Source organism: Thalassophryne amazonica, chromosome 11 (assembly GCF_902500255.1).
Source record: "Thalassophryne amazonica chromosome 11, fThaAma1.1, whole genome shotgun sequence".
NCBI lineage: Eukaryota > Metazoa > Chordata > Actinopteri > Batrachoidiformes > Batrachoididae > Thalassophryne > Thalassophryne amazonica.
Window position 1 is genome coordinate 11,868,037 of NC_047113.1, and position 119,975 is coordinate 11,988,011.

General features: G+C 42.1%; 2 protein-coding genes across 3 annotated transcripts; one reads left to right on the plus strand and one right to left on the minus strand.

Annotated features, from left to right (window-relative positions):
* Positions 1–3,043: 3,043 nt before the first annotated feature.
* On the minus strand, positions 3,044–63,959 carry zc4h2 (zinc finger, C4H2 domain containing). The gene is made up of 5 exons (XM_034181365.1): positions 63,711–63,959; positions 62,889–63,060; positions 49,530–49,702; positions 14,578–14,740; positions 3,044–3,354 (listed from the first exon to the last, which is right to left on the minus strand). The coding sequence occupies exons 1-5, from the start codon at positions 63,761–63,763 to the stop codon at positions 3,241–3,243; spliced, it is 675 nt and encodes a 224-aa protein (XP_034037256.1). The 5' UTR covers positions 63,764–63,959; the 3' UTR covers positions 3,044–3,240.
* Positions 63,960–72,235: 8,276 nt separating this feature from the next.
* LOC117520719 (moesin-like) lies at positions 72,236–118,851 on the plus strand. 2 transcript variants are annotated; one of them, XM_034182020.1, is made up of 13 exons: positions 72,236–72,317; positions 72,396–72,491; positions 72,646–72,768; positions 75,364–75,515; positions 75,607–75,690; positions 75,775–75,921; positions 79,275–79,371; positions 85,802–85,965; positions 86,081–86,211; positions 86,400–86,560; positions 101,625–101,717; positions 112,884–113,117; positions 118,337–118,851. In XM_034182020.1, the coding sequence occupies exons 1-13, from the start codon at positions 72,255–72,257 to the stop codon at positions 118,499–118,501; spliced, it is 1,710 nt and encodes a 569-aa protein (XP_034037911.1). In that variant the 5' UTR covers positions 72,236–72,254; the 3' UTR covers positions 118,502–118,851. The 2 variants fall into 2 exon arrangements, with proteins under 2 accessions (XP_034037911.1, XP_034037912.1); XM_034182021.1 differs by lacking the exons at positions 72,396–72,491; positions 72,646–72,768; positions 75,364–75,515 and having other exon boundaries at positions 72,259–72,317.
* Positions 118,852–119,975: the final 1,124 nt, after the last annotated feature.

The window sequence follows — 119,975 nt, forward strand, 5'->3', positions numbered from 1 at the left end:
CGATTTAGGTGCAAGGAGTTTGAACTAATTCAGTCCAGTTCTTCTGTATTGTAATAGTCGACCTTTATTCAAACATTTTTGATAAAATTACACACTATGCTGCAAACGTCTGAGTTAAAATCTTTTCCCCCCATATCAAATATCTGTTTGCTAAGCTAGAAGTACCTGATTGTAAATCCAGATACTTTTAAGTGAAGCTCTTTCCACAGAGTAATTCTATTTAAGCGGGAATTCAATCCCACCCATCTTCAGACTTTTTGAGAAAGAGTTCCACATGCAGCCTTTGTTCTTCATAAATTAGAGTGACACAGCAGCGTTTGTGCGCCTGATGTGTTTTTTCCGTTTTACGTAAGCGGCTGCAGAGTGATCCTGCTGAGTGCAGCGTGTGTGTGAGCAGCAGCGGTTTCTCTGGCCTTGAAAAGTTTTATCAAGAGAAAGAAGACACAACTGTGCTTCCAAAAACTGAAGGGCAGACTCAACACTCGGGCTCTGGCGTAAGTGACTTTAAGGACAAACAGGCTCAGTGTCAGACGTTTTCCATCCACGTGTGTTGATAATTGCCGTTTGCATAATGATTTTGACTTCATCGCATGTGTTTTTTACTGTCGTTTCAAACGACTTGTGCCAGATGGTGGATTTGTACAGAATCCTCCCTAGTACTCCAATGCTGCTCATAGGATTTGGGAGGAACTACTTGCCAGAGATATGAGGGTCACCGCAACCTCAGGTTGCCTTAGCAACGAGAAAGGAACGTGGAGTTGCCCTGGCAACAGATGAAATGAGGGGTTACCCTGACAAAAACGCTACAGGAACTCATTTAGCAAGACCTTGCTGTCCTTTTTCAGACAGATAGCTGCAGACATGACAGGCACAGTATTAATACAGTACATGGAACAATGTTGTGCTCATGCCAAACATTTCCCTGACACTTGGTTTTCACCTATTGGCCAGTAAACAAGGACCTATATGTGTATGTTGTCATCTTCCTGCTCAGCCTCACCTGTGCTTTTGTTCTTATAGCTACATTAAAGAAATAAACATTCTAACATGTTTGGTGAGAGGTTGTAAAATGGACACAAATCACTACAAAACAGCCATTTATTTTCTTATCACCATATTAAAGTTAAAACACAATATTCATAGCAAACAAATCTGGCACCTTTTTCCTTCAGCCTGTTGCTTGTACACTGTAAACATTAAAATGACAAGTTCACAATTAAACCGACCCCATTTTTAAAAAACTGTCACAGAAATTACACAATTACAACCATGGGAAGCACACATGCACGCATTACAAAGAAAAATTGAATAAAAATACAAATTACAGTACAATACCTAAGGCAATAAACAAGAGCAATATTGTAAAATTATGTGGACGCTTGTTTCAAGTTCCTAGTTGCATTACTGCAGTTACATGTTAGCAGCTAGTACACCTACTATGGAATTTGCAAAGTTACATATATTAACACATAAAGTACTGAAAAAACAAAACAACATCCTTAATGGACAAGTTTACTTTTTTTTTTTACAACCTTATTCATATTATACTGTTGATAAAAAGCACACACCGAGTACCTTATACACCTTTGATGACTGTCATGTGAGAGAAATCCTGTTTTCAAAAAAAAAAACAAAAACTTATGAAAAATAAGTCAAGAAGAGTGCATCTGTAAAAAAATCTCAAACCAAGTTTTTCAAAACCTTAAAGCATATACAAATATTCTGCAGTAATGGTATTTTCCAACTATAACTATGCTTACATGGACATCAATAATCCAATGCCTGACTTTATTCTAAATAAAACAATATTATGGCCTTTATATGAGTTGATTAAAGAATATTCCAATCATATTCCTGTTTATGTTTTATAGAGTGAAGTCTGATTAATGACTCACAGCCACATTACATCCCCGATGTCTTATATATTCCAAAAGGCTGTTACAACATCCAATGAATCTTTCTGTGAAGCGACTCATGACTATGACCCCAGACACCACTTAAATGAGACATGATTTCATGTTGTTATACCCTAACACAGTGACTTTTTCCCTGTTTGGCCAACTTTCATTTTTATTACCAATAACAACATCATTTTGCATTTAGTTGTTCCCTGCTGTTTGTGACTCTGTCCAATGAACACTGGTTCATGACACAGTTGGGTGAGCACTTCAAACATTGTATAAATCTCAGGCTTGATGTGCCAGACTTGATATTAATTTAAAGTGTAAATATTGTAGTTTGATTACATGACAGAGGTGGGATGAAGTCACTGTCAAGTTGTTCTCAAGTCATCAATCTGCAAGTCTCAAGTCAAGTCTCAAGTCAGCTTGCAAACAATTGGTGGTCAGTATGACTTGAGACTTGATTTGGGACTTGCTGATTCGTGACTTGAGAGTGACTTGATGGTGACTTCATGACACATAATGACTGTAACATGAAATTAAACTCACGCATCTCCAAACAGATCTGGATCAGGGCGCTACAGGTGAGGTGTCGTTTTGTCTGAAAAGCACCCTGGCACGTTTGCACACAGCTTTTGAGAAATCTTCTGAATTCCTTGACTGCTTGTTTTCAACACTCGTAGACACGTATTGATACGGCAATGTCTTTGCCTGTGGACTATATCAGTGGGTGACAACTAACATTTGAGCATAACCACTACCACCAACTTTTAGGGGTGTGGAACATAGGATTCAAGTAGGTTGTCAAAGTGATCAAATACATGAAACTTTGCAGATTAATGACTAATTGACAGGTGTGTGGTGATATTTAACATGTGCTGTATCTGCCATGAACAAACTGACCAGAACACACTTGTTAGACTGATGTAGTGTTTTTTTTTTGTACCACTAAGGTGAAGACGGTTATCAAGACGTGTTTTGTTTTGTTTTAAATTTTAGGTGCGCATTGGAGTTTAGTCATCACCCTGTTCACTCTACTTCATTTCTTCCGAAACTTATTTTTCAAAACATAATTTCTTGGTGACAAAATAATGGCCGGATGTGACTAAAGTACTCAGACGTTTAATTGATAACAATGTTTGAATATGATTTAAGGTTGTAAAAAATGATTCTGTCCTATGAAAGGCTGATGATATAGAAAGACAAAACAATGTAGGAGTGAAAACCGAGAGAGGAAACATTAACAAATTCAGCCACATGTAGAAATGTACACAGCTCTTTGAACACTGCACTGGACCAGTTCCCTTTAGTCCCGATGAACCTAAAGCAGGAGCAGGATCTACTCATCTGGCTTTCTCTTGGGCTTCTTGGGGTTGCGGGAGCGACTCTTGGCCTTGCACAATGGACAGATGGGAGCATTCCGATGAATTTGCTGGTGGCAGGACAAACAGGCCTGGAGAGAGGAGGGGAGGTCAGAGTGAGTATTTTTTATCACGTCCTCTACGCTGTGCTGTGGGAACACGCTTAGTGATGGGGACTATTATTCAGACTTTAAATGGGGCCAGACTTTTTCAAACTGACAGCAACAAAATGGTTCATATCATCAAGGTTGAAGGGTTATCAGGTACACTTCCCAGTTACCTGACATCTGTAATGTAATACAGTTACCGCAAAATGAAAAGTAACATAAGAGTACCTCCAGTTATTTTTGGGTTATCTTAATCCTAAGTGCACATAAAGACGAGTGAAAACAGATACGGATAATTATTTATTTGTCTTTGTAACAAAGGACAACAAAAGGTAAGGTGGAAGCCTTTCAGTACAAATATAAACCTGAGTAAACCACACGCACAGATGTTAAAGCTCTACAGAAGAAAAGAAAAATAAACATAAAATTTAACCGAATGAAAGAGGCACAAATTAAAAAAGAAAAAATATATAAAAACAGCAGCAAAAAAAAGACTGCATATAAAAAAGAGAGAAGTATATATAAAAATGTGGATACTGCACATAAATATTGCACTCGTTTCAAGTGTGGTATGTGACATGACTATCTGATTCCAGTTTTTTTAATGTGTTTCAGGCCTTAAATGCAGGAAAGGATGTATAATGACAAATTAATCCTGTCCTTGTGGTCAATATGACCCTATTCAATGTTTATCATTCACAAAATAATACTTGACTTTTTTTGTTGCCTCATATTTCATATTTCCTAATTTGATGGATACTATTGATTAAACATAAAATGATCATGATGATATTTTTTCAATATGCTGAATACATATTGCATGCGTTGGTGTTCCTCTGGGGTCAGTTTGACCCCGAGGTGCTTTAGCTGTGTAAAACGTGTCTGTCTGTGTGTGACCTAACATCCCCACATCTGCCGGTGCAGAGTTGATACATTTGAGTTGATACATGACATGGGGAAGGACAAACAATATTCTCATGAGAACTTTGCCGCATCAAGGACATGAATGTGTGTGTGTGTATCTATGTGTGCATGTGCAACCTACTTCTCACACCTGCTGAAGTCAAACTGATATTTACGGCTCTGTGGAGGGTGGAGTATTCCCGTAAGAACATTGGTAGGTCATGCAAAATCAGGGAGGAGCAAGCATATAAAAGCTTGCGTGGCAGCCCTCTATCCAACTCATTCCTCATTGCGCTCTGTGCGTAATGTAATCTGCACGCTGGGAAAAGGTTTATTGTCAGTATTTTTTAACTGCTCTTTGACAGTGAGAACGACATAGAGGAGAATGTGTCTGAGAAAGAGGACCCTGATTTTGAGGCATTCTCATCTGATGAGAATGAGCGTGTTGACCCTCCTGTTGTCACTCAACCACCAGCAGACACGAGTCCTTCCAAAAATGGAAAGATAATACGGCCCCTTTCCCCACGTCAACAGCAGGGTACACTTAGCGCTGCTAATATCAAAATGGTTCAAGACCCCACCAGATAGCCTGGAAAAAGAGTCTGTTGCTCTATAAAAAAGCCCTCCGTAAAGCTAGGACATCTTTCTACTCATCACTAATTTAAGAAAATAAGAACCCCAGGTTTCTTTTCAGCACTGTAGCCAGGCTGACAAAGAGTGAGAGCTCTATTGAGCTGAGTATTCCATTAACTTTAACTAGTAATGACTTCATGACTTTCTTTGCTAACAAAATTTTAACTATTAGAGAAAAAATTACTCATAACCATCCCAAAGACGTATCGTTATCTTTGGCTGCTTTCAGTGATGCCGGTATTTGGTTAGACTCTTTCTCTCCGATTGTTCTGTCTGAGTTATTTTCATTAGTTACTTCATCCAAACCATCAACATGTTTATTAGACCCCATTCCTACCAGGCTGCTCAAGGAAGCCCTACCATTATTTAATGCTTCGATCTTAAATATGATCAATCTATCTTTGTTAGTTGGCTATGTACCACAGGCTTTTAAGGTGGCAGTAATTAAACCATTACTTAAAAAGCCATCACTTGACCCAGCTATCTTAGCTAATTATAGGCCAATCTCCAACCTTCCTTTTCTCTCAAAAATTCTTGAAAGGGTAGTTGTAAAACAGCTAACTGATCATCTGCAGAGGAATGGTCTATTTGAAGAGTTTCAGTCAGGTTTTAGAATTCATCATAGTACAGAAACAGCATTAGTGAAGGTTACAAATGATCTTCTTATGGCCTCGGACAGTGGACTCATCTCTGTGCTTGTTCTGTTAGACCTCAGTGCTGCTTTTGATACTGTTGACTATAAAATTTTATTACAGAGATTAGAGCATGCCATAGGTATTAAAGGCACTGCGCTGCGGTGGTTTGAATCATATTTGTCTAATAGATTACAATTTGTTCATGTAAATGGGGAATCTTCTTCACAGACTAAAGTTAATTATGGAGTTCCACAAGGTTCTGTGCTAGGACCAATTTTATTCACTTTATACATGCTTCCCTTAGGCAGTATTATTAGACGGTATTGCTTAAATTTTCATTGTTACGCAGATGATACCCAGCTTTATCTATCCGTGAAGCCAGAGGACACACACCAATTAGCTAAACTGCAGGATTGTCTTACAGACATAAAGACATGGATGACCTCTAATTTCCTGCTTTTAAACTCAGATAAAACTGAAGTTATTGTACTTGGCCCCACAAATCTTAGAAACATGGTGTCTAACCAGATCCTTACTCTGGATGGCATTACCCTGACCTCTAGTAATACTGTGAGAAATCTTGGAGTCATTTTTGATCAGGATATGTCATTCAAAGCGCATATTAAACAAATATGTAGGACTGCTTTTTTGCATTTACGCAATATCTCTAAAATTAGAAAGGTCTTGTCTCAGAGTGATGCTGAAAAACTAAGTCATGCATTTATTTCCTCTAGGCTGGACTATTGTAATTCATTATTATCAGGTTGTCCTAAAAGTTCCCTAAAAAGCCTTCAGTTAATTCAAAATGCTGCAGCTAGAGTACTAATGGGGACTAGAAGGAGAGAGCATATCTCACCCATATTGGCCTCTCTTCATTGGCTTCCTGTTAATTCTAGAATAGAATTTAAAATTCTTCTTCTTACTTATAATGTTTTGAATAATCAGGTCCCATCTTATCTTAGGGACCTCATAGTACCATATCACCCCAATAGAGCACTTCGCTCTCAGACTGCAGGCTTACTTGTAGTTCCTAGGGTTTGTAAGAGTAGAATGGGAGGCAGAGCCTTCAGCTTTCAGGCTCCTCTCCTGTGGAACCAGCTCCCAATTCAGATCAGGGAGACAGACACCCTCTCTACTTTTAAGATTAGGCTTAAAACTTTCCTTTTTGCTAAAGCTTATAGTTAGGGCTGGATCAGGTGACCCTGAACCATCCCTTAGTTATGCTGCTATAGACGTAGACTGCTGGGGGGTTCCCATGATGCACTGTTTCTTTCTCTTTTTGCTCTGTATGTACCACTCTGCATTTAGTCACTAGTGATCGATCTCTGCTCCCCTCCACAGCATGTCTTTTTCCTGGTTCTCTCCCTCAGCCCCAACCAGTCCCAGCAGAAGACTGCCCCTCCCTGAGCCTGGTTCTGCCGGAGGTTTCTTCCTGTTAAAAGGGAGTTTTTCCTTCCCACTGTAGCCAAGTGCTTGCTCACAGGGGGTCGTTTTGACCGTTGGGGTTTTACATAATTATTGTATGGCCTTGCCTTACAATATAAAGCGCCTTGGGGCAACTGTTTGTTGTGATTTGGTGCTATATAAAAAAAAAAATTGATTGATTGATTGATTGATATGTAGTCAGCCATGTTGAAGACATCAAGTCATTATGTGAGCTCGTCATAACACTATCGATTGAGAATATTGTTCCCGGGATGACAAATTTAGAGGGGAAGCGTGTGTATGGGGACAGCTGGAAAGACTTGGATGTACTTGACTTGGAAGCCTACATTGGCTTGCTCATTTTGGCAGGAGTTTACAGATCAAAAGGTGAAGCAACAGCAAGGCTTTGGAACACCGAGACTGGAAGGGCAATATTTCCAAACATCATGTCTTTGAAGTCATTCCACGTTTTGTCCCGTGTAATACGCTGTCATGACCAACAAACAAGGCAGGGCCAACAAGAATGTGACAAACTTGTGGCGATAAGGGATGTGTGGGACAAGTGGGTGCAGTGTTTACCTCGTCTTTACAATCCAGGCCCCCACGTGACTGTTGAGGAGTACCTGGTTGCGTTTTGTGGGTGCTGTCCATTTTGACAATCATATGGCGAGCGAACCTGCCAAATATGGCATCAACATATGGGCAGCATGTGATGCACAGCACAGTCCAGCTTTGCCTGGAATATGCAGGTTTATACAGGCAAATCTCCTAGCAAAGCACCGGAAAATATCAGGGCAAAGGGCTGTGCTTAATATGGCTGAAGGACTGCATGGGCATAATATTACATGTGATACATCTAACACCCTGGGTGAAGAACTTCTCAAAAGGAAGGTTATGATGTTGTGGACAGTGAGAAAGAATAAAGCAAAGCCTCCTTCTAAATGTCTTACAGTCAAGAAAAGGAAAGTAGCATCTTCAGTGTTTGCCTTCACTGACAAAGCAACTGTGGTGTCCTATTGCCCCAAAAAAGCGAAAAATGTCCTTCTGTTCAGCACCATCAATCAATCAATCAATTTTTTTATATAGCGCCAAATCACAACAAACAGTTGCCCCAAGGCGCTTTATATTGTAAGGCAAGGCCATACAATAATTATGTAAAACCCCAACGGTCAAAACGACCCCCTGTGAGCAAGCACTTGGCTACAGTGGGAAGGAAAAACTCCCTTTTAACAGGAAGAAACCTCCAGCAGAACCAGGCTCAGGGAGGGGCAGTCTTCTGCTGGGACTGGTTGGGGCTGAGGGAGAGAACCAGGAAAAAGACATGCTGTGGAGGGGAGCAGAGATCGATCACTAATGATTAAATGCAGAGTGGTGCATACAGAGCAAAAAGAGAAAGAAACACTCAGTGCATCATGGGAACCCCCCAGCAGTCTAAGTCTATAGCAGCCTAACTAAGGGATGGTTCAGGGTCACCTGATCCAGCCCTAACTATAAGCTTTAGCAAAAAGGAAAGTTTTAAGCCTAATCTTAAAAGTAGAGAGGGTGTCTGTCTCCCTGATCTGAATTGGGAGCTGGTTCCACAGGAGAGGAGCCTGAAAGCTGAAGGCTCTGCCTCCCATTCTATTCTTACAAACCCTAGGAACTACAAGTAAGCCTGCAGTCTGAGAGCGAAGCGCTCTATTGGGGTGATATGGTACTATGAGGTCCCTAAGATAAGATGGGACCTGATTATTCAAAACCTTATAAGTAAGAAAAAGAATTTTAAATTCTATTCTAGAATTAACAGGAAGCCAATGAAGAGAGGCCAATATGGGTGAGATATGCTCTCTCCTTCTAGTCCCCGTCAGTACTCTAGCTGCAGCATTTTGAATTAACTGAAGGCTTTTTAGGGAACTTTTAGGACAACCTGATAATAATGAATTACAATAGTCCAGCCTAGAGGAAATAAATGCATGAATTAGTTTTTCAGCATCACTCTGAGACAAGACCTTTCTGATTTTAGAGATATTGCATAAATGCAAAAAAGCAGTCCTACATATTTGTTTAATATGCGCTTTGAATGACATATCCTGATAAAAAATGACTCCAAGATTTCTCACAGTATTACTAGAGGTCAGGGTAATGCCATCCAGAGTAAGGATCTGGTTAGACACCATGTTTCTAAGATTTGTGGGGCCAAGTACAATAACTTCAGTTTTATCTGAGTTTAAAAGCAGGAAATTAGAGGTCATCCATGTCTTTATGTCTGTAAGATAATCCTGCAGTTTAGCTAATTGGTGTGTGTCCTCTGGCTTCATGGATAGATAAAGCTGGGTATCATCTGCGTAACAATGAAAATTTAAGCAATACCATCTAATAATACTGCCTAAGGGAAGCATGTATAAAGTGAATAAAATTGGTCCTAGCACAGAACCTTGTGGAACTCCATGCACTAAGATGCTGCACTGAGCAGCAGAGAAGACAAAAGCCCACAAATGGTGCTGGAATACAATGAGACAAAGGGAGGGGTGGACAACCTGGACAAGGTCACAGCTACATACAACTGTCGACGTTTAAGTGCCCACTGGCCCCTTGTCATCTTCTTCCACATCACTGATGTGAGTGCATACAATGCGCTTGTGATTAGAGCTGAAACAACTAATCAAGTTAATCGATTAAAATCAATTATTAAAATATTTGTCAACTAATTTAGTCTGATTAGTTGCTAAATAACTTTGTTTTACCGCAAATGTTTCATTTCTTCCATATAATCAACTGAACTTTGCTTTGAATCTTGAACCAATGAAGGAGTGCTTCGAGCTGCTGCTTCGTTGGTTTCATTTGTTTCATTTTATTTTTATCTTAATTTTTCTCCACTAAGACCTTAAAGAGCATATGTCTGTGAGGAATATTTACCTTTTTTATGTTAAACTGACCTGTTATGGTCTTCTGAAACAGTTGATAGATGTATTTTATGCTAATGCCGATGCTAATGCGTTAGCATGTCTATGGCGTTTTCAGTGTTAAAGTTAGCATTAAGCTGCTGGCATTTCAGCATGTTTGTGCATTTGTTTTCTGTATAATAATTAATGGCTCAGCGTTTGTTGTCGTAAAAGAGTCAAATGTATTACAAATTATAATATTTTTTAATTTATTTTATTTATATATTAATAATAACAGCAGCAATAATAATAGTAATAATAACTAAAAATGTTACAATACAATTTTAGAGAAAGAGACATGAGTCACATGTGTCATTGTGAAATGACCACATAGTTTACAAGTTATACAGAGAATGTTGCACATATAATAAGTCAGGCTACAGTTTTTGATTTAGGTTTTATGGTTAACTGGTTATGCTAACTGCTCATTTGCAGCAACACAAATACCTTTTTTTCACCATATATTTTATAACATTTACATGTTTCAATGTTGTTTTATGGCAACTCAGCACTTTGATAAAGCAATGCCATTTGAAATAATTATTTTTGTTCTTTATTATAAACTGTTTTATTCTTTATTATTTTATATTTCAACAGCCAAGGGACATTTGATGATTTGTTGATTTTCCAGTATTTTAAGTTTTCAAATAATGTTCTGTTGTTAAATAAAGTGATGGAAGGAGAGAAAAATTGTTTCCCTGGCACATTTAAAAAAAATTCCCTGCTAATCCGATTAATCGATTAATCATGTCAAAACCCCATCAGATTCATCGATGATCCAAATAATCGTTTGTTGCAGCCCTACTTGTGATGAAATAAACAAGGACTGGAACAGGGGAAAACTAAGCTGAAGGAGGATTTTCCTGGAGCAGCTTGGTAATGCACTGGTGAAACCTCATATTGAGAGAAGACGTTGCCTTCCAAGAGCATCAAGAGCTGTTGCAGCTATTGTGAAGGACATACAGACACAGACAAACACCCCGACTCCTCCAATGGTACCATCCACAGGTAAGACACGTGGCAACTGTCAGGTTTGCCACACCCAAAATGATTCTAAGACCAGCATGACCTGTTCGCTATGCAAGAAATATGTCTGCAAGGAGCATGCACAGACACTCACATCCTGTGTAAAGTAGTGCAGACGAGAAGCTTGACTGTGGGCATAAAGAACTGTTCCATGTTTCGACTGTCTGACTGATGTTCTCATTATGATTTTCTGTTTCACAAATGGGTGAATTTTAAAACATGTAAACCCCCTCACACACACAGAAAAAAAAAAACAAAAAAAAACAGCAACAACAAAAAACCTAACTCTACCACTGCCGGTCCCAAGGTCGGTGTCGCAGGCTGAATGGTCTTCCCTACAAAATTGGTCCCCCTGCCTTCACTGCGCATGCATCATTTCAGAGCGTAAGCAGTGATTCACCGTGAATCACTGCTTATGCTCTGAAATGATGCATGCGCAGTGAAGGCAGGGGAATCGATTTTTAGTGGGGACTATTCAGTCTGCAACATTGGATAACAAACGCGGAGGGGTGAGTGAGACTTAATAGTGACTAACCACAAATATGTTACAAAAAAGGAGATTAAAAACAAGTAAAATATGTTTATGAGAGGAAAGGGGTAGTTACAAACCTCAATCAATATGGTTCATTCTGTGAGAGTCATGAATGTACACCCCAAATTAGAAAAGATTTAGATGAAAGATTTTCAAGATACACTAACTCTAAAACTAAAAGTCTGATCTGATGGTGGCGCTGCAGGAAAGGTCATATCATCACCAAAAACTCTGCAAATTTCAGAAGATTGGGACGAAAACTTTTCAAGTCAAATTTATTCTAATTCAAAAGCTTGGCCTGGTGGTGGTGCTAAGGACAGGTCAAGGTTTCATTATCAAGGGGTTATTTACCTATTCAACAAATAAACAAAGTACCTGACTCAAAAACTTGGTCAATAGATTTCTGTAAATCATTTTCTGGAGGCAAATATCCCTTGGGGTCAGACTGACCCCAAGGGTAAAATGTGTTAGTAATATCTGAGGATAATAGGAGGGTTAAATGAAGTTGACCACACAAAACATGAAATATCTTTGGGTTCAAACTGTCTGCTATAAAGCAGAAGTCAAAATAAATGCAAGAATGTCTGCTTTTTGTTTTAAATTTATCAGTCAATATGATTGATTGCACACTGCCCAATGTACAATGTAATGTACAATTTGATTCAAATTTGATTCAATTACAATTCAGAGGGCTGCAATTCGATGACAAAATAATTAGCGTTGCTTCTTTTTTTTACACAGGATTTCTTTTTTCTCACTGTGTGACAACTTACTTTTCAAATCAAAGTATTTGTAATGATGCATAATGAGCTAATGTTCAATACATTCTGTAATCGGTCAGCCATATTTACACAAGTGTGGCTCGCATTCACTGATTCTGAGTTCTAAAACCTGGGTGGGTGGGTAGGGGGGCTCCATAGCACTTGCTAAAACTGCCTGTGTAACTGTAGTTTCAAACACATGCATTTGGAAAATTACCACTCCAGCAAAAAAAAAAAATGCATCTGACACACATCTGCAGCTTCTTCCTGTCTTTATGTGCACCTGGTTGCAATGTCTGTACACACGGGCTGTGCTGCAATAATGTACTTTGTACTCATGTTAGAATAATTTAAACAGGAAGGCTCATTATTGCAATGGTGAAACTTTGTGATACTGGTGATTTGGTGGCACTCTAAAGTCCAGAAAACATGACACAGCACATCTGCTCTCATCATGTACACACACATTTTCTTTGTAATTGCACTTCAGTTTCCTGCGGAACGAGCATGTGCGCTCAACCACTATGCGCTACCCAGTGCACATTAAAATGAAAATAGTGGTGGATGTGATTTCAGGTGATCAGCCACAATACGAGACAAATGATTATTTGTCTTGGATTCTTTCTTAGGCCTTTATGAAACAACAGAGTCAGTCTGCTTTCAACTGCGCTGCCAATGTGCTGATAGAGGGTGAGGACAAAAGCAGGGATTTTGTTTTGTTATGCAAACAAGCATTCTGTCACGTAACTGTTAGTTGTTTTAGATTTAGAAGTTAAAAACCATGTCCAGATGCAGCCAGAACTAGATGCTTCTTGTCCTGTGGTGTGTCAGATGGCGCGGTGTGTAGTTTGTCTTGCATGCACCGCACAAGCTGCAGCTGTAGTGTGTCGTCACCTCTTCCAGTTTTTACAAAGACAGAGGCTGTAACAAAGTCATACGGCAAATGTACTGAAATAAAAAGGACATTACCTGTTCAACAAATGACGTGAGTGAAAGCAGAAACAGGCTTACATAAAGAACATGAAAAGTGCTCATTAACAGTGGCCAGCAACCGTGTTTATAAAATTGATTATTGACGTTTCTGAATCGATTCAGAATCATCAGCATCTACATCACAATGCACCTTTTCCCTCGAATGTATACATTAATGTTTGCATGTAATATAGGCCACATAAAAGAAAATGAACATAAGTCTTGATGAAAAGCTGTTTGTGATTTCCCTCCACTGCCTGTAGCTGCTGAGAGGGCACAGTGTGTCTCCTTTACGCAGGATTACTGGAGTCAGCAGCACACCTTATTCATGAAGAGTGGCTGCTTCGACAGTTTGCATTAGCTATGACTTTAAAATACACACACAACGTGTGCAGGATGAGCTATGTTGGAAAAGACAACGCTCATAATATGACGGCAGCTGGCCTGCCACACTTTTTTCATAGTGAAAACCTGTGCTGTATGCTGAACATCTTACAAAGAAGGCTTTTGGAATGCTGGCGTTTTGGCCAAATGTCAGGCTTCAAGCATAGTCCATCAAATGCTCAAGAATTAAGACTGCACCAATTTATCCTTAGATGTAAAGAGGACTTACTTTATCAACAGCTGGAGATAAATTATTATTTCTTTCTTTATCTCAGCCCCTCTTTCCCATCTATGGGTATGTCTCTATTTAGGGAAACTCTCCATCTTGGATGAGGTTCGCATTACCAGGTGATGTGACCTGAATGAGGAGTTTTAGTCTGCACTTTTGCTAAATGCTATTAATGTCCCAACATTTTTTTTGGAATGTGTTGTAAGACATAAATGCAGGAATGTGTGTATAATGGCAAATTAAATGAAGTTGAGATCATATTGTCTGCAATTAAATAAAATTCAAAGAAAATGTAAGAATCACTGTATTTTATTATTTTAAATGTGCATTTTATTTTTTTAAATGTTCATTTTCCATTCCATCCCAACCTTTTCTCAATTAATATGGTGATTCAACAATTAATAATTGTAATTCAGGATGGAGCTCCACAGAGTTGCTCTAATCAGCATCATATACGTAAATGGTTTGATGCTTTTACTGCAGTCCAACATCAGGGAGATTTTTTTTTTTCTGTTTTGAAGTTGACTCAAACTGCACTTACTAACAATAAAATAAGCAGAGGGATCATTCAAATATGGCATCAAAGTAGAACAGAATGCATTAAGGCCTACAGCCTCTGGCAACAGACAGGACAGCGGCGTCATGTACAAATGGAGAAAGTTGTGTAATCCACAAATATTTCCATCCACACGAAATGTATTCTGCTACGAAACAAGAGATGTTGACCTTTTGCAATAGAAACATTTTCCCACCTTATTTTGTGTAGGTGTCAGAAAAGCATGCGTACCTTCATAGGTGGAGGCTGCTGTCTGAACGTGGCCGTCTGTCTGGCATCCTGCTTCCTGGAGACCTGAAGCTGCTGTGCTGCTGCTGCTGCAGCAGCAAGGGATTCTGGGATGGCAGGCTCATGGGGCTCCTTTTGCCACTCTGCTTTTTGCTTCTCAAAGTAACTATTTAAACAAAAAAAAAAAAAAAAAAGAAAAAAAAGAAAAAAGAAAAATGAGTTTACAAATCACATCGCAATATGAGCTGTAGTGCAGCAAAACAAAATATGAAGGAGATGTGAACTGCACGTCGAAGCACAGTTGGTGTGCATTTGTCTGCGTATGAGTGTGTGTGTGTGTCTGTGTGTGTGGGCAGGGGAAGGCTGGGAAAGAAATCTAGCCTTGGACTTACACTGAACTGGCCTGTTTTCAAAAAAAAAAAAAAAAAAGTGACAACCTATTTCATTACACTCTCCGGTTTCTCTTGAAATAGGTTTGTAATGGAGCAGAACTCGGAGCATTCACAGAGCACATTTAATAGCTTGTATTATCTGTCAATCAACATGCAACTTAATGATCCCTCAAAGCACCATTTAAGCTTATTTTCAAGCATCACCTCAACACAGTTTCTAGCCAATGATTATGAGGTTAATATTTTTTTTTCTCCCCCTAATACCGAGATGTAGTTGGAGTTGAGAACATTACATTCATTTTTGTGCTGATATAGTATTACCACCACAGAGTATCTTAAAATGTACCTAACACCCCACAGGCTGTGAGGTGTGATTGAATTTTCTCAAAAGTTGCACCATCACACCCTGTGATACAATTACTCTGGGTGTTATTACTATAAGGTAAAATTACATCAGAATTACTCTGAAGGCAGTAAGATGCGCAAGTAATAATTTTAACACCATCATAAATCTCTTGCTGTGAAAAACTGAGTTGAGACACAACTTTTGAACAAACTCCCAAACTTGTAGTGTGATGCCAAGAAGGGAAACAGGAAAGATTACCACCTGGCCAGAGAGGAAGAGCCCAAACTGAAAAGCCGCTATCTGGTTTAGAACACTTTACCATGAGTAAAGCTCTTCTAAATTTCACTTGAAGTGAAGCAATGAATTGTTTTCTTTTTTAAATCGCTGCTAACAAGGCAACATTCTTGACAGAAAGCACGTTGTGTGGCTGTGAGACGACCTGTCGGCTCTGATGTGACTGCAATGCTGTGGATGATACAGACATAACAAGGACTTTCTGAAGCTTGGAAATAATTGTACTGCTCACTGCTATCTTTGCCAGTTATACTGGAGCCAGAAACTCTGCACAAATGGATGAAGCCAGGTTGGAGCTAAATTGAGAAAAGCAAATGGCATCCAGCCACTGTGACTTGGTGTCATCAGCTGAAAGACCTGTCAAGCGACAGCACATGCCCTGCAACCAGCATGAAACAATTCTTCACACTGCCACAGACACATCACAGGAGTGAAACTAAAAGGTGAGTGAGACAGAGAGAGAAAATTCCATTGTGTTTTGAGAAAGAACTCTGGCATTTTTTAGGTCAGGTCACTCAAATCACATATTTTCCTTCTGACTCCTTGTGGTATGTAGCCACGCACAGAGCTTTGGTTTAGTCTCCTTTTCAGGTATCTGCCACTTCGAGTTGTACTGCCACCTCAATTCCATGGAGGCAAACTGAATTAAATTTCTTGCATGCAGAAAATCCAAGTATGGCTTTTGAAAAACCTGACATCTGTTTCCAGAAAGGGACCCACATACCGAGCTGTCAACAAGTTTCCAAGATCTGTTGCGATCAATCAGTATTAACATCAGGTTCTTCAGACGCTTATGATAATAAAATCATTTCCCACTCAAGAGATATTTCTCCTTTCTATGACAACTGGGGAAATTTAATTTAAAAGTCAGTGCTTAAATGCATTCATACATCCTCCATCACAATCTGGCAATGATATGTTGGCTACTATGTGTTTAAGAATACGCTCCATTATGCTGTCTGCACTTCCAATTATAGAGAAAAAAAAAGCACCTTCTGGTCAGGTTAGGTTTCCACTTGCCCTAGACATCTGAGCAGCCATCTGAGCAAACATCAGTACGGGCAGGAGTCCCAGTTTCTTATGACCTACAACAACTGCTCATCATCTCAGCAGCTCCCACAACTTGTCACAATATTAATCCTGACAATGAAATCACTCACTGCTACAACCTGATCCAGGCTTCACCGCTCTAGAGGATTGTCAATCTAAAAAAAAAAAAAAATCATTATTATATTACTGCTGCTATTCACAACCTAGGTTTGATTACAATGTGTTATTGCACAATATCACACTGGTCAGACAGCTTTTTCATATTAAGATGGGAATCTGCTGAATTTTGTTTCTGGAAAATTCAGGGTGAAACCAGGACACACAGACTCGTTCTCCCTGTGACTGTTGCCAATACATTTCATATCCACAACAGTGGTGGTGCTCAACAGTAGTTCTCAAAAACAGAGTGACTGTGCAAGAAGAGCCGTGACGATAGCCACCGGGACACCCACACACCTCTGAAGGAACTTCTGTGGATGTGATTGGAAAAACTATGCATACTGCAACTTTAGTCTGCTGCATTACCAGTTATACAGCCCAAATACAACTTTTGGGCTACAATGCATACATCAATGAATTCATTAATACAAAAATCCGAGAAGTCTGATTTATTTTATGTCATAAAACAATAAAAAACAATAAAAAAAAAACATGCAAAAGCCCCAGTGGGTGAGCATAGGCACCGTATAGTTCATACAACTAATGTTGTTAAGCAGTTATTCCCCACAGCGTCCTTGTCCTCTTAAAGATTGATAGTAAAAATCTGTAACCTTCTTAGATAAAAGATATGATATGGGATTTCACACCTCCTATCTTTCCTGTCGTTCTGTCTTTTTTGAAATATTGCACGCTGAATTACATCTTCAGTGAAGAACTACCCAAAATATCACACTGTGTTACATTCAGACATCCCACTTGAACAAACTGCTCTTAAATCAATGGATTTGTGGCAAAAACACACTGGACTATGATTATACTTTAATGCTACTTGTGTTGAAAAGGGTAATTCATTGAATTTATGTAGCTCCATTCTGTTGCACTTTTTGAAGGTTTGACGTCTTGGTTAGTAAAACATATCTGAAAATAAATAAATAAATAAATCTGAGTTTGGACTGATGTTTTTGAATCACTGCGATGTTGCCACAGCAGTTGTTGTCATGGTCGCAAATTACATCTGAGTGCTGATGCAGCCTGACTCTGTGATTGTAGCTTCATCTGAGCTGAGCATTTGATATACTGTAGACCAGAATCAGAATCAGAATCAAATTTACTGCCACGTACGTTTGCACATACAAAGAATTTGATCTGGTGTTACTGGTGCATAAAAACAAATAAGAAAAAAAAAAACTTCTATAAGGTGGTGGCAGGGATGGGCAATTAGTCTTTCCTGAGGGGCCACAACAAAACAGTAACAAAAAATATTGTGGCGGGCCGGATCAATATACTGAACTCAATTCTGTTCCATATTAATTTTATCTCCATAAACAGTAAATTGTATTGTTTTGACAAGTTGTAACTATGACTAAACAATGAAAAATAAAGTAGGCTTAGTAAACACACCAACATTATATAATTTATTCTATCAAAATTCCCCAAAATAATGGTGAACAAACCATTTTTTTTTCAAATACCAGCATTCAGTCAACTTCATACAAAATGCTATTACTATTCTGCTTTCAGTCTAACCACATCATTTGCCGTTTTTCAGTTATTTTTGTCTCTTTTTTTCCGGTCACATCATAAACTGTTCACTATCTATGTTTATATAAAAACCCTTTTGCAATTGTGTCCTTATTATTTAAGGTAAAACAAGGTGGATACAAATAAGAAAACAGCAAATTGTTCTCCTGATGAACAAGATTGTATTTCACTCACTAACCATAGCTGCACTTTTCTAATGCTGCCATCATATTATCTAAAGACTTTAACCTACACTTTATTTAAATACTTCAGGATAAACACATTTTAAGGGGACAGCTTTTACTTAATTCAATACCAATTAAAATCTATTAGGCTATCTATAAAAAGCATCTTCAAAATAAAAGCGCCAGTTTTATTTCATGCATGAAATAAAAAAAAAACATACGTTCATGTGTGAACGTATTAATGTTTAATTTGTAATTCCTAAATAATCTCACACGGGCCAGTCAGAGTCAGATGAAGGACCAGATGTGACCTAGAGGCCATACAATGACCAGGTCTGCTGTAGACCAAACAATGATCTGGCTGAAGCAATGAGTTATCTAAGGGCGTTTACTGTTATGCATTTTACACAATACATGAATTTGTGCAAACAGTGCTGTCAATATTACAACTGTAAAAATGATTATGGTACATAAGCAGCAAACCACATGAATCTGAAACATGAACCATGTGAAAATCTCATTTGGTTAAGTAAAGGAAGTACTTTTAATTTGGGATGTCCCAATCAGGATTTAACCCCCAATTCCAATCAGAGTAATTTAATACTGAATTATCTACCGATACAAAGTTCCAATCAGACACTTGCAAGCATACTGAAGCAAATACAAAAGGAAATACATAATTTTAACAGGTTCAGCATGCATTAAGAAAAAAAAAAAAAAAACACATTCAGGCCAAACTGTTCCTTGATGTTTTATTATTTACAGTGCATCTAGAAAAGTATTCACAGCGCTCCACTTTTTACACATTTTATGTTACAGCCTTATTCCAAAATCGAGTAAATTCAATTTTCCCCTAAAAATTCTACTCAGGACACCCCATAATGACAACATGAAAAGTTGTTATTGAAATTCTTGCAAATTTATTAAAAATAAAGAAATAAGAAATCACAAGTATGTAAGTACTCACACCCTTTGCTCAATACTTTGTTGATGCACATTTGGCAACAATTACAGTCTCAAGTCTTCTTGAATGTGATGCCACACGCTTGATGCATCTATCTTCGGACAGTTTTTCCCATTCCTCTTTGCAGCAGCTCTCAAGCTCCATCAGGTTGGATGGGGAGCATTGGTGCACAGCCATTTTCAGATCTCTCAGAGATGTTCAATCAGATTCTGATCTGGGCTCTGACTGGGCCACTCAAGGACATTCATAGAGTTGTCCTGAAACCACTCCTTTGACATCTTGACTGTGTGTTTAGAGTCATTGTCATGCTGAAAGATGTACTGTTGCCCCAGAGCAGGATTTCATCCAGCATGTCTCTGTACATTGCTGCATTCATTTGTTCCTCAATCCTGACTAGTCTCCCAGTTCCTACCGTTGAAAAACATCCGCACAGCATGATGCTGCCACCACCATGCTTCACTGTAGGGATGGTATTGGTTAAGTGATGAGCATGACGCCTGACATTCATGCCAAAGAGTTCAAACTTTGTCTCATCAGAAAAAACAAATTTGTTTCTCATGGTCTGAGAGTCCTTCAGGTGCCTTTTGTTAAACTCCAGACGGGCTGCCATGTGCCTTTTAATAAGGAGTGGTTTCTGTCTGGCCACTCTATCATTTAGGCCTGATTGGTGGATTGCAGCGGAGATGGTTGTCCTTCTGGAAGGTTCTCCTCTCTCCACAGAGGAATGCTGGAGCTCTGACAGAGTTACCATCGGGTTCTTGGTCGGTCACCTCCCTGATTAAGGCCATTCTCCCCCGTTCACTCAGTTTAGATGGGCAGCCAGCTCCAGGAAGAGTCCTGGTGGATCCCAACTTCTTCCATTTACAAAAGATGGAGGCTACTGTGCTGATTGGAACATTCTAAGCAGCAAAAGTGTTAATGTACCCTTGCCCAGATTTGTGCCTCAAGACAATCCTGTCTCGGAGGTCTACAGACAATTCCTTTACCTTCATGCTTGGTTTGTGCTCTGACATTCACTGTCAACTGTGGAACCTTATATGTAGACAGGTGTGTGTCTTTGCAAACCATGTCAATCAACTGAATTTACCCCAGGTGGACTCCAATTAAGCTGTAGAAACATCTCAAGGATGATGAGTGGAAACAGGATGCACCTGAGCTCAATCTTGAGCTTCATGAGAAAGGCTGTGCATACTTACATCCATGTGATTTCTTACTTTTTTTAATTCTAATTTTTTTATTAAATTTGCAAAAATCTCTAAACTTTTTCACATTGTCATTATGGGGTACTGTGTTTAGAACTTTGATTTAAAAAATGAATTTCGTCCATTTTGGAATAAGGCTGTAACATAATATGTGGATGAAGTGAAGCACTGTGAATACATTCCGGATACACTGTATCTGTTTAAATGAAGCAATGCCCCAAGATCAGACTTACTTTGAGCTGAGCCCAAGCAATACCGGAAACACTTGGGAGAGGGATGCATCCCACATCACCAATGGCCAATGGCAGGTGGAGCTGAAAACAAGACTTTCATCTTGTGTCAAAGGTGTCAGTTGTTGGCAACACAGGTGCAAATCAGGGAGAAGGATCTCATCATCAATGTTGGCATTTGACGACACATAGCAATGCATGGCTGCCCAGATATTGAGAGTGGGTCACGTTCTTCATGACTTGTTCATGCAGTCCCATAGCAGGAAGCTTTGAATTAACCATGATGGATGGAGGCTGATATAGAACCTGTGTCTTCTTCAGGTTGACCAAGCCTGGTGTAGGCTTTATCAAAGGCGTCACGAATTTTCTGAAAATGTTCATCCATAAGGACCCCTTCACACATAATGCGAAGTTTGGACGGCGTTTGGATGAAAACGGCGAAACAGTGCAAAACAGTTTGAAATTAGCGCAGCACGAAACATACGCACCGACGGGCAGGCATGCACGAACCCGGTGCGAGAGTTAGTGCACGTGCCAGTGTCTTTCGGGCAAGAACACATCGCGCCGCTTATGTGGAGGAAATACAAAAAACCATTAACCATTATTAAGACGTATATTTTTTTTTTAAAATGCTGCTGGTTACAAAGAGATGGAGATGGAAATATATTGACCACAAAATACAAGAATTTGACTTGAAAGCCCAGCTAAAGCCATATTAATGCCATATTACATTTGTAGACAAAAAGCAACCCAAATTCACTGTGTACACTGGCGTAAGCATGAAGTGGACAGTACCTGGACACAGACAGAGTAACTTTCAGGCAGCTACAGATACAATTCGGCTCCAGACATTAAGCAATGATTATGGATAAAAATGGCTACAAGTTTGTCATGCATTCTTCAGATATACTCTGGCTTATTTTACTTTTATAAGCTATATCAGGGCCCACACAAGTTAAAGACTTTAAGAAATTATTTATAGTCTGGAATATAATTTTTTTAAAAGGCAGTGTTGACTGGAGTGACATATACGCTTTAAGGGCAACAAGAGCTTCTTTGAAAGTTGGGGTTCAGCTGAGTTCTTCAATGATGTCTTGTCTTGGTAAATGGCTGAGTATTTCATTGTGCAAAATGATTAGGTTGGTGTTCAAGAGGTCTTCAAAGTGTTCAGGGCTCAGGCCATCCTTGATTCAAAGAGGTCCTTGTCCTTGGCAGCACGTCATGTCTTCTAAAAGAAGCAAATACTACTACATAATACAGTACCCGTGTTTTTTAACACAAAGGATATCTGGGAGGTTTTTTTTTTCAGGTTTACTGCAACCTTGGATAGGAAAAAAATGCATGATCAGAACTACTTCAAAGCAAATTAGAAGGCCAAGTACAAGAAATTATGTCATCAAGAGGAGAATGAAAGATGATGTCCTTTGAGAAGTTAACATATGTGTGTGCGTATTCATAATAGATGCCTCCATATCTTACATTTGCCAAAGTGCTGACCCCCCTCCCACCCCTTTTAAATAAATAAATAAATAACTGATCAAACGATTGAAGATTTTTTTTTTTTTTTTTTTGACAAATGGTCCACTGTTAATGAGGTAAACAACTCTGAACAACTTTCAATGTTAGTTGAGCATGCAATGTTTTTAAATGAGTGGAATTAATTTTAACCGATCAGGTGTGCTGGCCCTGTGGTTGGCATGAAGGTGGATTCTCTGGTAACAGTGGCAGAGAAGAGAACACTGGACAAGCTGCTGGACATTATGGACAATGCCAGTCACCCTCTGCACACCATCATCAGCAACCAGAGGAGCCTCTTCAGCCACAGACTTCTCCTCCTCAAGTACAGGACCAACAGACTGAAAAACTCCTTTGTCCATCAGACTGTACAACTCCTCATTCCGGGGAGAAGGAGTAACAGGAAGACAGAGGATGGGAAGGAGAGGAGCAGCTGTAGCCATTAAGACATTAAGATATTTGTATTTATATTTTGTAAATTGTCTCTTACTTCTACTTCTGATAGGCTGTCGGCTCCAATTCAATGCTGCTGGAATCTCAATTTCCCTTAGGGAGACTTCCCAAGGGATAAAGATCTATGTAGTTTAATCTCATCTAATCCAGAAAAAATGTTTCCTCGCTAATACATGATCTGTATGTCCTAGCCACAGCCAATCTGTAGCTGGGAATTTCATGTGAATGTATCTGCTGCAACTCTTATCATTCCACCATAACCTTGGCTTTCCCTTTCTCTCCAAATGCAGTTTCATTCTCATCACATGTCCAAACCACCTCATACTAATTCCTTTCTTAAATACGAGGTCTATTAGAAAAGTATCCGACCTTATTATTTTTTTCAAAAACCATATGGATTTGAATCACGTGTGATTGCGTCAGACAAGCTTGAACCCTTGTGCGCATGCGTGAGTTTTTCCACGCCTGTCGGTTGCGTCATTCGCCTGTGAGCAGGCTTTGAGTGAGGAGTGGTCCAGCCCCCTCGTCGGATTTTCATTGCCAGGAAATGGCGGAATGATTTGGGCTTTTTTTCCATCAGAATTTTTTCAGAAATTGTTAGAGACTGGCAGCTGGAAAACATTAGAAAAATTTATCTGGCTTTCGGTGAAAATGTTACGGGCTTGGTAGAGAATAAGGAGTGTTACTGTCGCTTTAAGGATGGCCCCCAGCGGCTGTGGGGCGCACCGCGCTCTGAAGCCGCCATAGACAGGCTGAACAACCATTTCATTTCTAAACGGATGGCTGTCTGGATCCGTGACCATCGTGTGCCATTTCTCTGGTTATCACAAGAGCTGGACCTCAACCATATTCCGGCAGATTTCACTTTTAACAAGAGATTTTGTCATGGAAAGCCGAGCGGCGGCTTCGCGCGTCAAGATGGATTCGCTACTGGAGCGAGACAAAACCACCTCCGTTTTGGTCTCACAGGACGGCTTTGAGATGGCGTTCAGACAGCTGTCGGTGGTTTTTCCATCGAGTGATTATCCGAGAAATTGTGGATGTGCCTGGACATGCAAGAACATGTCCCGTGAGGCTTCATCACGGTGTTGCTTTGCGTCATACGGCACTGCCACGACGCGCGGAATTCCTCCGCACGTCTGTCTCAACGTGCCGAAAAAGTGCTGATGTCCACGTGTTTTCACAATTCCTGTGCTAGTCAGACAACGTCCCGGATAAAACACAGCATCCAGTTTGGAAATGAACGGCACATTCCACTGTTACAGGAGTTTTTGTCATGGAAAGAGGAGCGGAGGCTTCACTATACGGTATCACTATTCTGTTTAATTTCTGATGCTGTCCAGCTTTATAACACCATACATGCAGCTCTTCATTCTCATAGCTGTCACAGCAAAACTCTGGTTTTTCTACCCATGTTTTAGCAATACATCAATACCGAACTGACTACTGTCTAATACCCCAACCTTTAACCCTTGCCTTTACTTTTTTGGTCATTCAACATTACTGACATTCTCTTCCAGTTGTTCAATCAAGACTATGTGTTGTGGTTTGTTTCTCCATCCAATTCTCCATATTTGTCTACCACTGATCCTAGGTACTTGTCAGCTGTGGTGGTTCGGGCACCTAATAAGGGTGTCCCCTGGGTGCCTGCCTAGGGAGGTGTTCCAGGCACATCAAGCTGGGAGGAGACCTCAAGGAAGACCTTGTGCTAGGTGGAGAGATTACGTATATCGCCATACTGGCCTGGGAATGCCTCGGTAACCTCCAGTCAGACGTGGTTATGTGGCCAGAGAAAGGGAAGTTTGGGGTTCCCTGCTGCAGCTGTTGTCCCCACAACCTGATCTTGGATAAGTGGTTGAAGATATATGTATGTATGTATGTATGATCCTAAGTACTTCAAGGTTATTCTGTCTTTTGAATAACTATTAACTAACACCTAGCAATCACAACATCCATGAGAAATCTAAATTTTACAACTGAGGAAAAAAAGCGCAATCTTATTTCTCACTGTCTTTAATTTTCAACAATTTTTCAACTTACATATCACAAATCAAAGGCTGGTTATAGAGAAGTTCAATTCATATTTAGATTTCAATTGGATTGTCCAAAGTCAGCCAATTTACTAAAAAGAAAAGCTCAATTTACTAATCACTACAGAGAATTTCACTGGTGCTCAATAAAGGGATGTAAGTGTTGCAAATATTGCAAGAAAATCACTTTACTGGGAATAATGTCTTTGCACACAGGAGGACCTTGAGGTGTCTGGTGGGATGGAGTGGGGAGCTTTTTATCTGCTTGTAGTGCCTTCAGAGTATAAAGATAATGATCAATTTGATTTACCCAAAGGAAATTATGTAATTATTGTTTTGTTTAATTTAATTGTTTGATTAATTATTTAGTATCATTCTCATGTCCTGCCAGCTGCTCATGATGATCTCTGGTCAGGTCACATGGATGTCACCAAAACCTATTCCCAACTAACTAGCAAGGCAAGCATAGGCATAATGGAGTCACTCAGTGAGTAAGTGAATGAATGCGTCCTCAAAACGTCCGTCAGTAATGCTGTTTTTTCCGTCTGCTTAAGCTGTTTGATCTTCGGAGTCCATGCTCTGACTACACGCAGCCATGATGCAATGCATCAACGCAGATTACGTACATCAATGTATTTACATAACCGACATAATCACTTGTGTCAACGCATCGCCCCAGCCCTATACAGTACATATATAGCTTCTACTATCATGACCTTATCACTGTAGCTAACATTATGTAGCTATCGATACCTGTTAATTAGTGCAAACGGTGTTATATACAAATTAAATACAAAAATTTCACTCAACAGAAATGCAGGAGCACACACGTCTTAGATGTCAGTTAGTAGAGCAAGCCATATTATCTCAGCTATCTGAAAGAAGAGTCACCAGGAGACGAGATATCCCCCCACTCCCCACAAATCAGTAATACAGTGTTCACTGTGATGACCAGTACTCTTATAGTGAAAGACTCTTATGCAAGAAACAGGAAGTGTTCTGTAACAATGTGGTTAGCTTTGCACAAGCATAGGCCTGGGCGATTTGGCCTAAAAATAAAATCTCAGATTTTTTCAGAAAAAAATTGACTTTCGATTTTTTCCGATGTTTTTCCCCCTACTTTTTTTTTTTTAAGAAAACATTTAGTACAAATGACAGGCCATGCTAATATGCGAAATACAAAATGGGCAAAATGGGGACTGATAATCACGAAATGGGGTAAAATATAATGAAATGGAGCAGAGTGAACCAGACTGACTCCAAATAATTACTTTTATTTAATTGTTTAGCTTTTATGTGAGATGCGCTCAGTACATGTAGTAGGGGCAGGTGTGCCATCTGGCGTTCGAGATGAAACTTCAACTAATGTGTCAGTCTGACCCTGTGTAAATTTTACCCCCATTTCGTTATTATCAGTCCCCATTTCATTCCATCTAGCTAAAAAAATTTAATAAAAGTACTTAATTGAATCATATTTGGAGTCAGTCTGCTCCATTTTGTGACGTTTTACCCCTGTTTCGTTATCAACAGTCCCCATTTCGCTTAAAAATAATTAAATAGAAGTAATTAACTGAATCATATTAGGAGTCACTCTGGGTCAATCTGCCCCATTTTGTTACTTTACTTTGTTACTAACCCCAAGCCCATTTCGTGATTATTTGCTCCATTTGGGCAAATGATTCCACCAGAGTAAGCTGCTTTTTAGCAGGAGTTTGCACTCTTGTTCCCCTCGTAAAGTGTGGCATTTCTCCCACACAGCTGGATGCCTCTGTTTTAGAAGCTGGAATAAGTGCATTGTGCGACTGCGTTTTGTTGCAGTGGGCTTTAGACAAACTTTGCAGTGTGCAATCACTTGTTGCATGTCTGCTGCAGCAATCCCAAACCACAAACAAAACTCACTCTTCATTAGCGGTTAGCCATGTTTGTTATTGTGTGAAGGAAACGGGACGGAGAGGGGGGAGCCACAGAAAGGTCCTGGAGACAAAAAGGTGCACCTCAGTAAGAGGAGAAAAAACAAATTTTTTATTTTTTAAATAGTCCGCAACAAAAAAACTCGAATTAATCGATAAAATCGATATATCGCCCAGGCCTAGTTCAGGGGATCACCCAAGTACATCCTTATGCTAAATATGAATGAAATTGCTCAACTGATTCTTCAGATAATCGAGCTAACAGAGGTGGCAATGACAACATCTTGAATATCTCTTTGTGACCTTGAAATTGACCCCAAGGTCACTATAATCAACCGTTGTTGGGGGATCACCCAAGTACACTAAATATGAATGAAACTGGTCAACTGGTTCTTGAGATATCGTGCACACAAGCGAAAATGGGCAGACAAATGGACAAACGGACATGCTGATCGCTATATCCCCACATATTTCATACCGGGCAGGGGGATATTAAAATGCTCAAATAAGACAAAACACATTACAGTCCACAGTGAGCAGTCAACTAGCAGCCTTTTCTAGCCAATGATCGCCTAGATGTGGCAGACATGAGCTAAGTTTCTATAACTTATGCCTTGAAATAGTTTAGTGAGAAGGCCTTTCACGATAATCGAGATATCGACTTATCGTTTGATATATAAAGATGAACATGGTCATTTTACTGGCCTAGATATATTGCCCTTGACGTGTACCTTTGCTGTCGCCAACATTCCAACGAGTCACGTTGCTTTTCCCCTGAAGTGGTCAAATCCCGCGATATCAAGCAGGAGTTCAAATGAGACTGCGGTGCCCAATCGACTCACTTTTGCAACTAGCCTTTTATGGCCTTTTAAAGAAATTGAGGTTTTGGCACTTCCACGTGTCTTCATGTTTCACCACTGGAGATTGCCGCTTGATGAAGGCCAGTGAACCTTCTATTTTGGGGACATGCTGGCATCTTTTAACATAATTTGCACTTATTTTTTCATCCATTTGTTTAAATAAGAATGCATGGACAGACAATCAATGAGAGAAACAAAGTCATAAAGACTCATGTGATGTTAACATGATCAATGAACACCAGACTAATAATGGTGTCAACTTCACTTCACAGCACCAAAGCCTCTGTTCAGTGTCCAAAGTGAAGGGAGCTCTTCATCTCCTCATCACTACACGTTTATTCCACATTCGCTGAAATAGTTGGTGCAAAAGTGAGCATGCACAACATGCAATTTGAGACTGAGCAACAGATTTGAGCCAGGGGCGTAGGCAGAAATCATAAAATGGGTGGGCCCAGAAAAAAATCAGACGGGCCCAACCTTTTGGGTTGTAGGTAAGGTGTAGGTATTATAATACACTGTTGGAAAAAGTATGCCTCGTTTGGACATCGCAAGCAACGTTATCACTTAGCCTACAGCACTGGCAAAGTGAGCACACAGACGTGACACGTCAGACACAAGTACTCTTCATGGATAATGCAAGCTGCAGTGCAGCGCCACACACACACACACACACACACACACACACACACACACACACACACACACACACACACACACACACACACACACACACACACACACACACACACACACACACACACACACACACACATTCAGTGCAAGTCTGGTAGCCTACTTGGCTCGGCCTAAACCCAAAATGTCAATAAGTATTAAAATAAGGCATTGTTTCAAAAATGAATTCCAAGTTTAATGATGAACACATCTCAGCCAACTGCACAGACGCTGTGTGCACAGTTACACAGACGAAGAGTGTCAGACACAAGCACCCCATGGACAATGCAAGCAGCAACGCAACGCTTAGTCATGTAAAGTCCTTTAAAATAAAAATTCAAAATATATCTATAGATAATATATAGATAGATAATTGGCAAAGCTTCTGGGGAAAACCTGGTCTTGTTAGGAGAGACGGCATCCATCCCACTTTGGATGGAGCAGCTCTCATTTCTAGAAATCTGGCCAATTTTCTTAAATCCTCCAATCCGTGACTATCCAGGGTTGGGACCAGGAAGCAGAGTTGTAGTCTTACACACCTCTCTGCAGCTTCTCTCCCCCTGCCATCCCCTCATTACCCCATCCCCGTAGAGACGGTGCCTGCTCCCAGACTACCAATAACCAGCAAAAATTTTTTTAAGCATAAAAATTCAAAAAGAAAAAATAATATAGCACCTTCAACTGCACCACAGACTAAAACAGTTAAATGTGGTCTATTAAACATTAGGTCTCTCTCTTCTAAGTCCCTGTTGGTAAATGATATAATAATTGATCAACATATTGATTTATTCTGCCTTACAGAAACCTGGTTACAGCAGGATGAATATGTTAGTTTAAATGAGTCAACACCCCCGAGTCACACTAACTGTCAGAATGCTCGTAGCACGGGCCGGGGCGGAGGATTAGCAGCAATCTTCCATTCCAGCTTATTAATTAATCAAAAACCCAGACAGAGCTTTAATTCATTTGAAAGCTTGACTCTTAGTCTTGTCCATCCAAATTGGAAGTCCCAAAAACCAGTTTTATTTGTTATTATCTATCGTCCACCTGGTCGTTACTGTGAGTTTCTCTGTGAATTTTCAGACCTTTTGTCTGACTTGGTGCTTAGCTCAGATAAGATAATCATAGTGGGCGATTTTAACATCCACACAGATGCTGAGAATGACAGCCTCAACACTGCATTTAATCTATTATTAGACTCTATTGGCTTTGCTCAAAAAGTAAATGAGTCCACCCACCACTTTAATCATATCTTAGATCTTGTTCTGACTTACGGTATGGAAATAGAAGACTTAACAGTATTCCCTGAAAACTCCCTTCTGTCTGATCATTTCTTAATAACATTTACATTTACTCTGATGGACTACCCAGCAGTGGGGAATAAGTTTCATTACACTATAAGTCTTTCAGAAAGCGCTGTAACTAGGTTTAAGGATATGATTCCTTCTTTATGTTCTCTAATGCCATATACCAACACAGTGCAGAGTAGCTACCTAAACTCTGTAAGGGAGATAGAGTATCTCGTCAATAGTTTTACATCCTCATTGAAGACAACTTTGGATGCTGTAGCTCCTCTAAAAAAGAGAGCTTTAAATCAGAAGTGCCTGACTCCGTGGTATAACTCACAAACTCGTAGCTTAAAGCAGATAACCCGTAAGTTGGAGAGGAAATGGCGTCTCACTAATTTAGAAGATCTTCACTTAGCCTGGAAAAAGAGTCTGTTGCTCTATAAAAAAAAGCCCTCCGTAAAGCTAGGACATCTTTCTACTCATCACTAATTGAAGAAAATAAGAACAACCCCAGGTTTCTTTTCAGCACTGCAGCCAGGCTGGCAAAGAGTCAGAGCTCTATTGAGCTGAGTATTCCTTTAACTTTAACTAGTAATGACTTCATGACTTTCTTTGCTAACAAAATTTTAACTATTAGAGAAAAAATTACTCATAACCATCCCAAAGACGTATCGTTATCTTTGGCTGTTTTCAGTGATGCCGGTATTTGGTTAGACTCTTTCTCTCCGATTGTTCTGTCTGAGTTATCTTCATTAGTTACTTCATCCAAACCATCAACATGTTTATTAGACCCCATTCCTACCAGGCTGCTCAAGGAAGCCCTACCATTATTTAATGCTTCAATCTTAAATATGATCAATCTATCTTTGTTAGTTGGCTATGTACCACAGGCTTTTAAGGTGGCAGTAATTAAACCATTACTTAAAAAGCCATCACTTGACCCAGCTATCTTAGCTAATTATAAGCCAATCTCCAACCTTCCTTTTCTCTCAAAAATTCTTGAAAGGGTAGTTGTAAAACAGCTAACTGATCATCTGCAGAGGAATGGTCTATTTGAAGAGTTTCAGTCAGGTTTTAGAATTCATCATAGTACAGAAACAGCATTAGTGAAGGTTACAAATGATCTTCTTATGGCCTCGGACAGTGGACTCATCTCTGTGCTTGTTCTGTTAGACCTCAGTGCTGCTTTTGATACTGTTGACCATAAAACTTTATTACAGAGATTAGAGCATGTCATAGGTATTAAAGGCACTGCGCTGCGGTGGTTTGAATCATATTTGTCTAATAGATTACAATTTGTTCATGTAAATGGGGAATCGTCTTCACAGACTAAAGTTAATTATGGAGTTCCACAAGGTTCTGTGCTAGGACCAATTTTATTCACTTTATACATGCTTCCCTTAGGCAGTATTATTAGATGGTATTGCTTAAATTTTCATTGTTACGCAGATGATACCCAGCTTTATCTATCCATGAAGCCAGAGGACACACACCAATTAGCTAAACTGCAGGATTGTCTTACAGACATAAAGACATGGATGACCTCTAATTTCCTGCTTTTAAACTCAGATAAAACTGAAGTTATTGTACTTGGCCCCACAAATCTTAGAAACATGGTGTCTAACCAGATCCTTACTCTGGATGGCATTACCCTGACCTCTAGTAATACTGTGAGAAATCTTGGAGTCATTTTTGATCAGGATATGTCATTCAAAGCGCATATTAAACAAATATGTAGGACTGCTTTTTTGCATTTACGCAATATCTCTAAAATTAGAAAGGTCTTGTCTCAGAGTGATGCTGAAAAACTAATTCATGCCTTCAGTTAATTCAAAATGCTGCAGCTAGAGTACTAACGGGGACTAGAAGGAGAGAGCATATCTCACCCATATTGGCCTCTCTTCATTGGCTTCCTGTTAATTCTAGAATAGAATTTAAAATTCTTCTTCTTACTTATAAGGTTTTGAATAATCAGGTCCCATCTTATCTTAGGGACCTCATAGTACCATATCACCCCAATAGAGTGCTTCGCTCTCAGACTGCAGGCTTACTTGTAGTTCCTAGGGTTTGTAAGAGTAGAATGGGAGGCAGAGCCTTCAGCTTTCAGGCTCCTCTCCTGTGGAACCAGCTCCCAATTCAGATCAGGGAGACAGACACCCTCTCTACTTTTAAGATTAGGCTTAAAACTTTCCTTTTTGCTAAAGCTTATAGTTAGGGCTGGATCAGGTGACCCTGAACCATCCCTTAGTTATGCTGCTATAGATGTAGAGTGCCTGGGGGTTCCCATGATGCACTGTTTCTTTCTCTTTTTGCTCTGTATGCACCACTCTGCATTTAATCATTAGTGATCGATCTCTGCTCCCTCCACAGCATGTCTTTTTCCTGGTTCTCTCCCTCAGCCCCAACCAGTCCCAGCAGAAGACTGCCCCTCCCTGAGCCTGGTTCTGCTGGAGGTTTCTTCCTGTTAAAAGGGAGTTTTTCCTTCCCACTGTAGCCAAGTGCTTGCTCACAGGGGGTCGTTTTGACCGTTGGGGTTTTACATAATTATTGTATGGCCTTGCCTTACAATATAAAGCGCCTTGGGGCAACTGTTTGTTGTGATTTGGCGCTATATAAAAAAATTGATTGATTGATTGATATCCGCAACATGAAAACAGGTTGGCTCGGCGGCCAAATTATGAAATTGATAAACAATGGAAACCATGGCTCGGCGGCCAAATTAAAAACCATCAGAACGGACACCAACATGATTCGTGGCAGTTGCAATATAATATTAACAATTAGGCCTATTTAGAAGAAAAAGTAATTAATGGTCTCACACTTACATTTGATGATTCTTTTTAATGCTACAGCAGGAGATGACGGGGTTTTTTGTTGAATCCCCTTTCACGTCATCATAGTCCAACGATTCGGTCAGTTCTCTTTCAAGGGAAAGCACGGAGAGTGCATTCAGTCTGTGAGTCAACATGGATGTTCTGGTGGACGTTTTTATCCATTTAACAGTAGAAAACAGCCGTTCGACAGTGCATGTTGTTATTGGCATTGTGATGAGGGCCCGCAGAAGACTATTTATTTGAGGAAAAATGTGGTCCCTCGTTTATCGCAGGAGTTATATTCAAAAATAACCCGCGATAAACGAAATCTGCGAAGTAGTCAGCGCTATTTTTTACAATTATTATAGATGGTTTAAGGCTGTAAAACCCCTCACTACACACTTTTCTCAAACAGGCATTAACATTTTCTCACTTTTCTCTCCTGTGTAAACACTCTCTTTTTTCTTCTGGGCGAGAAGATTATAAACAGACACACACAGAACACAATGCACGTGCTCTCCCTTCGCTCACTGCCTCCGGAGGTACGGATGCGGGACCCGTAAAGAATCCAAGTCCTCTCTTGGTGGTCACGGAGCTCTGCGTCTGCGATCAACATCCGGATCAAAACAGCAAGCGTAGTCTCTGGACCTGTTGTCAGATTTGGCGCAATTACGCACAGCAGACAGGAGGGCGGCGGTGTGATTGGCCCGTTGCGGCGTTTACTGAGCCCGCAGAAAGCGCATCGGAGGCAGTGAGAGCAATTGCGGTGATGCCGACCGGTGCCGCGAGCAGCCCGCCTGATAAGGACGCAGAACACAATGCGCCGTTTAAAAAAAAAAGCATGCAAAATTGCTCTAAAAAAATCCGCGAAACTGTGAGGCTGCGAAAGGTGAACCGCGTTATAGTGAGGCACCACTGTGAATTAATAAAAATCACAGAAGATGAACCAGATTTTTTTGACAAAATGTATTAATTGTCGCTCAGTGCTAATGCAATACCATATCATAGGAATACAATGAGGCAACAACAGGTGACTGTCGAGTGTTGACTCAGCTTTCTCATTGGATGGGGTGGGCCTGGCTGACAAGTGGGCGGGATCAGGGCCATCCAGGCCCACCCTTTGCTACGCATAAGATTTGAGCAGTTCTTTATGAATAACTTGTGTATGTGCCAGAAAAATATCCAAGAAAACAAAATGTGAGAAAAAATTGTACAGATAAGCAGCAACTTCCTCTTCTTCTTCTGGCTGATCCTGTTAGGAGTTTCCACAGCAAATCAATTGTTTCCATCTCATCTCCTCCTCTGTATCTTCCTCTGTCACACCAGCCACCTGCATGTCATCCATCACCACACCCATAAACCTCCTGTTTGGCCTCTCTCTTCTCCTCCTGCCTGGTGGCTCCATCCTCAGCATCTTTCTCCCTATATACCCTGTGTCCCTCCTCTGCACATGTCCAAACCATCTCTCTGACTTTGTCTCCAAACCGTCCCACCTGAGCTGTCCCTCTGATATGTTCATTCCTAATCCTGTCCATTCTCGTCACTCCCACTGTCTCTAATCCGTACAACATAGCTGGTCTCACTACTGTCTTGTAAACTTCCCCCTTCACTCTTGCAGATATTCTTCAACAACAAATCACCCCTGCCACCTTTTTCCACTAACTCCACTCTGCCTGCACTCTCTTCTTCACCTCTTTACCACACTCTCCATTACTTTGGACAGTTAGCCTCAAGTATTTAAACTCTTCCACTGGGCTCCCTCATTCACACACATGTACTCAGTCTTGCGCCTACTGACTTTCATTCCTCTGCTCTCCAGAGGATATATCCATCTTTCCAGGCTAGCATCAACCTGCTCTCTACTCTCATCATAGATCACAATGTCATCTGCAAACATCACAGTCCATGAAGACTCCTGTCTGATTTCATCAGTCAACCTGTCCATCACCACTGCAAACAAGAAAAGACTCAGAGCTGATCCCTGGTGTAATCCAAAGAGGTTAATATATGAGAACTGGAGGCCGCAGTGGCACTGAGCCATGTCCCGGCAAGGAGGCGTGGTCACCATTTTAATTCCAAGTAACAGTGATTTGCGCCCATAGATGCTCAATTAGTGTAGTCAAGAAACAGGTGGAATATGCTGGAAAACTGCGCATGTTGTCAAAGCCACAAATGGAGGAACAAGGGAGACAATATTTCCTTCCATAAGTAAGTGGTTTTGGTTATTCTTGTCACTTTGTCTGTGACGTGCCTGTGTCATCCGAGGACACAGACCATTAACTCTTTACTTATATCTAGCTAATATTTTCCCCTGCCAGACCGATGTCTAGTTAAAATACTTGTTGTTAGTGATTAAAATTGTTTGACAAGAAATGTGTGGTTTTTTTTTTAAATTTGCACCTTAAAATAACCACGCCACTGCTCGGAGATTATAATGACCCGCGCTGTGCCACTTACAGTCACAGGCTCAGACAGAGATGTGCACCCACACCACTGACTTCATGAATGAAACTCAGTCAATAAAGGATAATTGTGTCAAATTGTAATATATATAAATGTATTGTAATGGTTTTAGGAGCCACGCTGCGCTGAATACAGCAGCAGCTCAGCTTAACGGCGCAGCTGGAACAGATCAGATCTGTGTAACTTTCAACACTAATATTTGGGAATGTGTGTGTGTCAGAGTACGTTTAATACTTTCCTTACACAATTTAATGTTAATTAATTTCACTGGCTCGATATCCAGGTCAGAATGGCATTTTAACATGTATTTTGCGAGCATTTTTCTGTGTATGTTCAGTCGCAAATCCCCATTGAAAATACCTTAACATCTGGGCACTTCGTCAATATTTTGCCCGGTTAGGAGGCGTCATGTTCCTGTCCATGAAGGGACGTTCACATTTAGTGGGCAGCATTGGGAGTGCGGAATCTTGTACTTATTAACCTCTTTGGTGTAATCCTACCTCCACCTTGAATGATTTTGTCATGCCTACTGTGCATCTCACCGTTGTCCTGCGGCATGCCACAGGAACGCAGCTGTCCCATGCACTCTGTGTGCTCAACATATCGCCGTGCTATGCTTTGTTTCTGAGCACGGTAAATGGACTGCATTTATATAGTGCTTTTCCATCTGCATCAGACGCTCAAAGCGCTTTACAATTATGCCTGACATTCACCCCGATGTCAGGGTGCTGCCATACAAGGCGATCACTACACACCAGGAGCAATAGGGGATTAAAGGCCTAGTCAGGTTGGGATTTGAACCCATGATCTTCTGTACTCAAGCCCAACACCTTAACCACTAGACCATCACCTCCCCACGGTGCTGACAGTCCGTCATGTATGGAAGACGAATGTTCATCCTGCTGCCGTTATGTCTTGCTTAGAGTTCAGTGTGTGCGTGGGAGTGAGTGGATGAGCAAAATGGTGTATGAGTGGGTGAATGAGTGAGTGACAGCACTCGGGCTCATCCGTCCTCCAGTCTGGGCACTTTAGGGCCCCTTGACACATAGTACGAATGTGGTTGACTTGCGGATGAAGCAGGAATCGTAAGCAATGCGTGTAACATTGTAGCTGCTTCCAACGCTTCGTACACCTGTTGCTACAACTATTTGTGCACACCATCGGCTGAAAAACAGTGTGCACTGTGAGATCCCATCGAACCCTCTCACTGCAGGTGTTGGCCAAATTCCAGCTGACACACACAAACACCTAACACCACTTACTTGGCACTTGGAAAATGTGTGGCCATTCACACAATTAGCACGACAACAGTCACCAGACAATCACTGTTGAGCTGGATGTGAAATCTGTCTAAGTGTCCCCAAGAATATGGCTTTGCAAACAGACACAGTGACACGATATGTGCGCTGAACTGACAGGGGGTGTGTCCACCGACAGGAGTGGCTGTGGAGATCACGGCTGGAGAACACGTACCATGTTTGGACCGACATGAACTAACAACTGTCCACTGCAAAAATCACCTGCTGCCTGATTCCTGCACATTCTTGCTATGTGTGACTGGAGTTTTACTATTCAACTTCTTATAAAGCTCACTAAATACCTTTTCCTTAGCTTTTGCCTCTTTTCTTTTTGCCTTATGCCGCATCTCTTGTATTCCTGTCTACTTTCTTCATCTCTCCCCAGCTATCCCAATTTTTTTGCCAAGTGCGTTCTGCTTATGCTTTCCTGGACATCTTCATTCCACCACAAAGTCTCAGTGTCTTCCTTCTGCTGTCCAGGTGTCACACCTAGTACCTTCTGAGCTGTCTCTCTCACATCTGCAGTACTTTTCCAGTTGTGCAGAATTGCTTCCCCTCCATCCAGTTCCTCTCTCACCTGCTGACTGAATTTCACACAACAGTCTTCCTCCTTCAGCTTCCACCATCTGATCCTTTATTGAGCTCTCACTCTCTTCTTCACCTCTAAATTCAGACTACAGACCACCATTCTGTGCTGTCTACTTACTCTCCTTCCACCACTTTACAGTCTCCAATTTCTTTTACTTTGCATCTCCTACACAGAATGTAGTCCATCTGTGTGCACCTTCCTCGACTCTTATGTGTCACTCTGTGCTCCTCCTTTTTCTTAAAGTAGGTGTTCACAACAGCCATTTCCATCCTTTTTTGCAAAGTCAGCTGCCATCTGTCCTTCCACATTCCTGTCCTTTATACCATATCTATCCATTACTTCTTCATCAGCTCTGTTCCCTTCATCAGCATGCCAATTGAAATCTGCTCTTATCACCACTCTTCTCATCCTCATCTAACTCACTCCAGAAATCTTCTTTGTCTTTCATCTCACAACCTACACGTGGGGCATATGCACTAATGATATTCATCATCACCCCTTCAATTTCCAACTTCACACTCATCACCCTGTCAGACACTCGCTTAACCTCCAACACACTCTTAACATACTTTTCCTTTAAAATGACCCCAACACCATTTCTCTGCCTATCCACACCACAATACAACAACTTTAACCCACCATCTCAGCCACTCAGCCACATGGGGTGTGCAGCCAGTACATTCTGAGTGTCGTTCCCAAGCCCAGATAAATGAGGAGGGTTGCATCAGGAAGGGCATCCGGTGGAAAATGTGCCAAAAATTTAAAGATACAGATACACAATAACCACTGCATTAATTCACATTATGATTTGCACATGTGCAAATACGAGGTCTGTTAGAAAAGTATCCAACCTTTTTATTTTTTTCAAAAACCATATGGATTTGAATCACGTGTGATTGCATCAGACAAGCTTGAACCTTCGTGCGCATGCGTGAGTTTTTTCACGCCTGTCGGTTGCGTCATTTCCCTGTGAGCAGGCTTTGTGTGAGCACTGGTCCACCCTCTCGTCGTTTTTTTATTGCGAATAAATGTCTGAAAGATTTGGAGCTTTGCTGCATCAATGTTTTTCCAGAAACTGTGAGAGACCTCCAGGTGGACACCGTTCGGAAAATTTATATGGCTTTCAGGGACGATTTTATGGGGATTATACAGATTAAGGAGTGTTACTGCCGCTTTAAGGACGGCCCACAACTGCTGAGAGCGCGGCGCGCTCCCAGCACCGATCGACATGCTCAGACCCTGCTGAAACAACCAGATCATTTCCAATGTGAAGGCTTTGTTGATCTGGGACCTCGTCTGACTTTCACAAAAAGGCAGAAGTCGTGGACATTAGCACTTTTTCGGCACATTCCACTGTTACAGGAGTTTTTTTCATGGAAAGAAAAGCGGAGGGACGCGCCACGGAGCCGTTCATTAAGCGGGACAAAACCACCTCGGTGTTGGTCTCACAGGATGGCTTTCAGGTGGATTTCAGATGGATTCCGGTTGCTTTTCAGTCGTGTGATTATCCGATTGTGATTGTGCATGAGCTGGACATGCCCGAACATGTCCTGGAAGGCTTCATCACGGCGTTGCTTTGCGCCATGCGGCTCCACCGCGACGCGCGGAACTCCTCCGCACGTCTGTCTTAATGTGCTGATGTCCACGTCTTTTCACAATTCCTGTGCTAGTCAGACGACATACCGGATCAAGACAGCGTCCAGTTTACAAATGAATGGCACATTCCACTGTTACAGGAGGTCTCTCACAGTTTCTGGAAAAAAATTGATGCAGCAAAGCTCCAAATCATTCAGACATTTATTCGCAATAAAAAAACGATGAGAGGGTGGACCGGTGCTCACACAAAGCCTGCTCACAGGCGAATGACGCAACCGACAGGCGTGAAAAAACTCATGCATGCGCACGAAGGTTCAAGCTTGTCTGATGCAAGCACACATGATTCAAATCCATATAGTTTTTGAAAAAATAAAAAGGTCGGATACTTTTCTAACAGACCTCGTATTGTCCACGACTTCACCTTTATTTTATTTGGGTGTGTAAAAGCATTTTGCACCATATTTACTGCAGCAACTGTGCAATTTGTGCACCCGGAATGAATGGTAAATGGACTGCAGTTGTATAGCACTTTTCCATCTGCATCAGACGCTCAAAGTGCTTTACACATCAAATGCCTCACATTCACCCCAATGTCAGGCTGCTGCCATGTAAGGTGCCAACTACACACCGGGAGCAACTAGGGGATTAAGGACCTTGCCCAAGGGCCCTTAATGATTTTCCGGTCAGGCTGGGATTTGAACCAAGGATCCTCTGGTCTGAAGCTCAACACTTAACCATTAGACCATCACCTCCCCCAATGAAAACTATGAGAAGGTGCAACTGCTGTGTTTGTGGGAGACAAAAACAAACCAACAGCAAAAAAAAAAAAAAAACAAAAAAAAAAAGACTGCAAATTTACTGATACATGTGTGACTTTTTCTACCACTACAAATTCTACTGTCACCGCTATTCAGATGTTTTGCACCAAAAGAGACTATATTTTCCATGACTGGTTTCAAAGTATACAGCATTCACAACAAACAGCTAGGGACACTGCCGAAAACAAAGTACTCGTGAGTACTCGTGTTTCTATCAGTGGTGACGTAGCTTTTAGAGAAGTCCCAGCATGCGCTTAAATGAAATGTAGATGCTAACGTTAAGAACACAGCCACACACTAATTCCAACATTTACATAAGTGTGATGTCATGTTATCACAACTCATGTTTAAGTAATAACTGCTCATTTTGAACCATTTTGATAACTGAAAAATCTAAAAAATACATATGTGTGATCAGATAGCCTGAAAAACAGTGCAGAGGTCTGCATGCATGTTAAAACAGCGTGCTGCTCTGCACACATCAAGATCCAAAATCTGACAGACTCTCTCAAAGTAAAATAAAATAAACCCTACCAGCTTCGCTGACAAGAACAAAACACAAAAGGAAAAAAAACTGAAAAGGGCACTCACCCACTTGTAGAATAATTTCCAAGATTAAATATGTAAAGTCCACACCCTCATAGAGTACCCACGCATGGATCGTGTGTGTCACTGCCAGCCTGAGAACATATCCAGGTCCACTATCGGTCCTCACACACGGATCACCTGTTCTCCCATGATACTGGCATGTTAGTTAGAAAGTCCATTATCTCCTAAAAATAATGTCTTCTGACTTTTTCCAATGTAAGACATACATCTGCATTTTCAGGGAGTCTGTAAAAACAGCATTATGGAGACAGTCCTCGTCCATGTTCACAGGGGCAGCAAAACGGCATCCTGTGACACAAACAGCAGCGTCACCACATGTTAGGTTCCAAAATCTGACAGACTCTGAATAAGTTAAGAGTTTTGGGATGAAGTGTGTCGTCTCCTCTGTCAATCTGAGCATCACTTGCAAATGAAAGTCTAGACGCTTCGTTATTGGACATAACCGCATTCATTTCGCTCTGTCTGTCAGCCATCAGGATGTTTCTGCTTATTCTAAGATGTACGTCACACGCCGAGAAATGCAGAGAATTGCAGAGTAAGACGTTTTCTGGAAATGCACCTGTTAACCCGCTCAGCGAGAGGGATAATTACCAATAAAATATAATATGAATACTTTGATGTTGCGTTGCTAACTGGAACGTTAAATAATGTGTGAGATGTCCTTTAAGACAGTTATTGCAATAATTGCGGGGCCCTGGTGGCCACTAGAGATCACTGTTGCATGTGATTGTAAGTTAGGTACATTTTGAGGCAACCTACAACTGAGTCCAACGCAAGAAGCCCGGTCACAGCTTCTTGTTTCTATCAGAGGGTGTGACGTTACTGTCTCCCATTTTCCCTGGCCAATGCAGGGCCGTTAGACCCAGCAATGAACAACTGACGATGAAAATTTCACTATGAACCATAAACTGATCAAATGGCAGGAAATGCTACATAGGTACAGACACTGTGCTTCCAGTAATGGTTAAGAGTGGTCTGACAAGGCAAGAAACTAAAGTTTTTAAATTACCACCATTTTGGTGGCAGCACAAATTACAGTGTGGCAGACAGTGGCAATACATAGTGTTACCTCAATTTTGTAGTGGTTATTCAGAGCTGAAATGAATACTGGGGTCAGAATAGGTGCTCCAAAAAAAAAAAAAAAAAAAAAAAAAAAAAAAAAAAAAGGTGGTCCAAGGAGACAAGCGTAATTTTACCCCAAAGTGAGAACCAGAATTGCACCACACTGGTTGACCTGCATGAATACAAGTTCAGCTGTGCCGTTCCACCCGACCTTGGCATAAAAAGGTTTGACTAAAGCCAGGAAATTACTAAATGACTGCAGACAGAACTGACTGAAACCCAACTAAAATTTCTCTGTAACTGAATCTGACAGTGAACTCCTTTCACATTTCTCCTCAAAATGTATATACACTGTATTTTTTTGTGTAAACAGTTTTAGTTCCATTATTTTTTACTCTGGATATTTATTTCATTCTGTTATTAATTTAGAAATTTCATTCTCATCTCTAATGCCATACAGTAGATCATCTTTGTTTTCACTATATATATAGTGTTTATAAAATCATGTGTGCCAATAAGTACATATGTGTACCAAGGCGCGATTTAGAACTAGAAATTAGGGGGGACAAAGTGTGAGACCCACAGGGCCAAAGCCCATAGGCCAGGGGTCCCCAGAAGCCAACGGTTTCTAGATAAGCTCAGATGCACTCTGAGCATCCAGAACAGTAAATTTAATATTTTGAGAAGACCATAAAGTGGACACCATTTGACTTATGCAATTTGAAACTGTGGATATAAGTACTTTATTCTGAGAATAGCCAGCATTGATTTTATTAACATCCTGGTGTAAATAAGGTATCACCACATGTGTAGAACTCAAAAAGAATGATAGGTTGAGTTTTCATTAAAACAACTGCAATGTGGTAAAATGTATTCATAAATATGAAAGAACAGGCTCTTAATAATTATTAACTATATCGCATACTGTATTTTTTTCTCAAGATTTGTTTTTGCATAAGTTTGAAAAAACAACAGATCATAAGTTTAGGATAAATTACTTATCATGAATTTCATTTTCGAAGTGGCACTAATGACAACACTCATATACTGAACAGAATTTCGCTTGCATAGACTGATTTTGGAGATCAAGCAATAATTGCAGATGGGCTTTCTGAGGTCCCAGATAGCTTTTCTGATTTCCTTTTCTAACTTTCAGAATTTAGTAAATTAGCATATAGTCCATTGATATTTATGTGTAGACACTAGTCCCTAGAGGCAACTATTCTGGTTTCAAATCTGGGCAAATGCAGTCCCAGAAAATTCAGAATGTGACAAACAAGAAACGTTGTAAACAAGTCAATGCTGCTAAAAATACAAACTTGCAGAAACAAAGATACTATTCTGACATGGTTTTGCACATAAGACTGACATGGTTTGCACATAAGACTGGCACAGCATGTTTCAAGTACACACATATATGTCAGAAGGTGGAGGGGACATACCATATTCTGTCCCCCCGGTTGAAAAGGTGGGGTGGACATGTCCCCCCTATCCCCCACCAAATTGCACCCATGATGTGTACCAGTCAAAATAAAAATTGCTCATCATATGCTAAGCCATATCACAGAAGAGATTATTTAATATAGTCAAAAACAGTTTTTAACAGGTGCAAGTTACACTCTGGAAAATACACGTGTTTTGTCCAAGGACACAGACAGGGAGCATGAGCAACATCTGAACCCAGGTCTTCATATTGGTAGGTCAGCTCATTATCCACTCAGCTACCTGATCTACATTTGTAGAATTCACAAGAAAAAAAAAAAAAATTAAAGCACTGGCCAGGTGACATGGATAAGCCCATAAGGAGAATGAGACCATAAGAAGATTGGATGAATCTATGTGATTCATCCAACAGGAACAAAATAACAAAATAAGGTCTTCCACAGATTCTGTGTTGTGAAAGACTGAATAAAAATGAAAGTGTTTCCAGTTGCTGAGAAGCCTCATTTTTCAGCATCTGACGGTTTATTTCTGTCACGAAGAAATTCAGACTAAGGCCGGCCCACCCAGAGCTAATTTTTGACCTGGATTGGTGTTGAGTCCAAATACCAGGTAATCAGAATGAGAATCAGAATAGCCTTTATTTGCCAAGCATCTACAAGAATACAGGGAATCTGACTTAGGTTTGAACTGTACTCTCTCTGTACGAGCAAGTATAAACAGACACCAAACACTAAATAGTTCACAATAAAAATGTGAGAATAAAATGAGCAAATAAATGTGCAATAAAAAATGTCTGCAAAGGAGAACTACAGACTGAAGTTGTACACAAGGTTTATCAATTAGTGAGTGTTTTGGCAGGTTAAATTGTTCATCAGTGTGATGGCCTGTGGAAAGAAACTGTTCCTGTGTCTGGTTGTTTTGGCGTACAGAGCTCTGTAACATCAATCAGACGGGAGGAGTTTAAACAGTGTGTGTCCAGGGTGTGAGGGGTCTGCAGAGATGTTACAGCTCACTTCCTGGTCCTGGACCGTATAAGTCCTGGATGGAGGGCATGCTGGCTCCAATGATTTTTTTTCTGCAGACCTGACAGTTCGTTCAAGTTTGTGCCTGTCATGTTTGGAGGCAGAGGGAAACCAAACAGAGATGGAGATGCACAGGACAGACTGGATGATGGATGTGTAAAAGATAATGAGCAGTTCCTGGGGCAGATTGAACTTCCTGAGCTGTCTGATGAAGTACATCCTCTGGTGTGCCTTTTTCCTGATGAAATCTATGTGGGAGGTCCACTTCAAATCCCGGGAGATGGTGGATCCCAGGAACCCGAACCTGTCCACAGCAGACACAGGATGGGGGGGTTGATGGTGGGTTTCTTCGAAAGTCCACTATCATCACCACAGTCTTGAGCGGATTTAGCTCCAGGTTGTTCTGACCACACCAGAGGACCAACTGTTCCATCTCCTGTCTGTATGCGGCCTCATCCCCATCCTGGAGGAGACCAGTGATGGTGGTATCGTCCGCAAACTGCAGACAAACTGTGCACTCTGATTTCTCTGTGCAGAGAACCTGCAGGCTGCCTTCTCACCGCCCTGCTGCAACTTGAAGTGGGCCCGATGTGAAAGTGACTTTTGGTTGTGCAAGTAACGTTTTTTTTGGTGCAAGTAATTGTTTTGTTACTAGCACCAGTGCAAGTAGGTTAAAAAATGTATTTCGACCCCTGTTCTTCTTTCTGTCCTTGGTTCACTCGCCTCCTACTGTCGTTCATCTGCTAAGACCCTTGGTGTTTTTATAGACAGCTCTTTTAAATTCGAGAAGCAGATCAACACAGTGGTCAAAACAAGCTTCTTCCAGCTTAGACTTTTAAGTAAAATCAAGCATTACTTGCCCCCAAATCAGCTGGCACAGGTTGTGCATGCCTTGATCACGTCTCGTTTAGACTACTGCAATTCTTTGTATGTTGGTCTTAATTAGTCGTCTCTGCATCGTCTCCAGATGGTGCAAAATGCAGCTGCGCGTCTGCTCACTGGAGCCAAACGGCACCAACACATTTCTCCTGTTTTATTTTCATTGCACTGGTTGCCTGTTGCTTTTAGAATTGATTTTAAGATTTTGTTGCTTGTTTTTAAATCAATTCACGGTCAAGCCCCATTTTATTTATCTGATATGCTGTCATTGCACACTCCAGGAAGAACTCTGCGCTCCGCAGACCAGAGTTTATTGGTCTGTCCCAGACCTAAGCTGAGGTCCAGGGGAGACAGAGCCTTTGCTGTTGCGGGGCCTAAGCTCTGGAACTCTCTGCCATTGAATGTCCGACTGGCTCCTTCAATTGACTCTTTTAAGACTTTTTTAAAGACATATCTTTTTGCACTGGCTTTTAATACAAGATGAGCTGAACACTGCCACATTTTTGTCTGTTTTGTTGATTTATTTTGTTTTTGTATTTAACTTGATATAATTTTAATTCCTTTTATTGTACAGCACTTTGGGGCAGCGTTGACTGTTTGTAAATGTGCTTTATAAATAAACCTGACCTTGACCTTGACCCCTGCATATGCAACAAATTCTCAGCCTATGCATAAACCTCTGTGGTGCTTTTGCCAGAGCAGTGAGTGGAGCTGTGTGCCTTGGTAGGAAGCCGTGCTGTGTGCCTACTGCGCGGTGCCATGCTTGTCAAGCTGCCTTGAATCGCACAGAGCCACGCTAATCTCTCCTGCATCACAACTACCACATACCACTGTGTATGATCACTGCCTGCTGAAGAAAATGAAATCGCTCTGCCCCAAAACACAAAGCAATGTGCATTATATTTTAATTTCAGCCTGTTATTTTTACTTGGCACCAAAGCGGCTGTGCAGACAAATCCACATTCAAGAAGAAATGATTTATTTCAAGTTGCAGTAACAAAAGAAAAATCAATGTTATCTATAAAATTAAAGTAAAAGATGCACATCACCCACTAGCTTCACAAATTACAAATTGTTCACTTTTGTGGATCACGATGGGTCGCATCCTCACAAATTTTCTGAACACTTTCAAAACCTTTACTATGAGGTAGACATGTCTGCACTACCACAATTACCACAGATTACTCACTATTGGGTGCCCAACTGGATATTCAATAGTTTGTTTTTAGTCACTATAGTAACCAACTGGGTGCCAGAAATCAGCAGTGGGACACTGTGCCTCACACATAACCACAGAGTTTCACTCTGCCGACACTCTGCTCTAAGCAGAGACACTTTGGTCATTTGACATTATCCAGCCTATAAGACTGACTATGAGTTAAAGATAGTCTCAAAACAAGATGCACAGTCTTGGTGAGAGCTTGTGCTTTCAGGAAGTGGTCAAATGTAGTTGCTTCCTTCACTGATCTATTAATAGAAACATGAGGAAAAGTTGATCATGGCACGGAGACGGACGGTAGGGTTCAGAGCATCAAAGCATGAATTGCGGTCAGCACGCAAAGCTGCAAAAAATATTTCCTCTTCTGCCTCTATGAAAAACTTACCATGCATGCGGTACGATCACTGTGAAATAACTTACTGCATATTCAGGTGAGACAAGCTTTAAATGGGGAGGTGGGTGAAATCCTCAGTATTTTGCAACATCAGAATGCACCATACGGACTGCACACATCCATGTCCATGCAGTAGTGCCAGAAATGCTGTCTGTCTAGTTATGCGTCTGTCTGAAATTCTGTACTCCCTATACCTTTTAACAGATTAGAGACAAGTTTACCAAATTTGCAGCAGTGATGCATCCCTTGAAGGTCTACTCCAAGTTTGACAACAAGTGACCTTGATCAAATATTGAAGGCCACAGAGCCAAAACTAGTGTCTGTGAGTTATGAAGACTGTGTTCAATAATTTTCCAAGGATTTCAGACAAGTTAATCAAATTTGCAGCAAACATGCATCCCTTTAAGGTCTCGGCCAACTTCAATCACGACTGACCTTGGCCTAATTTTGAAGCTCATGTAGCCAAAAATATCTTTAACACTGTACTCCCAATAACTTTTCAAAGAAGTAACACAGGTTTACCAAATTGGGAGCAAAGATACATCTCTTGAAGGCCTACGTCAAGACACAAGGCCTTCAGGCCAACAGTTTTCCTTCTGTTTTCATTCTCACAATGATAATGAACAAATGTTTTGACTGCTGTACCACCAACAAAATGAAACTACCGTATTTGCATCTGAGAACCCAGGGCTGAAGATCAGCCCACCCCGTTTTGAAGAGAGTTGGTTAAACACCCACCCAAAATGTATTATTTGTTTAAGTAAATTTTCCTCAATGCCCACCCACACAAAAGCAAAAAACAAAACAAAACAAAACTGAGTTTTCACAATGTTTCTCATCTCTTCTGCATCTGACTTGTGATGACATCATCCATTTGACCAGTGCTCTTATTGTGAAAGACTCTTGTGCAAGAAACAGGAAGTGTTCTGTGACAATGTGGTTAGCTTTGTACAAGCCCCAGTCACACAGTGAAGGAGTTTTCAGTTTGTGTTTGTTAGACAAAAGTCTTTTTCCTTGCCAGATGATGTCCAGAATGTTTGTCAGAAAGTTTTGTGCTTGTTCAAAACTTTGAGAGGAATCCCTGCTACCTGGATGTTTGTTTGTTTGAGTGTGAGGGAGTAGGACACAGTGAACACACGCAGTGCTTCTTGGATGTGAACATGGACAAAAATGACTTCACGTGTTGACAGCGACAGTCGGGATGTACCACTGTTTTCACAGAGAGGCTGACTGGAAATTTATGGATGTTTTATCTTAAGGAGCACAAATTATGGACAGCAACAAATGGATTATTTAACGGCACAGTAACCTGGATTTAAACAGGTAGGAACTTTTGAAGCTTCCATGAGTGCCAGGGTTTTCTGCTTTAATATAAAGGCTGTGCAAAATGTTTCAGTGAACTAAATTATTGTCCACGTGGTTAATATTGAAAATTATATAACGGCTGAGTGGATCCTTGTCATGTGATTGATGCTTTGTATGTCACGTGACATGGATTATTTGTCCCATTTGTGTTGCGATGCATTTGGCGTGCAAATGTGGTTTAATTTACTGTGCAAATTTGGTTTTTGTACCATTGCATGCTGTGAACCTTGCTCACGCACATACTAGTGGGGGCTGCTTTTAGCTAAACATGGCGGAGTTTGTTTTGCTGACGGATGACGATTTGAACAAGTTAATTGACGGTGCTAATTCTTCCAACACACACACACAAAACAAATCCACAACACCATAAGCTGTCTGGAGGCATGAAGAGCTGTTAGGATGAGAAGCTGGACTAATTTCTGACGTGATTTTTCACTGGACTGAGGAAGTACACGAAGTCTTTTGTTTTTTTTTGGTGGGGGGGGGGGGGTTGGAAGTATCACAGACTAACTGTTTTTCCAAGTTGACTGAGAACAATTTTGGACTCCTATTTAAAGTTTGTGTTGGACTGTTGATGTCAAAACACAAGTGATGCACACCCACTCCCTTTTTTGTTGTTTATAAATTAATATAATGTCAAATGACAAGGATCTATTTTAGCCATTATATAAAACAGATAATGAATGTTTCTACATTCTTTCTATAGAACAAATATTTAATTCGGTGAAAGCTGGAGCATATCATTCAACTCTGCTTTGCCTTGTTGAATGGAACATTCCAGCTTTCACCTCATTAAATATTTGTACCATTGAACTCATAAACATTCATTATTTGTATACTGGCCATGCATGTCACATCACTTTTTTCCTGTCAAGATAAGAAAGCAGTTTAAGAGCCAAAGAAATGACAATAGGATAGGCCAAAAACAGACAAAGAGATGAATTACTCTTTATCTGTGAAAAAATCAGACATTTTATTGAAATGGGCGGTCCGACAAGCATTATATTTAGCTGAGTTTGTGCAGACGCCAATCCTCCATTCAGGCAGAGTTTTGGGAGGAACGCTCATTGCATGAATATGTTACATTGTTCCACTGTGAACTTGAAGGTGGCATAAGTCCGTGCGTATATGACTGTGTTGAAACAGCGCGTCTACCACACGATCTGTGTCTAAATCCAATCAACACACACGGACACATGCATGTGTCATGGAAATCATGTTTTTTTGTAACAGCCCCAAACATGTGGAAATGCTCTGAATACAATGACAACACTTCTCCTGTGTCATTGGGACATTGTCTGTGTGACAGGAAGACAGATCAATTGCCCAGACATATCCAATGTTCCCAACACACCGGGAAAGGTTTTGGGTCAGGAAATGTGTCTTAATTACTGTCATACTGACAACTGTAGTAAGTGGGTTCTCCTCTTTATGTTTTTCATTTTTAAATAAAACTTGCATTTTTAATAGTGGATGTTCTCCCAGTATAACTTCAGTTTTCAATATAATCAAACTGACAACCAAATGAAAAATAAAGCTGAAAATATAAATACAAGTAATTTAAACAGTTAATAAGTACCCCCTGTCTTTAAGGCATCCCTTCAGGGCCATGCCTCCAAACCACATAAACACAACCTGCCAGAGAGCTGGAGAATGAGAAAGCACCAAAGGAAGAAAAAGCAATTAATGTGGAAAAGCAAACCATTTGTTTCCGAATGTTTCACAGCATTTCTGAATACAGCCACCTCTGGAAGCTGTGTGTTTTTGTTTTTTAATCAATTTCGTTGATTGCGTCATTGGAGTTTTCTGCTTCTGCTCCTCTCTGATCTACAGCTGAACGTGTACAGATACACTGAATTCATCACAACAGGTAAAACGAGAGTGTTTTTCAAAATGGAATGTGACACCACAAAATATACACCAGACCACAGTATGAAACAAGACATTTTTCTATCATATGATACATATTGTCATATTGCACAGCCCTGGTTACTTCCTCTAAAAAGAGGGTGGAAGGTTTGCTGAAGGACTTGTAACTGAGTCTCATTCTCTGTTGTTTGACAGAGATCAGAATAGTTGCTCATTATCCATGAATATTTTTGAATTATTAATATGTTGTTGAAACAGCACAACTGTTTTACCTCAGTAACTGACTATAAAACTGGTAAATAGCTTTACTCTGATAATTTATGGACCATTACTTTCAAATGTTGAAATGAATATGATGTTTTCCATGCTTCTGATCGTGTGTGTGTGTGTGTGTGTGTGTGTGTAACAAGGTATGTGCACGTGTTTGGGTACTTGTGTACTGACTCCAGGGACAGTTTCTCCTCCTCTTCATTAAGGTTGGGGAGCCTGTGGAGTCCTAACGTCATTCTCAGAGCATCCACATGCTCTTTTAGGGGTTTGTATTCATCATGTAGACGGCGAGTTGTTTCTAGTAGCTTGTTCAGGTCGTTCTCTGACTGCTTGATGGTGCTCTCCATCTGAGCAAACAGGGTTAGACATCTCAGTTTTACAGTATCAGTTTCCTTGCTGTTTAAAAAGGCAAACGTGTTGGTGTATGTAAATTTGTGGCCCACTGAAAATTTGACACACTGAAGCAAAAGTAAAATCAATCTATTTTGTAACTCTTATTTTAAAATAAATTTATATAGTCACAAAGTATGTGTGTACACAAAGTACACACATACTGCTGCAGCACAAAATATTTGAATATTGTGAAAATGTTCAATAAATTTCGTCAGGTATTTTAAAATGTGAAAATTTGATGTACATATTATTGACTCATTACAAAAAACCAACCATTTTCTATACCAGCTTACTCCGATTAAGGGCCAGGGGGTAAAATGTTTCAAGAATTTTTAATTTTTGTCCATTACGACTTACAGCTCCAAAAAAAGTAACTCAAAATGTTACAATATTTCATAAAATCGGATAAAAAATAATAATAATAAAAAAGATTTATCAAATAGACACGTAAAACTTCGGAAAAGCATGTTTATGCACTCAATACTTGGCTGGGGTTCCTTTGGCATTAATTTCTGCATCAGTGTGGTGCAACATGGAAGTGATGTGCCTGATCAGCCCAGTCTCACGTTTTTTTTTTCATCCTCCCGTCACGAAATGATCAAAATTTTCATTATGGGTTTTTTTAAACTCACTACTACTAACCCTACTCCTACCCCCAACCCTAACTTTAACCATAACCTACCTAACCCTACTCCTTCCCCTAACCCTAACCATAACCACCCGACCCCCCCCCGCCCGCCCGCACTTTTATTTTTGTGCAGCCATCACGGAATGAATTACAATGAATTTGTGCTGCCATGATGAAAATTTTGCACTTTTAATGACAATATGAGGAACCAATAGATTAATGTATATTTTGTGTTGCTGAATCACGACAATCCGTGAGACTGGGTTGGCCTGATGTACTGCTGATGTGTTAGGGAAGCCCAAGTTGCTTTGACAGCAGCCTTCACCTTGCCTGTATTGTTGGGTCTGGTGACTCTCATCTTCCTCTTGACAACAGTCCATAAAGAATCTATGAGGTACTGTCAATGTGGCCAATCAAGTCTAGTTATACCCAGCCTAGTCTCATGCTTTTTTTTTTTTTTTTTTAGCTCCTATCACGAAATGAGTCACATTTTCATGACAATGTTTTTTTTTGTTTGTGTTTTTTTTATTTCTAACCCTCTCCCTTCCCCTAACCCTAACCCCCACAGACCTCCCCACATCGACACACATTTCGTGATACCGTCACTAAAATAAATTTGTGCACCCATTATGAATTTGTGGTGCTTTTTGTGACAGTTTCAGGAATGTTTCTGTGACGGCTCTCAGTTGTCCAGGTGGTTTCCATAGTAGAGAAGCTTGAATCTTCGACTGGACTCCCTAAAAAGCCTTCAGTTGGTTCAGAATGCTGCAGCTAGAGTACTGACGGGGACTAGCTGTTGTGAAAGTGTTGGAACACGGACCCACAACAGGGGGCGCAATGAACGGACAATGGAGAAAGTAAATAACAAGTTTTACTGTCGTGAAAGTGCACAACCAATACAACAATTGACAATTTGGGTTTACACCGAATTCCACTGGTGTCGTGTGGGCAGGCTCGAAGGTAGGAGACGTCCGTCCAAGTCGAGCCGGAACCACCCAGATTTCCCCTGCCACCGAACCCTGGAAATACTGGAACCGCCAAGTCCCGAATTCCCAGGTGGCCACTGCCTCCGCTCGTCGGATCCGGTACTGCTGGCAAGAGAACAAACACACAGGTGTGGATGCGGCTGCACCCAGTACACAGAGAGGGAAGAAGCTGACTCCACCTCACGTCAATACTGCAGAAAGGTGAGTACTTATCTTTTAGTAGTCAGCTGTTCTGCAAAACTCAGAGAGACAATATAATGTAGCAGAGAATCGTTACCTCTAACGTAAGGCGGCAGCGCCCTCTGGTGCCTGGAGCCCGCACTCCAGGCAGGGCGCCCTCTGGTGGTGGTGGGCCAGCAGTACCTCCTCTTCAGCGGCCCACACAACAGGACCCCCCCCTCAACGGGCGCCTCCTGGCGCACGACCGGGCTTGTCCGGATGGCGACGGTAGAAGTCGGCCAGGAGGGCCGGGTCCAGGATGAAGCCCCTCTTCACCCAGGAGCGCTCCTCGGGTCCGTACCCCTCCCAGTCCACCAGATACTGAAAACCCCGGCCCATCCGATGGACATCAAGGAGCCGGCGGACAGTCCAAGCCGGTGCTCCGTCGATGATCCGGGCAGGAGGCGGCGCCGGACCCGGGGTGCAGAGGGGTGAGGTGTGAAGAGGCTTGATCCGGGAAACATGAAAAACTGGATGGATCCGCAGTGAGGCCGGAAGCTGGAGCCTCACTGCGGCGGGGTTGATGACCTTGAGGATCTTATAAGGTCCGATGTACCGTTCTTGGAGTTTCGGTGAGTCAACCTGTAGAGGAATGTCCTTGGTGGACAACCAGACCTCCTGCCCAGGACGATACTTGGGGGCCGGGGCTCGCCGCCGGTCTGCATGTTTCTTCGCCCTCGTCCGGGCCTGCAACAAGGCAGAGCGAGCGGCCCGCCACACCCGACGGCACTTCCGTAGGTGGGCCTGGACCGAGGGCACACCGACCTCTCCCTCAACCACCGGAAACAAGGGGGGCTGATACCCCAAGCACACCTCAAACGGGGAGAGGCCGGTGGCTGATGACACTTGGCTGTTGTGGGCGTACTCGATCCAGGCCAGGTGGGTACTCCAGGCCGTCGGGTGCGCGGCTGTCACACAGCGAAGTGTCTGCTCCAGTTCCTGATTCGCCCGCTCTGCCTGCCCGTTGGTCTGGGGGTGGTACCCAGACGAGAGGCTGACCGTGGCCCCCAGTTCCCGGCAGAAGCTCCTCCAGACATGTGAGGTGAACTGGGGACCGCGATCGGAGACGATGTCTGATGGTATGCCATGCAGACGGACGACGTGGTGGACCAGGAGGTCCGCTGTCTCCTGGGCCGTTGGGAGCTTCGGGAGGGCCACGAAGTGGGCCGCCTTGGAGAAACGGTCCACTATCGTGAAGACGACGGTGTTTCCCTGGGACGGCGGGAGACCCGTGACGAAGTCCAGACCGATGTGGGACCAGGGGCGATGAGGCACGGGCAGTGGCTGTAGCTGCCCTGAGGTCTTTCTGTGGTCGGCCTTGCCCCTGGCGCAGGTGGTACAGGCCTGGACGTAGTCCCGGACGTCGGCCTCCAGGGATGCCCACCAGAAGCGTTGCCGGACGACTGTCACGGTCCTTCGCACCCCTGGGTGACAGGAGAGCTTAGAACCGTGACAGAAGTCCAGGACTGCAGCCCTAGCCTCTGGTGGGACGTATAGTCTGTTCTTTGGTCCGTTTCCGGGGTCCGGGACACGGGTCAGGGCCTCCCGGACGGTCTTCTCCACGTCCCAGGTGAGGGCGGCCACGATAGCGGACTCCGGGATGATGGGATCCGACGGTTCCGTTTTGACTTCGTCTTCGTGCACCCGGGACAATGCATCCGACCTCTGATTCTTGGTCCCGGGACGGTAGGTAATCCGGAAGTCAAAACGGCCAAAGAACAGTGACCAGCGGGCTTGCCTGGGGTTCAGCCGCTTGGCGGTCCTGATATACTCCAGGTTCCGATGGTCAGTGAAAACCGTGAATGGCACGGCTGTTCCCTCCAACAGATGTCTCCACTCTTCGAGGGCCTCTTTCACAGCAAGGAGTTCCCGATTGCCGACGTCATAGTTCCGTTCAGCGGGGGTCAACCTGCGAGAAAAATAGGCACACGGGTGAAGGACCTTATCGGTCTTCCCGCTCTGGGAGAGCACCGCTCCTATCCCTGAGTCCGAGGCATCCACTTCAACCACTAACTGGCGGCTAGGATCGGGCTGCACCAGAACTGGTGCAGACGAGAAGCGCCGTTTCAACTCCTTGAACGCGGCTTTGCACCGATCCGACCAGGTGAAGGGGACTTTTGGTGAGGTCAGGGCTGTCAGGGGGCTAACTACCTGACTATAGCCCTTAATGAACCTCCTATAGAAATTAGCAAAACCGAGGAACTGTTGCAGCTTCCTACGGCTTGTAGGTTGGGGCCAATCTCTCACCGCCGCAACCTTGGCCGGATCAGGGGCGACGGAGTTAGAGGAGATGATAAACCCCAAGAAGGACAAAGAAGTGCGGTGGAATTCACACTTCTCGCCCTTCACAAACAGGCGGTTCTCCAACAACCGCTGCAGAACCTGACGGACATGCCGGACATGAGTCTCAGGATCCGGGGAAAAGATGAGTATATCGTCCAGATACACGAAGACGAACCGGTGCAGGAAGTCCCGCAGGACATCATTTACCAATGCTTGGAAGGTCGCGGGAGCATTAGTGAGACCGAACGGCATGACCAGGTACTCAAAATGGCCCAACGGGGTGTTAAATGCCGTCTTCCATTCGTCTCCCTTCCGGATCCGAACCAAATGATACGCATTCCTAAGATCAAGTTTGGTGAAGATTTTGGCTCCATGCAAGGGGGTGAACACCGAATCCAACAGGGGCAACGGGTATCGATTGCGAACCGTGATTTCGTTCAACCCCCTATAATCAATGCATGGACGAAGCCCGCCATCCTTTTTACCCACAAAAAAGAAACCAGCACCCATCGGAGAGGTGGAATTCCGGATCAACCCGGCAGCTAATGAGTCCCGGATGTAGGTCTCCATTGATTCACGCTCCGGCCGTGAGAGGTTGTACAGCCTACTGGACGGGAACTCGCTGCCTGGAACCAAATCAATGGCACAATCATACGGGCGGTGGGGAGGAAGCGTGAGAGCCAGATCCTTGCTGAACACGTCAGCGAGGTCATGGTACTCCGCCGGCACCGCCTTCAGATTGGGCGGGACTCGGACCTCCTCCTTAGCTTGGGAGCCGGGAGGAACCGAGGAACCTAGACACTCCCGATGGCAGGTTTCGCTCCACTGAACCACTACCCCGGACGGCCAATCGATCCGGGGATTGTGCTTTAGCATCCATGGAAACCCCAAAACCACACGGGAGGTGGCCTGAGTCACAAAGAACTCGATCACCTCCCGGTGGTTACCTGACACCACCAGAGTTACTGGAGGTGTCTTATGCGTGATTGGTGGGAGTAGGGAGCCATCTAGTGCCCGAACCTGCACAGGCGAGGTAAGAGCCACCAGAGGGAGCCCTATCTCCCTGGCCCATCTACTGTCAAGCAGATTCCCCTCAGAGCCCGTGTCCACCAGTGCTGGGGCCTTCAGGGTTGAATCCTCATACAGGATCGTGACTGGGAGTCGTGTAGCAATGTGGGTGTGTCCCACGTGAATGTTTTGGCCCACCCCTGGCCCAGTCTCTAGGGGCGGGCGTTTGGCGTTTGACCGCTCGGGGCAGTCTCTCACAAAGTGCTCTATTGAACCACAAACAAGACACGCTCCGTGGGTCCATCTCCTCTGTGCATCTGGTGCCCTAAATGTTGCCCTACTCGTGTCCCTAGCTTCGTCAGTAGGGGGAGCTGTGACCCCACGGAGCGCAGGGGCTGTGGAGCGTGGGGAAGGCGGAGCTCGATCGGAACCGGAAGGGAGAGGGGCGACGCGTGCCTGGCCACGCCCTTCGCCTCGTTCCCGACGGCGTTCTTCTAACCGGTTGTCGAGTCGTATGACCAGATCGATGAGCCCGTCTAAATCCCGCGGTTCGTCCTTCGCCACCAGGTGCTCTTTTAGGACCAATGACAGTCCGTTTACAAAGGCGGCGCGGAGGGCAGTGCTATTCCAGCCGGATCTCGCCGCCGCGATGCGGAAGGCGACTGCATAGGCAGCTGCGCTCCGACGCCCCTGTCTTATTGACAGTAGCGCGGTTGAAGCGGACTCTCCTCTGTTGGGATGGTCGAACACCGTTCTGAGCTCCCGTACAAACCCAACGTATGTATGAAGGAGCCGTGAGTTCTGCTCCCAGAGCGCTGTAGCCCAAGTGCGTGCCTCCCCGCGAAGCAGATTTATTACATAAGCTACTTTGCTAGCATCAGTCGCGTACATCACAGGACGCTGTGCGAAGACGAGCGAACACTGCATCAGAAAATCCGCGCACGTCTCCACACAGCCTCCGTACGGTTCTGGGGGGCTTATGTATGCTTCTGGGGACGGAGGAAGGGACCGTTGAACGACCAGTGGAACGTCACTTTCACGCGCAGGGTCCTCGGGAGGGAGAGCCGCAGCGGCGCCCGAAGGGCGCGCCTCCACTTGTGCGGCGAGAGCCTCCACCCTGCGGTTTAGGAGAACGTGCTGCTCGGTCATTAAATCGATCCGAGAGGTGAAAGCGGTGAGGATCCGCTGCAACTCACCGATTACCCCTCCCGAAGCCGCCGACGCGCCTTGGTCTTCCATGACGGTGGCCGAGATATCCTGTTGTGAAAGTGTTGGAACACGGACCCACAACAGGGGGCGCAATGAACGGACAATGGAGAAAGTAAATAAGTTTTACTGTCGTGAAAGTGCACAACCAATACAACAATTGACAATTTGGGTTTACACCGAATTCCACTGGTGTCGTGTGGGCAGGCTCGAAGGTAGGAGACGTCCGTCCAAGTCGAGCCGGAACCACCCAGATTTCCCCTGCCACCGAACCCTGGAAATACTGGAACCGCCAAGTCCCGAATTCCCAGGTGGCCACTGCCTCCGCTCGTCGGATCCGGTACTGCTGGCAAGAGAACAAACACACAGGTGTGGATGCGGCTGCACCCAGTACACAGAGAGGGAAGAAGCTGACTCCACCTCACGTCAATACTGCAGAAAGGTGAGTACTTATCTTTTAGTAGTCAGCTGTTCTGCAAAACTCAGAGAGACAATATAATGTAGCAGAGAATCGTTACCTCTAACGTAAGGCGGCAGCGCCCTCTGGTGCCTGGAGCCCGCACTCCAGGCAGGGCGCCCTCTGGTGGTGGTGGGCCAGCAGTACCTCCTCTTCAGCGGCCCACACAACACTAGCAGGAGAGAGCATATCTCACCCGTGTTGGCCTCTCTTCATTGGCTTCCTGTTAATTCTAGAATAGAATTTAAAATTCTTCTTCTTACTTATAAGGTTTTGAATAATCAGGTCCCATCTTATCTTAGGGACCTCATAGTACCATATTACCCCATTAGAGCGCTTCGCTCTCAGACTGCGGGCTTACTTGTAGTTCCTAGGGTTTGTAAGAGTAGAATGGGAGGCAGAGCCTTCAGCTTTCAGGCTCCTCTCCTGTGGAACCAGCTCCCAATTCAGATCAGGGAGACAGATACCCTCTCTACTTTTAAGATTAGGCTTAAAACTTTCCTTTTCGCTAAGGCTTATAGTTAGGGCTGGATCGGGTGACCCTGGACCATCCCTTGGTTATGTTGCTTTAGACGTAGACTGTGGGGGGGTTCCCATGATGCACTGTTTCTTTCTCTTTTTGCTCTGTATGCATCACTCTGCATTTAATCATTAGTGATCGATCTCTGCCCCCCTTCTCGGCATGTCTTTTTCCTGGTTCTTTCCCTCAGCCCCAACCAGTCTCAGCAGAAGACTGCCCCTCCCTGAGCCTGGTTCTGCTGGAGGTTTCTTCCTGTTAAAAGGGAGTTTTTCCTTCCCACTGTGGCCAAGTGCTTGCTCATAGGGGGTCGTTTTGACCGTTGGGGATTTTCATAATTATTGTATGGCCTTGCCTTACAATATGGAGCGCCTTGGGGCAACTGTTTGTTGTGATTTGGCGCTATATAAGAAAAAAGTTGATTGATTGATTGATTGATGGACTGGGTTGCTTGACGCGAGGATGTTTCGCTTCAAATCGCAGAAGCTTCCTCAGCTAAAATTCTTGCTGGAAGCATGAAGTGCTCTAAAATCTCATGCGCTGACTTAGGACTTGATAGCACACGGTGGATCAATGCCAGAAGATGACATGGCACTACAAATTATCACTGACTGTGGAAACTTCACACTAAATTTCAAACAACCTGGATTATGTGCCTCTCCACTCTTTCTTCAAAGTCTGCAACCTTGATTTCAGAATGAAATGGAAAATTTAATTTCATCTGAAAATAAGACTTTGGACCACTGACCAAGGGTCCACTTTTCCCCCTTAGCTCTGACATTGTGGCTTGAAACTTGGAATGTGACAGTTGTACATTTCCTGGACATTGTGCATGGTGACTCTTGATGCATCGACTCCAGCCTCAGTCCACTTCTTGTGAACCTCCCCCATGTTCTTGAATAGGCTTTGCTTGACAGTCATCTCAAGACTTTCATCGCTGTTGCTTATGCATCTTTTCCTACCACACTTTGTCCCTTTCAGTCAACTTTCCATGAAGATGCTCTAAAACAGCACTCTGTAAACAGCCAGCCATTTCAGCAATGACCTTCTGTGGCTTACTGTCCTTGTGGATGGTGTCAGTGACTGTTTGTTGGACAACTGTTAAGTCAGCATTATTACCCATCTGTGAGTGTGTGTACAGATCCAGACTTTAAAGCTGTACAGCCTTAAGATTTTTTTAACATTCAAGTCATAAAAAGAATTTTCTTTGGAACTACTATAATTGTATTCCTTAGCATTTAAATATGAGATTCATTATATACTGTCGACATGATCAAATTTTGCGCTTTCTGGAAACAATTAAGAATTTTGACCCACATGGGTCAAAATTCAAGTGATCAGATGCCATGACCTATGTTTGGTAGAGACATCACATATTATGTGGACACATCTCCCCCCCCCAAAAAGCTATGCAAGGATGCTGGAAAGGAAATGTAAACCGATCTCACAAATGACATAGACATGGAGGAGAGGACAGCTAAACATGGTTAACCTGCTTAAGTCACTGAAAGTGTACGAAAAAGAGCCAAACTTGAGGACAAGAGAAAGCGAAGGAAGCAGCTGATAAACAGATGCAATTAGAGGATGCTGGCTGAAGGCTCTGGATTGGATTACTGTGGAGAGGGTGGAGCAGATGTCTTTCTAGGCCAGCCAGGACAATGTTTTAAAAAATCTTTTTGTGGACAAATCCAGACAGCAGATAATGATAAATAAAACACAGACAGTGGTGTCTACTGTTGATGAAAAAATAATTTTTTTCATGATAAAGATGGAAAACTGTCACATAAGTAGTACATAATAAAAAAAAAAAATTATAGTTTATATCAAACTTACTGTTATGTGTCGGACGCAGCTCGGAGAACCGACCAGCGTTTGAAGGACCCAGTATGAAATAAGCAGAGCACGGTACAAAGGCTAACTGAATTTAATACATAACAGTGACCATAATAATAATAAAAAGTGCGGTCTGGCGTGGTGCGCTCCCAGCAGCGCTAATGGTCCGGAGCCAGAAGCTGTTTCGGACCCAAGGACCCCGCCGACACCCCCCAGGTGGCCGCAACAACCGAGTCTGTGAAAGAAGGAACCATTATGTGAGTCCACACTCTACACACAGAACACTTAAAGGTGTACAAACAGCAAACACTTCCTGGCTTGATTACTGATCAGCTTCCAACCTGCAGGCATGGAACATCTCGTTCACAAATCACCACTGCAGTGGAAGCTGATACATGACTAACATACAGCTCAATACAATAAGGTGTGAGGGACACCACATTTACTGACTGTATAACTGTTAGTCACAAAATCCAACGTACCTCAGGAAGTGTGCTGACGAGCGTGAGACCTCACCCTCTCCTCTTTCACAGACCGTGCATCAAACCTGGACATTCTCAGCGTCCGCTGCTGATGAGATGGCTCCCAAGACGACGATCTCACCCGTCTGGTCACAAGGTCGAGTCTCTGGCAAATGCACACTGTGCACTTCAGTCTTAAATGCCAACATACTCCAATCCCTCCAGATGCACCTCAGCTGTGAGTCCTGACGAGTCGCAGGTGATCAGGGTGAAGTCCTAACAGCCTCAGCAACACAGCCACTCAGTCCCAAATGCACGCCACCTGGGAGGAAACCAAATGACAAACAAACCGGCAGCCAGGCCCCCCCAGCCATACAACAGTACCCCACCCTCACGGGAAGCCTCCCGGCGACCACACACACCTGGCCCAGGAGAAACACCCCCCTCCAGGGACCATGGCTGGAAACCACGTCCGCGCTCGTCCTCCAACAGACTGCCCGAACTGGCTGCATATTTGCCCTTGGTTCCAACAGTCTTAGCACAGGTGTGGCCAGGAGTTCCTACACCTGTGCGGTCAGCCTTTAACCAAACGTGTGATTAGTCAAAAACAAAACAACCAAAACATCCCCCCCCCTCCCCAGGGGACCGTCCCATCAAACCCCAGGGAAGGGGAGAAAAGAAAAACAACCCACATGTAAACACACAAACAAAAATGCCAAAAGACCCCCCCCTCCTCCCCCCCAAACGACACGCAGGGACCAACACCCCCCAGAGGGCCACCCGCCAGCTCCAGGAGTAATAACCACGGCCGAGGTCCCTCTGGGATCCACCGTCACCCACGGGGACTACCAGCGCCCCCCAGAGGACCACTCGTCAACCCCAGGAGACGCCTCCCCACACGACCAATGGACCCAGCCCCGGCCGCCCACGGCTAGATGGACCCAACGCCTTTTCCCCCCCAGAGGACACCACAGTCAAACCCTGAGGGTGGAAACTGGGGGAGGAAAAACAAAACAAAAACCCCAAACCCCCCCCCCCTCCCCTCCCGGGTGCAGAGGCCACCTGGGAAACGCCCAGTACAACCTAACTGCACCCCTCCAGCAATGCCGACACTACGGCACCCCCGGCTGGAGTCAGAGGAGAAGAGAGGGCATAACAAAAAACAGAGAAAGACAACCCAAATACCACCCCATCACCCCCCAGGGGACCGTTCCATCTAACCCCGGGGAGGGGGGAAACAAAAAGAAACAAAGAAAAAAAAAACAGACCAACACACAGTTATTTGGGTCCCCGACTTTCCTTTTCTTTTTTTGTGTAGCACAGGCTGCAGGATCACACCCCCAGACAAACAGTGGACAACAAAAAAAACAAAAGCCCACACAAAAACCCACTCAAAAAACACCCACACAAAATGAACCAACACAAAACAAATCAGTGAGTTATACCGTCAAGCTCAACCACATGGAACACACCTGTTCCTACTCAAGAGCTTGACGGTACCGTGATTCAGTCACCACAAGGGGGAACCAGAGTGCTAAAAAATGAAAAAACCCCCTTTGGTGACAAAAAACAAACGAGCTGCATCTTCGTGCGCAGCTGTGTGCAACACAACCAAAATGTGCTCAACTAAATAACGCCGGAGCTGAAACAACAGACGCAGTAGTTACCTTTTATCCGGGGAAACGGGGCTACGACTGTAGCACAGGAAGCCCAGCGACCCGTGCTAACAGAGCTCCGCCGTGCGCGTGAACCCATTACAAACGCACTCTTGCAGCTCCCGTTTAAACCTCTTATCCGGTCGGAGTGTGACGCGAAGCTGTCGCCAGTCACACTCCACCACGACCCACGGATAAGGCACAAACACAGGACACGGCTGCAAGAGAGCACAAATTAGTATCCAGTAATGGGTTCTCAAACACGCACCTTCCGGGCGGAGAGCCCCGCAACTGATCCGGATAACCACTGAACGTCTGCTGCCGCCTTCCCGGCGCGTTACCGTCTCTGCTACCGCTGGGTCCGTGATGTTTGGCCAGAGACTACTGTTATGTGTCGGACGCAGCTCGGAGAACCGACCAGCGTTTGAAGGACCCAGTATGAAATAAGCAGAGCACGGTACAAAGGCTAACTGAATTTAATACATAACAGTGACCATAATAATAATAAAAAGTGCGGTCTGGCGTGGTGCGCTCCCAGCAGCGCTAATGGTCCGGAGCCAGAAGCTGTTTCGGACCCAAGGACCCCGCCGACACCCCCCAGGTGGCCGCAACAACCGAGTCTGTGAAAGAAGGAACCATTATGTGAGTCCACACTCTACACACAGAACACTTAAAGGTGTACAAACAGCAAACACTTCCTGGCTTGATTACTGATCAGCTTCCAACCTGCAGGCATGGAACATCTCGTTCACAAATCACCACTGCAGTGGAAGCTGATACATGACTAACATACAGCTCAATACAATAAGGTGTGAGGGACACCACATGTACTGACTGTATAACTGTTAGTCACAAAATCCAACGTACCTCAGGAAGTGTGCTGACGAGCGTGAGACCTCACCCTCTCCTCTTTCACAGACCGTGCATCAAACCTGGACATTCTCAGCGTCCGCTGCTGATGAGATGGCTCCCAAGACGACGATCTCACCCGTCTGGTCACAAGGTCGAGTCTCTGGCAAATGCACACTGTGCACTTCAGTCTTAAATGCCAACATACTCCAATCCCTCCAGATGCACCTCAGCTGTGAGTCCTGACGAGTCGCAGGTGATCAGGGTGAAGTCCTAACAGCCTCAGCAACACAGCCACTCAGTCCCAAATGCACGCCACCTGGGAGGAAACCAAATGACAAACAAACCGGCAGCCAGGCCCCCCCAGCCATACAACACTTACCTCCAGATCCATCAGTTTTGTTGACAATACAACACTAGTTTGACTTAAAATGACTAAGATCGTACGAGTTGTGTCGATCATCTGATCTTTCCCAGCAAAATCTCAAAACCTCACGCATGTGCACATGATCTTCCTCCGGCCATTCATCTGTACGATGCCATTTGAAGGAAGAGACCTTATCTGCCATGGAATTCCATCCAAATAAATATGTTTTCTTCATTAAAATATGTAATTTTGTAGCATGTCACAAAAATAAACCTACATTATAATGTTTGGATTTCAGTCGAAAGTAAATATTGTCGGTTTTGTGAAATTTTAAAAGATTTTGAGAAATGCATCCTCTATTTTTTGGAGCTGTAGGCCATAATTATCAAAAATAAAATTAAGTTTGAAACATTAAAATTTATATATATTGTGTCCATAATAAATTTCACCTTCTAAAATACCTGACAAATAGAAAACATTCACTTCAAGGGGAAGACTGGGTTTGAAAGTTTTTAGCCAGTGTTGGCAAAATTGTGTCTGCACCTCCATTTATTACAGGCAGTGAAAACAGCAAGTAATAATGGTCTGACATCACAACTGCTGAATTTCGTTACTATTTAGATGACATGATACCGACGAAGCCCTCTTGTCAGAATGAAACACTCACTCACCACATTGATATCTGCATGGATGAGCCGCAGCTCTTCAACATGTGCCATCTTCTCCTGCAGAAGCAGATCCATCTCTTGTTTGTACTCTTTAAGATGCTTCTCTTCTGATTCTAGAGCCTCAAACTCAATCTTCAGACGAGACTTGATCTTCTGCATCTGGATGGTCTTGTTCCTGCAGCAAATGAGACAGAGAAAAGAAAAAAAGAACACCAGCTGTCACATTATTTTACCCAACAATGCACACACAGATAGAATTGAAAAGGAAACAAGCTTTTACTTTGCAAATCCTTGCATTTATAACGAGATAGTCATATTCCATCTTTGAAGATACATTATTCCTGCTTGGGGGGGGGGGGGGGGGAAGGTTTTCTACAAACAATTTTAACAACCAGAACCAACACTTCAGCTGTCAATTCAATGTAACACTGTGCATTTGTTACAATATTATTATTAATCACTGACAAACTGCAAACGTCAATGTAAACAAACAACATTCTTGCTCTTAAGCTTGCTAATTAGCTCCCCCAATTCACATCTAGCAATTCGTTAATAACACATCTGCAATGTTATATGAATATCCCAGCTTACAACTTGTATGCAATTCTCTCTTTCCTGGTCTGATAATGTATGATTTGTCAACGTTAGAGAGACGCCAACACAAATTTAGAAGAGTAGAGAAGCTAACATTAGCTAGCTGGGCAACAAAAGCGAACGACCTCAGCAAGCTAACGGGAGCTACGTTATTGTTAAACGGGCTGCTGTTGCTTGTGTACGTAACCATGTATAAGAGTGTTTTTGTTTTTTTCCATATCCGCTTCTTACCGTATTTCCAGAATGTTTTCTAATTTGCACATGATTTCTTGCTCGTCGCACATGGTTTCAGCCTGTTGTTGTTGAAGTGGCTGTAAAGGCCACGGTGGGCTCCTTGGTGATCAAAAACACAATAGGTGGCGAGAGCGCGCAGACGAGCGCGCACCCGCACTGAAACGTATGGTACCTGGATGTCACGCAAAACCTGAGATGATAAACCAACTTAAAGAAGTGGCTAAAGTATTTGTTGCACTGTGATGGTGCTCACTGTTTTCCAGCAGCACACCAGTTACAAGTGGTACTCATTACCAGAGGTGTAACAAGTATTTTTGGGTCCCAGGGCTTTATTGAGGACCCCTAACCACCACAGTATGCGTATTGCATTCACTGAAAAAAAAATAAAAAATGACAAGCTGATCTTGTAACTACAAGAAAAGATCTAATTACACTGAAAAAAAATGCTACTTTGGATCAACTTAAAAAAATTGATGTAATTTGTTACAGCTATTTTTTTTAGTTTCTCACAATGTATATTTATGATTTGTAAAGTGATTCCAGCAGATTTAAACTGGAAACCACAATTTTCCATTAGGCCAATGTAAATAATTACTTTGAATGAAGTGCACTGTGTTTCACTTTTTTCAGTGTACGAGAAAAGATCTCATAATTATGAGATAAGATCTTGTAATTTTGATATGTTCTGAGCCTTTTGGGGATGCTCCTTTTATACCCGGTCATGACACTCACCTGTTTCCAATGAATCTGTTCACCTGTGGAATGTTCCAAACAGGTGATCTTTGAGCATTCATCAACTTTCCCAGTCTTTTGTTGCCGCTGTCCCAGATTTTTTGAAATGTGTTGGAGGCATCCTTTTCAAAATGAGCAAATATTTGCACAAAAACAGTCAAGTCTATCAGTTTGAACATTAAATATCTTGTCTTGGTGGTGTATTCAATTGAATATAGGTTGAAGAGGATTTGCAAATCAATGTATTCTGTTTTATGTAATCAATGTATTCTGTTCACACAACGTCCCAACTTCATTGGAATTGGGGGTTGTATATATATATATATATACATTACATGGAGAAATGTGGTAGGGGTGGGATTTGAACCCGCAGCCTTCTGAACTGAAACCAAGCGCATTAACCACTTGGCCACCACCCCTGCCATATATATATATATATACGCGGCGCGGCGGCACAGGAAAAACACCTCCGTGTTGATAACCATTTGTTAAAATCCAGTTGGCTTTTGATGGCTTTCAGTGGAGTGAGTATATGAGAAATTGTTTATCAGCTGGAGATGTTCCAACTTGTCCTCAAGGCTTCCAACAGAGGTGTTTTTCCTGTGGCGGAGCGTCGCGGCGGCGTCTTTCATTAAAAAAATCTCCTTTAACAGTGGAATATCCGGATAAAATGCTGAAACCGACTTCTTCTGAAACTTCTCTGTTCTCTCACGACGTCCTGGATCAATAGAGCCTGAAATGTGGAGGTTTTAAGCTTTGAAACAGGCTGATGACGCTGCCTGAGAGCGCTGCGCGACGTCTCGCACTGTGAAAAGTCCTTAAAGCGACAGAATCACCTCAAAATCTCTCACCAGCTGTTAAAATTTTCACTGAAAACCAGCTTAATTTTTCGAACCATGTCCACTTCGATGTGTCTCACAGGTTTAGAAAAAATTTTGATCAAACAAAGCGCCAGTCTCTCAGCAACTTCTCAGACAAAGGAATTCCGACGAGGGGCTGGACGACTCCTCCCACAAGGAGTGCTCACAGGCGAATGACGTCACCGACAGGCGTGGAAAAACTCACGCATGCGCACGAGGGTTCAAGCATGTCTGACGTAAAAACATATGAATGAAATCCATATAGTTTTTGAAAAAAATAAAAAGGACCTATACTTTACGGACAGCCCTCGTATATATATATATATATATATATATATATATATATATATATATATATATATATATATATATATATATATATATGGAGGGGGAGAGAGAAAGAGAGATGCCGAAAGACTCAGAACAGAAGTAGATAAGAGCTACTTTCACTTAAAACACAAATGAGTCATGCTACAGCATAGCAAAGAGAAAAATTATTTGTTCATGTCACTTCTTCACATTATTTGGCTTAACATTAATTTCATTAAGTCTTTAATTTTTAATATTGGAGGTGTTCTGGTGTCAGTGGTTTACCCTGTGAGGACACAGATCAGAAACATTTATTGCCATTGATTGCTGGCAGGACTAGTTTGTGTCCCTAAGGTGAATAAAAAGTCTGTGGGTCACAGAGCTTTCTCTTATCGTGCCCCTGTTCTGTGGAATGATCTCCCTGTGTCAATCAAACAGTCAGATTCTGTAGAGACTTTCAAGTCCAGACTTAAGACACACTTATTTTCCCTTTCGTATGGCTAGCATACTGACATAGTATACTATGATTTTAATTCTTTTAAATTAATTTCATTAGGAAACGGAGTGTGCTGCGGCCTCAACTTTATCTAAATTCTGGGTCTTTTAGTGAAGCTTAGGGCTAGTGGCCGGTGATCACCTTAGTGTTTCTTCCGTTTTTCTAGTTGCTGAATGCTGACAAATTACACTGTATTTGTTGTCTTTCTGATGCTTGATTCTACTTTTTCTTTTCTCTCTGTTTGAGGTGCGGCTCCATCCAGACATGGGTGTGGTATCTGTTCCAGAAACCGTCCTGTGCACCGGCAACATTTACTGTATGGTCGTTTTGTGAATTGTTCTGTAATTTATGTTCGTAGCATGGCCCAAGCAGAGGGTCACCCCTTTGAGTCTGGTCTGCTTGAGGTTTCTTCCTCAGAGGGAGTTTTTCCTTACCACTGTTGCTCTGGGGGTTGGTAAGGTTACCTTACTTGTGTGAAACGCCTTGAGGCAACCTTGTTGTGATTTGGTGCTATATAAATTAAAATAAATTAAAATTAAATTAAATTGATGAGGCATAAATTAAGTCATAAATATGTACGAGGGTCAGCTGAAAAGTTCTGCCTCCTACATAATTATTTCAAGGACAAGCAAGATACTCAAATGTACTTACATATTTATACTTATATTGACAGGTTGTTCAGTGAAGGCATTTGCATTGTTTACTTTTTTACTGACATTCTCCAACAAAAGTTGTAACCTCCAATTAGAACAAGAATAACAGTATAGTGACACTGTGGAATAACAGTATAGTGACACTGGAATAACAGTATAGTGATACTGTGGAATAACAGTATAGTGACACTGTGGAATAAAGGTATAGTGACACTGTGGAATAACAGTATAGTAACACTGGAATAACAGTATAGTGACACTGTGGAATAAAGGTAGTGACACTGTGGACTAACGGTATAGTAACACTGTGGAATAACAGTGTCATGACAATGTGGAATAATGTATAGTGACACTGTGGAATAACGGTATAGTAACAATGTGGAATAATGGTATAGTGACACTGTGGAATAATGGTATAGTGACACTGGCATAACACTATAGTGACAATATGGAATTACAGTATAGTGGCACTGTAGAATAACAGTATAGTGACACTGTGGAATAACAGTATAGTGACACTGGAATAACAGTATAGTGACACTGTGGAATAACAGTATAGTGATACTGTGGAATCACAGTATAGTAACACTGTGAAATAACAGTATAGTGATACTGTGGAATCACAGTATAGTAACAATGTGGAATAATGGTATAGTGACACTGTGGAATAATGGTATAGTAACACTGTGGAATAATGGTATAGTGACACTGTGGAATAATGTTATCATGAAACTGTGGAATAATGGTATAGTAACAATGTGGAATAATGGTATAGTGACACTGTGGAATAATGGTATAGTAACAATGTGGAATAATGTTATCGTGAAACTGTGGAATAATGGTATAGTGACACTGTGGAATAACACTATATTGACAATATGGAATAATGGTATAGTGGCACCGTAGAATAACAGTATAGTGACACTGTGGAATAACAGTATACTGACACTGGAATAACAGTATAGTGACACTGTGGAATCACGGTATAGTAACAATGTGGAATAATGGTCTAGTGACACTGTGGAATAATGGTATAGTAACAATGTGGAATAATGGTATCGTGAAACTGTGGAATAATGGTATAGTGACACTGTGGAATAACACTATAGTGACAATATGGAATAATGGTATAGTGGCACTGTAGAATAACAGTATAGTGACACTGTGGAATAACAGTATAGTGACACTGCAATAACAGTATAGTGACACTGTGGAATAACAGTATAGTGACACTGTAGAACAGGGGTGGGCAACGAGGGCCGAGACAGTGCAGGTTTTCCTTGTAACCAATCACCTCACCTGGTGGGTTGCTGATGAGCTTCTCCCCTGCACATAAACACCTGGTCATCAATGAAATCACCTGCTGAGACACCTGAACATTAATGAAATCACCTGCGAAGGTGAGTGGTAGCAAGGAAAACCTGCAATGTCTCGGCCCTTTATGGCACATGATTGCCCACCCCTGCTGTAGAATAACAGCATAGTGACACTGTGAAATGTTCATGTATCCATCCCCTGACTTGCCTCAGAAAAACTGGCTATAAAGGTGATGATTTAATCCTTATATTTAGAATAAATGTCTCCCATCCCAACTTGGGAGATATTTAAGGCTTGCACCACAATGAAATGTATTGCAAGTCTTAAATGTAGGAGTGGACGTACTGAAATGAAGCCGACCACACAAAACATGAAAAGGTGGTTCATACTGTTTGCAGTGAAACAGAAGTCAAAGTAAATATAAGAGGTTTTTTTTTCACATTTTACATGTGGTTCCACCTTTTTAGAATTTGGGGTCGTAATTGGTCAAGGGCCCAAATCTAAGCTGATGGATGCTAGTTGAGCTAGACAGGTAGGTGGTAATACAGAGCAAGTGAGTTCAGACTCTGAGAATGAAGTTGATCTCTGGCACAAACTTTTGGATTTAATTGGTAGATATGCATTTGGACTCTGAACATGTTGTCTCAGATGCTTGGATTAAGTTAACAAACTAGGACCTTTACACTGTCCAGTTGGACTCAGACTCTTGGAATGAGTCAACAAGTTCTTGTATTACCTCCAGGCAGAAAGTCTCCAGTTCTCAGCCAATAAACATGGGCACAAATACTTGGACACAAGTCCAGAAATGATCTTGAAATGGTCAATGAACAAGTAACACAACTTTTTGAGCTCTTTGTCCCATGCACCTTACAGATAGGTTCAGATTATGATGAGTGGAACTGAAGCAGAGACTGCCTCTGGGATTTGTGTAGAAACAATGTCTGTAAATGGAGAATTCATCTCAGAGGTCACTAGGTAGACAAAATTGGGCGAATGAATCAGAATAGCTGGATTGAAGAGCCCTGCCAGCTTCCACAGTGACTGTCGTTGACATGATTTTTCTGAGATGTTGACTGGCTCAGAAAATTTGTTAAAGATAGGGATTTCTCAGATTTTCCAAGATTTTTTCCGGACTTTGCCCTTTGACCTTGAAAACTGAATCAGTTCTTGCCTATCATGATAAGAATAATCTGTAAAAATTTCATAACGATATATTAAAAAAGTGTGGTCTCCACACTTGAAAAAACTAATACATTTAGCAAGAGGAAAATTTTTCTTAGATCAAGGCTGTCTGTGTAAAGTGCGTGGGCCCGGGGCTGCTGCTGGATTAACTAACAGAAATAATTTTGAACAATACAATAGTCCATTCACATCCAGTCTAATCCTGGTAGGTATTACAAGCTTTTGCATATGACTGTGCAGAGAAAAAGCTACAACAAGCATCTCTGTAGAATTAATTCACTTACAGACAAAAAAAAAATACAACATGGCAACTGTAAGTACCTACATTACCTTCTTCTGTTTTAATTATATATTTTATATTGAAATGTGAAGTGAAATGTTTTGATTACAGTGGCAGATGCTTCTGAAAAGTTGGATTTGGTTTGTATGTACAATTAGTTCATGGTTTTTAACCTCAAGGTATGTGAGATGTTGATGATGATGTCATGTATCTTTTCTTGTTTTATGGGTTTTATGTTGTGTACTATGATAATGTCATGTTACAAACACAAGCATTTTACATGTTTTCTTACATATATTATTTTGGGAAAATACATGTTATGCCACCAAAAGAGTTTTACAAGTGTTTTTAATCAAAAAGATAAGATTGCTTTTTTGTTTTAATTCTTATGTATTATTGAACTTTTTGAAAATGAAACTGCTATTTTTGCATGTTATGGTAGTGATGACCTGAAAAAGATGTGATCATTAGATATTAAATTTTGTAATGTAAAATTTGCTCTGCCAGGGCCACATTTGGTTCCACTCCAACTAGAGTTATATGAAATCTATCGTGGTAAAAATAACTCTCATTAGAGGAAAATGAAACCACTATATTCACTATTTATTGTCAATGTTGCACAATAAATTTTGCAAAGTGAAATTTACTTTGCTGTGACTACATTTGCACCACTCAAAATGTTTGAAATCAACTCTATCTAGAGTTTATGTCTGTTTGGAGTGAGACCAAATATAGTCCAGGCAGAGTAAAGTTAACTCAGCAAAATTTACTGTCTACTATCTGACTTTTTAGAAATTTTCTATGAATAGGACTACACGATGGGAAAATGGCACCATTGGAAAATGGGAACCATATATATTGCGCCTAGTCATATATATACTCAACAAAAATATAAATGCAACACTTTTGGTTTTGCTCCCATTTTGTATGAGATGAACTCAAAAATCTAAAACTTTTTCCACATACACAATATCACCATTTCCCTCAAATATTGTTCACAAACCAGTCTAAATCTGTGATAGTGAGCACTTCTCCTTTGCTGAGATAATCCATCCCACCTCACAGGTGTGCCATATCAAGATGCTGATTAGACACCATGATTAGTGCACAGGTGTGCCTTAGACTGCCCACAATAAAAGGCCACTCTGAAAGGTGCAGTTTTGTTTTATTGGGGGGGGGATACCAGTCAGTATCTGGTGTGACCACCTTTTGCCTCATGCAGTGCAACACATCTCCTTCGCATCATCCGTGAAGAAAACACCTCTCCAACGTGCCAAACGCCAGTGAATGTGAGCATTTGCCCACTCAAGTCGGTTACGACGACGAACTGGAGCCAGATCAAGACCCCGATGAGGACGACGAGCATGCACATGAGCTTCCCTGAGACGGTTTCTGACAGTTTGTGCAGAAATTCTTTGGTTATGCAAACCGATTGTTTCAGCAGCTGTCCGAGTGGTTGGTCTCAGACGATCTTGGAGGTGAACATGCTGGATGTGGAGGTCCTGGGCTGGTGTGGGTACACGTGGTCTGCGGTTGTGAGGCTGGTTGGATGTACTGCCAAATTCTCTGAAACGCCTTTGGAGACGGCTTATGGTAGAGAAATGAACATTCAATACACGAGCAACAGCTCTGGTTGACATTCCTGCTGTCAGCATGCCAATTGCACGCTACCTCAAATCTTGCGACATCTGTGGCATTGTGCTGTGTGATAAAACTGCACCTTTCAGAGTGGCCTTTTATTGTGGGCAGTCTAAGGCACACCTGTGCACTAATCATGGTGTGTAATCAGCATCTTGATATGGCACACCTGTGAGGTGGGATGGATTATCTCAGCAAAGGAGAAGTGCTCACTATCACAGATTTAGACTGGTTTGTGAACAATATTTGAGGGAAATGGTGATATTGTGTATGTGGAAAAAGTTTTAGATCTTTGAGTTCATCTCATACAAAATGGGAGCAAAACCAAAAGTGTTGCATTTATATTTTTGTTGAGTGCAATTGCATTACCTTTTTATGCACTCTGACATATCAATTTATCTTAAGATTATAATTGTTCATTGGTTATTTTTATGCTCATTGTGATTTTTTTAAAAGTTGTTTCTTTACAAAAAAATGTTGACATGGTATTTCGAAATGGCAAGAAAACAAAGTTACCCTGAAAAACATGACACCAAATACTGGCATAAAAATATATATATATATATATATATATATATATTAACTTGGCATCCAGAGTTACATTGTTGAGAATAAAAAACAGACTTGATCTCTGACTTTTTAGAATTAGAGCCTATCTTGTTGTCTGTACCCATAAAAGTTTCTGATAAACAGAGAATACACATTAATACATCAACAGGTTCCTGGATCTTTTACATGATTTAACATTGTGTTATTGTTTTAGCTGCTCCTTGGTAGGTGTGAATTTTGATCACACTCCCGATACAACCTATTACAACTGGAGGCACTTTTTTGTAAAGAAGACAAGAAGAAATATCTTGAATTTCTATTTGGTCTTTATATCGGCAGAAATCCAACAAATTTGCTACTGTTATTGAAAAAAGTCATAAAAAATTGTTAGGTCTCTTTTTCTCTTGATGGCCCACGTGTTTGTTGGTTCTCTCCCATAGCTCCAGTGTGAGAACAAAAGAGATGTTTTCTGCTATATGTCATTGTGAGCGATTTGTCTAGCAGATTAATGTTCGTGTTACTACAATGGATGCTGAGTTGGAGTTCGCCATCTTACCCAGCACAACTGGCAAACAGCTTTTTGACCAGGTAGACTGTAATTTCCAAAGTAACATGTGTGTATTTCAATATTTACCTGTATGATGATACAAGTATTGATATGTTCAGATTGTTAAAACGATTGGGTTGAGGGAAACTTGGTTCTTTGGACTCCAGTATCAGGACAGCAAAGGCTTCTCCACCTGGCTCAAGCTGAACAAGCGGGTGAGGAGAAACTAAGGTGGTGTGCAAACGACCATGTCATAACCTCACTCCCATGAGAGCATTTGTGGTTTTGATAATGTTCTGGTATCATCCCGTTGAGTTTAATTAGCACATTCTTCATCTGCCGTCCTTCTGCTGTGGGTTCCAATCCCAGGTGACGGCACAAGATGTGAAGAAAGGCAACCCTTTGCTGATTAAGTTCAGAGCAAAATTTTACCCTGAGGATGTTGCTGAAGAACTGATCCAGGAGACGACTCAGCGTCTCTTCTTCCTGCAGGTTAGAGATAAGCACATGCACAAGTGCAGCAAAGTTGTTTGCATCACAAATTAGCATTCCTGAATCACAGCATTTGAAAACTGTCCCTCATTCGGCTGCTGTTGACCATCTGTCTCAATCAGTGGTGGAACTGGTAGACAGCATTTGTATATTGCTTGTGGACTGATTCATATACAGTAAAATATGCGTCAAATTCATATAGAAACAACAACAGCAATTTATTAGATATAAAATGTTGGGGAGAAAAAGACAAAAAGTGAATAGTGTATGTAGGGAGGTCCCTCGTAGATGCAAACATAACAAGAGCAATCAGAGAATTTTGATGTCCGCCAATCCAAATCTGGATCACCTCCAAAATTCAGTGGCGTCTTCCATGCCCGAAGCTCTGTCTGTAGTGCAAATTTGGTGAGAATCCGTGACGTAGTTTTGATGTAATCCTTCAAAGCCTATATAAAGGGAAATCTTGATCCACAATCTGGATCCAGATCCAGATCACCTCCAAAATTCAGTGGAGTCTTCCATGCCCTAATATCTATCTGTGGTGCAAAGTGGTGAGAATCCGTGAAGTAGTTTTGATGTAATCCTTCAAAGCCTATATAAAGGGAAATCTTGATCCACAATCCGGATCCAGATCCAGATCACCTCCAAAATTTAGAGGAGTCTTCCATGCCCTAATATCTATCTGTGGTGCAAATTTGGTGAGAATCCGTGAAGTAGTTTTGATGTAATCCTTCAAAGCCTATATAAAGGGAAATCTTGATGCAGAATCCAGATCCAGATCACCTCCAAAATTCAGTGGAGTCTTTCATGGACTAAAATGTATCTGTGGTGAAAATTTGTTGAGAATACGTGACATAGATTTGAAGTAATCCTTCAAAGCCTATATAAAGTGAAACTTGATCCAGAATCCGGATGCGGATCCAGATCACCTCCAAAATTCAATGGAGTCTTCCATGCCCTAATATCTATCTGTGTTGCAAATTTGGTGAGAATCCGTGAAGTAGTTTTGATGTAATCCTTCAAAGCCTATATAAAGGGAAATCTTGATGCAGAATCCAGATCCAGATCACCTCCAAAATTCAGTGGAGTCTTCCATGCCCTAATATCTATCTGTGGTGCAAATCTGGTGAGAATCCGTGAAGTAGTTTTGAAGTAATCCTTCAAAGCCTATATAAAGGGAAATCTTGATCGACAATCCGGATCCAGATCCAGATCACCTCCAAAATTTAGAGGAGTCTTCCATGCCCTAATATCTATCTGTGGTGCAAATCTGGTGAGAATCCATGAAGTAGTTTTGATGTAATCCTTCAAAGCCTATATAAAGGGAAATCTTGATCGACAATCCGGATCCAGATCCAGATCACCTCCAAAATTCAGTGGAGTCTTCCATGCCCTAATATCTATCTGTGGTGCAAATTTGGTGAGAATCCGTGAAGTAGTTTTGAAGTAATCCTTCAAAGCCTATATAAAGGGAAATCTTGATCGACAATCCGGATCCAGATCCAGATCACCTCCAAAATTTAGAGGAGTCTTCCATGCCCTAATATCTATCTGTGGTGCAAATTTGGTGAGAATCAATCAATCAATTCAATCAATTTTTTTTTTATATAGCACCAAATCACAACAAACAGTTGCCCCAAGGCGCTTTATATTGTAAGGCAAGGCCATACAATAATTATGTAAAACCCCAACGGTCAAAACGACCCCCTGTGAGCAAGCACTTGGCTACAGTGGGAAGGAAAAACTCCCTTTTAACAGGAAGAAACCTCCAGCAGAACCAGGCTCAGGGAGGGGCAGTCTTCTGCTGGGACTGGTTGGGGCTGAGGGTAATCCGTGAAGTAGTTTTGATGTAATACTTCAAAGCCTATATAAAGGGAAATCTTGATGCAGAATCCAGATCCAGATCACCTCCAAAATTCAGTGGAGTCTTCCATGCCCTAATATCTATCTGTGGTGCAAATTTGGTGAGAATACTTGACGTAGATTTGAAGTAATCCTTCAAAACCTATATAATAGGCTTCCATACCCTAATATCTATCTGTGGTGAAAATGTTGTCAAGATTCATGCAATAGTTTTGACGTAATCTTGTTAAGACTAATCCTCCAAAGCCTACGTAAAGTGAAACTTAATTCAGAATCCGGATGCGGATCCAGATCACCTTCAAAATTCAATGGTGTCTTCCATGGCCTAATATCTATATGTGGTGAAAATCTCGTCAAAATCTGTGCAGTAATGAAATAATCCTGCTAACAGACAGACAGACAAATAAATAAAGGCCAATGATTTTATTATGTTCCTGGCGGACGTAATAAGTAATCTTCATCAAAACAAAAGTTGATTTTCTAAAAAGCGAAGATTCATATGAATGCTTTTCACTCACGTGGGTTTCCGTTGGTTACCATAAGGGTGCATATGTGCAGTGGCTCAAACTGTTAATGAACTTTACACCTCCTTTCTAACTGTTTATTAGGCAAAACTGAAATATCTCAGCTCAGCTCAGATGACTTGTACGTGAGCTCATGCACACGTACAATTCATATCAAAACTAACACCCACACACTGATCCAATTATTCCTGTTTTGCATGTGTTTTAGGTGAAAGAGAGCATCTTAAATGATGATGTATACTGTCCACCTGAGACTGCTGTGCTCTTAGCATCTTATGCAGTTCAGGTCAAACACGGAGACTACAGGAAAGACTATCACGTGCCGGGATACATTGCAAGAGACAAGCTGCTGCCACAGAGGTAGTGAGCACGAGTTGTGCTAAGTTCATCCTAACTCCATTTTCACCCATCTAAATTCTGTCCAATGTTTCTTTCCTGCTGATGAAACCAGGGTTTTGGAGCAGCACAAACTGAATAAGAATCAGTGGGAGGAAAGAATACAGGTGTGGCACCAAGAGCACAAGGGAATGCTGAGGTATTGCAGTTTTAGGATGTGAAACATCCAGTACACTTTTGAAAGCAGGTGCTGTGTATCTCATTAAATGGCTCCACACTACAGAGAAGATGCCATGGTGGAGTACCTGAAGATAGCCCAGGATCTGGAGATGTATGGGGTCAACTACTTCAATATCAAGAACAAAAAAGGAACCCAGCTGTGGTTAGGCGTCGACGCGCTGGGTCTCAACATTTATGACAAACAAGACAGGTACACTGTTTTTACACTGAATAAACCAGCAACATACAGTGCATATGTAAACAACTTTGGGCCCGGTTTAGAAAGATCACAGATAGCTATACTGCTACGTTGCATGGGCTTTCCAAACATCTGCACATTGGGTTGGACAATGCTTTGCGGGTGATTTATGAAGAATAACTGCTCACATGACAGTGACAGAAAACTGTTCTCTGTGCACTTTATGTACACAGTCCAGATCATATCAACCGTGATCATCCCACACAGACACAGAAATGTGCATGTTTGTTTGTTTGACATGGCTTTGTGGCCACAGCCACTGTGGGTTTGAACACCAGATCACTCGCACTCGAGACCTTGATCTAGTGGGAATTCCCTAGTAGCTAAGCTTGGAGAAACATCTTTTCAATCTGTACAGTGCTAACCACTAAGCCATAATATTATTACAGTGGCACCTCTGTTAACTGCCTAACAGAAGTGTAAAAGACAGTAACGAAGTGTAGGTCCTGAATGCAAAAGAAGTTGCCCCATGAGCAAGATGCTGGTGGATTCACATGTGTTTGTTTCTTCTAGATTGGACTACTGCAATGTTCTATTTTCTGGTTTTCTGCAGTCCAACATTAGGGGTCTCCAATTAGTTCAAAATGCTGCAGCCAGACTTTTGACACGAAGCAGAAAGTTTGACCACATTACACCCATTTTGGCGTCTCTTCACTGGCTTCCTGCCCCAGTGAGATCAGATTTTAAGGTTCTGCTACTAGTCTATAAAATTGTTCACGGACTGGGACCTCCCTCCCTACCTGACCTAATTAAACCCTATGTACCGGCCCAGGCTTTGTGTTCTCAGGGTGCAGGACTACTGAGTGTCGCTAGGGTGAATAAAAAGTATGAGGGTCACAGAGCTTTCTCTTATCATCCCCCTGTTCTGTGGAATGATCTCCCTGCATCAATAAAACAGCCTGATTCTGTTGAGACTTTCAAGTCCAGACTTAAGACGCACTTATTTTCCCTTTCATATTGCTGGCATACTGGCATAGTATGTTACTATGATTTTTAGTCTTTTAAATTCATTTTATTAGGAAACGGAGCGGGCAGTGACTTCAACTTTATCTAAATTCTGGGTCTTTTAGTGAAGCTTAAGGCTAGTGGCTGGTGATTACCTTAGTATTTCTTCTGTTTTTCTTGTTGCTTAATGCTGACAAATTATACTGTATTTGTTGTCTTTCTGATGCCTGATTCTGTGTTTTTTTCTCTCTGTTTGAGATGTGGCTCCAGTCGGAGATGGGTGTGGTATCTGTTCCAGAAACCGTCCTGTGCACAGCAGCATTTCCTGTATATTCGTTTTGTGGATTGTTTTGTAATTTATTTTGTAGCATGGCCCAAGCAGAGGGTCACCCCTTTGAGTCTGGTCTGCTTGAGGTTTCTTCCTCAGAGGGAGTTTTTCCTTACCACTGTTCCCTGTGTGCTGCTCTGGGGGTTGGTAAGGTGTGATTTGGCGCTATATAATGCTATATAATAAACTGAAACTGAAGGAAGGAATTCCCCAAGATCAGACTCACTTTGAGCTGAGACCAAGCAATACTGGAAACACTTGGAAGAAGGATGTATCCCACAGCACCAATGGCCAGTGGTTGGTGGACTTGAAAACAGACCAATGCAACCTCCCAGAACAACACACAATCATTGTCAAAAATGCAAATACCCAACAAGGAGTCTCAAACATGAGAACCTGCGGGCGTGTGCATCCTGGATGAAGAAGCCAGCTGCACTTGAAGGCTCAATCCCAGTACTCTCCCTTTGCCCTGCCACTTTACCAGTTTGCACAGGGAACAGATGAAGTGGTCGAGCGAAGGGAGAGTATTGGGACTGAGCCCAAGAATGTTAGGCAGGGTGCAGGGTGTTACCCTGCTTGTTATCCAGGTAAGGCAATGGAGCAATGATGAACCACATCGTACGTTTTTGGGGTCAGACTCATAATTTCTCAATCACCCCTTGTGTGTGTATATATATATATATATATATATATATATATATATATATATATATATATATATATATATATATATATAGCATCTGGAAAGTATTGACAGCGCTTCACTTTTTACACATTTTGTTATGCTGCAACCTTATTCTAAAATGGAGTAAATTAATTTTTTCCCCCTCAACATTCTACTCACAACACCACATAATGACAACATGAAAAAGGTATTTTTTTAATGTTTGCAAATTGATTATAAAAACAGAATTAACATGAATATAAGTAGTCACACCCTTTGCTCAATACTTTATTACTGACAGCAATTACAGCTTCAAGTCTTCTTGAATATGATGCCACACGCTTGGTGCATGTATCTTTGGGTAGTTTTGCCCATTCCTCTTTGCAGCACCTCTCAAGCTCCATCAGGTTGGATGGGGAGTGTCATTGCACACCCCATCATGTCATTGCACACTCTCCAAAGTTGTTCAATCGGATTCAGGTCTGAGTTCTGGCTGGTCCACTCAATGACATTCATAGAGTTGATGGGCGGCCAGCTTTAGGAAGAGACCTGGTGGATCCAAATGTCTTCCATTTACGGATGATGGAGGCCACTGTACTCATTGGGACTTTCAAAGCAGCATAAATCTTTCTGTACGCTTCCCCAGATTTGTGCCTTAAGACAATCCTGTCTCGGAGGTCTACAGATGATTCCTTTGACTTCATGCTTGGTTTGTGGTCTGACATGCACTGTCAACTGTGGGACCTTATATGTTGACAGGTGTGTGTCTTTCAAGATCATGTCCAATCAGCTGAATTTACCCCAGCTGGACTCAGCTGTAGAAACATCTCAAGGATGATCATTGGAAACAGGATGCACCTGAGCTCAAATTTGAGCTTCATAGCAAAGGCTGTGAATACTTACGTATACACGTGATTTCTTAGTGGATACTAATGTACATTTGATTTCTTAGTGTTTTTGTTTTAATAAATTTGCAAAAATCTAACATTATGGGCTATTATGTGTAGAATTTTGAGGAAAAAAATTCATTTAATCCATTTTGGAAGGCTGTAACACAACAAAATATGGAAAAAGTGAAGCGCTGTGAATACTTTCCAGATGCACTGCAGATAGATAGATAGATAGATAGATAGATAGATAGATAGATAGATAGATAGATAGATAGATAGATAGATAGATAGATAGATAGATAGATAGATAGATAGATAGATAGATAGATAGATAGATAGATAGATAGATAGATAGATAGATAGATAGATAGATAGATAGATATGTATTTTATTTTGGTTGTTTTCTCATGAATTCACAGAATGTCACTTTTTTCATTTTACATTTGTCGATTTTGTAACAGTGGTTTAATTCTTTTAGGATGACCCCAAAGATTGGATTCCCTTGGAGTGAGATCAGAAATATATCCTTCAATGACAAGAAGTTTCTCATCAAGCCAATCGACAAAAAAGCTCCGGTATTCTGAATGTTGTTAAAGTTCATTTTTAGTGAATGTCTACAGCAGCTACAGATTGTACTGTGCTGTGGCTGCAAAAAAAAAAAAAAAAAAAGAAAAAAAAAACAAATCCCACAGAACACATCTTTATTGCTGCAAAGCCTGTACAGGGACAAATAATATATCAAAAGTCAGTTTTTCTAAGATGTCTTTTATAGGAGTTGGACATCTCTTTGCAAAAATTTAACTTTGGCATTGAAACCATGATTAAATGGCAGCTTCTTTTTTTCCTGATGTATTTTTAAAATATTTGTAAAGCTACATACAGCTGCTACTTTTCCTGCAGTTATGTGCACATTTGCATTTTTTCCCACTGTGGCTGCCCACTGCAGGTGTGAGATAATGTACAACTACTAATTACAACCCCAATTCCAATGAAGTTGGGACACTGCGCAAAATGTAAATAAAAACAGAATACAATGATTTGCAAATCCTCTTGAACCTATATTCAATTGAAGACACCACAAAGACAAGATATTTAATGTTCAAACTGATAAACTTTGTTTTTGTGAAAATATTTGCTCATTTTGAAATGGATGCCTGCAACACATTTCAAAAAAGCTGGGACAGTGGTATGTTTTTCACTGTGTTACATCACCTTTCCTTCTAACAACACTCAATAAGCGTTTGGGAACTGAGGACACTAATTGTTGAAGCTTTGTAGATGGAATTCTTTCCCATTCTTGGTTGATGTACGACTTCAGTTGTTCAATAGTTCGGGGCCTCTATTGTTGTATTTTGCGTTTCATAATGTGCCACACATTTTCATTGGGTGACAAGTCTGGACTGCAGGCAGGCCAGTCTAGTACCCGCACTCTTTCACTACGAACCACGCTGTTGTAACACGTGCAGAATGTGGCTTGGCATTGTCTTGCTGAAATAAGGACATCCCTGAAAAAGATGTTGCTTGGATGGCACCATGTGTTGCTCCAAAACCTGGATGTACCTTTCAGCATTGATGATGCCATCACAGATGTGTAAGTTGCCCATGCCATGGGCATTAACACAACCCCATACCATCACAGATGCTGGCTTTTGAACTTTGCGCTGGTAACATTCTGGATGTTTTTTCCTCTTTTGTCCGGAGGACACAACGTCCATGATTTCCAAAAGCAATTTGAAATGTGGACTCATCAGACCACAGCACACTTTTCCACTTTGCATCTGTCCATTTCAAATGAGCTTGGGCCCAGAGAAGGCGGTGGCGTTTCTGGATGTTGTTGATGTTTGGCTTTCGCTTTGCATGGTAGAGTTTTAACCTGCACTTGTAGATGTAGTGACGAACTGTGTTAACTGACAACGGTTTTCTGAAGTGTTCCTGAGCCCACACGGTAAGATCTTTTACACATTGATGTCAGTTTTTAATGCAGTGCTGCCTGAGGGATCGAAGATCACAGGCATTCAATGTTGGTTTTTGGCCTTGCCGAAAGTTCTCCAGATTCTCTGAATCTTCTGATTATATTATGGACTGTAGATGATGGAATCCCTAAATTCTTGCAATTGAACATTGAGAAACATTGTTTTTAAACTGTTGGACAATTTTTTCACACAGTTGTTCACAAAGTGGTGATTCCCGCCCCATCTTTGCTTGTGAATGGCTGAGCCTTTTGGGGAAGCTCCTTTTATACCCAATAATGACAGTCACCTGTTTTCAATTAACCTGTTCACCTGTGGAATGTTCCAAACAGGTGTTCTTTGAGCATTCCCAGTCTTTTGTTGCCCCTGTCCCAGCTTTTTTGAAATGTGTTGCAGGCATCCATTTCAAAATGAGCAAATATTTGCACAAAAACAAAAAAGTCTATCAGTTTGAACATTAAATATCTTGTCTTTGTGGTGTATTCAATTGAATATAGGATGAAGAGGATTTGCAAATCATTGTATTCTGATTTTATTTACATATTACACAACGTCCCAACTTCAATGGAATTGGGGTTGTATAGAAATTTATAAATTATGGGATGCAGTGACAGCAACTGCTACTAAATGTCTGTACGGTCATAAATTCAGTTAGCTTCAGCTATCTCCACTGCTCAGTGTGCTTTCAGACTGCCAAAATGAGCTTAGTGGAAGCACCAAAGGCTTTACAAACAGGCTTTAAAGAATATCCTGCCTTTTTTTTTACACAACTACTGGTACAGTTGTTAAGGAGAATAAAGTTATAGCAGAACACTTTAATTATTACTTTGTAAATGAGGGTAAAACTTTAGCTGATTCAATTGTATCTTCTGGAATGTGCTCTTTGGATTATGGTAAAACAATTAATAAAATTCAGGATTCAATTTTCATTCAAGAAATTGATGAATATGAAATAATTGATATTGTTCATAAACTCAAGGGGGGAAAAAATCAACTGATAGTGATAATTCTGATATGTTTTTGATTAAACATATTATTGATTGTATTGTTAAACCTTTCATGTACATTTGTAACTTATCACTAATGACTGGAAAATTTCCTTTCACAATGAAATTGACTAAAGTGATACCACTGTTTAAATCTGGAGACAAACATGTCTTCTCAAATTATAGACCAGTCTCACTCCTGCCACAATTTCCAAAATTTTGGAAAAGGTATTTTTAAAGAGGTTATATGATTTCATAACTAAACATCACATACTTAGCGAACAGCAATAGGGTTTTAGAAAAAAAATCGCACTACTTCACTGGCTGTAATTGATTTTGTTGAACAGATTACAAATGCAATTGAAAATAAGCAATATACTGTAGGGTTTTTTTTATTTACAGAAAGCATATAGACCATACTGTGCTATTGGACAAACTACAGAGGTATTGTATCAGGGGATTGGCATACGATTGGATAGTTAGCTATTTATACAATAGATATCAGTGTGTACATATTGGTGGGACACATTCTGAACTCATGAAATTATTTGTGGGGTGCCCCAGGGTTCAGTTCTGGGGCCGTTGTTGTTTCTTCTGTATATTAATGTCATATGTTTGGTTTCCATGTCCGTCAGTTGTATTTTGTTTGCTGAATATACGATAGTGTTTTGTAGTGGGGATCACTTGGGACAGACCTTGGACATGATGGTTTGATTCAAACAAATTTTCGCTCCACTTTGGTAAAACAAAGTGTATCATATTTGGAAACAAGTCCAGGAGTTTTTTCTTATTAAATGATATTGAAACTGAAATTGTAACTGATACAAAATTTCTTGGTGTTGTTATGGATGATAAACTGTGCTGGAAAACGCATATTAATTTTGTTAAATCCAAAATGTCAAAAGCCATTGCAATTCTGCATAAAGCACAAGATTTAATTTCCCAACACTCTTTAACTATTTTATATCATTCATTGCTTGTTCCATATATGACCTGGGAAATACATATAAACCTAATACAAATTCAATATTTTTGTTGCAAAAGAAAGCTGTAAGAATTGTCTGTACAAATCACATTGTGAGCCAACAAATCCATTGTTTGTTTGTTTACATATTCTAAAATTCTGGGACTTGGTTGATTACATTACAATACAAATTATGTATAAAGTTAAAAATAAACTGCTGCCACAATGTGTCCAGGATCTGTTTAAACCATGGGACTCCCGTTATAATTTGAGAGGAATTTTATTTTTTGAGAAATCAAGGATCCGAACTACTGCAAAAAGTCCTTGTGTTTCTGTTAAAGGTGTTAACATCTGGAACAACTGTCCTGACAATATTAAAGTACTTGGTACTTTAGTAGGCTTTAATAGACATTACAAGAATAACAAAATTGCTTGCTATAGTTGAAGACTTAGGTCTATTGATTTGTTATTACTTTTGGGTTTGTGTGTTGTGTGCCAGTGTTTATGTGGTTGTATTTTGTAAATTTGAGTTCATTGACTAACTTTGCACGCTTTTTTCTTTTTGGTATTGTCATCATGTGCGTGCATATGTATGTACATGTCGGTAGGTATGTATTCATGTATATATATATATATATATATATATATATATATATATATATATATATATACACACATACATACAGTAGGGCAAAAAGGTATTTAGTCAGCCCCTGATTGTGCAAGTTCTCTGACTTTGAAACATGAGAGAGGTCTGTATTTTTCAACATAGGTACACTTCAACTATGAGAGACAAAATGAGAAAAAAAAAATCCAGGAAATCAAATTGTATGATTTTTAAAGAATTTATTTGTAAATTATGGTGGAAAATAAGTATTTGGTCACCCACAAACAAGCAAGATTTCAGGCTTTCACAGACCTGTAACTTCTTTAATAAGGTCTTTTGTCCTCCACTCATTACCTGTATTAATGGGACCTGTTTGAACGTATTATCTGTATAAAAGACACCTGTCCATAGCCTCAAACAGTCAGACTCCAAACTCAACCATGGCCAAGACCAAAGAGCTGTCGAAGGACACCAGGAAGAACATTGTAGACCTGTACCAGGCTGGGGGGAGTGAATCTACAGTAGGTAAGCAGGTTGGTGTGAATAAATCAACTGTGGGAGCAATTGTAAGAAAATGGAAGACATACAAGACCATTGATAATCTCCCTCGATCTGGGGCTCCACTCAAGATGTCATCCCGTGTCGTCAAAATGATCATAAGAACAGTGAACAAAAATCCCAGAACTACATGGAGGGACCTGATGAATGACCTGCAGAGAGCTGGGACCAAAGTAACAAAGGCTACACACTACACAGAGAGGGACTCAAATCCTGCAGTGCCAGGTGTGTCCCCCTGTGTAAGCCAGTACATGTCCAGGCCTGTCTGAAGTTTGCCAGAGAGCATATGGATGATCCAAAAGAGGATTGGGAGAATATCATGTGGTCAGATGAAACCAAAACAGAACTTTTTAGTAAAAACTCAACTCACTGTGTTTGGAGGAAGAAGAATGCTGAGTTGCATCCCCAAAACACCATACCTACTGTGAAGCATGGGGGTGGAAACTTCATGCTTTGGGGCTGTTTTTCTGCAAAGGGGACAGGACAACTGATCTGTGTTACGGGGAAGAATGAATGTGGCCATGTATCATGAGATTTTAAGCCAAAACCTCCTTCCGTCAGTGAGAGCATTGAAGATGCAACGTGGCTGGGTCTTCCAGCATGACAGTGATCCCAAACACACCGTTCAGGCAATGGAGGAGTGGCTCTGTAAAAAGCATTTCAAGGTCCTGGAGTGGCCAAGCCAGTCTCCAGACCTCAACCTCACACAAAATTTGTGGAGAGAGTTGAAAGTCCATGTTGCCCAGTGACAGTCCCAAAACATCACTGCTCTAGAGTAGCTCTGCATGGAGGAATGGGCCAAAATACCAGCTACAGTGTGTGCAAACCTGGTGAAGACTTACAGGAAACATCTGTCCTCTGTCATTGCCAACAAAGATTATGTTACAAAGTATTGAGTTGAACTTTAGTTATTGACCAAATACTTAGTTTCCACCATAATTTACAAATAATTTTTTTTAAAAATCCTACAATGTGATTTCCTGGATATTTTTTTTCTCATATTGTCTCTCATAGTTGAAGTGTACCTATGATGAAAATTATAGACCTCTCATCTTTCCAAGTAGGAGAACTTGCACAATCAGGGGCTGACTAAATACTTTTTTACTCCACTGTATATATATGATTGTGTAGATATGTATTTATGAAATTGTGTTTAAGTGTGCATGCGTGTATATATGAGCTCTGTCAATAAAGTATAGGTCCTTTTTATTTTTTCAAAAACTATATGGATTTCATTCATATGTTTTTACGTCAGACATGCTTGAACCCTCGTGCGCATGCGTGAGTTTTTCCACGCCTGTCGGTGACGTCATTCGCCTGTAAGCACTCCTTGTGGGAGGAGTCATCCAGCCCCTCGTCGGAATTCCTTTGTCTGAGAAGTTGCTGAGAGACTGGCGCATGGTTTGATCAAAATTTTTTCTAAACCTGTGAGACACATCGAAGTGGACACGGTTCGAAAAATTAAGCTGGTTTTCGGTGAAAATTTTAATGGCTGATGAGAGATTTTGAGGTGATACTGTCGCTTTAAGGACTTCGAATGACGTCACCGACAGGCGTGGAAAAACTCACGCATGCGCACGAGGGTTCAAGCATGTCTGACGTAAAAACATATGAATGAAATCCATATAGTTTTTGAAAAAAATAAAAAGGACCTATACTTTATTGACAGCCCTCGTATTTCTTCTTTTTTTTTTTTTTTAGTATAAGGGGTGGGTATTTATAGGCTTTGCTTCTGCCCTCACCCTTACAGCCCCACGGGATCTTTGTAAAGTTGTTTTGTTAGGAGTTTTTTTTGTTGAACTGTGTGCCGAATAAACTCATTCATTCAAACACAAAAAAATAGCATTTAAAATAGTAAAGTAATGTATTAACATTCACCTATTGGGCAATCACTGTTTGTTGATTTTCTTTGTGTCAAAGGACTTTGTTTTCTACGTACCTCGTCTTCGCATCAACAAACGTATCTTGGCGTTGTGTATGGGGAATCATGACCTCTACATGCGCCGACGTAAGCCTGACTCCATCGAAGTGCAGCAGATGAAGGCTCAGGCCAAGGAGGAGAAAAGCAAGAGGCAAATGGAGAGGTGAAGAAGATGGAATAATGAAGTCTTACTTTATTTTAAGTCTGCAGTCTGTTCTCTCTACTGTCAAGAGATACAGTTTATTCAAATGTGTATTTATGCACAATTCTCCTTTCAGAGCTCTGCTTGAGAGTGAGAAAAAAAAGCGAGAAAATGCTGAGAAGGAAACGGAGAAGATTGCTCGTGAGACCATGGAGCTGATGGAGAGATTGAGACAGATTGAAGAGCAGACAAAGAGAGCTCAAGATGGTCTGACAACTTGCTGAATACAAATCCTTCCCCATTCCTGTATTTCAATCTATTTTATTCTGTTTAAGGACATTCACTGGATACCTTGGTATACTGGAATATTTTTAATGCATCACTTCTACCATGCTACTGTGTCATATACGTGTCGCATGTTATGGCATGACACAGTATATGTGTGTGCATTTCAGAGCTGGAGGAGCAGACTCGAAAGGCTCTTGAGTTGGAGAAAGAGAGGACTACTGCTCAAGAAGAGGCTGAGCGCCTGGACAGAGCTCGCAGAGCTGCAGTTGAGGCGAAAGCTTCTCTGCTACAGCAGTCTGACACCCAAATCAAAAGCCAAGAGAATCTGGTACACATGAACAACACTACTGCACAATACGCATACAGTAGTGTTCAGAATAATAGTAGTGCTATGTGACTAAAAAGATTAATCCAGGTTTTGAGTATATTTCTTATTGTTACATGGGAAATAAGGTACCAGTAGATTCAGTAGATTCTCACAAATCCAACAAGACCAAGCATTCATGATATGCACACTCTTAAGGCTATGAAATTGGGCTATTAGTAAAAAAAAGTAGAAAAGGGGGTGTTCACAATAATAATAGTGTGGCATTCAGTCAGTGAGTTTGTCAATTTTGTGGAACAAACAGGTGTGAATCAGGTGTCCCCTATTTAAGGATGAGGCCAGCAACTGTTGAACATGCTTTTCTTTTTGAAAGCCTGAGGAAAATGGGATGTTCAAGACATTGTTCAGAAGAACAGCATAGTTTGATTAAAAAATTGATTGGAGAGGGGAAAACTTATATGCAGGTGCAAAAATTATAGGCTGTTCATCTACAATGATCTCCAATGCTTTAAAATGGACAAAAAAAACCAGAGACGCGTGGAAGAAAACGGAAAACAACCATCAAAATGGATAGAAGAATAACCAGAATGGCAAAGGCTCACCCATTGATCAGCTCCAGGATGATCAAACACAGTCTGGAGTTACCTGTAAGTGCTGTGACAGTTAGAAGACGCCTGTGTGAAGCTAATTTATTTGCAAGAATCCCCTGCAAAGTCCCTCTGTTAAATAAAAGACATGTGCAGAAGAGGTTACAATTTGCCAAAGAACACATCAACTGGCCTAAAGAGAAATGGAGGAATATTTTGTGGACTGATGAGAGTAAAATTGTTCTTTTTGGGTCCAAGGGCCGCAGACAGTTTGTGAGACGACCCCCAAACTCTGAATTCAAGCCACAGTTCACAGTGAAGACAGTGAAGCATGCTGATGCAAGCATCATGATATGGGCATGTTTCTCCTACTATGGTGTTGGGCCTATATATCACATACCAGGTATCATGGATCAGTTTGGATATGTCAAAATACTTGGAGAGGTCATGTTGCCTTATGCTGAAGAGGACATGCCCTTGAAATGGGTGTTTCAACAAGACAATGACCCCAAGCACACTAGTAACCAAGCAAAATCTTGGTTCCAAACCAACAAAATTAATGCCTCGCAGATGTGAAGAAATCATGAAAAACTGTGGTTATACAACTAAATACTAGTTTAGTGATTCAGAGGATTGCTAAAAAAGCAGTTTAAACACAATAGTTTTGAGTTTGTTGCGTCAACAGCAGATGCTACTATTATTGTGAACACCCCCTTTTCTACTTTTCTTTACTAATAGCCCAATTTCATAGCCTTAAGAGTGTGCATATCATGAATGCTTGGTCTTGTTGGATTTGTGAGAATCTACTGAATCTACTGGTACCTTGTTTCCCATGTAACAATAAGAAATATACTCAAAACCTGGATTAATCTTTTTAGTCACATTGCACTACTATTATTCTGAACACTACTGTAATTTGAATAGATAACGATGCATTACTGGATTTTCTGCAAAAACTGTTGCTATATTAAATATTGCAATGTCAGGCAGCACATTTACTTTAAACTTGTAATACTACTTAATAGCTAAAAGGCCACTGAACTTATCCTATTCATTATTTTTATTATTTTTTTAATGAAATTAATTCAAGTGATTAGGTGGCATGATGGCTGAGTCATTTCATTTGTGTTTGGATGAGACAGAGTGGCAAAGAAATTAGTCTGGCTTATCTACACAATTAGGCAAACAAACTCACACTTGTAGGGAAGAACACAAAGCACTGCTGCATTTTCCACTAACCCCACAGCAAAACACTTTCATCACTTTAAATAAAAGTGGCTGGAAGCTAATGTCTCAGCATTTCCAGATGTGCAATAATTATATTGTCTGCATGATAATTTTGCCATTTCTATGATGTACAACCAGTAATGGCAAAATTTCCACAACGTGCAATCATTTCAATATACAACCCCTGGCAAAAATTATGGAATCACCGGCCTTGGAGGATGTTCATTCAGTTGTTTAATTTTGTAGAAAAAAAGCAGATCACAGACATGACACAAAACTAAAGTCATTTCAAATGGCAACTTTCTGGCTTTAAGAAACACTATAAGAAATCAAGAAAAAAAGATTGTGGCAGTCAGTAACGGTTACTTTTTTAGACCAAGCAGAGGAAAAAAATATGGACTCACTCAATTCTGAGGAATAAATTATGGAATCACCCTGTAAATTTTCATCCCCAAAACTAACACCTGCATCAAATCACATCTACTTGTTAGTCTGCATCTAAAAAGGAGTGAACACACCTTGGAGAGCTGTTGCACCAAGTGGACTGACATGAATCATGGCTCCAACACGAGAGATGTCAATTGAAACAAAGGAGAGGATTATCAAACTCTTAAAAGAGAGTAAATCATCACGCAATGTTGCAAAAGATGTTGGTTGTTCAGAGTCAGCTGTGTCTAAACTCTGGACCAAATACAAACAACATGGGAAGGTTGTTAAAGGCAAACATACTGGTAGACCAAGGAAGACATCAAAGCGTCAAGACAGAAAACTTAAAGCAATATGTCTCAAAAATCGAAAATGCACAACAAAACAAATGAGGAACGAATGGGAGGAAACTGGAGTCAACGTCTGTGACCGAACTGTAAGAAACCGCCTAAAGGAAATGGGATTTATATACAGAAAAGCTAAACGAAAGCCATCATTAACACCTAAACAGAAAAAAACAAGGTTACAATGGGCTAAAGAAAAGCAATTGTGGACTGTGGATGACTGGATGAAAGTCATATTCAGTGATGAATCTCGAATCTGCATTGGGCAAGGTGATGATGCTGGAACTTTTGTTTGGTGCCGTTCCAGTGAGATTTATAAAGATGACTGCCTGAAGACAACATATAAATTTCCACAGTCATTGATGATATGGGGCTGCATGTCATGTAAAGGCACTGGGGAGATGGCTGTCATTACATCATCAATAAATGCACAAGTTTACGTTGATATTTTGGACACTTTTCTGATGTTTAAGGATGATGAAATCATTTTTCAAGAAGATAATGCATCTTGCCATAGAGCAAAAACTGTGAAAACATTCCTTGCAAAAAGACACATAGGGTCAATTTCATGACATAGGGTTAATGTCAACAAGCAGATGTGATTTGATGCAGGTGTTAGTTTTGGGGATGGAAATTTACAGGGTGATTCCATAATTTATTCCTCAGAATTGAGTGAGTCCATATTTTTTTCCTCTGCTTGGTCTAAAAAAGTAACCGTTACTGACTGCCACAATCTTTTTTTCTTGATTTCTTATAGTGTTTCTTAAAGCCAGAAAGTTGCCATTTGAAATGACTTTAGTTTTGTGTCATGTCTGTGATCTACTTTTTTTCTACAAAATTAAACAACAGAATGAACATCCTCCGAGGCCGGTGATTCCATAATTTTTGCCAGGGGTTGTATAATCACAAGGATAACAATTCTAAAAATTAGTGTAGTAAATTGTCTGTCCTCCATCTGCATTTATGTGAATGTATGTGAATAATGGTCCAACAGTACGTGTGCTTTTCTCAAGTGATGTCTTTCATACCAATTGTGGATACGTAATTTATGACCGTGGTGTTCTGGACTCACTCACTGCTCATTTCATACAAATATATGTCTTCTAAATGCCCACATTCAGGTATATTTGTTCTCTTGGGTGTGGCTTGCATACAGCAAATTTCCTCAATCATTTTAAACCGCTACAGTACTTAAACATTTCCTATCTGGCAACACTGTACTGTTTTGTTAATGAAAACCTAATCATACAAACACTTTACTTGGCAGCAGCCTTATATTACCTGATTTTAGCAGAATGCTTTTTTTCTTTTTTTTAGCTTATAAATGAGCATAAACTATTACTTTCCATTCTAACTATATGCTAAGATAGCGAGGATGGCTGCTACCCAGATAAATATTTAACAATTTCATGAAGATAATGGATTTGTACTACACATTATAGTATTATAACTGACTACCAAATATATTTTTCGATTTTTAAAACCTGTCATACTTAAGTAGGGCAAAATGTGTCACGTCTCGCTACAGTAATACAATGCTAACTATCATAAACTAGAACACAGAGTGTTATTGTCAGTAGGCCGCAATCTGTCAGCTTCAGGCAAAAATAAATGTGCAGCAGCATCAAGGAAGGAAGGAAGGAAGGAAGGAGGAGAAACAGATATTTTCCAGTATCATCTTCTGATATATTATATTACCTTGCATATACTAACTGTATTTATACAGCACTATATAAATACAGAATTGTAGCTTTGAAAGTGCTTTAACATTTTCATTTACACAGAATTAAAATTAAACAGACAGTCTAAAGCAATAACACCCATTGGAACAAAATACTTAATACACTTTCTAAATAGAAAGTGTAGTACACTATATAAACAACACCAACTAAATGCATACAAAACAGAGATGTCCTACACACAAATATGTTGAGGAGAAGAGATGTTCCACGATAATAAAAAAAACCCCAACAACAAACAAAAAATTGTGCAAATGTTTTTAGAGTTTCCTGACACAAGCTCTATTATAGTGGTTTTTGAAACAAATACAGTATGTTTTCTGGTTTCTTGATTATTAAGTGAATCCTTCATATATATATATATATATACACACACACACACACACACACACACACACACACACACACACACACACACACACACACACACACACACACACACACACACACACACACACACACACACACAGTGGGGCAAAAAAGTATTTAGTCAGCCCCTGATTGTGCAAGTTCTCCGACTTAGAAACATGAGAAACACGACTTCATTGATGAAGTCATCTCATCTGCTGTTAAGTGAAATCACCTGGTGAAGTTGGTTTTACAAAGAAAACATGCACCCTCTTGGCCCATTCTGGAGTCAGGCGGACACCTATAAGTTATTTTATCTTATGAACATTTAGGATCACGTTGCTCTCTGAGCATCGCAGTGACAGTTCCTCCACCTCAGTCCTGCAGTCTGTCATGATTCAACATCACGAAATATACATTAATCTGTTGGTTCATGATATTGTGACGAAAAGCACCTCATTTTCATCACGGCAGCACAAATTAATTCTTATTCATTCCATGATGGCTGCACGAAATTAAAAGTGAAGCAGCGAGGGAGTCGGGGTGGTTATGGTTAGGGTTGGGGGTAGGAGTAGGTTTAGTAATAGTGAGTTAAAAAAAAACCCAGTGATGAAAATTTGACTAATTTCATGACGAGAGCACGAAAAAAACAAAAACAAAAACGTGAGACTGGACTGCCCCGTCTCAGATGAGTCCAACTACTGTGTTTTCATCCACATATTTTATATTGACCATTACACCCATTGCACCTTGAAAGTCTAAATCATGTAACGCTTTGTGGTGTACAAGTGACACAAGTGACATTCCCACACCCTGTCCCACAGTACATCAGTAGCAAGTATGATTGTGCTAATTTTGTGCCCGTGGACATGTTGGTCTAAAAATATGTTGAGGATGGGCGCAGTGCCTGCACATTGCTACCGTTTGGCAGCGCAAACTGAATGTGTCATAGACACAAACCTCATCTAATGTCAAGCACAGTTTTCTGATTTACATGACATGATATTCCAACCCTGTCTCACGGCAAGTCGTGATTCAGCAGCACAAAATATACATTAATCTACTGGTTCGTGATATTGTGACGAAAAGCGCCTCATTTTTGTCACAGCAGCATAAATTCATTCTATTTCATCCGTGATGGCTGCACAAAATTAAAAGTGAAGCGGGGGGGTCAGGGTGGTTAGGGTTAGGGTGGGGGTAAGGAGTAGGATTAGGTTAGGGCTGGGCAACGAGGGCCAAGACAGTTCAGTCTTTCCTTGCAACCAATCACCTCAGCAGGTAGGTTTGGTGATTAGCTTCTACCCTAAACATTAACACCTGATTGTCAATGAAATCACCTGCTGAGGCGACTGGTAGCAAGGAAAACCTGCAGTATCTTGGCCCTTCATGGCACATGATTGCCCACTCCTGGATTAGGTTATGGTTAAGGTTAGGGTTGGGGTTAGGAGTAGGGTTAGTAATAGTGAGTTTAAAAAAAAAACCCTGTCACAAAAATCGGACTCATTTTGTGATGGAAAAAACAAAACAAAACGTGAGACTGGGCTGGATATTTAGACACGCCTCCCATAGGCAGACTCACAGTGATGATGCTTGTATAAATGGAGATGCACATCATGCAACCACGTAACTGAATTGAAAACAAAAATTAATAATGAAATCACTCAAAATTCTACGCAAAATACCACATACCACATGACAATGTGAAAAAAGTTTTTTGAGATTTTAGCAAAAAAAAAAAAAAGAAAGAAAGAAATCACACGTACATAAGTATTCACAGCCTTTGCCATGAAGAGCAAAGTGAGCTCAGGTGCATCCTGTTTCCACTGATCATCCTTCAGATGTTTCTACAGCTTAATTGGAATCCACCTGGAGTAAATTCAGTTGATTGGACATGATTTGGAAAGACACACACCTGTCTACATGTAAGGTCCCACAGTTGACAGTGAATGTCAGAGGAATTGTCTGTAGACCTCCGAGACAGAATTATCTCGAGGCACAAATCTGGGGAAGGGTATAGAAATATTTCTGCTGCTTTGAAGATCCCAATGAGCACAATGGTCCCCATCATCCACAAATGGAAGATGTTCAGATCCACCAGGACTCTACCTAGAGCTGGCTGCCCATCTAAACTGAGTGATTGGGGAGAAGGGCCTTAGTCAGGGAGGTGACTAAGAACCAGTCTCTGCTATGCACAATTTTTCATTGCTTTTTGGCACTTTGTTGCCAACTCATAACTGGAAGACAGACAAACAGGCTTTAAAAAAAATGGAACTTCTTGGATTATTTCAAGAAGAAAGTAGAGTAGGTTGAGCATATCTCAGCATGCCTTGGCCCAGCCACTGCACCCTGCTATGGAGGTGGGTGCTACCAATGAGGTGTGACTTAGATTTACAGAATTTGATAGCATCTCATTAGGCGTGTTGACGAAACTGGTAACATCTACAAAAAGCACAACCTCTTTATGTCATACCATACCAACAAAACTGTTTAAGGACCTGTGGCGCACTCTTGGCCCGACTATGCTGGAAATTATTCATCTTTCATTAACTTCTGGATCTGTTCCTAAATGTTTTAAATCTGCAGTGATTAAACCATTACTTAAGAAATCTAATCTTGACCCTAGTGTATTGAAAAATTATAGGCGATATCAAATGTATTATTCTGTTGTAAAATTCTGGAAAAGGTGGTTTCACGGCAGCTCATAGACCACTTTACTGCGAATAATCTTTTTGAGCCACTGCAGTCTGCTTTTAGAAAATATCACTCTACAGAGACAGCGCTCACTAAAGTAGTGACTGACTTTCTGCAAGCAATGGACTCGGACACCACTATGGTTTTGGTGCTGTTAGATCTTAGTGCTGCGTTTCATGCCACTGCGGTATTGTATCACTTCCTGTTCCGGAGCACAGCGGTGTTTTGCTGTATCTGTTAGCTGTTTAATCTGCGCAGTTAGATTGATCTAATTAACTAGATAACGATTTGTTTCACAGTGTAATCTTCACGTGCCTTAACTAAAGCACTCCCGCTGCTGAACCACCACTAAATTATTTACACATTATTCACTTTGTGTGTTTTTAGGAATCCGCTAGCTTAGCGCAGCTACTAGCTCTTAGCCGATTTAGCATGGCGGCTTCTCCTGTCTCTCCTGCACTTTTCTGCTCTGGGTGTGAAATGTTTAGTTATTCCTCGGCCTCCTTTAGCAGTAATAGTACTTGTAATAAGTGTAGCTTATTTGTAGCTTTGGAGGCCAGGCTGGGCGAATTGGAAACTCGGCTCCGCACCGTGGAAAATTCTACAGCTAGCCAGGCCCCTGTAGCCGGTGCGGACCAAGGTAGCTTAGCCGCCGTTAGTTCGCTTTCAGCAGATCCCGAGCAGCCGGGAAAGCAGGCCGACTGGGTGACTGTGAGGAGGAAGCGTAGCCCTAAACAGAAGCCCCGTGTACACCGCCAACCCGTTCACATTTCTAACCATTTGTCCCCACTCGGCGACACACCCACCGAGGATCAAACTCTGGTTATTGGCGACTCTGTTTTGAGAAATGTGAAGTTAGCGACACCAGCAACCATAGTCAATTGTCTTCCTGGGGCCAGAGCAGGTGACATTGAAGGAAATTTGAAACTGCTGGCTAAGGCTAAGCGTAAATTTGGTAAGATTGTGATTCACGTCGGCAGTAATGACACCCGGTTACGCCAATCGGAGGTCACTAAAATTAACATTGAATCGGTGTGTAACTTTGCAAAAACAATGTCGGACTCTGTAGTTTTCTCTGGGCCTCTCCCCAATCGGACCGGGAGTGACATGTTTAGCCGCATGTTCTCCTTGAATTGCTGGCTGTCTGAGTGGTGTCCAAAAAATGAGGTGGGCTTCATAGATAATTGGCAAAGCTTCTGGGGAAAATCTGGTCTTGTTAGGAGAGACGGCATCCATCCCACTTTGGATGGAGCAGCTCTCATTTCTAGAAATCTGGCCAATTTTCTTAAATCCTCCAAACCGTGACTATCCAGGGTTGGGACCAGGAAGCAGAGTTGTAGTCTTACACACCTCTCTGCAGCTTCTCTCCCCCTGCAATCCCCTCATTACCCCATCCCCGTAGAGACGGTGCCTGCTCCCAGACCACCAATAACCAGTAAAAATCTATTTAAGCATAAAAATTCTAAAAGAAAAAATAATATAGCACCTTCAACTGCACCACAGACTAAAACAGTTAAATGTGGTCTATTAAACATTAGGTCTCTCTCTTCTAAGTCCCTGTTAGTAAATGATATAATAATTGATCAACATATTGATTTATTCTGCCTTACAGAAACCTGGTTACAGCAGGATGAATATGTTAGTTTAAATGAGTCAACACCCCCGAGTCACACTAACTGCCAGAATGCTCGTAGCACGGGCCGAGGCGGAGGATTAGCAGCAATCTTCCATTCCAGCTTATTAATTAATCAAAAACCCAGACAGAGCTTTAATTCATTTGAAAGCTTGACTCTTAGTCTTGTCCATCCAAATTGGACGTCCCAAAAACCAGTTTTATTTGTTATTATCTATCGTCCACCTGGTCATTACTGTGAGTTTCTCTGTGAATTTTCAGACCTTTTGTCTGACTTAGTGCTTAGCTCAGATAAGATAATTATAGTGGGCGATTTTAACATCCACACAGAAGCGCTGTAACTAGGTTTAAGGATATGATTCCTTCTTTATGTTCTCTAATGCCATATACCAACACAGGGCAGAGTAGCTACCTAAACTCTGTGAGTGAGATAGAGTATCTCGTCAATAGTTTTACATCCTCATTGAAGACAACTTTGGATGCTGTAGCTCCTCTGAAAAAGAGAGCTTTAAATCAGAAGTGCCTGACTCCGTGGTATAACTCACAAACTCGCAGCTTAAAGCAGATAACCCGTAAGTTGGAGAGGAAATGGCGTCTCACTAATTTAGAAGATCTTCACTTAGCCTGGAAAAAGAGTCTGTTACTCTTAAAAAAGCCCTCCGTAAAGCTAGGACATCTTACTACTCATCACTAATTGAAGAAAATAAGAACAACCCCAGGTTTCTTTTCAGCACTGTAGCCAGGCTGACAAAGAGTCAGAGCTCTATTGAGCCGAGTATTCCTTTAACTTTAACTAGTAATGACTTCATGACTTTCTTTGCTAATAAAATTTTAACTATTAGAGAAAAAATTACTCATAACCATCCCAAAGACGTATCGTTGTCATTGGTTGCTTTCAGTGATGCCGGTATTTGGTTAGACTCTTTCTCTCCGATTGTTCTGTCTGAGTTATCTTCATTAGTTACTTCCTCCAAACCATCAACATGTCTATTAGACCCCATTTCTACCAGGCTGCTCAAGGAAGCCCTATCATTAATTAATGCTTCAATCTTAAATATGATCAGTCTATCTTTATTAGTTGGCTATGTACCACAGGCTTTTAAGGTGGCAGTAATTAAACCATTACTTAAAAAGCCATCACTTGACCCAGCTATCTTAGCTAATTATAGGCCAATCTCCAACCTTCCTTTTCTCTCAAAAATTCTTGAAAGGGTAGTTGTAAAACAGCTAACTGATCATCTGCAGAGGAATGGTCTATTTGAAGAGTTTCAGTCAGGTTTTAGAATTCATCATAGTACAGAAACAGCATTAGTGAAGGTTACAAATGATCTTCTTATGGCCTCAGACAGTGGACTCATCTCTGTGCTTGTTCTGTTAGACCTCAGTGCTGCTTTTGATACTGTTGACCATAAAATTTTATTACAGAGATTAGAGCATGCCATAGGTATTAAAGGCACTGCACTGCGGTGGTTTGAATCATATTTATCTAATAGATTACAATTTGTTCATGTGAGTTCCACAAGGTTCTGTGCTAGGACCAATTTTATTCACTTTATACATGTTTCCCTTAGGCAGTATTATTAGACGGCATTGCTTAAATTTTCATTGTTACGCAGATGATACCCAGCTTTATCTATCCATGAAGCCAGAGGACACACACCAATTAGCTAAACTGCAGGATTGTCTTACAGACATAAAGACATGGATGACCTCTAATTTCCTGCTTTTAAACTCAGATAAAACTGAAGTTACTGTACTTGGCCCCACAAATCTTAGAAACATGGTGTCTAACCAGATCCTTACTCTGGATGGCATTACCCTGACCTCCAGTAATACTGTGAGAAATCTTGGAGACATTTTTGATCAGGATATGTCATTCAATGCGCATATTAAACAAATATGTAGGACTGCTTTTTTGCATTTGCGCAATATCTCTAAAATTAGAAAGGTCTTGTCTCAGAGTGATGCTGAAAAACTAATTCATGCATTTATTTCCTCTAGGCTGGACTATTGTAATTCATTATTATCAGGTTGTCCTAAAAATTCCCTGAAAAGCCTTCAGTTAATTCAAAATGCTGCAGCTAGAGTACTAACGGGGACTAGAAGGAGAGAGCATATCTCACCCATATTGGCCTCTCTTCATTGGCTTCCTGTTAATTCTAGAATAGAATTTAAAATTCTTCTTCTTACTTATAAGGTTTTGAATAATCAGGTCCCATCTTATCTTAGGGACCTCATAGTACCATATCACCCCAATAGAGCGCTTCGCTCTCAGACTGCAGGCTTACTTGTAGTTCCTAGGGTTTGTAAGAGTAGAATGGGAGGCAGAGCCTTCAGCTTTCAGGCTCCTCTCCTGTGGAACCAGCTCCCAATTCAGATCAGGGAGACAGACACCCTCTCTACTTTTAAGATTAGGCTTAAAACTTTCCTTTTTGCTAAAGCTTATAGTTAGGGCTGGATCAGGTGACCCTGAACCATCCCTTAGTTATGCTGCTATAGACTTAGACTGCTGGGGGGTTCCCATGATGCACTGTTTCTTTCTCTTTTTGCTCTGTATGCACCGCTCTGCATTTAATCATTAGTGATTGATCTCTGCTCCTCTCCACAGCATGTCTTTTTCCTGGTTCTCTCCCTCAGCCCCAACCAGTCCCAGCAGAAGACTGCCCCTCCCTGAGCCTGGTTCTGCTGGAGGTTTCTTCCTGTTAAAAGGGAGTTTTTCCTTCCCACTGTAGCCAAGTGCTTGCTCACAGGGGGTCGTTTTGACCGTTGGGGTTTTACATAATTATTGTATGGCCTTGCCTTACAATATAAAGCGCCTTGGGGCAACTGTTTGTTGTGATTTGGCGCTATATAAAAATAAATTGATTGATTGATTGATTGATTGATTAAACAGAGGGAACACCACCCCAGTCTGCCAATCCAGAGGCACTGTCCCCGACCGCCATGTGATGTTACAGAGACGTGTCAACCAAGACAGTCCCATGACATCTAGTGACTTAAGGTAGGCAGAATTCATCCACCCCAGGAGCCTTGCCACCGAGGAGCTTTCTGACCACCTCGGTGACTTCGGCCTGGGTGATGAATGAGTCCGCCTCTGAGTCCCCAGTCTCTGCTTCCTCTTTGGAAGATGTGACGATAGGATTGAATAGATCCTCGAAGTATTCTTTCCACCGCCCGACAACATCCCCAGTCAGGGTAAACAGTTCCCCACCTGCACTGTAAACAGTGTTGGTGGAGAGCTGCTTCCGCTTCTGGAGCTGTCGGATGGTTTGCCAGAAATTCTTCGAGGCCGACCGATAGTCCTCCTCCATGGCCTCCCCAAACTCCTCCCATGCTGGAGTTTTCACCTCTGCGATCGCACAGGCTGCAGCACGCTTGGCCTGCCGGTACCTGTCAGCTGCCTCCAGAGTCCCACCTGCCAACAAAAACAAATAGGACTCATTCTTCAGCTTTATACTATCCCTTACTTCTGGCGTCCACCACCGGGTTCGGGGAGTGCCGCCAAGACAGGCACCAGAGACACTGCAACCACAGCTATGAGCGGCTGCATCGACAATGGAGGTGGAGAACATGGTCCACTCGGACTCCATGTCTCCAACCTCCCCCGGGATCTGGGAGAAGCTCTCCCAGAGGTGGGAGTTGAAGACCTCGCTGACAGATGGTTCTGCCAGTCGTTCCCAGCAGACCCTCATGATACGTTTGGGCCTGCCAGGTCTGACCGGCTTCCTCCCCTCCCAGCCGATCCAACTCACCACCAGGTGGTGATCGGTTGACAGCTCAGCCCCTCTCTTCACCCGAGTGTCTGAGACATGTGGTTGAAGGTCAGATGATACGACTACAAAGATGATCATTGTCCTCCAGCTCAGGGTGACCTGGTGCCACGTGCACTTATGGACACCCTTGTGCTTGAAAATGGTGTTCGTGATGGACAAACTGTGGCTCGCACAGAAGTCCAACAACTGAACACCACTCGGGTTCAGATCGGGGAGGCCATGCTTCCCGATCACCCCCCTCCAGGTCTCACTGTCGTCCCCCAGGAAGAACAATGGAATCCCCAGTTGGAGCACTATCTAGCACCCCTCCCAGGGACTCCAAGAAGGTCGGGTACTCTGCACTGCCGCTCGGCCCGTAGGCCAAGACAACAGTGAGAGACCTGTCCCCGACCCAAAGGCACAGAGATGTGACCCTCTCGTTCACCAAGGTGAACTCCAACACATGGCAACTGAGCTGGGGAGCAATAAGCAAGGCTACCCCAGCTCTCCGCCTCTCCCCGTGGGCAATGCCAGAAAAGTGGAGCATCCAGCCCCTCTCCAGAGCCCATGCTGTGCGTGGAGGTGAGCCCGACTATCTCTAGTCGGTACCTCTCAACCTCCCACACAAGCTCAGGCTCCTTTCCCCCCCAGCGAGGTGACATTCCACATCCTGACAGCCAGAGGCTGTGAGCGTGGACCGAGCTGCTGGGCCACCCACCTTGAACGCCACCCAGTCCTCTCTGCACTCAACCCCCATGGCCCCCTCTGCAGGTGGTGAACCCACAGGAGGGCAGGCCCACGTCGCTCTTTCAAGCTGGGCCTGGCCGGGCCCCATGGGCTAAGGCCCGACCACCAGGCACTCGAGCGTGAGCCCCAACCCCAGGCCTGGCTCCAGGGAGGGGCCCCGGCTACGCCGTATCAGGCGACGTCTCGGTCCTTGTATTCATACTGGTCATGGGAGCTTCTGAACTGCCCTTAGTCTGACCCATCCCCTATGACCTGTTTGCCATGGGAGACCCTGCCAGGGGCACAAAGCCCCTGACAACATAGCTCCTAGGATCATCCGGGTACGCAAACTCCCCCACCACGATAAGGTGGCAGTTCGAGGGGGAGGTTTTATCGCTAGTATTTTATGTTAATGCATGTTTTCTTTTATTCTTTTTTACTTTTTTATGATTTTATTCTTTATTGTGCTTTTTAATCTTTTAATTCATTTTGTTCTGTTTTTTCAAGTTGTGTTGTGTGAAGCGCCTTGAGGCGACCCAGTCATGAATTGACGCCATATAAATTAATAAATTTGAATTTAAAATTTGGTACCTCCATCCAATTTTGGTGGTGTAGGTAAATCCATAACAGAAAAAGAGAGTGAATGAGGCACTTTTGTTTGAGATAATAATGCAAAATGTTCACCAAATGGACTTTTCAATATTAAATTCAAATGTCCACAAAATCCACAATCTGGAGCAGATCAGGATCAAACTTTGTCAGGCGATAGTGAGTGCCAGTCTGCACCTCACTTTCAAATATGAGAGTGATTGGGGCACGTTTGGTTAAGATATAATGTAAAATATACATTAAATGAGGTTTTCAATGTTAAATTTAAATGCCATCAAAATCTGGGTTGATTTTTCCTATATGCAGTAGGGAGAATTTGGTTCTTCCTCCCTGGTGTTTCAGTAAATCAAAGTATCAAAGTAGGACTGGCCATCATGTCTACATGCACCAGGTTAGGCTGGGAGGGGGGTGGTGTGGTGATGGTGTTGGGACATGGGATCTGTGGCTGTCAGTAATTGGTGGGATATGGAAGAGGCTGGGTGACTGAGGGGGAGGAACAGGCAGTGTTGCAGACTGAGGCACTTAAATGCTTCACCTCGGGGAGCTGTGGTGGATGACTGCTGCTCCTGTAAACAATCCACTTGTGCACTTTCCATGCAGATCTGTTTCCTCACTAGAAGACCTCTCAATTCTGAGTCTGTCATTGAAAGGTCAGTGTGACAGATGCTGGCACCCATGCGTCTAAAGGAAACAACAGACAGCAATCTGATTGGGTTGTTTTATGTTCTGCCCAAAACAAGACTAATGAAGTGAATAAATACAGTCTTTACATTCAGATGATGCACTATGTGAACAGTATGACTCAAATGCTCAAAGATCATCAGGATAGGGCCCGTGGTGTTGCTCTTCCTGGATGCATACATAGGCATACACATGCAGCATATTCTTTTCTCCAACACACATGCACCTGAACAAAAAGAACACAATGACCTTAGAGCAGGCACACTCTTAAAATCTCTCTCCCCATTTGTGTGCATGTGTGCAGGCCACTGAGCTGGCTGAGCTTACCTCTAAGATCTCCCAGTTAGAAGACGCCAAGAAGAAAAAGGATGATGAAGCGAAGAGGTGGCGGAAAAGGGTGAGAATTGCTGTGAAAGAGATAAAGGCTTAATCAAACAAGAGCAAGGATGAATGCATCTGCTACTCAGTGTCAGGCCTGAGTAAAAGACATGGTGCAAGGTGTCGACCACAAACTAGTTTGCAGTTTTTCTGAATACAGTTCAGTGAACTTTATGTGTGTCACTTCATCATCCCACACAGGAAGAAAAGCATGTGAAACCACCGTGCTAATTCTGTCTGTCAGAGATAAACTCCCAAACTATAATATGTAGCCCTAAAAACTATATATATATTCTGAATCCTCATGACATGGGGAACAAACTGGTACCATTTTTTAAACTTCTGGGCAACCAATAATTTAATGCTTTGATCTGGTCTCTTTATCTATTTATCTTTTATGGTTACTTGATGTCATCAATTTTTGATCAGGATATGTCATTCAAAGCGCATATTAAACAAATATGTAGGACTGCCTTTTTGCATTTACGCAATATCTCTAAAATCAGAAAGGTCTTGTCTCAGAGTGATGCTGAAAAACTAATTCATGCATTTATTTCCTCTAGGCTGGACTATTGTAATTCATTATTATCAGGTTGTCCTAAAAGTTCCCTAAAAAGCCTTCAGTTAGTTCAAAATGCTGCAGCTAGAGTACTGACGGGGACTGGCAGGAGAGAGCATATCTCACCCGTGTTGGCCTCTCTTCATTGGCTTCCTGTTAATTCTAGAATAGAATTTAAAATTCTTCTTCTTACTTATAAGGTTTTGAATAATCAGGTCCCATCTTATCTTAGGGACCTCGTAGTACCATATTACCCCATTAGAGCGCTTCGCTCTCAGACTGCAGGCTTACTTGTAGTTCCTAGGGTTTGTAAGAATAGAATGGGAGGCAGAGCCTTCAGCTTTCAGGCTCCTCTCCTGTGGAACCAGCTCCCAATTCAGATCAGGGAGACAGATACCCTCTCTACTTTTAAGATTAGGCTTAAAACGTTCCTTTTCGCTAAGGCTTATAGTTAGGGCTGGATCAGGTGACCCTGGACTATCCCTTGGTTATGCTGCTTTAGACGTAGACTGTGGGGGGGTTCCCATGATGCACTGTTTCTTTCTCTTTTTGCTCTGTATGCATCACTCCGCATTTAATCATTAGTGATCGATCTCTGCCCCCCTCCACAGCATGTCTTTTTCCTGGTTCTTTCCCTCAGCCCCAACCAGTCTCAGCAGAAGACTGCCCCTCCCTGAGCCTGGTTCTGCTGGAGGTTTCTTCCTGTTAAAAGGGAGTTTTTCCTTCCCACTGTAGCCAAGTGCTTGCTCACAGGGGGTCGTTTTGACCGTTGGGGTTTTTCATAATTATTGTATGGCCTTGCCTTACAGTGTAAAGCGCCTTGGGGCAACTGTTTGTTGTGATTTGGCGCTATATAAAAAAAAAGTTGATTGATTGAGTTGATCAATAAAGCCTGAGTACAAAAAGTATAAAGCGGTCAATTCTAATTCCACCCCACCCAAACTATGATATGTAGCCTTAAAAACTAGATATATATTCTGAATCCTCATGACATGGGGAACAAACTGGTGCCATTTTTTTTAAATGTTGAACTGAAAATTACCCCCAAAATAGCCTTTTATGTAAGACCATACAGTATTGTACCATGTGGTTTCTCAACTGTTCTCAACTGTTAAGCACCTGACTGTCCTGTACAACCCACTTTGCCTTCCTGCCTGAATACATTCAACCAAAGAAGTTATTTGATTCAACATAACATTTTACTGAATCTGTAAAATATAATTGCCTTTGGTCTACAACCCAGTACAGTTTGAAGATTTGCTGTCTGAAAACTTTGTATTTTCAGTCAAGGCCAAGGGAGAAGATGTCTTTATACCAAGGATTTCACTTATCCCGTCAGACATGCCATTTGAGTTCATGCATCTGCAGTTCCCAGTCAAACCCAGCTTTGCAATGTCCATCAACAAGGCTCAGGGACAGTCTGTTAAGGTGGTTGGACTGAAATTGGCAGAGCCAACATACAACAGCCAGTTGTATGTTGGCTGCTCCAGGGTTGGTAACCCAGAACAGCTGTACATCCACTCGCCAGGAACGACAAGGAACATTGTCTATCAAGAGGCTCTTCAAAACAAATGGTCAGAAAACACCACTACCTCAATTTTAATTAATTGATATTTACATTTACTGTTACCTACCTTTTGTGTGTAATTTTGTTATAAATTTGATTGCAAAACAAAGTCTGCATGAAGGACTTCAAATGTGTTTGTCTTTTAACCAAGTATTTCCACTTAGTTTGGGGAGTCCACCTCTTATAGTTCTGCTGGACAAACTTAGGCCCATTAAATATTACATTTGTAAGACATCAGCATTACAAAAACAAATGTTGGGCAATTGTTTTGATTAAAATGATTGGCATTTGGCTTATGTCTAAAACAAGTTTCCCGGGCAGCGCCGAGTACCCCAGCTAGTAAAACAATAATTTGAAGAGTTCTCTCCCTTATTCCAGCAGAAAGGCAAAGATGATAATAATAATAATATTAATAATAATAATAATAATACTAATAATAATAATAATAATAATAATAATAATAATAATAAGCCGGTGGCCCGGTCCATGCTCACAGCCCCTGGCTGTTGGGACGTGGAATGTCACCTCGCTGGGGGGCAAGGAGCCTGAGCTTGTGCGGGAGGTTGAGAGATACCGACTAGAGATAGTCGGGCTCACCTCCACGCACAGCATGGGCTCTGGTACCCAACTCCTGGAGAGGGGCTGGACGCTTCAGTTTTCTGGCGTTGCCCACGGGGAGAGGCGGAGAGCTGGGGTTGCATTGCTTATTGCTCCCCAGCTCAGTCACCATGTGTTGGAGTTCACGCCGGGGAACGAGAGGGTCGCGTCCCTACGCCTTCGGGTCGGGGACAGGTATCTCACCGTTGTCTCGGCCTACGGGCTGAGCGGCAGTGCAGAGTACCCGACCTTCCTGGAGTCCCTGGGAGGGGTACTAGATAGCGCTCCGACTGGGGACTCCATTGTTCTCCTGGGGGATTTCAATGCCCACGTGGGCAGTGACAGTGAGACCTGGAGGGGGGTGATCGGGAAGCACGGCCTCCCCGATCTGAACCCGAGTGGTGTTCAGTTGTTGGACTTCTGTGCTAGTCACAGTTTGTCCATCACGAACACCATGTTCGAGCACAAGGATGTCCATAAGTGCACGTGGCACCAGGACACCCTGAGCCGGAGGTCGATGATCGACTTTGTAGTCATATCATCTGACCTTTGGCCACGTGTCTCGGACACTCGAGTAAAGAGAGGGGCAGAGCTGTTGACCGATCACCACCTGGTGGTGAGTTAGATCCGCTGGGAGGGGAGGAAGCCGGTCAGACCTGGCAGACCCAAACGTATCGTGAGGGTCTGCTGGGAACGAGTGGCCAAACCCTCTTTCAGGGAGGTCTTCAACTCCCACCTCCGGGCGAGCTTCTCCCAGATCACGGGGGAGGTTGGAGACATGGAGTCCGAGTGGACCATGTTCTCCACCTCCATTGTTGATGCGGCCGCTCGTAGCTGTGGTCGCAAGGTCTCTGGTGCCTGTCGCGGCGACAATCCCCGAACCCGGTGGTGGACACCGGAAGTAAGGGATGCCGTCAAGCTGAAGAAGGAGTCCTACTTATCTTTGTTGGTAGGTGGGACCCCAGAGGCAGCTGACAGGTACCGGCAGGCCAAGCGTGCCGCAGCCCGTGCGGTCCCAGAGACAAAAACCCGGGTCTGGGAGGAGTTCGGGGAGGCTGTGGAGGAGGACTATCGGTCGGCCTCGAAGAGATTCTGGCAAACCGTCCGACGCCTTAGGAGGTGGAAGCAGCTCTCCACCGGCACTGTTTATGGTGCGGGTGGGGAGCTGTTGACCCTGACTGGGGATGTTGTTGGGTGGTGGAAGTAGTACTTCGAGTATCTCCTCAATATTATCATCACGTTTTCCGAAGATGAAGCAGAGACGGGGGACCCAGAGGCGGTCTCATCCATTACCCAGGCAGAAGTCACCGAGGTGGTTAGAAAGCTCCTCCGTGGCAAGGCTCCTGGGGTGGATGAAATCAGTTCTGAGTACCTTAAGTCTCTAGATGTTGTGGGACTGTCTTGGTTGACACGCCTCTGCAGCATCGCGTGGAGATCGGGGACAGTGCCTCTGGATTGGCAGACCGGGGTGGTGGTCCCTCTGTTTAAGAAGGGGGACCGGAGGGTGTGTTCCAACTATAGGGGGATCACACTCCTCAGCCTCCCCGATAAGGTCTATTCCAGAGTACTGGAGAGGAGTCCTGGTCGCAGCACACTGGACCAGCTCTACACACTCCATTGGGTGCTCGAGGGTTCATGGGAGTTCGCCCAACCAGTCCACATGTGTTTTGTGGATCTGGAGAAGGCGTTTGACCATGTCCCTCGGGGCACCCTCTGGGGAGTGCTCGGGGAGTACGGGGTCCGGGGTCCTTTGCTAAGGGCTATCCGGTCCCTGTACGACCGCAGCAGGAGCTTGGTTTGCATTGCCAGTAGTAAGTCAAACCTGTTTCCAGTGCACGTTGGCCTCCGCCAGGGCTGCCCTTTGTCACCGGTTCTGTTCATTATTTTTATGGACAGAATTTCTAGGCGCAGCCAGGGTGTAGAGGGGGTCTGGTTTGGGAACCACAGAATCTCGTCTTTGCTGTTTGCGGACGATGTGGTTCTGTTGGCTTCGTCAAATCAGGACCTTCAGCGTGCACTGGGGCGGTTTGCAGCCAAGTGTGAGGTGTCCGGGATGAAAATCAGCACCTCCAAATCCGAGGCCATGGTTCTCGACCGGAAAAAGGTGCTTTGCCCTCTTCAGGTCAGTGGAGTGTCCTTGCCTCAAGTGGAGGAGTTTAAGTATCTCTGGGTCTTGTTCACGAGTGAGGGATGGATGGAGCGTGAGATCGATAGATGGATCGGTGTAGCATCTGCAGTGATGCGGTCGCTGTATCGGACCATCGTGGTGAAGAGAGAGTTGAGTAGGGGGGCAAAGCTCTCGATTTACCGATCGATCTACGTTCTGATCCTCACCTATGGTCATGAGATTTGGCTCATTACCGAAAGAACGAGATCGCGGGTACAACCGGCCGAGATGAGTTTCCTCCGCAGGGTGGCTGGGCGCTCCCTTAGAGATAGGGTGAGGAGCTCGGTCACTCGGGAGGAGCTGGGAGTCAAGCCGCTGCTCCTCCACGTCGAAAGGAGTCAGTTGAGGTGGCTCGGGCATCTTTTCCGGATGCCCCCTGGACACCTCGCTGGAGAGGTGTTCCGGGCACATCCCATTGGGAGGAGGCCCCGGGGAAGACCAAGGACACGCTGGAAGGATTACATCTCTCGGCTGGCTTGGGAACGCCTTGGGGTTCTCCCGGAGGAGCTGGGGGAGGTGTGTGTGGATCGGGAGGTCTGGGCGGCTTTGCTTGAGCTGCTGCCCCCGCGACCCGACTCCAGATAAAGCGGAAGAAAATGGATGGATGGATGGATAATAATACGTGGCTTGTGTATAGCCACATGTTGAGTTTTGTGTTGGACAAACTATTCAAAGACATTTATTCGGTCTACTTGTGCATAGTTTTGGAGCTGTAGTCATTGTTGCTACGAGCTTTATTACTAATATTAGGCTGAAGCTCACAGAGCTATGTGTAATAAATATTAACATTGCAAGGGAAACCCAGCTCTCCTGTAGCCAGTTAGTGGTGTATAAAAATCCACGACAGCTATATTATCCATCAATGGCCTTAATTATCCATCCACTTTTGTTGTTGTTCACTTTTGTTCATTTTATATATATATATATATATATATATATATATATATATATATATATATATATATAAGCTTGCTGATGATTACACAAAACTTGTATAAACTTTGATTAAAGAATCATAATTTTTAGAATTGAGTATTTGTCCCAGTGAGATATAAGCAATTGAAAATAGAAGAGGAGAATGTGTCAAAGTACTAAAAGAAAGAAAGGAAATAAATCAAATAGCTAATCATGGCAGACATAGATTAGGAGGGATGAAGGTTACATTATCTGGTGAACAAAAATAAGGAAATGAGTTATTACGCCACATTGTTGACATTCTAATAAGCCGTCTATGTGCGGGCTGCATAACTTGTGAGTGGTAAGATGGCCGCCAGTTTGTTTCAGCGGTTTGTACAAAGTGTGTGGGCCAATGAGCTATCTAGTGTTATATTCAGATCAGTGGCTGCCCCATTAACATGGAAGAGAAACCCAAGAGCGAATCACCAATGATCAATAAAACCACATGGAATCATGATACATGAGGGGCTGTGCACCTTCCTCAGCCAGAGGTGCAGCATCAACCTCTCACCCTGCAGCTGCACCAGGTGACCTCCACCCTGAGGAGAATTAACATCAACAAGGCTTCAGGCCCAGATAAGGTGTCGGACCCTGAAGTCGTGTGCGGACCAACTGGCAGAGGTTTTCCTGGACATCTTCAACCTGTCGCTGCAGCTTTCCATGGTCCCTGTCTGCCTGAAGTCCTCCATCATCGTGCCTGTGCCCAAAACAACAACCATCACCTGCCTCAATGACTACCGTCCTGTTGCCCTGACCCCAGTCATCATGAAGTGCTTCGAGCGGATCCTCCTGAAATACATCAAGGACGCTATCCCTGCAGGCCTGGACAGCCTGCAGTTCGCCTACAGGGAGAACCGTTCGACGGAGGACGCTGTCTCGTTAGCACTTCACAAAGCCCTGACTCACCTGCAGTATCCGAACACCTATGTCAGGATGCTGTTTGTGGACTTCAGTTCGGCTTTCTTCCGGACGTGTTGGCCCTGAAGCTCCACAACCTGGGTATGTCACCATCGCTCTGCTACTGGATCAGTGACTTCCTCACCAACAGGCCTCAGGTGGTGAGGATAGGGAAGTCCACCTCTGCACCACTGATCCTCAACACCGGAACGCCACAGGGTTGTGTGCTCAGCCCTGCCCTCTTCACCCTCTTCACCCAGGACTGTTCTGCCATTTACCCTTCAAACATGGTCGTGAAGTTCACGGATGACACCACCGTGGTGGGTCTCATATCTAACAACGATGAGACCCACTACAGAGAGGAGGTCCAGAACATCACACAATGGTGTTCCAGGAATAACCTCATCCTGAACACCAGCAAGACAAAGGAGGTCATCGTGGACTACAGGAGGTCCAAGAAGACTGAGCACACTCCTCTCTGCATACACGGAGAGGCAGTGGAGTGTGTAGACAGCACTAAGTTCCTGGGCATCCGCATCTCCTCTGACCTCACCTGGACTGTGAACACTTCACACCTGGTAAAGAAGGCCCAACAACGGCTCTTCTTCCTCAGGAAGCTGAAGCGGTCTGGACTCTCCTCTCAGGTGTTAGTGAACTTTTACAGAGCCACCATTGAGAGCATCCTGTGTCTCAGTGTGATGGTGTGGTATGGCAGCTGCACATCACAAAACAAAAAGGACTTAGCCAGGGTGGTGAGAACAGCACAGGGGATTGTGGGCTGCCGTGTACCAGATCTGGACTCCGTTTACATTGCCTGAGTCCAGAAGAGGGCCAGACGTATGGCTGCCGATCCCACCCACCCGGGCAATGCACTGTTTGTTCCACTTGCATCAGGGAAGCGGTACAGGAACATCAAAGCCACCATGAAAAGACTCAGGGACAGCTTCTTCCCTAGAGCTGTGAAAGCCATAGTCCCCCTGCAGTGAACCACTGCATCCCACCCCCCCCTACAGAACTGTCAACATGAACCCTCCACCCTTAAACACACACACCTACCCCTGTCACACACAGACTCACACCTCCATGTCTATCACGAACACACACACACACACACACACACACACACACACACACACACACACACACACACACACACACACACACACACACACACACACACACACACATACATCCCTAACAATCAAACTCAATCAAGACTCGCACTAAGCTGATTGATTGATTGATTGATTGAGAGATAATACCTGAAATATATAGTAACCCAGAGGCCAAACTGAAAGGTCAGAAACGTCACCCTTCGCAGTGTTGAGTTTTGCATGAAATGTTATGCTTACTACATCATTACTGTTGACAAGTTGTACATTTTCCACTCAGACTCCATGTGGGGTCAGCTTCAATGCACCCGTGCATTTTGGCACCTTGTTTCACTGGTGTTTCATCTAGGGGTGTGCAATCTGTGATCTCAGTCCAGTGTTGTCCAAAGATAGTGGATTGGATATTGTTTGTTTGTTTTAATCCAGTCTTATCTGAGTTTTCTATTGCACATCTGAGGCATGTTAGATGTTATGTATGTTTTAGGGGAGTAAAATATTTGTTTTGCAGTTTGACTTGTTTTGTTAGGTGGGTAGGTTAGCAAAGTACATCCAGACAAAGGTATATATCAACAGATGGATGTTTTAAGACAGGGAAAATGGTATGACATTGGTCTTGGTATTGGCAGATACTGAAGGTTCCAGTATTATATTGCAGCAGACATGAAAAATGATGGCGTGCCATCCCTAGTTTTATCCACCATATTGGTTTTCCCACGTGCTCATGTTCTTCTGTGGTTTTGATCCATAAATCCTACACTTAATTTGTACATTATTGAACAGCAGTACTCCATAAATCTTGTAGTAGTATCAGTCATTAGGACTGTTATCGAGCTATATGCTCCCTCCTGGGACCAGGGGTTCCTTTGTGATTTGACATCTTCAGCCATTAATTCTGTTCTATTGGTATAGTTTTAGGTATAACCATGCAGCTGTGAGGGAACCTGATCCCACCAGATCTCAGATGTGAAACAGAGCAGGTCCTGATTAGTACATGACAGAGGGACAGATTCAAACCACTAGGAGATGTCAGAATCAGAATCAGAAATGCCTTTATTGTCATTTTAATTTACATTGCAATGAGATTTGAGTGCAACTCCAAAAGGTGCTTTTCCGAGGTGCGAGTAATTGTTAGCCAAATAAAAGATAATGAAATTTAACAGAATAAATTATTTAAATATATGTACAACTAAATAAAATGTGGTCAAAATGTAAAATGTAAAACTATATATATATATATATATATATATATATATATATATATATATATATATATATATATATATATATATATATATATATATATATATAATTATAATTATACATTTATTGTTATTTGCATTAATTATTAAGATCCTATTGTCTTATGTACAATTTGTACATGTTCAATAAAGCCCCCTCAATTAGTCATAAACAATATTTTATTTTCATTTTAATGGCATCTGCAGGAGGGTGTGCGTGTTTACATACATGATACATGGGTTTTTGACCAGAGGTTAGTGTGCATGCTGACGTCTGTCAAATGTCTTGTAAATCACTCCAGAGGTGTTATCATGCTACAAAAACATAGTTTTCAGTTTTAGAACTGTTTATTTGCTGGTAGCTTTTACATAATGTTAGTTTTACCTCGGTCCTAATTGTAATGTTGTCCCTACAAAATACAAAGTCATACTATTTCTCAGATTAAATTTATTCAAAATCACCGTGAAAAACAGGCCTGATCCCAATGAACATTTCTCTCGCACGAGATCCGTAGAGGGCATAGAGGGAGGTCCAGACCCCTGCCCAAACCCACACGAGGTCAGAACCTATGGTGACTTGAATCTCTGTTCTAAGCACTAAAACCAGTTAAATCCAATTCCACTTGTGCATTTAAGCAGCTAACAGACTCATAGTACAAATATATGATCCTTTAAGTAAGGTGATTGCTAAATAATAAAAACAAAATTGTATATCAACCCAGAGATATATCTAACAACTATATATGAGAAAGATGTTATGTTTATGCACAAACGAAACTGAGTTTGCAGCTAGCTAGACCAGCGTGTGACGTCACCACGCTAACATCCACGAAATGTCTTGGAAATCATTTCAGAGGTGGTATCAGGTTCCAAAAACAGCGTTTTCAATTTTAGTGCTTACTTCTCGCTAGCTTTTGCATAATATATGAGAAACATGTTACTATATAAACACATAAACGAAGCGGTTTTGGAGCACCAGAAAGAGACCAACCACTGGCTATGTTTACATGCTGTTAATATTCGGGATAAGGTCAATATTCCGGTTTCTGAATCATTAGGAATAACCTGGTTACATGCTTAAGCAGACAGAGTTACTCCTGTATACATGGTCATTGGATATCCCGATGCGTGTTTATATGACCTGATATTCAGGTTAGAAAAGGAGTAACCCAGGGGTCATATTCGGGTTTTTAAAAATCGGAAATGAGCATATTCAGGTTTTTGCGGGTGTTTACATGGCCGTGTGCAACCGGGTTATTGCTAATATTCCGGTTATGAAAGGTTATGAAAGGTTATGAAAGAGTTATTGGCTGCATATAAACGTAGTCACTGACATCACGGTACCGCTCCACTCTGATTGGCTGTCACCCCCGCCCTTCAAAAAAAAAAAAGAACTCTTAAAATACATCTTTAAAAAGGTCTGTGTCCCAAGAATGTTCCCTGAATTTGAAGACTCTGACAGTAACAGGACTGGATTTATGCTGAGTACAGACAGACGAGCGGACGGACGCAAGGCCTTCGCAATACTGATGGCCATATTTGGTGACCTCTTCAGATGCTTTGTAATAAAGTATAAAGTGAGCTGAATCTTTCATAGTTGCCTCAATATTTAGAGTTTTGACAGTGTTTTCTTTTTGCAATGTATCAACGCTGTGTTCTTTCACTTTCATTATAATGTGTTAATTTTAGTCAAGATCCAATTTTCGATCATTTAATGGTGGGCATCAATGTGTTGGTTCTTCAATGACTGATTTACCTAGAAGCCAGTCACTTGTGTTTTATAAGAACTGAATCATGGTTTTGTTGTGTCATGTTCTTTTTTCTTTTTTCTTTTTTTTTTTTTTGGAGGGGAGGGGCAGGAGTATTTCTGTGGTATATTCTTATTCTTATCTTATCAGATCACTTTGACATAAAAGACTGTTTTTTTTTTTTTATCTGGTAAAAAAGAGTAGCTACAAAGCACAGTGATTGATTTCTTAAACAACAACAAAAAAAATAATAAAATAGTACAATAAAACTTCCAGTGGAGGGAAACTTTCACTTATGAATATTTAATAACATCATTTTAATGAAACTTGTATGTGTTGGCAGGCGATGATGGTTGAGGCTGATTTAGAACGAACCAAAGAGGAACTGAAGACTAAACTTATGGGCGTCCACATCCAGGAAACAGTGCAACCACACATCCATGAGCACGATGAGACAGACGAGAGCAGTGCGGAGGCGAGTGCCGAGCTGACATCTCCAGGTATGGTGCGAGATCGAAGTGAGGAAGAAAGGGTGACAGAGGCCCAGAAGAACCAGAGGCTCCAGAAAAACCTTAAGGTAAGCCTCAAAGGAAACAGTAAGATGCCGTATTTGAGTGATTTGCTGTTCCCTGATTCCTTTTCAGGTCGGTACTTCATGCCGAGCTGCTGAGTAGAAGTCCTGTGGTTGTCCTCAAACTAATGAGACTAAGGCCTGTAGACACAAATGAAGAGAATGCTTTTTTCCCCATATAATACTTCTGTTTTCAATAAAACCTCAGTTCCCCAGCAGAATAATGGAGTCCAAGTCACCAAACCAAAAGTTCTTGTTGTGGCCACTAAATGTTTATCCAACAAAATGCAATTAACACAACCATGAAAGTAAATTTTTTTCTTGAAATATTGAATCGGTGCAATTTTGCGTGGCATGTCAGGGTGTTGTTAGCTTGTGTTTTGCTGTGGGAAAAAAAAGAATTGTGAAGATATTAAAGCCACAGTATGTAGTATTTAGGGGCATTTATCAGCAGGCATGGTAGCTTAGCGGTTAGCACTGTTGCCTCACAGCGAGAAAGTCCCAGGTTTGCATCCATCCTGGTCCTTTCTATGTGGTGTTTGTATGTTCTCCCTGTGTTTGCATGGGTTAGACTTGCAGGTTAGGCGAATTGGTGACTAAATTGGCTGTAGGTGTACAGTCAATTTAATCATCAATTCAACTAACCTGCAAGTGAAAGTGACGGTCTGGCCAGGGTGTACCCCACCTACCATCTAATTACCGTTGGGGTAGGCCCCATCGCCCCTTAGACCCTTAACTGGAAGAAGCAGGTTCAGAAAATGGATGGACAAAACATAGCATTTATAACTATCTGTTCATTAAGCATGAAACACACCAGATATGTTGCATGTTCTGTGTGTGTGCTGTGTGTAGATTTTCATTTCCCCATTGATGTTACATCTTGCACACCTATTGCATGAGGGTAGTATCCCAGACGTGGGTCTCATGTCACTCCTACCCTGCCCCTCTAGAGAAAAGGCAAGACACCTATTTTACATGCATAACATGAGCAGCAAGTGGCAGAAACAGGACAGAGAACAGAGAATAGGACTGATGTGTAGATATCACCCAGGCAATGTTAAATACTTAACACCATTTCCTGGAGTTTCTTTGTCTGGAAAATAAATCACAGACATTACAAATACAAATAACCATTTCAGCTGTTAAAAAAGTCACATGACTGTTATTCAGTTACAAGAAGTCACTTTTATGATATTAATTTTTCTGAAACCTCCCCTACTAAACTCACTAACAGCTCTGTGACCCACAAGATAAAAAGTCATTATGAAAAAGAAAAGCGATGGACGGTCTAAATGTAATTATATATTTTTAAGTTTATATTGTAACACTTTCAACATGATGTGTGCTTTTATGTAGGTGTTGTCAGCTGACTGCCAGTAAGGTCTGCTGCATGTGGTACTTAAAAGAACTGGGAGAAAAAAAAACCTGATTGTGTCCTGTACATTCACTTACAAAAAGCAGTTACTCCACACAAATATATAAAGTGTGGGAGAAAGCTATTATCAAGTTATCTGATGTAGAAACACTGAGCTGACTGCAGCAGTGATGCAACAGAAATGCACCTGAAATGCTCCCTGGTGTAAATACATACACACAGCTTAACTACCACATGCACACAATAGTGTATAATTACATGTAAGAACAAATAAATATAAATGAACCCTTCATATCTACACGGGGGAGGGCTTGGCCATAGAGGCTGCCACACTGCACACCATATCAATACAGTAGCCCAAAAGAGACATACTTAGTCCACCTTTTGCATTATACAATGCAGCCAGAAGACTGGAGAAAAAAAAAAGACAAAGCAGTGATTGCATCCCCAATACAGTATCTACTGGTTTCTCTTGCAGGCTAACAAGTTTGAGAAGTTTCATATTTGGGAAAGACAAGCAAGACAAGGCAAGGGTGCATGAATCCCCATCTCTGAAGAAGCCAAAATGTGAACAGAACTCAAATTGTGACTGTTGATGGCATAATGCAATCTGCAACCTCACCACTAGGTGACATTAAGATCCAACACACTGTAGCTTTAAGGCTTCAAAGGTAACATGTGCAAGCTTGAAATATGTTTTAAATATGATTCAAGAGAGCTCTCTTTTTTGCAGCACAGCAGGGGCAGTATTGCATTCACTCTGCCATACTGTTGTGACAAAAAGGGAGCTGAACCAAAAGGCGAAGCTCTCGATCTATACACTCGATCTTCGTTCATCCTCTCACCTATAGTCATGAGGGTTGGGTCATGACCAAAAGGACTAGATCGTGGGTACAAGCGGCCGAAATGGTCTTCCTCATGAGGGTGGCTGGTGTCTCCCTTAGAGATAGGGTGAGAAGTTTGGTCATCTGTGGGGAGCTCAGAGTAGAGTCGCTGCTCCTTCGCGTTGAAAGGAGCAAGTTGAGGTGGTTCGGGCATCTGGTAAGGATGCCTCCTGGGCACCTCCCTAGGGAGGTGTTCCAGGCATGTCCATCTGGGAGGAGACCCCGGGGAAGACCCGGGACGAGGTGGAGAGATTATATCTACACACTGGCCTGGGAATGCCTCGGGATCCCCCAGTCAGAGGTAGTCAATGTGGCACAGGAAAGAGAAGTCTGGGGTCCCCTGCTGGAGCTGTGGCCCTGCGACCCGGAAAAGTGGTTAAAGATGAGTGAGTGAGTGACAGCCCATTTTACAACTCAGTGGCAAAACTTGGAAAAGGGTATCCTAACTGGCTGTACAACCTCCCCCATCATCTTCGTCATGGGAATGAACCTCGTAATAAAAGCTGCGGAGAAGGAAACTCGGGGTCCAAAAATGGAGTCAGGCATCTGACAACCCCCAATAAGAGGCAAAATGGACAACCTTACCGTGATGACCACAACCCGTTTAAAGGTGAGTGCTAACTGTTCTGGACCACATGGCAATGCAAGCCAGAATGATGCTTACGCCAAAGAAATCCAGAAGTTTGGTGTTCAGGAATGGGAAGTTGACTAAAAGGTTGAAGCTGTATGTGCAAGAGGAAGTGATTCCATCGATAGAGAATCCAATCAAGTGCCTCGAAAAGTGGTTTGATGACTCACTTGCTGCCAGGAACAACATCGTCAGTATGGAAAATCAGATGGAGGAATGGCTGAGGAGGACTGAAAAATCAGGGCTCCCAGGGAAGTTCAAAGCATGGCTTTATCAACACGGAATGTTGCCAAGATTCATGTGGCAGCTGACAGTGTATGAAGTCCCAATGACATGCATTGAAGGAGTGGAGACGAATAAGTACCCCTGAAAGCGACTGAAAATCCCTCCAAGCTGTACTGTGGTAGGCTTCTACATAAGATCAGGGCAGCTCGAACTTCCTCTGTCATCTGTGGTTGAGGAATTCAAAGTTGCAAAGTGCAGAGTCGTAATGACACACAGAGATTCTCAGGATAAACAAGTCAGACATGCAGGCATCACCACAAGATCGGGACATAAGTGGGCAGATGACTCATCTGTTGTGTGAGCTGAAAACATGCTGAAGCTATGCGACACCACTGGAGAGCCATGCATAGGAAGGCAGGTACTTAGAACCTCTTGTTTCCAACAGTAGAGGAAGGCAGGAACCTGTGATAGAAGAGCCATGATTCAAGAGGAGGTATGGAACCTGGAAGGGTGAAGGTCAAGGGCAGTGGAGCTAGCTTCATGGGCCAAATGGGACCTTGCTAAGAGGAAGATCACCTGGGTGGGCCTGTAGAGACTGGAGGCATTCCACATCTCCTTCCTGCTGAGATCAGTTTATGTCACATTCCCAACCCCAACAAACTTCTTCAAGTGGGGCATGAGAGAGGACCCATTGTGCAAGCTTTGTGGGGAGAGGGGCACCATGGCACACATCCTGTCCAGGTGTAAAACTGCACTCACCCAAGGAAGATAGAGGTAGCTCCACAACAAGGCACTCGTGAAACTTGCTAACTCCTTAGAGCAGGAAAGAAAAAAGAAATGCCAACCACTTTGGAAGACAACATCAGTCCAGTTTGTAGGGGAGGGGGAAAAGCCACCAACCACAGCAACAACAAGAATCAGTCTGCTACAAAAAGCCCAATCGTGGGAAATGAAGGCCGACCTAGAAGGAAGGCTGCAGTTCCCCCAGATTGTCCAGACAACCCTAAGGCCAGATGTGGCACTATGGTCTGGAGAGGCAATAAAGATCATCCTCATAGAACTTAGAGAACCATGGGAAGAGGGGTGTGACCAGGCCTTTGAAAGGGGGAGTGCCAAATACCAAGACCTTCTGCATGACTGCAGGGGGGAAGGATGGCAGGCAAGGCTGTTGCTGGTTGAGGTTGGCTGTAGAGAATTCCTTGCTCAGCCAGTGTGGAAAATGCTCAGAGCCATTGGAATGACAGGGAAGGAAAGAAAGACAACAGCTCCCCCATCAGTTGGGGGAGGTGATGTTCTAGTGGTTAAAGCTCTGGGCTTCAGACCAGAGGATCCTCGGTTCAAATCCCAGCCTGACCGGAAAATTACTAAGGGCCCTTAGTGATCCCCTAGTTGCTCCCGGTGTGTAGTGGGCGCCTTGCATGGTAGCAGCCTGCCTGGGGAGGCAGCAGAAAGAGACTCTTGCTGGTTATTGAGCAGGAGAGAGGAATTAAACTGGAAGCCAGTAGGGGAAGATGGGCAGTGACTTGGCCACCAATGCTGACCCAACCTTCGGTAGGCTAAGAGTCAAAACACCCGATGAACGATGGATACGGCCTGATGACATCAACCCCTCCTGGCCAAGGCTACATTCACTTAAAGTGAATGAAGGTGAAAAGCATCTTCAGATGAATTTGTAATCCGTCTTAGCCATTTTTATCGAAATTGAAACTAAAATTTGAGTTTCATGAACAACAACAACAACAAAATGCAATTTACATAAAAATAGGTGCAGATACATCATGCATGTTGTGTTTTCATCAACTTGATTTCAAGGCTTGAAGAAATTGTAACCAACATAAAAAGGATCTCTGCGCCCCATGCTGCTGCACAGGAGCAACGCACACACACACACACACACACACACACACACACACACACACACACACACACACACACACACACACACACACACACACACACACAAATAACAATAACTGTGGACAAATGAACGTTTTCAGACAGGGATTGTGCAGCGTACAGGGATAGAGGGGAGATGGGTGAGATCTCTGAATACTTTTCCAAAGACTCTCAGGTAAAAGGATTTCATTCTCTGTGTGTTTGCATTCTCTTTCAGTTCCTGAGCACTGAGCTGGCTGGAGCTGTAGAAGAGAGCAAGAAGACCCCCAATGACCTGATCCATGCAGAGAATGTGAAGGCGGGCCGTGACAAATACAAAACCCTACGTCAGATTCGTCAAGGCAACACCAAACAGCGTATTGATGAATTTGAGTCAATGTGACGTGTTCTGCATCAGGCCCGCTCAAACTGAAGGCAGGATGAAGATATTTGATGAAAATGCACACACAGATTTTTTTTTTCTTTTTTAAATGTAGATGCACATTAATGCTTATAGTAAACGTGACCAAACAATACTGGAGTAATACATGACCTGAAGTATCTGCACTGACAATTCATCTGAAAAGAAGACAGTCGTGGAAATGACACTGAGGTACCTCAATTTTACAAACACATAACTCAGACAAGTTTGTAAAGACTAACAATGTTGTCCTAGACTGTCATTCATATTACAGGCTTATATAAACTGAATATCTATGAAAAGATTAATAAATATTGATTTATGCAACCAAATGCATTTAAAGTACCATTTTATCCTTCCACAGAAATGTTAAACGCCACATTCTCCTCTCACAGAAATAGCTTGCACAGGATCTTCATCACTGTCTGGATTAGTGTAGCAGTGTGCATCAGCATCTGATGACTGGGAGAGAAGTGTCACCTTTAAACTTCTGAATGAGACAACTGTTATGCAACTGAAAAAAAGGGCAGCAATCCAAAGTAAAACATCTGATTGGAATGAGCTGAGCTTCTGATTCAGATGGAAAAAAAGAGCTATATAAATGCAGTCCATTTAAAACATCCCTGACAATTTTTACCTTAAAACAACATTTTATTATTTGTTTATTTGTTTGTTTGAAATATATATCATTTTTTAGTGAGCTGGCTGGCTGGCTGGCTGGCTGGATGGATGGATGGATGGATGGATGGTATACAGAATAAGACTGTACACTTGTAGATTTTGGCAACAAGATGGAAAAAGATATGTAAAAACACACACACACACAAAATTCACTGAAGCATGTGATGCATGTTCTGATAATGGATTTAAAAATAAAAACAACTAGAGCACCGTGCTCATAGAGTGCAAACCTCCACCAACATTAGCTTCCAATTTTTTTTCAAATTTTTCGGTTTCTGAATTCTCTTTCAGATAATTTTCCCAGAACATTGGTTATCTCTGCTATTCACACTTCGTCACTGCCAAAAAGCAATGGAAGATAGACAAACAGGCATAAAACTGGAACCTCCATCCAATTTTAGAGGTGTAGGTAAATCCATAACAGAAAAATAAGAGTGACTGAGGCACTTTTGATTGAGATATAATGCAAAATGTACACCAAATGGGCTTTTCAATATTAAATTCAAATGGCCACAAAATCCACAATCCGGATCAGATCTGGATCAAACTTTGTTGGGCAATAGTGAGTGCCAGTCTGCACCTCACTTTCAAATATCAGAGTGATTGGGGCATGTTTGGGTTAGATATAATGCAAAATATACATTAAATGGGGGTTTCAGTGTTAAATTAAAATGGCCACAACATCTGAAATCCAGATCAGATCCAGATAACCCTTTGTCAGGTGATAGTGAGTGCCAGTCTGCATGTCACTTTCAAATATGAGAGTAATTGGAGC

Coding starts and splice junctions, on each gene's coding strand:
- zc4h2 (XM_034181365.1), bottom strand. CDS start 63,763: ATGTGCGACGAGCAAGAAATCATGTGCAAATTAGAAAACATTCTGGAA. Junction 14,741..49,529: donor GAGGAGAAACTGTCCCTGGA/GTCAGTACACAA, acceptor TTGTTTAAATAG/TTACTTTGAGAAGCAAAAAG. Junction 3,355..14,577: donor AGCAGCCTCCACCTATGAAG/GTACGCATGCTT, acceptor TCCTCTCTCCAG/GCCTGTTTGTCCTGCCACCA.
- LOC117520719 (XM_034182020.1), top strand. CDS start 72,255: ATGGATGCTGAGTTGGAGTTCGCCATCTTACCCAGCACAACTGGCAAA. Junction 75,691..75,774: donor GAGCACAAGGGAATGCTGAG/GTATTGCAGTTT, acceptor TCCACACTACAG/AGAAGATGCCATGGTGGAGT. Junction 86,561..101,624: donor TCAAAAGCCAAGAGAATCTG/GTACACATGAAC, acceptor GCATGTGTGCAG/GCCACTGAGCTGGCTGAGCT.